General features: G+C 62.0%; 3 protein-coding genes and 2 long non-coding RNA genes across 6 annotated transcripts; 2 read left to right on the plus strand and 3 right to left on the minus strand.

Moving 5' to 3' along the window:
• Nucleotides 1-856: 856 nt before the first annotated feature.
• Nucleotides 857-66,039, minus strand: PARVB (parvin beta). 2 transcript variants are annotated; one of them, XM_079775300.1, is made up of 13 exons: nt 65,402-66,039; nt 36,662-36,751; nt 31,526-31,596; nt 26,185-26,287; nt 24,727-24,867; nt 20,392-20,507; nt 16,766-16,824; nt 15,315-15,334; nt 8,631-8,692; nt 6,986-7,054; nt 5,000-5,101; nt 4,784-4,856; nt 857-3,466 (listed from the first exon to the last, which is right to left on the minus strand). In XM_079775300.1, the coding sequence occupies exons 1-13, from the start codon at nt 65,514-65,516 to the stop codon at nt 3,390-3,392; spliced, it is 1,098 nt and encodes a 365-aa protein (XP_079631426.1). In that variant the 5' UTR covers nt 65,517-66,039; the 3' UTR covers nt 857-3,389. The 2 variants fall into 2 exon arrangements, with proteins under 2 accessions (XP_079631426.1, XP_079631427.1); XM_079775301.1 differs by lacking the exon at nt 65,402-66,039 and adding an exon at nt 51,062-51,085.
• On the plus strand, nt 65,549-69,893 carry LOC307101851. The gene is made up of 3 exons (XR_013813713.1): nt 65,549-65,679; nt 68,339-68,448; nt 68,561-69,893. It is a non-coding gene; the product is annotated as an uncharacterized lncRNA (long non-coding RNA).
• Nucleotides 69,894-83,510: 13,617 nt separating this feature from the next.
• On the minus strand, nt 83,511-105,125 carry SAMM50 (SAMM50 sorting and assembly machinery component). Its single transcript, XM_079774013.1, has 15 exons — nt 104,943-105,125; nt 100,794-100,904; nt 99,561-99,662; nt 97,011-97,098; nt 94,842-94,948; nt 94,263-94,393; nt 93,972-94,059; nt 93,679-93,807; nt 93,114-93,185; nt 92,137-92,223; nt 91,907-91,977; nt 90,424-90,491; nt 86,312-86,458; nt 85,517-85,658; nt 83,511-83,661 (listed from the first exon to the last, which is right to left on the minus strand). The coding sequence occupies exons 1-15, from the start codon at nt 104,961-104,963 to the stop codon at nt 83,616-83,618; spliced, it is 1,410 nt and encodes a 469-aa protein (XP_079630139.1). The 5' UTR covers nt 104,964-105,125; the 3' UTR covers nt 83,511-83,615.
• A 128-nt stretch (nt 105,126-105,253) lies between these two features.
• LOC307101558 lies at nt 105,254-111,026 on the plus strand. Its single transcript, XR_013813692.1, has 3 exons — nt 105,254-105,349; nt 110,128-110,306; nt 110,900-111,026. It is a non-coding gene; the product is annotated as an uncharacterized lncRNA (long non-coding RNA).
• A 1,141-nt stretch (nt 111,027-112,167) lies between these two features.
• PNPLA3 (patatin like domain 3, 1-acylglycerol-3-phosphate O-acyltransferase) lies at nt 112,168-123,551 on the minus strand. Its single transcript, XM_079774588.1, has 9 exons — nt 123,236-123,551; nt 120,742-120,974; nt 120,039-120,104; nt 119,019-119,228; nt 116,551-116,611; nt 114,650-114,865; nt 113,674-113,806; nt 112,703-112,807; nt 112,168-112,297 (listed from the first exon to the last, which is right to left on the minus strand). Exons 1-9 carry the CDS (start codon nt 123,474-123,476, stop codon nt 112,282-112,284), a joined length of 1,281 nt encoding a protein of 426 aa, XP_079630714.1. The 5' UTR covers nt 123,477-123,551; the 3' UTR covers nt 112,168-112,281.
• Between the last annotated feature and the right edge of the window lie 14,465 nt (nt 123,552-138,016).

Here is a 138,016-nt window from a genome sequence, read left to right on the forward strand (position 1 = left end):
GCTGGGGGTGGGGTGTCAGGGGGTTGGGGTGCCCACCCCACTCCATGCCTCACGATCACTCATCCACAGCTGTGACTGCCCCGTTCCCAGCGGCTCCCGCCCATGAAACCCCAGGCCTCAGCCCATGGGGCCCCCAGCCCCACACAGCGCTGTGCGCTGGCCCCTCACCGCCTCCTGTCCCACTGCGGCGCCAGGTGCCAGGTGAGGCGCTGGGTGGGGATCGTGTGGCCCGGTGCCAGCACTGGGCAGGCACCACCGATAGCCGCCCAACAGAGGCAGCGACAGCCGTGACAGGGTTCTTTCTTGGAAAAAATCCCAGGAGCCTGTTCCCACCACACGGCGTTCTCCTAACGCGGCCTGTTCCCACCACACGGCATTCTCCTAACTCAGCCTGTTCCCACCACACGGCATTCTCCTAACTCAGCCTGTTCCTACCACACGGCGTTCTCCTAACTCAGCCTGTTCCCACCACACGGCATTCTCCTAACTCAGCCTGTTCCCACCACACGGCATTCTCCTAACTCAGCCTGTTCCCACCACACGGCATTCTCCTAACTCGGCCTGTTCCCACCACACGGCATTCTCCTAAAACCCCAGCGTCCTGTTCCCACCACACGGCATTCTCCTAACTCGGCCTGTTCCCACCACACGGCATTCTCCTAACTCGGCCTGTTCCCACCACACGGCATTCTCCCAAAATCCCAGCGTCCTGTTCCCACCACACGGCATTCTCCTAAAACCCCAGGAGCCTGTTCCCACCACACGGCATTCTCCTAACGAGGCCGGCTTCAGAGCCGTGGGGCACCGGGCCCCCAGCACACACGGAAGGTGTCGGCTTCCTGCGGTCGCGGGCGGGCAGGTCAACAACACAGCGGGTTTGAGTGGCTTTTATTTAACATCCAGAAATCCAAAGTCAACAGTGCTTAAAACGATCATAAGGACAATAAAACACTGGCACACGGGGGGAGGAAGGATCCCGCTGCTTCAGAACAGCACAGCTCTTTGTCACGTCCAACTGGGACACGGGGCAGGCACCGGCTCGGCTTGCACAACCCCTGTGGTTGTTAAGGGGGGAACAGAGCTTCGGGCCAGCGGGGTGGGGGAGGGTCAAAGACACGCCCAGAGAGCGGGACGAAGGCGCATTTCCCCGGGGCCCGGAGAGCTGTCTGGCTCACTGGGTTCCTGTGATGAGAGCCCCTCTACAGAGAAACACAGCTCCCGGGACACGTGCACCCCCAGAAGACGCCCAGCTCCCCTGACCCTGAACTCACGCCCAGACCACTGCGCCCCCAAGCCAACGAGACGGTGGGTTGATCACACGAAGGACTCATTCCCCAAGCAGAGCTCACCCTTCTTGCTTTGATTAATTTTTAGGGAGAGAGGAAGGGAGAGGGAGAGAGAGAGAAACATCAATGTGAGAACACATCCATCAGCTGCCTCCTGCACGCCCCCTACTGGGGATCGAACCCTGATGGGCCAGGGCCGCCTGACCTGCCTGGGACGGCCCCCAGTGCACCCGTCCAGGCCACGCTGTGAGTTCTGATTCACACTGGAAAGTGGAACAAGAAGAATGAAATGGTGCAGCCGAAGGGGGTCCTCGGCAGGTGTGCGTAAGGCACGCCCACACCTCAGAACCAACTTGGAGAAATAATTCGGATGAAATATCACCCCCTCCCCAGACACCGTGGGCTCCGACAGTCAGCGCGTGAGGCGGTCGCCCGGGCGTTAGTTCCCCATCTCACTATTCCCTTCCCTCTCCCACCCGGCTCGGCGAGGGCCCAGAGACCTGCAGAGCTGCCCACCCGGGCTGACGCCCCAAGGCTTGCCTCCTTGGTCCCCTCCCCGCAGGGCCCCAGGGGCTGTAATGAAGGCAGCACCGACTGTTCCCAGCTCAGCCACCTGCCAGTCCCGCCCTGCAATGCCGGGCATCCCGCAGGAGACGACCCAATGCCATCTTCATTATTCCTTTCCCCCGCGGGCAGCCACCTCCACCAACACGCTGTGACCCCATCCAGCCTGCATGCAGCCGGCCGGGATGGGATACCACCCCCTTTCCCAGATCTCGAGCAGGGACAGCCGACTGAGCAGGAGCCACGTTCCCACAGCCTGTGTCCTGCGGGAGGGCGGACACCGAAGAGAAGGGGGAGGAGGCTGACCGCAGGGGCCTCCCTGGGGTTCGCACCCACATCCTAAGCCCCAGCTGGGGCGCTGGGGACCGGGTTTGGGGGCTGAGCCCCAGCACAAGGGCCACCTGAGCCCCAGCGGGTGCCTCCCCACCTCTCTCCTGCGCCTCGGGGAGCATGGGGGTGAGCAGCACGGGGGTGAGTGAGCGGCATCTCCTGCAGGTGCCCCAGGGGAGGTGCCAAGACTCCGGGATCGAGGAAGGCCTCACTCCCCCCAGGAAGGGCTGCCGTGGCCCCAGAACCCGCGTGCAGGAGCCCGAACCCCCGGGGCCTCAGAAAGGACAACCTGAGGTGATGCCGGTGAAATTAGGTCACGTGGCTGGGTGCAGCCCAACAGAACTAGAGTCCTTACACAAGTGTTCAGGGCACACACACACACACACACACACAGAGGACGCCCGGGAGGACCGGGGAAGACAGGGGTCTGCAGGCCACGGAGGGCGGCTCCGAAGGAACCGAGGCTGCCCACCGGCTCTCGGCGCCCGGGCCGGAGCTGAGAGGATAAACTGTCGTCTGGGCTGCGTGGGCTGCGGTTCCGTCGCGGCGCCCTGAGCGAAGGGATGCGCCTGCTTCTGACGTTTCTGAACGGCATCGCCCTCAGAGGGCCCCGGGGGATCCCGCGGACCCGCTCCCACCTGCCCCCCCCACCCCCCCGCCCCCGGCACAGACACAGGCGTCCCCTGGACAGGACCCTCCCTGGGCGGCGGGCGGCGGGCGGCGGGCGGCGGGCATCTGGGCCTTAGACGTTTGTGCAAAGCGAGATGAACACAACACGGAGCGGCCACGGAGCAGGAACGTGGGGGCCATTCCTGCCGCAGCAAAGGCTTCTGGGACTGGATGGAGTTCTTAAAACTGCAAAACGCTTTTTGCTGAGAAGGCCTCGTTCCGAGGAGCGCGCTCCCGGAGGTCCCGCCGGGATGGCCGAGCTGCTGGGCCTTGGGCGACGCCTGTGACCCTGATGGTGCCGTCAGATGGAACGCGGGCGCCCCTCCCGGGGCTGAGGGGCCTGGGTTCGGCGGTTTTCCTTGTCATCGTCTGGTCCAGGCCGACGGCCGCTGACGCAGCCGGGAGCCCCAAGAAGCGAGGCCTCAGAGCTCTGCGGCTCCCAGACACGGGCAGGAGGTCGGGGCAACAGCCCCAGAAGGTGGGGGTGGGGGAGCAGGGAGAGACGCGGGCTGGTGGGGAGCACAGGGCCGCCGCGGCGAGTCACTCGGCGTTCTTGTACTTGTTGAACAGGTTGTAAAGGACCCGCAGGGTGGACTTGAGGTCCAGGCTCACCACGTCTGCAGAGGAAACGGGGAGCGTTACGGGGGACGCACCTGGGCCTGGCGCTGGGGCCTGGGCCTGGCGTGGCTGCAGCAGAGCATCATCCGGGCCGCTCTGGGCAGCACATTCCAGACACGGGGCTCCCGCCAGCCCCCGGCCGCCACCTGTGCCATGAGCCCTGGGGTGGCCAGCAACAGGTGCCCCCCCGACCCCGTCCCCTTAGGACGCGCCTGGGGACTAGTGTGCGACCAGGGGCGTCTGCGTGGAGTGGGGTCTACAGCAGCCGAGGACACTCGCTGGGGACCACACACCCCAGGCTCGCCTGCGCCGGGACCACGGGTGCCACGGGGCCGGGCCCCCTGGGGCGGGCAGGTGGCAGCTGCCGTCCCTCCCCTGAGGTTGGGCACGTGGTGTGGCCTGTCCAGGGGGCGGGGGCTGCGGTGTGGGAAGGGCACCGGGCTCTGGCCCTCACATACCCTGTGACCTCGGACAAGTGCCCGGGCCCAGGGGGCGGGGGCTGCGGTGTGGGAGGGGCACCGGGCTCTGGCCCTCACATACCCTGTGACCTCGGACAAGCGCCCGGTGCCCGGGGGCGGGGGCTGCGGTTCAGGGGTCACGGGACGGCATTCCTGTCCCTGGATGGGTGTCGGGAGAGGAATGAACACGTCCCGCCCAGAGCTCATGCTGGGCCAAGGACATCGGTTCTCAAAGTGGGTTCCCGGACCCGGGGCATTGGCGTCACCTGGGACCTGTTACGAATGGGACTTGTCGGGCCCGTCCCACAGCCCCGAGTCGGGATCTGTTCTCGGAGGAGCCCTTCTGGGATTCAGACGCTCCCTCGAGGCGGAGAACCCGGAGTCGGCCACGGGACACAGCGGCCCGGAAGGGGCAGCGAGGGGGCCTCCCCGGGCCGGGCCTCGGCCCCTCGTGGGGCGTGAACGCGCCGCCTCCCTGCTCACGAGCATCGCCGTTCGCTGGCCATCGGGGACACCGCCCGACAGCCCTTCAGGCAGCAAAGCCTCTGCTGTCCTTCGCCATGACGCAAACCCCAGCCCGAGCCCCGGCCCGAGACGCCGTTAAACCTGAGGCCCGTGGCAGAGGCCGCGGCCTCCGGGTCACGTGGCTCCTAAAGACCGGGCATTGGTGGCTCCGTCCGCGCAGCCCGCCCGGTCCCCAAAGCCGGGAGCATGGGGCCACGGGGCATGGACACCCGGGGTCGGCACAGCGGCCTGAGCCACTCGCTCAGAGTCTAACCTCAGAGGGGCCCCCCGCCACCTCGGGGCCTGGCCGCCCTTCCCTGCCGCCTGCCTCCCCGGGGCCCGGGGCGGCCTTACCTTCCGGCCGGGCCTTGGGTTTCTGGAGGCCCCCGTCCAGCATCAGCTCAAAGGCGAAGGACACGTTGTGGACCTGCGAGAGGACAAGGCGTCGGTTTCCCTCTTTCCCGTGGGCCCCGTCGGACCGCGAGGCCACCTGGGTGCAGCTTTAAGCCTGCAGATTGCGCCCGGCCCCTGAGGGCTGCGGCACCTGACCACGTGGCGGAGACGCCGTACCTTCTGGTCGAAGCCGTCCGGGGTCAGGTAGAAGTTGTGCAGGGGCACGAAGTAGTCCTCCAGCAGGCCCATGAGCAGAACCAGGTACACGCCGTCTGCAAACTACGGGACACACCGGTCACGCTAGGGACGGCGCACGGAGCGGCCCTGCTCCGTGTCCACTCACAAGGAGGGGCCGGGCCGGCCGGCGTGGCTCAGGGGTTCAGCACTGACCCATGAACCAGGAGGTCAGGGTTCAATTCCCGGTCAGGGCACAGGCCCGGGTTGCGGGCTGGATCCACAGTGTGGGGCGTGCAGGAGGCAGCCGATCCATGATTCTCTCTCATCATGGATGTTTCTATCTCTCTCTCTCCCTCTCCCTTCCTCTCTGAAACCAATAAAAATATATTGAAAGGGGAAAACAAAAAACATTACAAACAGCTGTGCAGTGTGATCCAGTGCCATCTAGAAAATACATTTATGGACTCAAAATATCTAGAAAAATGTCCATCGCACGGTGACCTACAGTGACCCCCGGAGAGGACGATGGAGGGACAGAGGGGAGGGAGGAGGGGGGTTTCGACCTGTCAGTTCGTACATTCCGCACCGTGAACCTATCAGACAGCAGGTAGCAGCGGCCGTGTGCCAGGTTAGCAAGGCGCTGACATAACCAATGCATCTGCACAGAAACCATCCCCACGTGAGAACCAGGCGCGGCTTTCCCAGAGAGACCCGCCGCCCGCGAGGACTGCCCGAGTGGAGAAAGGTCTGGAACAGCCCGCGGCACAGATGGCATTGCGGAGGGTTTTCTTTGTTCTGCTTATCTGCAGTCTCAGACCTCCCCACAATGAACCTGAATTACTTTTTTAATTAGAAAAGCAAATGAGAAGAGTTAGAGCGCGCGGAGTGAATGCAATCAGCCGGCTTCAGAGGATCAGCTGCGCGAGCACTCGGCGCCGGGCCTCGCGGCTCCAGATTCCGGCCGCTAATCCCGGGGAATGATGTTTGGTCGCGGCGCCCGCGGCTGCTGGAAACGTGTCCCACCGCGCTATTTTCGTTTTGAGAGGGCGTGGGGGAGGACGCCTGAACAATCCAGAGGTCAGCGATGCTGACCGCCTCGGTCAAAAGCCCACGTATCAGATGCTGCGCTCTCACATGAGTAAGCCAGACATGAGCTGTCACCAGCCCGCCCCGAGGAAGAGCAGACGCATGAGGGTTCTGCGCCGTGTGCAGCGGTGCGGTGAGTGTACGCTGCCTGTTTGCAGGATGAGTCCTCGCTGTACCTGTATCCGTGCTGCCTCGTGTGATACAAAACCCCGCAGATGTTACACGCATCGCTAACACGAGACACCCAACCTGAAAAGAGCCCTGGCCCGTGTGGCTCAGTGTTTGGAGTAACAGCCCAGGCACCGAAGGGTCTTGGGTTCAATTCCCAGTAAAGGGCACGCACCTGGGTTGCAGGTTCGATCCCAGGCCCCGGCCAGGGCGTGCGCAGGAGGCAACCAATCAACGTGCCTCTCCCTCATCAACGTTTCTCTCTCTGTGTCTCTCCCTCTCCCTCCACTATCTCTAAAAAAAAAAAATGGAAAACTATCCTCGGGTGAGGATTAATAACAACAATATAGATATATATATAGTTGAGCCCTCTCCCCAGAACACGGCTTGGGTCAGTATTAAAGTGTTTGCGGGTCACCAGCCCTGCCTCTGCCGGGACTTCGCCTCCAGAACGGGGAGAGACCAGCTGTCTGTTGCCTAAACCAGCGGCCGCCAGCCGTCCGGACCTCGTGGACCACAGGGGCCCGCGGACCGCCGTTGGCGACCGCTGGTCTAAACCACTCAGTTTGTGGGCTTTGCTCCGAGGGCCCCGGGAGAGAAAGGCGGAGGGCCTGCGAGATGGCGCGGCGGCCAGGCTGGCGCTGCGGGTGGGCGTTCCTGCCGGACGGGCATGATGGCAGCCGGTTTGCTCACGGGGCCCCTGGGCTCGGAGCCTCCCCCAGAGCCACTCACCTGCGTCTCCAGCTCCGTCACCTCCAGATTCAGCTTGTTAAGGTGCTTGTTCACGAACGTGATGAGAGACTGCGGAGGCAGAGGGATAGGGGGGTGGGGGAGGCCTGAGACCAGCTCCCCAAGGCAAAGGGGGGGGCCTGAGACCAGCTCCCCGAGGCAAAGGGGGGGGCCTGAGACCAGCTCCCCTCTCCCCCCGAGGCAAAGGGACAGGGGCTGTGAGACCAGCTCCCCGAGGCAAAGGGGGGGGCCTGAGACCAGCTCCCCTCTCCCCCCGAGGCAAAGGGACGGGGCGGGGAGGGGGGGGGCTGAGACCAGCTCCCGCCCGGGGTTGATGGGACCGTCCACCCCTGGCTTTGGGAAACACTTCCCTAATCCCCTCTGTTTACTGAAATAAAAAGCTCGTGTTTAAAATGAAATGTTCTTACAATCACCCCTGGTTTTCATGAGACTGAACCCCAAACCCTCCCGGCTGAAGAAGGAAACGCATCCCAGATCGCCAAGCCACGTGCTCATGCACCCACCCGGGGCCCCGCAGGACACCGCTGGCCCGGCGGGCACTGAACTGGTAAATGTGCCCTCGGCGCCCCCTGGACCAGGAGAGACGGAGAGAGAGGCTGCCTGGCCACGGCCTCCCGGTTCCGTAACCGGCGGGCCCGGTGTGGTTTGCACACTGTCCCCTGTGGACTTTCTCAGCCACGACACCCAGCTTCCGTGGAAACGCAATCCGCCCCCGCCCACCCCACCCCGGACGCGAGGTCTTTTCCACATTCCTGCTGCTCCATTTGACGGAGCCGCCACCATGTGCCACCCGCCGCTGGGTGCTGGGGACACGGCCAGCAGGCCAGAGCCCACCCCGCAGGCCTGACATAATCCTCCATGCACACGCCTAGCGACGGGACGTCGAGAGACACGGCCAAGGAGTGGGAGGAGACGGGAGGCTGGTGAGGGGCTCACGGGAGAGGCGTGGCTCCCGCCCTGGAGGTGGGGGCAGGGAGGGGCTTTGCGCTGGGCCGGGGTGCGGGGTGCGGGGTGTTCAGGAGCGGGGGTGGGGGGGCAGAGCAGGCCCCGGCCACACACAGGAGTGCGAACCCTTCGGGACCTTCAGGCCGTGGCTGGACGTGGATGGATGGGACAGAGTGGGAGGGGTGACTGGGAAGACCTGGACGGGGGGGGGGGGGGGACGGGCAGGGGCCCCTGCAGTTAAGTCTGGGTGCAGGGAAGCTCTCACAGCAGCTCTCGGGGCAGGGGCAGGGGGGAGCTGTCAGCAGATGAAAGGGTTTGGTCTTGTTCGGTGCTAAGCAGCCAGTGCCCAGATGTCCTGGCGAAGAGCGAGTTCGGGTCATTTCCACTGCGGGACGCAGCTGCGTGGGAGCGAAGAGCCAGCGGCTGACTCGCTTAAAAACATTTCCCACGGGAAGGGAGCTTCGATGGGCCTGGGCGGGGCGCACCCGCAGACGCGGCTGGTGAGCGGGAAGGTGCCCAGGGCGCGGACAGAGCTCAAAGCTGCTAACTCCACGGCCTGTGGTTCCGTTTTATCATAGTCACACTCCCACCCACGTGGCAGATGTTCTGAGCCCTCACACGTGTCCCCCTTTCCCCCGCCCCGTGGGAGCTGACCCAGACGGGGACGCGCGGCGCGGCTCACCTTCTTCACCAGGCTCAGCTTGTCCGGGGCGTGGTCGAACAGCGTGTCGAAGGCGTCGCGCTCTGCGGGGGGGACACGGGGAGAGGGTCAGGCACCACGCTGCTCCGCCCCGCGCCCGTCTGTCCCGGGAAGAGGCGGCGCCTGCCTCAGACAGACGGCCACCCCTGCCTGATTCCTGCAGCTCCCGCAGGGCCGAGAGCAGGCGCCGCGGGGAAGGCGTCCCCGAGGGTCCTGCTCACAGCGTCCATCTTCCGACAGGACACCGGCAGCATGGACGCCCGCCCCCTCACCGAGGACGGAGGCGTCCGTTCCCACGCTCCCCAACAGTAAATCCTGTGGGTCCGGACACCGCTCCCTCCGCTGGCCATGGCCGCCCCACACAGCCCCCTCGCCCTCACCTGGCGCAGCCACGGCCGCTGGCTTCGCAGGCCCCCGCCCCCACTCTGAGCCCCGGGAGCCAGTCTCCCAACCAAGCAGAGAATCGGACCCTTTCTGCGTCCTGCCCAACGCTGTGCAGACTGAAGTCACCAACAGCTGCTCATCCTCTTAAAGTACAGATCATTCTCCCTCCTGTGGCCTCGGGACTCAAAGGGCTCAGCGTCTCTCTCTCTCTCTCTCACACACACACACACACAGACACAGACACACACACACACAGACACAGACACACACACACATACACACACACAGAGACACACACACACAGACACACAGACACACACAGACACACACACGGACACACACACAGACACACAGACACACGCAGACACAGACACACACACACAGACACAGACACACACACACAGACACACAGAGACACAGACACACACAGAAACACACACACACACTCACACACACACACACTCACACACACACAGACACACACACACTCACACACACACACTCACACACATACACAGACACTCTCACACACACACACACATACACACACAGAGACACACACATACACACACATACACACAGACACACACACTTACACACACTCACACACACAGACACACACTCACACACACACTCACACACACACAGACACACACACAGACACACACTCACACACACACTCACACACAGACACACACTCACACACACACTCACACACAGACACACACACTCACACACACACACAGACACACACACACAGACACACACACACTCACACACACAGACACACACACTCACACACAGACACACTCACACTCACACACACACAGACACACACACTCACACACACAGACACACACACAGAGACACACAGACACACAGACACACACACAGACACAGAGAGACACACACACACAGACACACACACACAGACACACACTCACACACACACACACACACACACACACACACACCCTCCCTTCCTTCACTCCACCAACCAGCTCCGGGCTCCTGCACGGTCACTGTTCACCACCGGCCTGTGCGCCTGCCTCGCCTCCGGCAGGTGCTCTCGGCACCACCTCCTCCGGGGCCTTCCTGGCCGTGGAGAGAGCAGCCCTGCCCGTCCCTCCTCACCCGGCGCGGGGGCTCATGCCGACCACTGCCCGTCCCCGTCTCCCGGCGCGGGGGCTCATGCCGACCACTGCCCGTCCCCCTCTCCCGGCGCGGGGGCTCATGCCGACCACTGCCCGTCCCCCTCTCCCGGCGCGGGGGCTCATGCCGACCACTGCGTGGGTACGTTTGCTTCTATCTGTCTGCTCCGCGTGACCGGCTGGACCGCAGGTCCTCGGGGCTGGCACTCTGCCGCTTGTTCCTGCACTCTCTCCGGCCACTGGGCGACAGGACGGGGCAGGACAGAGACCAGGGGGGACGCAGGGCCGTGGGGGGCCGCTGGACCCGGCAGGAGGGCTGAGGCCTCCAGGGGGGACACAGGGCCGTGGGGGGCCGCTGCTGGGGCAGGAGGGCATTTGGAAGGGCCTGGGGCTCCCGACTTCTGTCCTGAAGGAGCCCCTGTCCCCACGGTTTCTGAGGTCAGTAGAGAGCCAGGGCTTAGGCCCAAACCCCAAACCCCAGTGTGAAGTTCTGGGGCTGCAAGCCCAGCCCAGTGGGGTGGGTGGGAAGCTCCTCCTCCAGCCTGGGGGTGGCCAGGAGCCCGGAGCCAGGGCCGGCTCAGGGGTGCTCCTGGACTGTGCGGGCTGAGGGGGCGGGGAGGGGGGGAGGGGGCAGTGAGAGAGAAGGCAGGGCCCCTGGAGAAAGCACCCGGCCCTGCTCCACCCCTGCCCCCACCTGGCCCTGAAAGGAAGGTGCTCGGTGCTCAGAACCCAGGGGCGGGGGCACCCAAGGGCGGGGGCACCCAGGGGCAGGGGCACCCAGGGGCAGGGGCACCCAGGGGCGGGGGCACCCAGGGGCGGGGGCACCCAGGGGCAGGGGCACCCAGGGGCAGGGGGCACCCAGGGGCAGGAGCACCCAGGGGCAGGAGCACCCAGGGGCAGGGGCACCCAGGGGCAGGAGCACCCAGGGGCAGGGGGCACCCAGGGGCAGGAGCACCCAGGGGCAGGAGCACCCAGGGGCAGGGGGCACCCAGGGGCAGGAGCACCCAGGGGCAGGGGGCATCCAGGGGCAGGGGGCACCCAGGGGCAGGGGGCACCCAGGGGTGGGGGCACCCAGGGGCAGGGGCACCCAGGGGCAGGGGCACCCAGGGGCAGGGGGCACCCAGGGGCAGGAGCACCCAGGGGCAGGAGCACCCAGGGGCAGGGGCATCCAGGGGCAGGAGCACCCAGGGGCAGGGGGCACCCAGGGGCAGGAGCACCCAGGGGCAGGAGCACCCAGGGGCAGGGGGCACCCAGGGGCAGGAGCACCCAGGGGCAGGGGGCATCCAGGGGCAGGGGGCACCCAGGGGCAGGGGGCACCCAGGAGCAGGGGCACCCAGGGGCAGGGGGCACCCAGGGGCAGGGGGCATCCAGGGGCAGGGGGCACCCAGGGGCGGGGGCACCCAGGGGCAGGGGCACCCAGGGGCAGGGGGCACCCAGGGGCAGGAGCACCCAGGGGCAGGGGGCACCCAGGGGCAGGAGCACCCAGGGGCAGGGGGCACCCAGGGGCAGGAGCACCCAGGGGCAGGAGCAGCTCCCAGCCCTGCCCGGCCAGGGCGTCTCTTGGCTTTAGGGGGGGCTTTAGGGGGAGGGGAGGAAGGTGAGAGGCAAAGACGAAGGGAGAGAAGGAAGGTGTGTGTGTGATGTGTACACACGTGAACATGGGGACGGCGGGTGCATATGTTGTGGCGGGGAGGACACGACCATAAGGCCCAGCGCGGAAGCCTCCTGCCGCAGCGAACTGCGTTACAATCTCTAGGACTGCGCGCGATGGGAGCTGGCGGGGAGCTGATGTTCCGGAAGGATTCCAGGGCAGCCAGAGAGCCCGAGGGGGGAGGGCGCTGACGTCAGCGGTATATTTAGCTGGGCCCCCGCTGGGCTCCCCGCGGCAGGCGAGGGCATCGCGTCACCACGCCGCCGGCTTTGGCAGCGGACACAGACCCGGGTCAATCCCCGTGGGGACTTCAAGTCCCCTGACTTCAGGCAGGTGGCTCCTCGCACAGCGGGAGCGAACACAGCCCCTCCCCCCTCCCCCCTCCCCTCCCGCGGGCCGTGAGGACCAGGCCCCACGGGCACACTGCCCGAAGGCACGCGCTGTGAGCCCTCGTCCTGCCCCCGCCCAGCCTCCCCGTCCCGTCCGGGGCAGTCACGGAAGTGGACAGGGAGCAGCCTGCCCTCGGGAGGGGCACAGGCGGGGAGGCAGAGGGTAAACTGAGGCACAGAGCGGCCGCAGCGACTCGAGCGGCCAGGGTCTGCCCCGCTCCACCCTCAGGGACGGCTCGTTGGGTCCAGACGAAGTTGTTTTTGTTTTTTGTGTTTTAAATTGGAAGCTTTGCCCACAGCCCCGAACTCCTGGCTGCTCTTGAGGAACTGGGGGCCGGGCCACATTCCCATGGGGCTTCAACCAGCCGCCGTGGACACGGAGTGTGGGCTCGACACGTCGCCTCGGACCCCACCACGCCCCACTGCCCCCCAGCAGAGGCCGACGGGCAGCGGCCGGTTATCACTCTATTCCAGCCCCTTCCCTCTTCCATGCTATCAGCCTGGTCCCTAGAGGCATCCAAGCTCAAGGGCCAAGGACATGAGGGGGGCTGGGTCCACAGAGTGGGGAGTCCGGGAGGGCACCTGGAGGGGTGTGAACACTGCTCTCCTGGCAGAGGGGGGATGTGACGGGGAGGGCTCCGGAGCGGGGAGGAAAGCTTCCCCTCTCGTCTCCCCCCCTCACCATGGGAAGGGGTTCTGGGAAGAAGCCCAGGAGGGGGAGGGGCGCCTTGGAGACAGGCAGGCAGCAAACTGGTTGCCATGGAGACCAGGCTGCAGCTCCCCAACTCCCCTGGGGAGAGAAGGGCCTCCCATCCCACCTCAGCAGAAGAGGGATGAGGCCAGGAGCTGGGGGCAGGGCGGGCGGGGCAGAGTGGACCCTCCCTCGCTCGCTCGGAGTGATGATGTGGGAAACTGAGGCAGAGAACACGCTTCTCGGGAAGCCCGGGGGGCGGGGGAACCTTGGCCATGGAGGTCTGCCGGGTGTTCCGGACGCTCCTGGGCAACCCGGGCGAGGGAGCCCGGCTCCTGCCCACAGGACGCTTACCGTTCAGGCAGCCCCGTGCGGACGGAGAGGGGGAGGGCGGGGTCCCTACACTGCCTGGTCCCCGTGTCTGCCCACATGGCAGGGCCCTGGGTGAGCACCACTGCATGGGGAGCAGAGCTGTGAGTAAAGGTGGGGGCAGAGGGTGGCCACTCGGGACAGGGGGTCAGGGAGGGCCCTGGATTAGGGGCGTCTGCGGAAGAGCGGAGGACTGAGCGAGGGAGCCATGGGGGACGGAGAGGGAGAGCGGAGGGAGAGCCAGCTGGGCGCAGAGAGGGAGCCACGGGGGCCGGAGGGCAGGGGAGCGAGGAGCCAGAGAGGAGCGGAGGGGTGTGGCCGCAGGACCTTAAAGGCCACTGCTAGGACCGGGGCTTTGTCTAAAACGCGGCGAGGGGCGGTGAGGAGAGAGTGAGGGGTGCAGGGGTGCGTTAGGAAGCCTGGCCCAATGGCGGCAGAGGAACCAAGCAGAGGCTGCGGTGTGCTGGGTAACCAGGAGACCCGGCGTGCGTCAGCGCAGCCACCAGGGACCAGCTAATTGCCTGCCACCCACTGACGGCCAGCCTGCACCGCACACCACGCAGCAGCTGCGGGGGAATGAGGCCAACCCGCTGCTGCGTGCGGCGCCCCCACGCGCCCTCCCTGCGCTCACCGCACGGCGGCATCCCGCAGCCCCTGTCCACCGAGGGGCGCACAGCCCCCAAGCCCCCCGCCTCCAACCAGGCCCGTCCCCCGACACGGACCACAGTTCAGTTCACAACCACAGACCACAGTTCACAACGCCCGAGGGTCCCACTCGTCACCCTGTGCCCCCACCATCCACAGCCCGGGCCCTCCGTGCAGGAAGGACAGGGAGGCCACGGGAGGGTGCACTGCGCCCCAGGCGGGCCTCCACCCCAACACAGGGCAGGGCGGGCTGCCCACGATGCCAGTCTACTTGGGCGTCCCACGTGGGCCCCGGGGCTGCACTGCCCGCAGCTGTCCGGGCCCTCAGCAGCTGGACTCTGCACCCACCTTTTAAATTATTAATAAAAACAGCAGCAAGCCCTGCCCTGCTGCTTAGAACACAGGAGGCTGGACTCCCCGGCCCGGCTCACGGACCCCTGGCTGCTGCCTCTCCTCACGTCCAGGCCTTGGAGGATCGAGATCCCTGTTCCCACAGGAGCATGATGCGCCCCAGGCCCCCACAGGAACCCAGGGCTATGAGCCGGGGCCAAGCCGGGGACGGTCCCCCAGCTTCGGGCCAGCTCCCGAGGCACATGCAGGAGTTCCCACTCGGGTCCACTTTTCCTTCTAACAGCCACGCTCCCCACCCCGCTCGCTGGAGAACACAGCATTCGGGGTCGATGTCCCCCCCAAGCAGTGAGCCCGGCTCAGGTGCCACTGGGTTTACCCGCTGCCTCACGCTGCCCCTTTATCCGCCATCCCTCACTGAGGGGAAGATGGGGCCGTGGGGCTGAAGCAGGGCGGGAACAGCACGCAAACTCACAGGAACCACGGCCCCACGGCCCCACGGGAAGAGCGGGGGCCGGCCCAGTGGGCACACACTCATCATCTCACGGGAGCCGCTCAGCAGCCGCCGCCGAACCCATGCCACAGGCGAGGACCAGAGAGGGCAAGGAGCAGGCCGGAGGGCGTCCAGCGGGCCCGGAGCCCAGGCTGCCGACCCCAAGGAAGCCGTGAGCTGGAGGTTTTGGGGTGAAAGACAAGGTGTTCACCCCATGAAGACAGCCTCCGGGCTAATGGGGCTCCGTATTGGAGCCACACCACCGCCCTCCCCCTGTCCTGGTTTCTGCTCCGTCCCAGTCCCTGTGGTGAGAGCGCGTGCCGCCCGGACACCCCCCGTCCTCCTGCCACCAGACACTCCCCGCCCCTGGCCGCTCCCACGCTGAGAGGCAACCACAGCCACGGCGCAGGGCCCGCAGGGGGCCACGGGCTTCGGCGGGGCCCAGGACTCGCCGCGTGACTGCGTGAACCCGGGGGCTTCCTGGGACAGCCCAGCGCCCTGGGGGGCCCCAGACCCCCACCCGCACCCGGCCCTGGGTTACTTACCAAACCGGCCCATCATCTGCCTGCAAACAAGAAACGGAGAGAGAGACGTCAGAGAGACACATCCGAGGGGTCGCTCACCCGCAGCCATGCCTGATGGAGGCGACGGGGAATGCCCACCGACGGCTGTTTATGAAGCGTGGCCACCTGGGGTACACCCTGTGCCGCAGGAAATCACCGGTATCTAAACCGCCCTTTCGTCACGGGAGGGGTACATCCGGGAGGGGTCCATGTGGAGCACAGGCCAGCAGCTCGGCCTCCCGGGCAGCCCCGGACGGCCAGCTTTATACCCGGAACAGCTGGCCTGAGAGGCCATTTCCTGAGGGAATACGACTAAAGGACCCCCAGGAACCCAGGCCAGGCCGGAACCACAAAGGGTGGACACCCCGCTTCGCCTTGAGGATTTCTGGGGCACAAATGCAGTCCCTTCCCGTGTGCACCCCTTCCTGATAGGCAAGCGATCTTTACTTCGTCCCCAACTCCACTAGACTTAAGTCCTCCGCCTCCGCCTCACTCATCAGCTATTTCCTCGAGCACCCACAATGTGCGGGCCGCGAAGACACAGGCGTGAACCCCCTGGCCCTGTGCTCGTGACGCTGGAGGTGACAGAGACGCGGAGCCCACGTTTCCACCTACAGTGTGACAGACAGGAGGTGCGGTGGGAGCTAAAGGAAGGCAGTCACTCCTGCTTGCAAACAGGGAGGGCTTCCTGTAGGAGGTGGCCGCAGAGCTGGCCCTCGAGAGGGACGGGAAGGATGCTGAGGCTGGATGGGAGGCAAGGAGGACAGCTTAAGAAACAGAAGGCTCTCCCCTCAGACGGAGCCACTGTGGATGGGTAAATTAACGGGGGCTGTGGGTCCCTCTGAGCATCCGAACGCCCACTCCCTCCCATCGCGACTTCCTGGAGGCCCGCCTTCGAACAGAGGTGTGAAGAGCCCGCGGGCTTTGGGGAGTAACATCAAATGCTTTCGCACACCCGCTCCATCAATGTTTGAAATTTCCCTTCATCTTTTCCTTCCTGCCGAGAGATGTTGGACATGATCCGCTATGTTCTTATTTAAGATTGTCTGCCTCGTCCCACAAAAGGTTTCAGGCGGCCCGTGTGCGTTCGGACACCTACGCCACCCGTGTCTGCTCATCTTCCACTTGGGAAGAAGTAACAGATCCAGAACCCACCTGCCCTTCCTCATCAAAACAGAAAAGACAAGACGGAAGAGCGCGTGGGGAGGCCGTGAGGCCAGGCAGGCAGACGCCGGCGTGAAAACGTCGCCGCCACGGGGAGGGGAGGGGGAGGGGAGAGGGGAGGGGGAAGGGGAGGGGAGGGGAGGGGAGGGGAGGGGAGGGGAGGGGAGGGGAGGGGAGGGGAGAGGGGAGGGGGAAGGGGAGGGGAGGGGAGGGGAGGGGAGGGGAGGGGAGGGACGTGCCGGCAGGCCCCGCCGCAGCCGGCCACTTACTCGGTGGTCGTGGTCAGCTCCTCCGTGACGTGGCTGGAGTGCAGCAGGCCTTCCCGCTTCTGAAAACCCCAAAAGGCACAAGTGAGTGCGCAGGCGAGAGGAGGCGGGTGCGGACGGGGCCCCCGAAGCCGTGCCGACGGCCGGACCCCCGAGGCCGCCGTGGAGACCACGAAAGGGCAGAGTCGTGCAGAGCATCCAAGGCCCCGAGCCTCAGGCAGAGACCCTTTGGGGGCTGGACGCTGTCCCCCCACCCAGGTTCTCCACGTGGCTCTGAGAGCTGGCAGCTTTGGGGGGCTCGGGAGAAACCCCGGCTCCCATGGGGACCCCTCACGCCACGTCCCACACCCAGGAGGTGAGGAACATGAGGACAGACAGGACCGTGGGGAGGCAGCCAGGGAAGTAACACACGAACAGCACGGGCTGACAGCCCCCCGCCCCCGGAGTCGTGTCCCCTCGGAGCCCCAGAACGCGGCCTCATTTGGAAACAGGGTCTTTGCAGAAACCATCCGCGAAGAGGAGGCCATAGTGGACCCGGGGGGTCTCCAATGCACATGGCCAGGCCCTGACCAGGAGGGACAGTGGAGACAGACAGATGGACACAGAGGAGAGAGGCCACGTGATGACAAAGCAGACACCGGACAGATGTGCCCACAAGCCCAGGGACCCCGGGACTGAGCCGGCCGCCAGCCGCCAGCCGCCAGCCGCCAGGAGGGGGAGGCAGGGGCTCGTCCTCTGGAGCCCTCGGAGGGACCGCGGCCTGCCCCCTCCTCCATCAGGACCTCGGCCTCCTCACTGTGAGGGAGTAAACGGCCGTTGTTTTACTTTTTAATTTTTAAAACATGTTCTTATTGATGTCAGAGACGAAGAGAGGAGGGGAGAGAGAGAAGCATCAGTGATGAGAGAGAGTCATGGATCGGCTGCCTCCGGCACGCCCCGCACTGGGGGTTGAGCCTGCAACCCGGGCCTGTGCCCTGACCGGGAATCGAACCCTGACCTCCCGGCTCACAGGTCAACGCTCAACCACTGAGCCACGCCAGCCGGGCAATGTCCGTGGTTGTAAAACAGTTACTTGGTGGCATTTTGTTAGAGCAGCTCCAAGACAATGACACGTGTGTGACACTTCCCCTGGTGCCTGGCATGATGGCGGGGAGGCGGGGAGGCGGGGAGGCGGGGGGGGGGGGGGGGGGGATGTATGTCACGGGACCTCGGTGGAGCTTGGCGGCCAGCTAACCCACCCCCACCGCAAGCCCCTCCTGAGCCCCTTCAAGAGGCCGGGAGCTCGCTCCCTGCTGGGCAGCCCGTGGACACCCCCCAAGACCCCAGCTCCCGTGTCCTGGGCTCAGCCTGCAGGCACTGTCCCCACGGGCTCCTGTCCGCGGCGCCCCCCTCGGGGCTGGCGGCTCTCTCCCGGCCCCACCCTGCCTCATCTGGGGAGAGCCCCTGGGGACTCAAACACCGATTCACTTTCTCGTCAAATGCACGAGAGGCAGGTCCCGGATGCCGGCCGGGACGGAGTACGGACACACGAAGCCGAGTATTTTCCAGGTGGGCAGTGTGACCGCGATTCCATGGGGAACCACTGCAGCTCCGGGCATCCGTGACGCACCCCCCCCCCCCCCCACGCTGCTGGGTGGGGGTAAGCCTGGCCTCATCCTTCCTCCACCGACAGCCCACCCCTCGCCTCTCCCACCTCAGCCAGCACAGCGGGGCGAGGAGGGACAGGCAGGGGCCTCGGGAAGGTGGGGGGCAGCTCTGAGCTCTGGGCATCGGGCTGAGGCCTGTGGCCAGCAGCTCCCGGGGACCGCCCCCGCCCCGCCCCGACTTTGGCCGCGGCCCCAGGCATCCTGCCCTAACCCTGGGCGCGGAGGACGCCAGCGAGTGCTTGCCCGGGTCAGGCAAACTGTCCGCAAACCCCAACGAGTTCCTTGCAAGTGCAGGCCTGAAAGGAAATACCCCAATTACTGGCTGCCTGGAAATACCCCAGTTACCAAGTGCAGGCCTGAAAGGAAATACCCCAATTACTGGCTGCATGGAAATACCCCAATTACCAAGTGCAGCCCGAAAGGAAATACCCCCGTTCCTGCGCTCCGGGTCTGACGTGTGTGGGTCTGGGAACCGTGTTCCCGCGTGTCCTCAGGAGGCCTTTCCCGGCGGCCAAGACGACGTGGCCAAGACGGTGGCAGCAGGATGGTCCTGTCCCCGTCACCACTGCCGCCACAAGCATTCCTCCTCAGGAAGCAAAAGGGGCCATGGCAGGCGACCCCCCCACTCCGCCCCCTGACGCCAGAGAAGGCACTCTCGGCCCTGGCCAGAGGCTCGGTCGGTTGGAACGTCGCCAAGGTTGTGGGTTCCATCCCGGGTCAGGCACATACGAGTTAACCAATGAATGAGCGGAACAACCAGTCGATGCCCCTCTCTCTCTCTCCTTCCCCCCCTCTCTCTCTCTTCCTCTCTCCCTCTCTCCCTCCCTCTCTCACTCTCTCTCTCTCTCTCTCTCTCTCTCTCTCTCTCTCTCTTCCTCTCTCCTCTCTCCTCCCTCTCTCTCTCTCTCTCTCTCTGTCAATGCCCCACCCCTCTCAAATCAATCCATAAATTTTGTTCAATTTTCTTTTTTTAAGAGCAGGGCATTCTCACCTATCAGGGCAGGGCCAAGCCCCCGGCTAAGGGAGGGGTCACGGTTTTGGGAGACACAGGGTCAGCCAGAGCCTCGCAGACAGACACCCCGGGCCCTGTACGTTCACAAACCAGAGGGGAGCGTGGAGCTGGGCATCTCAATGAAATACACGGCCCTGGCCGGCCGCTCAGTGGTTAGAGCACCAGCCGGTGGACGTGAGGGTCACAGGTTCGATTCCCGGTCAGGGGTACATGCCTGGGTTGCAAGTTCAATCCCCGCCCCTGTTGGGGTGCACGTGGGAGGCAACCGGTTCATGTCTCTCCCCCCCCCCCCCCACCTCTCTCTCTGTCTCTCTTCCTCCCTTCCACTCTCTCTAAAAATCAATGGAAAAAAATATCCTCAAAATATCCTCCGGTGAGGATTAAAAAATAATAAAAATAAAATAATACTCAAGACATCCGGTTCTGAGTGTCACCGCAACATTGGCAGAAGCGGCTGCTCCTGCCGGACGCCAGCGTGTGGGAAGGACCAGGCACACAGTAGGTGCTGAGTAGCCTCGACCTGGACAAAACGGCCAACCCCAGGCCCGGAGCCTGGGCCCGCACCTGCAGGACCCGGCGGGAGAGGCAGCGCCTCCTCAGAAGGCCCGGCTCCCGGGACGATTCCCCCGGGGAAGCAGTGACAGGACCCGCGGGGGCGGCGGGGGCGGCCCCAGCGCAGGAGGGAGCGCCTGGCTCTCACTGGGACCTGGTTCCCCGGCCGCCCCACCCCTCTCCAGCGAGCTATAAGCCTCTCCGAGAGGTCGCTCCCCGCCTCGGCTCAGAGCAATGAACGTTCTTAAAGACGCGGACCGCAGCCCTCCAGGCCTCCGGCTCGGCCTCTTGAATCGGTGCCATTGCGCCTGCTCCCATCGCTGCTCTCGCAGCCGCCGGGCGGGCGAACATGTTGTCAAGAGGGAAAAACAGACCGTAGCCTCTTGGGGGTGGGGGTGGGGGGCGCCCCCGATACTCACCCGCACGACCACCACCTGCACGGAGACGTGCTCGGGGAGGCGGATCGGCGCCCGGAAGTGCGTGGCCAGCGACACGAGCAGGTGCAGGATGGCCACCAGGTTCTTCCCGTGAATGGCTGGGGGGGGGGTGGGGGGGGGGAGAGGAGCCGCTTTAGATGGTTCTATAGGGACCCAAGCCCGTGACCGAGAGGCAGCACAAACGAGACCTCAGAGAAAATCCACGGAAAACCCGCAGGCCGCGGGAGAACGGAGGGCGAGGAGCGGCCCACGGGAGCCTCGCTCTGGCTCCTCATTGTTTTCTCTCCTCTCGGCCTAAGGGGAGTTGCATAACGGCTTTGAAAAGCCTGGTGCTTCGGGAGTTCTAAATGCAAAGCCAGGTTCTTCAAGGGAGAGAGCTGTGGTGATGCGATGAACTGGCAAGAGAGGGAAATTGGCACAGGAGATGGGGAAGACCGTGACAACAGCTACCCTGCCACCCTGACGGGCACTGCTCTCTCTGCCATCAGCCGTCTCCACCAGGCCGGTGATTCAGGGCGATGTCACTCGGGGGACGGAAGACGAGACTCCCGCCCGCCAGGTCCCCGTGCCCTCGTCAGCCCCACTGGCTCCTCTCCAGCGTAGGGAGCGGGTGCGGCCACTGGCACCCCTCTGCACAGGGCCTCACAGTGTGCCAGGCACTCGGTGCCCCACCCACCAGGTCAGCTGGGCTCTGTCCAAGGTCTCAATGCCAAGACACTAGGGACAAAGCTCACGCAGCCCCAGGGAGAGCCCCAGGCCACACCCACACTGCCCTGCCCTGGCCTGGGAGGCGGGGGGGGGGGGGGGGGGGGGCGCAGGAAGCCAGGACAAGAACGTCCGGCCCCTTGGTCTGCTGCTTTACCTCTCCTGTCTCCGTCTCGGCTCGAGGCCCTGTGAGGTCACCTATTCCTGATGCCAGCACGCTCTGAGACTCAGCCTGGGCTGGCGTGACCCTCCTGGGGACCTGCTCTGGGGGTCAGAGTGAGCTCTCCTGGGGTGGGCACCTTTGGTATCTGGGGCTGGGTCCCCTGCAAGACCCCTCAACTCCCCCCTCCCCACGGCTTCTGTCTTATAACCTGAACTCCTGTCTGTGGGAGCCATGCCAGAGTCGCCGGTTAGCCATGGCTAATTAGAGTGTGCAGCCTTGCTGAGAGTACGCCGGGCGGCCAAGGCCACGCTGAGCAGGGAACCTTAATCAGAATGTCCAAGGACGGCCCGCACGTGCACAGCACGGTCGCTACTTGGAAAGAAGCCTCTTTGGTCTCAACTAGAGGCCCGGCGCACGAAATTTGTGCACAGGAGGGGGTGCTCAGCCAAGCCAGCGCCCTTTCACACTCCGGGGGCCCTCAGGGGACGTCCGACTACATTTTAAAAAATCACCCTGTACTTAATTTTCTTACGAGCTCCTCCTTTTAAACTCCCCTCACGCTCCCATCCTGTTTCTTCTTTTTATTTAACTTTTCCTGGCCTCACCCCATTTCAGCATCCTTCTCTGTCCGGCTCTCTTTCCCTCCCTCCCTTTGAACCTCCCTCCTCCCTTCTCCCCCTTCATTCCCCGTGTCTGTCTCCTGCTTACGCCTCCCCCCTCCCCCATCCGCCTTTCCCTTGTGAGCCTGACCCTGCCTCCCTCCCTCCTTCCCTATTATTACCCCCCTCCCCCGCCACGTTCACTGGTTTCTCTTTAAAACCTCCCCCTTTCCTCTCTGGGACCTGCTTCAGCCCCGCCTGAGCGCACTTTGATATTAAAGCTTCCGTTCGGGGGGCATTAACCCCCAGCCCATGGCCCAGCCCCGGCCAGGCCTTCGCCAACCCCCCTTCCCCGGCCTCCCCGCCGCCATCCTCCTCCCATTCCCTGCCCGGGACGCCCCAACTTCTAGTCAACAACGTACACTTAATGCGCCACCAACCTAACCCTGGCCAGTGTCTTGGGGGTCCAGCCCTCGGGGACGAAGGGGGTCCCCTCCTTAGTGTCTGACTCCGCCCCAGCTAAGCTGTGCCTCCCCCTCCCAGCGTGGGGCGCCCGGCCCGGGAGGGTGGCCGAGGCCCGTGCAGCCTGGGCGCTGCATGCACTTCTGCCCGGAAGGCCTCAGACTGTCCACCCCTCCATCCCAACGGCCCGCGCCAGGGGCCATCGCCCTCCTCCCACGTCTGGGTGGGGCTCCCCGCTCCACACCGCCTGAGCCCCGCCCCTCGCCAGGCGCAGCGGCTCCGCCCCCCCCCCACGTCACCACCCCCGCCCCCCGCGTGCAGCCCCGTGTTTCCCCTTTTTGGTTCCTGCGTCTTTGTCTTGTTCCCTTTCTGTATTTCTGTTTCTCCGCGCGGGCTGTCTGCATGCAGGCCCGCCTTCCTCTCCCTCTCCTTTCTCATCCCCTCCTATCGCATCCTATCCTACCGACCCCGGGCCTCGCAGCTGCCTGAGCAGGGGGCGGGGACGCAGCCTGCTGAACGGCCGTTACATGACGGCGTCCGGACAATGTGCATATTCCTCTATTATTAGTACAGACGGGATCATCCGCTCACCAGCCAGCGTGCTGGGGAAAGGCTGGGAGAGGTGAGCGAGGCCGGAGAGCCACTGAGGCTGCAGCCGAGGGAGGGGGGCAGCGGCCGCGGCTGCTTGTGGGAGAGATGTACGCCTTTATCAGCCGGCGTGCGGCTGCCCATATGGGACTTTGCTGTGAAGAACTGTCTTGTCTGATGGCTTATGGCCACGGCTCCTCCTCTGATGGCTTATGGCCATGGCTCCTACGATAAAGACTCATTTTTATACCCACACCTCATGGCTTCTCTGTCCACCGCCCAGCGTCCCAAGAAGGTCCAGCCCCTGGCAGAGGGGCTCGGCCTCGGCCGTTAGTGCGGTGGGCCGGGTTCGAGAAGGAACCTGCCCGGACACCTGCACCGTCGCTAGCAGGATTCAGAAGCAGCTACGGACGAGAACAGCTGTGCTCCTGCTGCTGACACCGTCCTTCCTCCGAGGTCTCCCTGATGTCCCCACCAGAGACAACCCCACGCTACGCTGAAGTTCAGGGGGGAGGGGGACAGAAAATGGGGGTGTGACTGAGTCCCTTGTGCCTGAGCTCCTGGGTGTGGGGACGCTGGCTTCCTCCTCTCCTGGCCCCCTGACCCGAGCAGGAGTGTGAACCGGTGTGTTCATTGCAAGACGAGACTCCATGACCCAGGGCCATGCCTCGCCTCCCCCTGCAGACGCCCCTCCCCCTGCAGACACCCCTCCCCCTGCAGACCCCCCACCCCTGCAGGCGCCCCACCCCCTGAAGACACCCCTCCCCCTGCAGACGCCCCTCCCCCTGCAGACGCCCCTCCCCCTGCAGACGCCCCTCCCCCTGCAGACGCCCCTCCCCTGCAGACGCCCCTCCCCCTGCAGACACCCACCCCCTGCAGACACCCCTCCCCTGCAGACGCCCCTCCCCCTGCAGACACCCCTCCCCTGCAGACGACCCTCCCCCTGCAGACGCCCCTCCCCCTGCAGACGCCCCTCCCCCGGCAGACGCCCACCCCCTGAAGACACCCCTCCCCTGCAGACACCCCACCCCCGGCAGACGCCCCTCCCCCGGCAGACGCCCCTCCCCCGGCAGACGCCCCACCCCCGGCAGACGCCCCTCCCCCTGCAGACGCCCCTCCCCCTGCAGACGCCCCTCCCCCTGAAGACGCCCCACCCCCTGAAGACGCCCCTCCCCCTGCAGACGCCCGTCCCCCTGCAGACGCCCCACCCCCTGCAGACGCCCCTCCCCCTGCAGACACCCCTCCCCCTGCAGACGCCCCTCCCCCTGCAGACGCCCCTCCCCCTGCAGACACCCCTCCCCCGGCAGACGCCCCACCCCCTGCAGACGCCCCTCCCCCTGCAGACACCCCTCCCCCTGCAGACGCCCCTCCCCCTGCAGACGCCCCTCCCCCTGCAGACACCCCTCCCCCGGCAGACGCCCCACCCCCGGCAGACGCCCCTCCCCCTGCAGACGCCCCACCCCCTGAAGACGCCCCTCCCCCTGCAGACGCCCGTCCCCCTGCAGACACCCCACCCCCTGCAGACACCCCTCCCCCTGCAGACGCCCCACCCCCTGAAGACACCCCTCCCCCTGCAGACGCCCCACCCCCTGAAGACACCCCTCCCCCTGCAGACACCCCACCCCCTGCAGACACCCCTCCCCCTGCAGACGCTCCTCCCCCTGCAGACGCCCCTCCCCCTGCAGACACCCCTCCCCCTGCAGACACCCCACCCCCTGCAGACACCCCACCCCCTGCAGACGCTCCTCCCCCTGCAGACGCCCCTCCCCCTGCAGACGCCCCTTCCCCAGCGGCGCTCACCGTCCACGGTCCAGGGCAGCGCCCAGCCGTGGGGCCGCAGCAGCTCCTGCACGGCCTCCAGCACCGTCTGCAGCTTCTGCTTCTGCCCGATCTCCGACTGCGTCACCTCGGCCACGTTCAGCTTGCAGCCCGCCAGCGTCTCTACAGTGAGGCCGGAGCAGAGGGCAGAGTGTCAGGCCAGGCCGCAGGGCCGGCGCCTGCTCAGTGGCTCAGAGGAGGGCCCCTCCCCACGGGTCTGGGTCCGAGGTGGAGCCCGTCGCCTGCCACAGGGGGGCTGGGGGGGCGGTGACCACAGAACCCCGGCTCCTGAGACCGCTGCTCTGGACGGAGAGGGGCTGGGGGGGCGGTGACCACAGAACCCCGGGCTCCTGAGACCGCTGCTCCGGACGGAGAGGGGCGGGGTGCGAGGGCAAAGCCGTGCCGTCCCCTTGGGGACGTTCTTTGCACATAAAATGGACAAATGGACCAAGGCGCAGGGGGCAGGCAGGGAGCCGCCTGCAGGGAGGACGGAGCTGCGGAGGCTGGGCCAGGACTTCCCGGCGGAGAGGACGTCGGGGCGGAGATAAGGGCCGGACAGGCCGCGGCCCCACTTGCGTTCCGCACCTTTGGACCCCACAGTCAGGACTCCAGGTCCCTGCGACCATCCCGTCTCCCGGGGCGCAGGGGGCAGTCCGAGGAGCCCAACAAGACCTGCCCCCTCCGCTCACGGCAGCTACGGGACCACGGCCCCCCACGGCCTGGGCGCCCGCCTTGCCCGCCGGAGGGGCCGCAGGCGCCGGCTGACCCACACCTGCGCGGGGCGAGGCCGAAGGAGCCCCCGTTTCCCTCCTTGTTTATTCTAAGTCGAGCCGCGTCCTCAGAAAGGCTGGTCCCCACGGGCTTTCTATCTTGCACGCGTCCCCGGCCAAGTTCCGTTTGAGGCATTTTCACTGGAGGCGCCTGGGACACCCCCATTCTCTCCCAGGACCTCCCCTCCCCCGATTAGGAGAACATACAGACCTGGTGTCCCTAGGTCCCCCAATCATAAACGCCCACGGGCTCGGTTCATTCACTCACCCGCCACTCACCACACGGTGACTGAGCACCTACTGTGCGCCAGGCGCTGTCCCCGAGCGCCAACCCCCCCCCCCCCCCCCCCGTGTCTCTGCTCCCCTGGCTGTGTGCACCCGGCGCACAGCAGCTGCCGACGGCTCTGGAAGCTGTGGGTGACCCGCCGCAGCCCGTGGCTGGGAGCTCAGGTGGGACGCCCACGGCAGGACACACATGTGACCTGAAGCCCAGGGCCCCTGACACCACCCGGGAGCTGCGGGCTCCGGGCTGAGCCCCACATCCACTCTCAGGACGTGTGACCGATGCCGCCACGGAGAGAACCGAGTGGCCCAGCCTGGGTCGCCCTGTGCTGGGGCCCTTTGCGGGGAGTGGGGGAGGGGGCCCGGGAGCCGCCCTCCGGGGACTCACCCAGGAGCTTCTGCAGCACCTGCCCGTCGAACAGGTCCTCCTCCAGCTGCTTCACGATGATCCTGTCCTCCACCAGCACGTCGTTGATCCAGTCGATGAGAACCTGGGGGCGTGAGGCCAGCTCAGCAGCGCCCCAGACCACACTGGGTGGCACCCCCCACTCCGACCATGCTCAGCGGTGCTCCCCCCACACTCAGCACCCCCCCACCCCGACCACGCTCAGCGGTGCCCCCAGGGACCACGCTCAGCAGTGCCCCCCCACGCTCAGCAGCGCCCCGGAACAGGGCAGTGGTCAGAGCGGCCGCGGGAGACACGAGCTGCCGGACATTGGACATCAGGATGCACTCGGCACAGGGGCCTGGGGGTGGGGCCGGAGGGGCTGCCAGGCCCCCCCCCCCCCCCCGCCGAGGGAACTCACGAGAGCCCCCTAGACAGCCTCCTCCTGGCGGGGACTCGGGGAGGGGGGACTCTCAGCCAAAGGGGGGATGGCACCTGCTCACCATGGCGCCAGCTGGGGGTCGAATGAGTCGCTGTTAGCAGCGCTGCCTGCGTGCCCCCAGGCAGTCCACGTCAGATCCGCACCAGACAGTCCCGAACACCCGGAGCCTAACCCCAAAGCTGCAGAGAAGGGGACCCCAAAAGCTCCCCAAGCTCTGAGCTCCTGCTCTTTCTGGCAGCTTTATGGACAGTCACACCCCACACCGCGCTGCTCGTACAGCGAGCGGGCCAGCGTTTCCAGTGCAACCACACCGCCATGCCAACGCCGCGTGACCACCCGCAGGGCATCCTCGTCGCCCCGAAAAGAAACCCCGTACCTATCAATAGTCACTCCCCAGCCCCCCGTCCCGTTTCTCCCCACCACTGAGCTTCCCTGGGCACAGATGTGCCTGTTCTGGACGTTTCATCCGAATGGAATCATACGACACATGACCTTCTATGTCTGGGTTCTTTCATTTAGCGTGATGTGTTTTTTTTGTTTGTTTTGTGTCATTGTTTTTATTGACTTCAGAGAGAGAGGAAGGGAGAGGGAGAGAGAGAGAAACATCAATGAGGAGAGAGTCATTGACCGGCTGCCTCCTTCGCGCCCCACACGGGGATCGAGCCCGCAACCTGGGCACGTGCCCTGACTGGAATCGCAGGCGACCTTCCTGTTCATAGGTCGAAGCTCAGCCCCTGAGCCACGCCGGCCGGGCCCGTGTGATGCTGTCATCCCCGCACAGCCTGGCTCTGTACTTCTGTCCTCCTGCGGGTGCATCGCATTCCAGGATGTAAACATACGCATCTGACCGCCCGCCCTTCTGTGGGTGGCCCCACTTTGCGGCCGTGTGGATAGTGCCGCTCAGAAGGTGGGGTGCGCCCGCTCATTCCCCCAGGCAGCCTTCCTCTTACGCTTCCTCTCAGCAGCGTTTCCCAGGGAGAGATGGTGGCCATCACCCACAGAGACCGCTGGACTGCGGGGCGGTCTGCAGAGCGAGGACTCCGCCCCACACGATGCGGCGTGGCCGATGCTGCTAACGGCTCTTCTCCACAAAACAAAGTGGGTAAAATGGACACCTGCACAGGCTCCATCAAAAACAGGCAGCCACCCCGTGGTTCTCTGTGCAAGGGAAGCAAACAAAACTACCTAACGGGTGCCCAGAACCTCCGGGAAATGGGAGTTTATGGCGGCTCTCAGAGACGAACGAAAGGGCGTGAATAGCGTGTTCTCCGTCACTTTGAAACGTGCAGCCTGCAGAACTGGCCACAGAGCTCATTCCTGTGAGGTGTGTTCCATTTCCCCCGGACTCCACGTTATCCCATCGGACACCATCCCGTGAGGAACGGAAGCAAAAATAAACGGAAGGTGGTTTGGAGGAAGGCTCAGGTGAGCAGCCCCGGGCATTCTGGTTCTGCGAAGGTCCTGCCGAGGTCAGCAGGTCCCCTGCTCGGCCCCTCCCCCCCCCGGAGGGTCAGGGGGTGTGGGCGTGGGGCTGGAGCCAGGTCTCTGACCACTCTTCCGGTTTCCTTGGGGGGCCTCCCGGTCACCCCGGCTCCTCCTGACCTTTAAAGAGCGAGTTCCTGAGGCCTCGCCCTGGGCGGCTCCTCTTCTCACTGCCCACTCTCTCCCGAGGCCAGCGCAGGCCTCCCACCACTTCCAGCGCCGCCCGCGTCCCGGAAACCCCGCCCCGCCCTGCACCTGCCTTCTGCTCGGCGTCCCAGGAGCGTCTCTCACGGAACTCATCACCCCCAACCCTGCTCCTTCTCCGAGAGGAAGCAGACACCGCCCACGAGTTCCAGGAGCCTGGACTCCACCCTGACCCCACTTCTGCCCACTTCTCAACTGGGCCCCCTTCTCACCACCCCTCCCCCACCCCCTTGTGCGAACCCCCTCCCTGGGCCACAGCCCTGACAGAGCACCCTCTCGCCGGCGGTCTTCCCGTCCCAGCTCTCCCCTGCCCCGGGCCTTTGCACGTGCTATTCCTCCACCCTGAACATCCCCCTCCCTCACTGCCTGGCTGGCGTCCACTCATCCTTCAGGTCGCAAGCTTCTGTTTCATTCCCTGACCACCCACCCCACCCAGGCCACAGCCCCACCCGCCGGCTCCCAGCACATCCCAGCGCCTTTTCCCCTGACCCTGCTCGCACAGGCAATGCCAGCACACATCTACACGCATCTACACTAATAAAAGAGTAAGATGCAAATTGACCGTACCTTTGTGACACCCACCAGCCAATCAGGAGTGAGTATGTAAATTAACCCAACAAAGATGGCAGGTTAATTTGCATACGCTGGCGCCAAGCGGCCGGGGGCAGGAAATGATGCAGGCATTCCGCACGGCCCTAGCTGCTCCGGGCCTCTGGGCAGCGTGGGAAGGCGGAAAGGCGGCTCCCAGCTGGAGCGAAAAGGTGGCTCCGGCCGGAGCGAAGGCGGTGCCAGCAGCCAGGGGAAGGAAGGCCCATTCTTGCATGAATCTTCGTGCATCGGGCCTCTAGTGTTGCTTATAATGATCTCCCCTGTGGGACTGGAAGTTCTCTGAGGGCAGGGACTAAGGCCATCTTGTTTGTGGCTCTGTCCCCAGCACCCAGTGCTCACTGCTTGGCGCTGGAGCTCCATACTCAGATATTGAGCTAGCGAATTAATTAACTTACTGAGCACCTACTATGTGCCAGGCCCTGGAATAGAAAAGCCAGGGGGGCTGTGTCCTTGGGCTCCTCACGTTCCAATCAGATGTTAGAGACACACACAGGCTTTCAGGTCGGGACGGACATGAGGGGGAAGCAAGGCCGGTGCAGTGTAGACGCTGGACACACACCTCAGCCGGCGCCCCGGTCAGCTGGACGCCACCTCCCCAGGGGCTGGACGTGGGACAGACCCAGGAAGGTGCCCGAACCAACTGCAGAGCTGCCTGCAGGCCTGGGAGGGCCTGGGGGCCCCAGCGGCGGCCTTGCCCGGGGCGCAGTCCTACAGGGAGACGCGGGCAGATGCCGCTTCCGCCGAGAGTAAGCGAAAGCTCCCAAAATTCCGTCTGGATCTCGAACCCAGTCAAAGGCCAAACACAAACCACAGCCAGACCAGGATGGAAACCAGCTCCGCCCAGCAGGCCGGGCCGCCCCGCTCCGGGGAGCGAGCACAATGCCCGCGGGTCTGCCTGCCGCCCGGTGCAGGCGGCCCCGTGCCTCCCGGCTCGTCCGTCCTCATCCCCCGCCTCACAGGCCTTTTCCTTTGGGGGCGTCCTCATTTGGGAGCCTCGGACCGGCAGGCGCGTGGCTGGGACGTATCTTAGCGTCTCCCTTGGCGCCGTGCTCCGGGCACGCGTGTTTTACGAGCTTGCTTAAACCAGAATAAAAAATCACTTTCCCTTTAGTTCCTCCCGAATGATCACCGGGACTGCAGCCTGTCTCCCCGCAGCGCTGACAGTTATGTTTTAATCACGGCCAAACTGCTCGTGGCTGCCGAATCCTCGGAGGGCGCGGGCCGGGCCGTGCGGCGCCAGAACGCCTCCCAGCGTCTCCCACGCGCTGACAGCGCCGCGTCTGCCCAGAGGGGCGGTTCACGCGGCTGCCTGTCTTCCCGGGACAGAGGAGGAAGGAAAAGCTTAGCAGCCAGGGCGAGGCGCGTGCGGTAACCTGGGGAGGAGATGGGAAGCTACACACAGAGCAGCCCACGTCCCTGGCTCTGCTCTCCGAGACCCCTGACACGCCCGGTGCCCCCGCCCCCATCACTGCCCGACCCTGCCCTGCCGTCCTGGCGGCTGGAGGGCCCCTCTCCTCACCGACACTCCGTTTGAGCAGCATAACCGGTCCTCAGGGGGAAAAGCCTTCATAAAATGAACTAGGAGTCCACATTGGTGGGCGGGTCCTAACACGGACATTTTCAATCTGTTCTTAAAGGCTGCGGGCCCACAGCAGCGGGTGGGGGAGAAACTTTATAAAAAGCACTTCAAAGAGAACTTTTCTGTCCGTGCCACGTGGCCGTACACAGGGCCCAGCCCCGGGAGTGGCTGCGGCTGCCGAGCGAAGCGCCGTCTGGGGCTGCTGCCGCGGGCGGGGCCGAGCCTCCGCTCGTCCATCACCTTCTGAAGCGCTCCCTGGTCCGGATCCGCTGTCGCACCTGCATCCATGCGTGCCACGCCCCACGCCACGAGTAACGTTCCGTGGCAAAGCCGCAGCTTGGAAGCCACGCTGCGGAGAGAAAGCCTCCGCCCCGCGTCCCTGGCCCTCAGGCGCCGTCGCCCTGGCTCGCTGGCGTCCGCACTCCCAGACGCTGCGAAACTGACCGTCTGCCCAGATCAGGGACTCGCATCGGACGGGTGCGGAGCGGGCGCAGCCAGGGGTCACACTCCCGCCCCTGGCGCTGCCCCTGAACCCGTCCACGCCCGGGGCGGCGGCACCTCCCTCCAGCCGCTCCTCTGCCCGGCGCAGCGTGTAAGCCAGCGTTTCACAGGCCCCCGTGAGCCCTGGATGGTTTGCTCAGTGGTTAGAGCACCGGCCTGAGGACTGAAGGGTCATGGGTTCAGTTCCAGTCAAGGGCACGTCCCTCGGTTGCAGGCTCGATCCCCAGCCCCAGTCGGGGCATGTGTGGGAGGCAACCAATCAGTGTCCCTCTCACCTCGATGGTTTTCTCTCTGTCTCTCCCCCTCCCTTCCACTCTCTCTAAGAATCAATGGAAAAATATCCTCGGGTGAGGATTAACCAAAAAAATGTTTTTAAAGGAAAGGCAGCAGTGAAGGGGGCACCTGGGGGTGTCCACGCTGTGACCTTGACCTTGACCCCTTCCCCCATTCGGCCTCCTCACCTCCCAGCCTCCCGAGCGCAGCATCAAGCCCTCCCAGCCCACAGGTTTGCTCCTTTCCCTCCTCACCTTGACCAGCTCCTTGAACTTGGGGTCATCCTTGGAGGTGGGGTCGATCATCGTGCGCTCCTCATTCTCCTCTGCGGGGACAAAGGGCAGGGTCAGGGGCAGGGGCAGGGGCGGGGGCAGGGGCAGGGGCAGGGCAGGGGCAGGGCAGGGTTAGAGCATCGGCCTGAGGACTGAAGGGTCATGGGTTCAGTTCCCTGCCCCTGCCTCTGCCCCTGCCCCTGCCCTGCCCCTGCCCCTGCCCCCGCCCCCGCCCCTGCACCTGACCCTGACCCTGACCCTGCCCCTACACCTGACCCTGACCCCATGGACAACAGGGGCAGGGGCAGACACAGGGGCAGGGGCAGGGGCAGGGCAGGGGCAGGGGCAGGGGCAGGGCAGGGGCAGGGGCAGGGGCAGGGCAGGGGCAGGGGCAGGGGCAGGGGCAGGGGCAGAGGCAGACACAGGGACAGGGGCAGAGGCAGGGGCAGGGGCAGGGACAGGGGCAGGGGCAGGGGCAGGGGCAGGGCAGGGGCAGGGGCAGAGGCAGGGGCAGGGGCAGGGGCAGGGGCAGGGGCAGGGGCAGAGGCAGGGGCAGACACAGGAGCAGGGGCAGAGGCAGGGGCAGGGGCAGGGGCAGACACAGGAGCAGGGGCAGAGGCAGACGCAGGGGCAGGGGCAGAGGCAGGGGCAGGGGCAGGGGCAGGGGCAGAGGCAGGGGCAGGGGCAGAGGCAGACACAGGGACAGGGGCAGAGGCAGGGGCAGGGGCAGGGACAGGGGCAGGGGCAGGGGCAGGGGCAGGGCAGGGGCAGGGGCAGAGGCAGGGGCAGGGGCAGGGGCAGGGGCAGGGGCAGGGGCAGGGGCAGAGGCAGGGGCAGACACAGGAGCAGGGGCAGAGGCAGGGGCAGGGGCAGGGGCAGACACAGGAGCAGGGGCAGAGGCAGGGGCAGGGGCAGAGGCAGGGGCAGGGGCAGGGGCAGGGGCAGGGGCAGGGGCAGGGGCAGGGACAGAGGCAGGGGCAGGGGCAGGGGCAGAGGCAGACGCAGGGGCAGGGGCAGAGGCAGGGGCAGGGGCAGGGGCAGAGGCAGGGGCAGGGGCAGAGGCAGACACAGGGACAGGGGCAGAGGCAGGGGCAGGGGCAGGGACAGGGGCAGGGGCAGGGGCAGGGGCAGGGCAGGGGCAGGGGCAGAGGCAGGGGCAGGGGCAGGGGCAGGGGCAGGGGCAGAGGCAGGGGCAGGGGCAGGGGCAGGGGCAGGGGCAGAGGCAGGGGCAGGGGCAGGGGCAGGGGCAGACACAGGGGCAGGGGCAGGGCAGGGGCAGGGGCAGACACAGGAGCAGGGGCAGAGGCAGGGGCAGGGGCAGGGCAGAGGCAGGGGCAGGGGCAGGGACAGGGGCAGGGGCAGGGACAGGGGCAGGGGCAGGGGCAGGGCAGGGGCAGGGGCAGAGGCAGGGGCAGGGGCAGGGGCAGGGGCAGGGCAGGGGCAGGGGCAGACACAGGGGCAGGGGCAGGGGCAGGGCAGGGGCAGGGGCAGAGGCAGGGGCAGGGGCAGGGGCAGGGGCAGGGCAGGGGCAGGGGCAGGGCAGGGGCAGGGGCAGGGGCAGGGGCAGGGGCAGGGGCAGGGGCAGAGGCAGGGGCAGGGGCAGGGGCAGAGGCAGGGGCAGGGGCAGGGGCAGGGCAGGGGCAGGGGCAGACACAGGGGCAGGGGCAGAGGCAGGGGCAGGGGCAGGGGCAGGGGCAGGGGCAGGGCAGGGGCAGGGGCAGGGGCAGGGGCAGGGCAGGGGCAGGGGCAGGGACAGAGGCAGGGGCAGGGGCAGGGCAGGGGCAGGGGCAGGGACAGGGGCAGGTGCAGGGGCAGGGGCAGGGACAGGGGCAGGGTAGGGGCAGGGGCAGGGACAGGGCAGGGGCAGGGGCAGGGGCAGAGGCAGGGGCAGGGGCAGGGGCAGGGCAGGGGCAGAGGCAGGGGCAGGGCAGGGGCAGGGCAGGGGCAGGGGCAGGGGCAGGGGCAGAGGCAGGGGCAGGGCAGGGGCAGGGGCAGGGACAGGGGCAGGTGCAGGGGCAGGGGCAGGGACAGGGGCAGGGGCAGGGGCAGGGGCAGGTGCAGGGGCAGGGGCAGGGACAGGGGCAGGGGCAGGGGCAGGGGCAGGGGCAGGGACAGGGGCAGGGGCAGAGGCAGGGGCAGGGGCAGGGGCAGGGGCAGGGCAGGGGCAGGGGCAGGGACAGAGGCAGGGGCAGGGGCAGGGGCAGGGGCAGGGGCAGGGGCAGGGGCAGGGGCAGGGGCAGGGACAGAGGCAGGGGCAGGGGCAGGGGCAGAGGCAGACGCAGGGGCAGGGGCAGAGGCAGGGGCAGGGGCAGGGGGAGAGGCAGGGGCAGGGGCAGGGGCAGGGGCAGGGGCAGGGGCAGGGACAGGGGCAGGTGCAGGGGCAGGGGCAGGGCAGGGGCAGGGGCAGACACAGGAGCAGGGGCAGAGGCAGGGGCAGAGGCAGGGGCAGGGGCAGGGGCAGAGGCAGGGGCAGGGGCAGAGGCAGGGGCAGGGGCAGGGGCAGACACAGGGGCAGGGGCAGGGCAGGGGCAGGGGCAGGGGCAGACACAGGAGCAGGGGCAGAGGCAGGGGCAGGGGCAGGGGCAGAGGCAGGGGCAGGGGCAGGAGCAGGGCAGGGGCAGGGGCAGGGACAGAGGCAGGGGCAGGGGCAGGGGCAGAGGCAGGGGCAGGGGCAGGAGCAGGGCAGGGGCAGGGGCAGGGGCAGAGGCAGGGGCAGGGGCAGAGGCAGGGGCAGGGGCAGGAGCAGGGCAGGGGCAGGGGCAGGGACAGAGGCAGGGGCAGGGGCAGGGGCAGAGGCAGGGGCAGGGGCAGGGGCAGGGGCAGGGGCAGACACAGGAGCAGGGGCAGAGGCAGGGGCAGGGGCAGGGGCAGAGGCAGGGGCAGGGGCAGGGGCAGAGGCAGGGGCAGGGGCAGGGGCAGGGCAGGGACAGACACAGGGGCAGGGGCAGAGGCAGGGGCAGGGGCGGGGGCGGGGGCGGGGGCAGGGGCAGGGGCAGCGGCAGGGGCAGGGGCAGGGGCGGGGGCAGGGGCGGGGGCGGGGGCAGGGGCAGGGGCAGGGACAGGGGCAGGGGCAGGGGCGGGGGCAGCTGACTTCCCAGCACAGACTGGGGAGATGGCTGAGCGTAGCGAACCCCGTGTTCTCAGTGAACACGCTGTCGCACAGCAAGTGCCAGCCCGGGGCGGTGGCCACCGCAGGAACTGCCTCCCGGACGGCGGGGAGTCCCCCAGCCTCGCCTCTCCCATCATCCCGCACCCTCACCCCTCTCTGCCTGCCATCTTTCCGAGAGACCCTGGAGAGGCAGCCACGCACACAGGCCTGAACGGGATCCGTGGGAAAAGCCACGCCAGTAAAATGCCACATGCACTGGGCAGGCTCACCACGGCGCACGATAGCACGGGGCGAACAAAAGGCATCAGAAACAGCAAAAGGAGAAGCAAAGAGGAGGACGCTTCGCAGCAAAACGTGCTCATCCTTGTTCTGCTTATTTCCCCGCCTGTTCGCCTTTCCCTCCGTGTTCCGGCCTCGCTCCATGGACAACAGGGCACCACACGCGGGCCCCGTGATGTCCCGGCTCAGGCCCGCACCGCCTCCCACGCTCCTCAGCAAGCCTCACGGCCGCCGGCCACCCCGTCAGCCACCGGGCCCTGGCACTGCTCCTCCTGTCTGCGCCCTCCCCCACCCACACGCCTTCGCCGTCAGAGCTCAGCTCCGGCGCTGCCCGAGCTCAGGGGCCTGGAACCTTGGGGAGCGAACTGGAGAGCAGAGCAGCTAGTTAGAGAGACGGGAGAGGCCTGGCCGGCGTGGCTCAGGGGTGGAGCGTCGACCTGTGAACCAGGAGGTCACGGTTCGATCCCCGGCCAGGGCACATGCCCGGATTGCGGGCTCCATCCCCAGTGGGGAGCGTGCAGGAGGCAGCCGATCCAGGATTCTCTCATCATTGATGTTTCTCTCTCTCTCTCCCTCTCCCTTCTCTGAAATCAATAAACATATATTAAAAAAAAAAGAAAGACGGCAAACGAGGAGGGTCAAGGCCCGGGGACAGGCAGGCTCGAGGCATCATCGACTAGACAACAGCCCGGCCCACGTCCAAGGCGACTCTACTCCCTACCCTGCTGGTCTGAGCAGGTTCTCAGCCAGGACTGGCCGTGTCCCCACCCCGGGCAGCAATGTCTGGAGACACTTCCGTTGGTCCCAGCGGGAGGGGCAGGGATGCTGCTGGCATCTGGTGGGTAGAGGCCAGGGATGCTGATCCAGGACGACCCCACGCCGAGGGCTTATCCAGTGCCGGCTGGCGTGGTGCCAAGGCGGAGAGGATGACCCCACGCCCCCTCGGACAGTCCCCCAGGGGCACCTGCCGGACAGCAGCCCCGAGACCCTGAGCGGCAGGACCACAAGGAGCCGCACTCTGCCAGGAGGAGGGAGGAGCCGCGGGCCCAGGGAGCTGGGCCAGCCCTTGGCCTGGGGCGGCCGCCCGGAGCCCTCGCTGGCCGCCCTATTGCGGAAACCACAGCGGAGGCGTCCGCCGGGACTTCCCTTTGAACCAGGCTTTGGAAACAGACGGGATGTTCCGCCACTGCCTTCCGACCGAGCGGGTCCCACAGCACGGGCTCCCACACGCCCAGCGACACCCCCTTCCCGTCACCGTGGGGCCCAGCAGACAGCTCGGCACAGCTCCCCCCTCCCCCCCGGAGTGTCCCGGTTAGCCCATCCCACGCTGCTTACCCCGCCTCCCCACGCCTCCCGGGAACCACGGGAAGGCTCTGCTACCCTCTCCCTCCGGCCTCGGCCTCCCGCCGCCGGCACTGCCCCGCGGGCCCTGCGGGCACGGCTGCTCACCTGGCACCGTCCTTCCACGCAGTCCTCTCCTACCTATCGCCTCCCCGACCTACACCCCAATAACATCCGCATCTTTAGCCAGAGCCGCTCCTGTCCCGCCTGCACCGTATCCAATGGCCTCGTGCTCAGAGCCAGCCTCCCACGTGGTGCCCGGTGCGTGTGTGAACAAGAGGCCGTGACACCAGGCGTCCCCGCCCCCCCAGGACTGGGCGTACGCCGCGGGGGCTCCGCCGTCACTCAGCAGGGGTCGGTGCACAGAGGGGTCGGCGAGCCCACGGTACCTAGCAGGGTGTCCTCGGGGTGCAGGTCCGCCAGGGCCGGCGACATGGGCGAGTTGATGGCATTCTTGCCTTCCTCCTGCAGGTCGCTCACTGCGGGCAGAAGAGGAGACGCCGTTAGCGCACACGGAGCCCGCGGCGCCCCGTGCTGGCCGGGGAGCAAAGCGAACACAATTCCCGATCTCAGGCACGTAGCAAGCATTCCTAAATGGCTCGGCGCCCAGGAAAAGTCTGAGGAAAAACGATCCCAAGCAAGAATATGTTCGGCAGCTCTCCCCGCCAAACACTCCCCTCCCGCCGGGCCGCCGGGCCACGGCCCCTGCTCCGTGGAATCTGTGACTAAGTCACGGAAGCTTCTGGAGGCTCCGTGATCTGCCCGAGGCTGCTGACGGACGGCAGGCCCCTCCCCGCACGCGCACGGGGAGCGAGTGCCGAATCCACAGCAAGGCCCCGGTCCAGGCCACGTTCGTGGGGACAGATCCTGACGGTGATGACAGGTGCTGCCCGGGGTCGGCCTCCACCTCCTGCCCAGAGAACACAGGTTGTGTGTGTTGGGGTGCAGGGTCCGCAGGGTCTGGGGGTGATGAGGGGTACAGCATGGATCCCATGGCGGCAAAAAGGATCTCTCGCTCCCGCACTGGAGAGACGCCGGGGGCACAGCCGCACTATCAGCCTCGTCTTCACACCATGTCCCCCACACCACGTCCCCCACGCCACGTCCCCCACGCCGCGTCCCCCACGCCGCATCCCCCACACCGTGTCCCCCACACGTGTCCCTCACACCATGTCCCTCACACCGTGTCCTCCACCGGCCATGCCTGTGACTCCCAGACCCAGCACTGGCCGGTTCCGGCTCAGCCCTGAGATCAGACGCACCGGTTCGGGGTGGGCCCTGGTGGGAAGTGTGGGGCCACAGCACCGCCCTCTCCGTCGGTGGCCGGTGCCAGGGGCCAGGCCCTCTATGACCAACGTGCTTGAGGTGAAAACCTGCTGCCTCTTTCCAAACAGTCACCTCCGCCCTTCGCCCCGCCCCGCTGGGCACCTGAGTGACAGGTGATGGAGAGGCCGGGAGCGGGGCGGGCCTGATGGCTTCGGGACAGGCGGGCCCGCTGATCCCCCGGCCGGTGGCGCCAGCAGGCCAGTCCCACTCACCCCGGGAGCCGCTCCTCCCAATGCCAGGGCCCTGGGAGGACGGGGAGACGGAGCAGCAGGACCGAGCCCGGAGCTGCGCACAGTGGGCTCGCGGGACTCGGCCGCAGACCCAGCTCTGGGGACCGCCGCCCCCCGCCCCTCACAGGGAAGGCGGCCGTGGGACCCTGGTTTCTCACCTCCGCGAAGGCCCTGGCGCAAGGTGGTTTAACCCCACGCCCGCGTTCACGGCAGCACGAGTCACAGGAGCAAAGGTGGACCGAGCCCGAGGGTCCACTGATGGCGGAGGGACAGACACGTGGCCCGGCCACACCGCGGGACATCACCCACCCTCAACAGGGAGCAGATGCTGACTCCGCGCCAGCGCCGATGAACCCTGGGTACTAACTGAGCCAAGCAAGCCGGCCCAGAAGGAAACCCTGGGCGCGCCCACAGGAGCCCCGGAGCGGGCACAGGCACAGACAGAGCGCAGGCAGCGGGGCCGGGGCCCGGGGCAGGGGGGCCTGGGCCACGGCCCAGCGTGTCCGCGTGGGAGGGTGACAGTCCTCGAGGTGACGGAGGTGATGGCTGCACCAGGTGACCGGACCGCACGCCACTCAACTGTTCCCGTAAACTTGGTCAAAGACGGTAGATTCTACGTTACACGTATTTTACCGCCATTCAAAGACAACAGGGACCCTCTCCCACAACATTCGGCCTGGGAGCCAGCCCCGCCGTCCACAGCGCCCCGACCCCCCGGGACCCACCCTAAGAGCCGGCCCCTCGGCCCCAGACCCTTCGCTCAGCTGCGCAAGGAGCAGCCGGGGTCACGCTTCATGGCAGCTGAGAGCACGTGGATGGCGAGACCCCGGCCTCCCGCCGAGTCCTCGTGGACCCAAAGGTGCGTGCGTGGCCTGGGGAATGGGTGCAGGCAGAGGACCCGGCGCCCAGGTCCCACGTCCGGGGCCGATGTCACCGACGGGGACAGAGAGGCCAGGGGGTCCTTCTGGGTCAAGGCCAGAGAAGAACAAAAGACCCTGGTTTCATGGGAGCGGAGGGTCACACAGGGGGGCTCTGGGTGCAGGGGGCTCCGGGTGCAGGAGGACTCTGGGTGCAGGGGGGCTCCGGGCACAGGGGGACTGGATGCAGGGGGGCTCCGGGCGCAGGGGGACTGGGCACAGGGGGGCTCCGGGCGCAGGGGGGCTCCGGGCGCAGGGGGACTCCGGGCGCAGGGGGGCTCCGGGCGCAGGGGGGCTCCTGGAGCAGGGGGACTCCGGGCACAGGGGGGCTCCGGGCGCAGGGGGGCTGTGAGCCCATCGCTCCCTCAGAAGATCTTCCCCTTGCGGGAAGGGGCGGGTGGGGAGGGAGAGGGACGCGGGGAGGGGGGGGGGAGAGAAAGTGCTTCCAGGCTGGAGAGGGAGCGGTTCTGACAGGGAAAGTGGGTCACAGGAAACAGCAGTCTGCACGCGGCCCTCGAACATCAAAGGTAACACTAAGCAGGGCCAGGCCTCCATCGGGGAGAAATGCTCTCGGCCCCGCCCAGGCTCCGGTCCAACGGCACGTCCAAGGGGCTTGTTACGCATCAAGCCCTGAGGTTAACCAGGACCCCGAGCCAGGAGGAGGGGGCCCCGCAGACCACAGGGCCAGCCGCCAGCTGTCTGCGCCAGGGCCTGTGGTCAGAGCCCCGGATTCAAATCTCACTTTGCCACCTGCGGGGGAGTGGCCGGGAGCAAGTCCGCTCCCCTTGCCAAGGCCCAGGTCCCCGTCTGTAACGTGGGGAGCGCAGCAGTGTCCACCTCCGGGGGCGCTGAGGGCTGTGAGGCTGACAGCACTCAGCCGGCCGCGGGGCGACTCTGTGAAGGCGGTGAGGGCACACAGGCGCTCGGAAGGGGGTGCAAACCGAGGAATGAGCGATGAAGAGGAAGGTGAGGTCCTCATCCCAGGGAGAACCACGGAAGGCTCCCTGGAGGAGGCAGCCTAAAAGATGCCAAGAATCCAGAGAAGGGACGTGGGACTCTGTGCAAAGCATCTGGGTGGCCTGTCAGAGCTGGACTCGGGGCGCGAACGCCAGGCCGCGTCGACGCTGAGCCGCCCTCCCAGCCCGGCTCCTCCGAGGGGCCCTCGGGGAGGAGCCTCCCGCCTAAACCTGATTATCGTCTTCGGAGGTCAGGCCAGCAGCTGGAAGGAGGGGCTCCGGAGCCCGGCTTTTCCCCACGGACCCCTCGCTGCCAGCCGAGCGGCTTTCCATCCATCCAGGAATGCTTGGGATCTGACAGTCCCGGTCCACTCGCCAGACGGGCAACACTTCAAAGCCGCGAAACCCCAGCCGTCCTGAGTCACGGACCGGACCGGACGCCCGTGGGCGTGCACCGAGGGCGTGGGCGTTCGGAGGGACTGGGCTCGCGCTGAGCTGGGGACCAATCACAGTGTCCACCATTGGTTTGCGATGAAGGCCCTCGTCCTCAGCCACGCACGAGGAGGTCGGCGCCCACACATTGCTACCGCGGCAGAGCCCACCTCCCAGCGGTGACACGCCGCGGCCGTGGGCACACAGTGGGCACGGGGCTGGGAATGCCAGGAGGGTCAGAGAGGCGGGAGGGCGGGGCAGGAGAGAGCCAGGGAGAGCATTCCGTAGGCCCAGTGCCCGCGGGAACGGCCACTCCTCCCTCGGGCCACGGTGGCAGGCCGCAGTCACCAGACCTTAGGAGTTTTCAAATAAAGCTGGAAGTTTGGGGTTTCATGTAGAATCTCCTAACTTATAAATGTAAGCAAATAATCCGAATTCTGTGGACATACTAACATTTCCTGAGCACCTACTGTGTGCCAGACACCCTCCCTACTGTTCATTCATCTCATCTCCTAACCAGCCTCTGAGGGAGCGGCTGGGTCCTGGCTGGGCTGGCATCTGTTGGAGGGGAAGGCACCTGAGACGCACCACCAGCAAGCCTTGGAGTCTGAGCCTGGTTCCACCTGATCTTGCATTTCACTGTCCCCAGTTCAGCCTTAACCAACCTCAAGCCTCAGCTCACTGGCCCCCTCCTCCAGGAAGCCCTCCTGGGCGCTCCACATCCACCCCAGACGCCTTTCTGCCCGGCTCAAGCCACACAGCCCTGTCACTATCTCTCCTGGACCACCTGTGCACTTCAGTGCGAACAGCTCCTGCACACAGTGGGTCTCTCTGTGCATTCCAGGAGCAGCTGGACGAAGGGCTTAGAACCCAGAGCCTCGGGTGGCGGCTCAGCCACTGACAAGCTGGGTGATGCCGCAGGCACCCACGTGCTCTGTGCCTCAGTTTCTTCCAGTGTGAGAGATGACTGGCGTGCAGCAGCCGTCGGGCACGCGCTGGCCCTCGGCGTCTGCTGAGGGGACGAATACCTGTGTGTCTCCAGATCGCTCTCTCTCCATCCTCCACCCAAAGCCTGGGCCGGCTGACAGGAGAGGACTCTCCGGCTGAGATTCCAGCCGCATAACAAGGAAGAAAGAGGCTCAGAAACCCGACAACTGGCCCCCGGAAAGCGCCCCGCAGAGCTGCCCCGAGCCCCGGCCAGGCGGAAGGCTCCAGCTCGGAGCCTGTGTTTAATCTTTTCCTCTGTGTGGCTTTCCCGTCTTCGTTTATTTATACCCGGCTCTCTCCAAAGGACGCTGTTAGGAGCGTTCTCTTTTCTCCTTCCTTTGACATCATTAGGAAAGCGGGCGGCTCCGGAGCCAGGCTGCCGAGGGGACGCATCCATCTAGGAGCACCGAGGCCTCGCTCCAGGGGCGCCGGGGCAGGGACGGGGGTCATGACACAGCCAGCAAAGCAGGGGTGCAGGGAGCTGGTGGGGGGTCAGCGAGAATAAAGAGGCCTCGAGGGGAGGCCGGAGCTGTGACGCTCCAGGCGCTGACATTTTCCTGCGTGTCCTTTCAACACAGCGGAGACCCTTTGTCACCAGCGGGGCTGTGTCGCCGCGCACCGCGTCCTGGTTTTCGCAGGAACAAAAGATCAGGGAAGGTTTCCGAGGCCCGGCTGGACCAGGACCAAAGAGAAAACGCCAACAAACGCTGCCTCCCGCCGCCCCTGCAGGAGCTGGCCACGCAGGGCCCCGGCCCCGGCCTCCGAGACGGACCCACGTCTAGGCACAGCCGCCCCCCTCCGGGCACACGGCTCAGCGTGGGCGGCGAAAGGAAGGCGAGCAAGAGGGCGCCCCTCCTCCGGCCCGCCGCCCTCCCGTCCAGGTCCGGGCGTCCCAGCGGGAGCCACGAAACCTCCGGAAACCAGGCTCCGGCTCCACCGAGGGAGCGAGAGCTCTCTATGGATTCCCACCCCCCACCCCCCACCCTCCCGGCGGCGCTCCGGGCCATCTCCTCGCAGGAGGTGTAACGTATCCGGACGATTAAACTCATCAGCCAGGAAGGCCTTCCAAACAGAGCGGCTCCTCTCAAAACAAACCACGCGCGCTCCCCGGGCCGAGCGCACCGCTCGGGGCGCGTCCACGAGGCCGAACAGACGGAAGCAGGAGGCATGACCCCGGACTCAGCGCCCGGCTCAGACACGCGGCAGACCCCACTCCCGACCCTCGCTCCGAGGGTGCGCCGTGTCCCGCGTGTCCCGCTCGTAAAGGCCTGGGGATGGGAGGTTATCAACTCCAGGTTCCGTCTCCCAAGGGCCTCAGGACCACGGTGGATGGCGGACAGCATCCCGTCCAGGGCGAGGCCGCGGGGCAAACAGCCCCGGGAGCCGCCGTCCTCCCCAGCCCAGACGCGGGCGAAGGAAGAAATCGCACTCAGCGATCCGTGTACAACACGGAGAGAAAGAAGCTCTATCTCTAAGGTGCCCGACCCGTCCCCCTATGCTGAGGCCTCGTCCCACAGTGTGCGGCCCGCCATCAGCCGTAGTTACACCCACCAACCCGCTGTGTCAACCCGCTGTGACTCGGCCGGCGTGAGCGCCGATGAGACTGCAGGGGATCAAAGCCACGACGGCTGCCCAACCGCTGACTTACGGGGTTTGCTCGGCTGGGGCACGGGGCCATCTGATTTCTCAAGACGCAATAAGGTTGAGGCTGAAGTGAACAGGGGAGCCCTGCCATGAGGCGAACCTAAAGGTCGACAGGACCCCCGGCCCCACGAGAGCTCGCACTGAAGATCCGCCCTGGTCCGGCCGCGGCCAGCCTCGGAGCCACAGCCCGCAGGTCTGACGGGCCTCGGCCCTCCCGTCCCTCCGCCCGGGGAGCGCGGGCGGTGAGAGCCACAGAGGAGCCCGTCTGTGGGAGGGAACGGGATGAAAGACCCGAGTGGACGCTGGGTGTCGGGTTCCCGCATAAACCACCCGGCGCGCGGAAACCGGGACACGGAGGGCGGCCTGCATCGTGAGGACGCTGGTCCCTGGGGACGAGCATTGTTCAGGCGGAAAGCAAGTGGGTCAGCTTATCCGCGTCACCGCCCGAGCGCAGCAGGGAGCGTACTCGGGGCCGGAACAGCGGTCAGAGCCGAGGAAGGCCGGGCGGCTGCGCTGGCCTCCGCCGGTCCGGGCTCCGGTCCACCTTCCGTCCACCCCGCCCCCCCACACACACACACACCCAGTGTCTCAGGGCTTCGTCAGGCCCCTCCTCTGCCCACAGCCTGCCCATGCGCCTCCGCCTTCCTGGAGTCCACACCCCTCCCCAGGGCACCCCCCCTCGACCCTCCCCGCCCCCCCCGCCCCGTGCCTTTGCTCAGACGCGCCTTCGCCGGTAGCACCATGTCCAGCAGCTGCTCGGCCCGGGGGCGCGACACCCCGCCCTGCTCGCGGCAAAGACCCACCCCCCCCCCCGCCCCCGCGGCGTGTTGGAGGCATCTGTCTCTCCTCCAAACCCCAGCCCAGGGTCCCCGTGCCGCCCGTGGAGAAGAGCCTTGGGGTCCGTCACCGAACGGACACACCTGGGCACGCGCTTTAACGCCTTCCACCTTTTACGTCTCCCCGCTGCGGGGGCGGCGTGGGGGGGGTGGGGACAAGCAGACCTGATCCAGGTTGTCATGACAACTGATTTATAAGATGGTGTGTGTGGAGAGGCCGTCAGCCAAGCAGTACACGTGGGTCTCCCCTCCCCTCCTCACCGCCGTCGGCACCTGCACGGGCTGCCGGGCGGGCTCAGCAGGTACGGCCATCGCTCCACGAGTTGGCCAGCAAACCCACGGGGCTGCAGGCCCGGCCATGAGCCCACAGGGGACCGACCTCCGGAGCTGTGACCAGGGGCCGTGTGGTGTCTCGCTGCTGGATTATAGACGCCTCGAAGCGGAGGTCGAGTCCCATCACCCAAGCCCCAGAGGAGGGCCCCGCGCACAGAGGGGGCCCCAAAAATGTGTGCTTGGCCGGGCCGGACAGAACCGGCCGCTGCTGGAAGCCTGTTATCTGCCGGCATCGAGGCGAGGATCGGCCACCGTCAGACACCGGTCGCCAGGTCACCAGCCCTAAAGCACCCAGACACTGCTGCGCCCACCGCCCCGCACACCGGGCGGGTCTCGTGGCGAGATCCCGAGTGCATTGCTCAGGCGTCACCGGGACCAGCCGCACACGTCGCTGAGCATTTAAACAGACGCTCATCAGACGGAGTGACCTCGGAGCTTCGTCTCAGAGCATCAGGATGGCAGCTGGGCGGCGCCAGCAACACAGCCTGACCCGCACCGGGCCGAACAGGACAGGGTGCCTCCCGGCCGGCAGCAGAGCCAAGCCGGCCGCCAGCCAGGGACAGGTGACCGGGAGGAGGCGCCGCGCAGCCTGCGGGAGGCTCGGGCGTGCTGTGCACGGGAGTCCAGGGAAATTAAAATGCAGGTGCAGCCGGAGGCACCGGCGGCCCAGCAGGCCCAGCAGGCCCGTCAGGCATCGTGCCCATCCGGGCAGATGCGAGAGCGCGGGCTTCCCCAGGGACCGCGAGGGCCGCCGACATCTCGTGCGGATTCTTCCGGGTCTCTGGGGCACATGTCCCGTGACCCCCACACCCCTCTGATGGGCAGCTGGACCCATATCCCCAAAGCCAGCCTCCCCGACCCCCAAAAGGGCCATCCTGTTTACCTCCCATTTTCCTGGCCCCCCTGCCACCCCCAGCAAGCACTCCGTTCCGGCCCACGTCAGGCCGATCCGACGGCAAACCCTTTGGCGCGGGCATCCCGTTCCCTGGGTTTGGGGGATGGTGCCTTTGTCCTATTTCTATCCATCGACGGTGCTGGTGTTGAGTGCGTGAAATCGCTATCGGTTGCAGGCTATTCATCTGTCATTAATCAATGATAAGTGACAACGAGACTAGAGGAAGCAGAGGGCGGGGGCGGAGAGGGAAGCCCAAAGGAAACTCAGAATTATCCAGAAAGCCACGCCGACGCCTGCCCGCCTGCCCGTGCCGAGCTGTGGGGCGTGGGCCACCGCGGCTCGAGGTGACCAATCGGATCACTCCCGGCAGGGGCAAGCCCCCGGGGCTCACGCGCTGCGAGAACCTGCTTAGCAAAGAGGAAGCGGCTCGCAGCGGAAAGAACAGCCCGGAGAAGCGAGTCCCGCGGTCCCTGTGCCGAAAGCTCGTGTTAATTAATCCGATCAGCAGTGCCCCGCTGCCCCAGGGAGGTCCAGAGTGTGCTCTGCCGAGGAAATAAGAGAATTAAATCATTACGACATTTAAAAAGCCGCTGTACGTGCACCTGCAGCAGAAACACTCCTGTGGGAGGAACTCGGGGAGACGCTCACAGAAAACGCCCGGACGGCGCCCTCTAGTGGCCCGTTCCCACCTCTACAAGCGAGACAGCCAGCCAGCAAGGGCTTCATCCCAACAGCAGATGGGCACCTTCAAAGACGGTGGCTTCGGGGGGGACCCGGGTGTTGGCGGCTCCGTCCCCACCTGAGACACTCAGGGGGCCCAGATGGCATTCCTGGGGCCCAGGCGCAGACAGCTCCACCCAACCTGAGCGGATGCAACGCTCGAGGCAACAACCGTGGAAGACCCCTACCCACAGCCCCGGGGTTCCTGGCGGGGGGCCTCTGCGGGGAGCCCGGAGGAGCGGCTGGAGACACGGGCACGTGGAGAGTCCCTCCTGCCACCCACAGTCAGGTTCCCTTGGCGCCCGTGCTGGTCCGTCTGCTCTGAGCATGATCCGTGGGAGGCACGTGTGTGCGTCTGTGCTGCTGGATTCCTGCCCTTGGGGTCTGGGGGGGCTCGCACCAGGCCTGCCCACCTCCCAGCGCCCCGCAGGGCGCCTGGCCCCGGGCACCGCTGAGTCCATGGTAAGTGCGTGACGAAATGGGTGCACGAACGGATGTTTCGGGGCCCTGGCATGCCTTCCTGGCATTTGTTTCTGGAACCCACAGGAGCTATTTCCTACTCCTTATTTCAGGGTCCCTGTGGCAAGCTGGGTAATGCCCCCCGACCCACCCCGGAGGATGTCCACGCCCTAATCCATAGACTCTGTGACCTTACAAATCGAGAGGGACTTGGCCGTGGGATTAAGGTAAGGACCTCGAGGTGCCCAACGTCATCCGGGGCCTTTACACAGTGGATGCAGGTGGGTCAGCGTGAGGACAGGCCACGCCAGGGCGAGAGCAGAGGGTGGAAGGCGCCACGCTGCGGCTCTGACGTCTGTTTAAAAAGAGAGCAGCAGGGGGTTGCCTCGGAGCCTGGGTATGTGTGCACATGTGTGTGCATGTGTGTGTGCGTGTGCATGTGTGTGTGTGTGTGTGTGTGTGTGTGTGCGTGTTCCAGGGAGATCTCGGCACCCATGTCCCAGGGCCTAGGAGGAAAGGTCAGAGGTAGCCAGGGGTCATCTCTTCCCCGCGCTCCCTCTCCTTTGGGGGAGGGTCCTGAGGGCGCCGTCCATGGAGGCGGCTCCTCCGAGCTCAGAGCTCCTCAGGGGACAATCCCGCCCTCGGGAGGCATGTGGCAGGGCCTGGACACAGCTCGGGTTGTCACACGTGGAGGCAGGTGCTGCTGCTGGCATCTCACGTGTAGAGGCCAAGACGGCCAACACGCTGCAGCGCCCAGGACGCCCCAGCTCAGAGGGGGACCCCACAGCGCCCAGGACGTCCCAGCTCAGGGGGACCCCACAGCGCCCAGGACGTCCCAGCTCAGAGCGGGACCCCGCAGCGCCCAGGACGCCCCAACTCAGAGGGGGACCCCACAGCGCCCAGGACGCCCCAGCTCAGAGCGGGACCCCACAGCGCCCAGGACGCCCCAGCTCAGAGGGGGACCCCGCAGCGCCCAGGACGCCCCAGCTCAGAGGGGGACCCCACAGCGCCCAGGACGCCCCAGCTCAGAGGGGGACCCCACAGCGCCCAGGACGCCCCAGCCAGAGGGGGACCCCGCAGCGCCCAGGACGCCCCAGCTCAGAGGGGGACCCCACAGCGCCCAGGACGTCCCAGCTCAGGGGGACCCCACAGCGCCCAGGACGTCCCAGCTCAGAGCGGGACCCCGCAGCGCCCAGGACGCCCCAACTCAGAGGGGGACCCCACAGCGCCCAGGACGCCCCAGCTCAGAGCGGGACCCCACAGCGCCCAGGACGCCCCAGCTCAGAGGGGGACCCCGCAGCGCCCAGGACGCCCCAGCTCAGAGGGGGACCCCGCAGCGCCCAGGACGCCCCAGCTCAGAGGGGGACCCCACAGCGCCCAGGACGCCCCGGCTCAGAGTGGGACCCCACAGTGCCCAGGACGCCCCAGCTCAGAGCGGGACCCCACAGCGCCCAGGACGCCCCAGCTCAGAGGGGGACCCCACAGCGCCCAGGACGCCCCAGCCAGAGGGGGACCCCACAGCGCTCAGGACGCCCCAGCTCAGAGGGGGACCCCACAGCGCCCAGGACGCCCCAGCTCAGAGGGGTACCCCACAGCGCCCAGGACGCCCCGGCTCAGAGGGGGACCCCGCAGCGCCCAGGATGCCCCAGCTCAGAGGGGGACCCCACAGCGCCCAGGACGCCCCAGCTCAGAGGGGGACCCCGCAGCGCCCAGGACGCCCCAGCTCAGAGGGGGAGCCTGCAGAGCTCAGACACCCCAGCTCAGAGGGGGACCCCACAGCGCCCAGGACACCCCAGCTCAGAGGAGGACCCCACAGCGCCGAGGACGCCCCAGCCAGAGGGGGACGGTTGTTTAAAATACAAATCATAGCAAAGTGTGCCGACCTCAGGGCAGGAAGGAAGCGGTGCGAGCTGGCCACCAGGGGCTTGGAGGCGGGCTCCGGGACGGGCTCTCTGAGGGCGTGAGAAGGGCCAGTGCCCAACCCGGGCGAGGCCTCTGCTGGCGAACAGAGGCCCCGGTGCACCCTGCTGCCCACACAGCCGCCACGAGCGAGGGGGACCGAGGTCCCCTGTGACCTGGGCTCGGGCCGGGGGCCGCGGGCGGCAGCTGTCAGCGGCACAGGATGCTGGCTCACACCTGCCTGGTCCGGCCCTGCCTGCCTGGTCCAGCTGTCACCAGTGACCAGAGCGCTCACCCTGCCCAGCCCATGCTGCCTTGGAGGGAGGGCGCCGGTTGCCAGGACAACCAGAGGTGGGAGGCCAGGGCCTCGGACAGGCGGCCAAGCTTGCAGTCCCAGGAGCGAGGACCAGGGCAGGTGGATCCCCGCCTGCGGGGAACGGGGACCCCGCTATGCCTGGCCTCGATGAAGGAAGGGGGTACGGGGGAGGGCTCTGGCTGTCACTCACTATCTTCTCCCTCCCCCTCTCTCCCCCCTCGGCCGGGCTGTGTGCTGTGTGGGCGGCTGGGGTCTGGCCCAGCACCCGGCACACAGCGTGATGATGGAGAGGGACGGAGTGGGCGCAGCTGTAGTCACTGCCCCGGGTGCCCGCCTCGTGCCCACACGGGTGGAGAAGCAGAGGGACAGCCGGCCGGGCTGCCCCGCCCGTGGGCTCCCTGGGGCGGGAGGCGGGCGGGGGCAGCAGGCAAGACTCGCTCTAGGTCTGGCGGCGAATGTGACATTCCCATTGGAACCAAGTCTCCTGCCTAGGAATGCTGGGGGAGTGGAGGGATGCTGGGTGCAGCGGAGGGATACTGGGAGCAGCGGAGGGATGCTGGGGGAGCGGAGGGATACTGGGTGCAGCACAGGGATACTGGGTGCAGCGGGGGAATACTGGGGGAGCGGAGGGATGCTGGGTGCAGCACAGGGATACTGGGTGCAGCGGAGGGATGCTGGGTGCAGCGGAGGGATGCTGGGTGCAGCGGGGGGATACTGGGTGCAGCGGAGGGATGCTGGGTGCAGCGGGGGGATACTGGGTGCAGCGGGAGGATGCTGGGTGCAGCGGGAGGATGCTGGGTGCAGCAGAGGGATACTGGGTGCAGCGGGAGGATGCTGGGTGCAGCGGGGGGATACTGGGTGCAGCGGAGGGATGCTGGGAGCAGCGGGGGGATACTGGGAGCAGCGGGGGGATACTGGGTGCAGCGGAGCTAAAGGGTGTCCTTCTCTGCAGGACTTCTCAGAGCCTTGCCTGTGCTCCTGGGGTTGCATTCTCCAGGCGAGGGGCGGGGGGGGGGGGGGGGGGACTCAGAAACCCAGCTCCTCGTCAGAAACAGCAAGAGGGACCAAGTCTGTCCCAGGGCGGGCGGCGGCAGGGCTGTCTCTCCGGAGCCTCCTCCCAGCCCGGAGGCCGCGGGGCCTGGTGAACCCTCGCTGCCCGTTACGGGGAGGCCACCTGTCCAGAGAGCCTCCTGCATTCAGTGCCCCCGAGCCCCCCTTCAGCTGCGCCCACAAAAGCCGCTCCAGGGGAGGAGACGACCAGCAGAGGCCAGCTGTGACCGCCGTGGCCCCGTGGGCCTGACACAGCCCCCACTAAGGAATAAACCCACGTCCTTTGTGCTGCGGACGGGGGATCCTGGGGGGAGCTCTCTCCGTGTCAGAGCCCTAAGGTGTCTCGGTCACCAGCATCTCACTCAGCCCCCAGCAGGCCCCGGGGGGCCAGGAGCTCCAGCCACACCCCTGACGCCGTTCGCACTCGCTGTGTGACCTTGGGCTGGTTCCGCAGCCTCTCTGGGCCTGTTTCCTCGATTATAAAACAAAGCTGCATGCAACCACACGTTAAAAGGCTGGACAGTCCCTGGGGGCCAGCAGCTCAGAGCACACCACCTGACCGCCGTGCCCATTTCACAGGCGGGAAAACCGAGCATCAGAGTGACCACCAAGTGCCACCGCCGCGCCAATCCCGGCGGACAGAGCTGGGCCCCCCGGGCCGCCCAGCGCCAAGCCCCTCCACCGCCTGCCCCTGGGGAACAGAGACCGCACCTCTCGTCCGTCCGGTGTGACGAGGCCGGGCAGGCCCCGACCCGCCCTCCGCTGGACCCCCCTAAAACGCCTTAGTTGCAGCTTGATCCTGAAAGTGTTGCAAGCACCCGTCTTCCAGCCCCAGAGACCCTGCGACCCACCGGGTGACAGACTTCCCACCGCGCTCCCTCCACAGATCACCCCCTGGTCCTCAGACAGCGCCCTGGGCCCCTCCCTGGGCCGGGCAGTGCCAGCCTGGCCTCTGGTCCCCACACCCACCCCCGGCAGAGCAGTGGGGCTGGCCCGGTGGCTTCTGCTGGAAAGGCTACGGAAGAAAGCGGGGACTCACTGGTGAGGGGGTGCGGCGGGCGGAGCCGTGGGAGGTGCAGGCCAGCTGAGCGGGGACTCGGCAGGGACTCGGCGGGGACTGGGTGGGGACTGGGTGGGAGACGGGGGACACACTGGGCTCGGGTGTGGGAGCGGGCGGACCGCCCCCGTGACTTGCAGTTGGAGGCAGAGGCTCTGAGGGGACCCTGAGGAAGCTCGGGTCGGAGCCGCGGGGGCCTGGCCGTGCGCGATAGGAGCCTGGTGACCACAAAACGCTATTTCTGTCGCCGCTGCCACGGCCGCGGGGGAGCACGCTGCCCACGGGAAACCCGCAGCGGCAGAAGGAAGGCGGGGGGTGTCCGAGCCTGTGCGGCCCCTTCCCACACGGTGACGGGGCTCCGTGACAGGGGAACAGGGCACCCGGCCTCCCGTCAGTCTGAGCCGGCCGGGGCCAGAGACCAGCCACGGGCGGGCAGGTGGGGGTCCCCGAGGTGCACAGGTCAGCGCCCCGTCCCGCCCCCGAGCAGAGAAGACAGGCACAGGCCGCCTCCCCCACCTGCACCTCCTGGTCCCTGTCCCGTCAGGAGGACCGGCCCAGAAGAGGCACATTTGTCAGCCCGTTCCCATGACAACAGAAATCAAATACCAGAAACAAAGGCGAGGCGAGAGCCAGCCAGACTGTGGGGGCGGCCGACTGCCTCCCGGGCTCTGTTCCCGGCGGGGAGGGACTGGAGGTCCTGGAAAAGGGGGTGCTGGGGGGAGTAGCACTCACCCCGCTTTGGCCACCGGACGCACCGCCTGGTGTCTGCGCGTCTCCCAGGGGCGGCGTCTCGCTGTTGGCCCGCGGTGTTTGGGGGACAGTTCAGGACACGAGGACCGAGTCTGTGGGAAGGGACGGCATTGGGAAGGCGCGAACTGAACCCAGCACCCCTCTCCCCGGCTCCTGACTCCTCTTCATCCTCCTCCCCCCTTTCTAAGATTCACTGACGTCTAGCCTGGCCGGCGGCTCCGTGGTTAGAGCGCTGGCCCCTGGACTGAAGGGTCCCAGATTCCACGCTGGTCAAGGGCATGCACCTCGGTTGCAGGTTCGATCCCCGGCCCTGGTCGGGGTGTATGCAGGAGGCGACCAATCAATGTGTCTCTCTCACATTGATGTTTCTCTCTCTCTCTCTCTCTCTCTCTCTAAAAATCAATGAAAAGAATATCCTCGGGTGAGGATTAACAAACTAAAAAAAGATCTGTTTAAGTCTAGCCGGTTTCCAATATTACATCAGTCCCAGGTGTACAATATAGCGCCCCAGCATTCACTCGCCTCGCCAGGTGGTCCCCAGGGAGGCTGCTGCTCACCTGTCCCCTGTGCCCTGACCCCGTGAGTGACATCAGGCTCCGCCCCTCGGCCTGCGCTCGGAGACGCCAGGTGGACCCGCGGCGGCCCAGGTGCGACGGCCCACCTGGCTGTGTCACAGCGACATCTACCAGCGCTGGGGGACCTCGCTTCCTCACGCCCTCACCCGAAATGTGGGGGTTTCTGAGTGGGCCCCGAAGGTCCCCCGTCAGCCACCTGCTCACCCCCCCCCTCCCCCCCGATGTCCGCGCTTCTGGCTCAGCCCAAGTGTCTGGGGCTCAGATGGTCAGAAGTTCGCTATTGAAAGCGGTTCTTCTGGCCGCAGATCCTGAGAAAGGTCCCGCCCGTGACAGTCCCCACAAACCGCATGCCTCTCCCTGCCTCCCCGCCTCCCCGCCGCGCGGAGCCAGCAGAGGGGCCGGGCCAGGGCGGGGCGGGGCGCACAGCCCCTCCGCAGGCGGAGCAGACACGCCGCCCGGAGAATGACAAGTGCTATTTAAAACCCGGTGACAGCCGCCCGGCATCTGTTTAATGACACGGGCGCCGCGCCTGTCAAACACGGCGGCTGAGCTCCTGACGGGAGAGCAGACACCGAGGACACGGTACCCGGCGCACCCACCCACGCTCCTCGGCGACGGGGACGCCGCTGCACCGGCTCGTTAACCGTCCCCGGCTGACAGCGAGGGGGGTTCTTTTCCAGGGTGCACGTCAGAAATAACATCGGCTCTTTATGTTACGGCTGAAAAATTGTGTAGCATGAGCCCCGCCCGGTGGCTCAGTGGGTTGGAGAGGGATCCTATACACCGACAGGTGGCGGGTTCGAGTCCCGCTCAGGGCACAAACCCGGGATGTGGGTTCCATCCCCGGTCAGGGTGTGTGGGAAGGCAACCGATCCATGTACCTCTCCCCCTTCCTCTCTCTAAAACTCCACTGAGATGTTCTAATTGTATAGAGTGAAACTACAAAAGCCAAGTTCATCTGCCGGCTTCTCGGTGTGCACGCGGCGGGCCTGCGCTATCACCGGCTTCTCCGCGTTGCTCGGAAGAAGAAAAAGACCGATCCCCCTCCTCTCCTCTCCCTTCAGAGCCGGGAGCGGACCGGGCCACGGACCAGGGACGAGCAGAGCCAAGACACGCCGTGAGCCCCTGCGTGTTTCTCCCCATCACGCCCTCACCTGGACAACAACAGCAACGGCGGAAATAACAACTACGGGTAGGCACTGCCCACGCACACGGTGGGAGGAGTCCTGTCCCCAAGTTCACGTCTGCCCGGGACCTGTGACCGTGACCGTATTTGGCACTGGGCCTGTAGAGAGGTAACCAGTGACGATGAGGTCGCCGGCGGTCATTGGAGGGAAGCCTGGCACAGACACACCGGGCGGAGGCTGTGGGACGCAGAGGCAGGGGCTGCCGTGACGGGGCTGCGAGCCAAGGTCACCTAGGGTCGCCGGGCCCCGCGGGAGCCAGGGAAAGGCCAGGACAGGCCCCCAGGCCAGCCCCGCGGGGGCCGGGGGCTGAGACACAGCATCCGGCCTGACTTCAGACACACTGCCACCTGCAGAGTGGGATCCCTGCCTCCCCCGGTCTCCCCGAGACGGGTCTGCTCGGCGCTGATAAACTCGGGTCACGGCCACGAGGCCCCGCGGACGCCTCCCGGGGCCCCGCACACCAGCCTCCCGGGGCCCTGCTCGTGGCGAGATCCCGCACGACCGCGCCCTCATCTCTGGATTTTCTTCAGACACACAGACTATTTTTAGCACCCCGTTATTGTGGCTCATAAAATCACCCCCGGGCCCGACGAGTATTTATAGCGCGTGCCGCCACGCGCGAGATCCTGCACAGCACGTTACATTTTTCAAAAAATAATTTACTTGGCTAATGACCACAAATCCCCTAACTTAATGTATTCTTCAATGTATTTAATTTTCCAACAAGTGGAACTACAAGCTCGCGGGCTGAGCATGTTTGCCAAGCTGAGACAAGCAGCCAAAAAAAATGTTTTAAAAAAAAGAGCAGAACAGAAACGGTGAGCGTCGCGCCAGCCACCCAGGACTCCCCGCCCGCTCTCATCGCTGCCTTTCTCAGCGTCGGCACAGTCGCCCCACCAGCCGGTGCTCCCCCCACCTGACAGGGAGACCGAGGCACAGAGAGGGGTGGCCTGCCCATCAGGGACAGGGAGACCGAGGCACAGAGAGGGGTGGCCTGCCCATCAGGCTCAGGGACAGGAAACTGAGGCACAGAGAGGGGTGGCCTGCCCATCAGGCTCAGGGACAGGAAACTGAGGCACAGAGAGGGGGTGGCCTGCCCATCAGGCTCAGGGACAGGAAACTGAGGCACAGAGAGGGGTGGCCTGCCCATCAGGCTCAGGGAGACTGAGGCACAGAGAGGGGTGGCCTGCCCATCAGGCTCAGGGACAGGAAACTGAGGCACAGAGAGGGGTGGCCTGCCCATCAGGGACAGGGAGACTGAGGCACAGAGAGGGGTGACCTGCCCATCAGGGACAGGGAGACTGAGGCACGGAGAGGGGTGACCTGCCCATCAGGGACAGGGAGACTGAGGCACAGAGAGGGGTGACCTGCCCATCAGGGACAGGGAGACTGAGGCACAGAGAGGGGTGACCTGCCCATCAGGGACAGGGAGACTGAGGCACAGAGAGGGGGTGACCTGCCCATCAGGGACAGGGAGACTGAGGCACAGAGAGGGGTGACCTGCCCATCAGGGACAGGGAGACTGAGGCACAGAGAGGGTGGTGGCCTGCCCATCAGGGACAGGGAGACTGAGGCACAGAGAGGGTGGTGACCTGCCCATCAGGCTCAGGGAGACTGAGGCACAGAGAGGGGTGGCCTGCCCATCAGGGACAGGGAGACTGAGGCACAGAGAGGGGTGGCCTGCCCATCAGGCTCAGGGACAGGGGATGCTGGGCAGAGCGGAAGCCGGGCAATCTGGCAGCGGAATCCCCGCCCTCCCACTGGCTGTCCTGCCTCTGAGTCAAAACTCGTCAAAGGAAATCCCCCTGCAGCTGGGCGCTGAGTCACCACCTCCTGCATCCCGAAGGGACAGGCCCCCGGCACAGGCCCCGACACGGCCTGCAGAGGCCGCAGCGCGGCTGCACCACGGAGCTGGCTGCGATGCTAGGCGAACCCGAGACACGGGACGCGCCGGCGTGGTTCCAGATGCAGAAAGCTCAAAGTCAGGCCAAGGCCAACAACATACAGGAGTGCATGTGCGTGTGCGTGGTCACTCTGCAAGTGCGTGCATGTGTGTGTGTGCATGGTCACTCTGCAAGTGTGTGCATGTGTGTGTACATGGTCACTCTGCAAGTGTGTGCATGTGTGTGCGCATGGTCACTCTGCAAGTGTGTGCATGTGTGTGTGCGTGGTCACTCTGCAAGTGTGTGCATGTGCGTGTGCATGGTCACTGCAAGTGTGTGCATGTGTGTGTGTGCATGGTCACTCTACAAGTGCGTGCATGTGTGCGTGTGCGTGGTCACTCTGCAAGTGCGTGCATGTGTGTGTGTGTGCATGTGCATGGTCACTCTGCAAGTGTATGCATGTGTGCGTGTGCATGGTCACTCTGCAAGTGTGACATTCCCAGAAGGACGGAGTGGCTAAAGGGCACCCCTGGAGCTGCTGGGGGCCAGCCGTTAGGCCCTCGCCGCTCACAGTGGTCCTGGCCTCCTCTGTGTCCTGCCTTGAGCATCTGGTGGTCAGTGCGCATCATAGCGACCTGTCGTTCCGCTGTTCGGCCAATTTGCTTATTAGGGTTTTATTATATAGGACTGGTGTCCCGGTGCACGGATCCATGCACACTGAAAGAAAATTAATTAGAAGAAATATTTTAATATCGCTATTCACCCTTTCTCTATAATAGAAGTGTCAACCAAATTCACAATCGACAATGACAGATCGAAACACACTCCTGTGATTGGCGCCAGCGAAAGCTTTATATGTATCGCGCATGTGCGAGTCAACTTAGCCTTTTATAGATATAGAATGAACCTGCTTAATTAGACCTGCTTTCTGATGCAGCTAAACTTTTTCCAGCCCCGTGAAGCACCCCAACTTCTCTTTCAGGTAATTGTCAGCAACACAGCAGTAAATATCAACATGAAGCAGATTATTATTGTAGATCACGCAGGGAGAACAAAGGGTACAATATTTAACTGCAGCAGTGTCTGACTATATTCTGCACAGCAAGAAAACCTGAAGTCATTTTCAAGGTCCACCATTTCTTACTTTTTTTCAGTCGGGTCAAGTTTCTAAGCTTTCTAAATCTCCATTTTCCAGCGAATGAAAAGAAAATAGGATTCCACCGAGTCTCCTATCTACCTACTCCAGGACTTCTTGCGAGGATCAAATGAGATGAGGCACGGGAAAATGCTTCACAGACATTTGGTTAAAGTGTAAAATGTTTCCACCTGGCTATAAAGCCAGTCGTGTTCCTGGGCTGAAGAAACTGCAAGGAGGCTAGTCGCTAGGGAGAGGAAGCAGGGCGTTGCTACATGATGTCCTTACCCGGCACCCACCATTTCCGGTCTGGGCTGGGCTGGGCTGTGGGCTGCATTTTGCACCATTGGGTCTTGGCAGTGTTGGCTGTGATTTGGTGGGTGTTGCTCCGGGGTGGTGGCTGGGCCTGTGTCCCACCTGGGGGAAGCCGAGTGTTGGTTGACCTGGTGCCGTTTATTCTTAAACGGCCAGTGCACATCATGGCAGCTCCTGCGTTGAGCATCTGCCCCCTGGTGGTCAGTGCGCGTCATAGCTACTGCTTGGACGAATGGACACTTAGTCTTTTATTTATATAGTTATTTTCTTGGTAAAATTTGCATGCAATGAAATGCACGTATTTAGTGCTCATCCAATGAATTTCAACAAATGCATGTACCCGCATTTCTCAAACCCCCAGCAAGAGAGAGGACATTTTCAGAACAGAAAACCCCCTCCTGCCCCTCCCCAGGAAGCCCAGCCCCAGCCCCGCCCCGAGGCAGCCGCCACGGACCAGCGTGCCGACTGCACAGCTCCGTACAGTGGGACCGGGTGCGCTCCCGGGCCGCTGCCTCGTCGGCAGAGTGGCTGGGAGAGCCATCGGGTGCCTCGTGTCTCAGCACTTCCTTCCTCCTATTGCCCGGAATGTTCTGTCTGTGAGCACTGCCCGCCCACTCCGCCATCCTCCGTGGGCAGGACCCCGAGCTGCTTCCAGGGTTCAGCTCCGATGAGTAAGCTGCTGTGCACGTTCCTGCCGTCTTCCTATGGACACGGGTCTCCGTTGCTCTGGAGGGAGGACCTCGGGTGGAGTGTCTGGGCCACGGGGGCGTGTGGTCCAGTTTTGAATGAACCGTTCCTGCTGAGGGGACCCCATGCAGCCGTGCGGATCCCAGCTCCGCGTCCTCACCAAGGCGCACGCGACCGTCTCAGCCGCTGCCAGGCGTGCAGCCTGTCCCGTCTGTTCTAATCGGTGACTCATTCCCGGTGACGATGCCGCTGACGTCTCTCCCAGACGCGTCCTGGCCATGCCCGCGTGCTCATTGCTGGAGAGTCTGTCCAACCCTTTCTCCCTCCGCTCGCTGGGCCGTTTGATTTCCAGCATCGAGCAGCTGGCGTTCTCTACAGGCCCTGGGCACCGGTCCTTCCTCAGACGCGTTTGGGGACTGGGGTCACTGTGATTTATAATAAAGGCACAGCTGTCTTCCTCCCGGTTCCTGGCTACAGCTCCTAACGCCCCAGGAATCTGCCGGCGCGGCTGTGGGGAAGATGCCCCTCACGGTCCGTTTCTGCCAGCAGTGCACGTCGAAGACCATCCGTGGTCGCCCTTCCCCGGCCCGCTCAGAGGCCTCCGGCCACACGTTTAAGGCAGAGGCTGGAAGGTTCTAGACTCCGCAGGAGCGCGAGAAGCGGCACACACGGGTGGCCCTGGTCTCATCGAATCCCACAGCTGCTCCCGGACTGCTAGGTTCCAGCAAGTTCCATGCGTGAGCCCTGGGAGTGAGGGCTCGCACCCTCCAACTTTTTAATGACTGAACATGAGGGGAAGCCGAGACCCGTCGGGATTGTGATCTTCGCCGTGAACGTATGGAAACGCGGAACCGGAACCCGACAGGCGTCCGTTATTCATACGGCCTTCCCTGGGGCTCCCACAATCCCGGCCCCCCCTCCCCCCCACCCCTGTTAACGAGCACGTAACGGAGTAAAGACCCAAACCGAGCTCAGTCCTTCCAAAGCCTGACCAGTCCCAGCCCAGTCGCAGCCTCGGACCCTGCCTGACCCAGAGGCGGCCCTGGCCGGTGTGGCCCAGTGGGTAGAGCATCGGCCTGCGGACTGAAGGGTCCCCGGATCGATTGTGGTCAAAGGCAGGTACCTCGGCTGCAGGCTCGATCCCCAGTAGGGGCCATGCGGGGGGCAGCCGGTCAATGATGTTCCTCTCTCATCATCTCATCAAGGTTTCTCTCTCTCCACACCCCCCCCCCACCTCCCTTCCTCTCTCTCTAAGATCAATAAACACCCAGAGGCGGCAGTCACTAGAAACGGCGCTGCGTGTGCTCTTGGGTGGCAGCCGCCCGGCTCCCGCTCTGCCTCTCACCAGCTCCGAGGTCTGGCTTCCCCGCAGCCCCTCCCGCGTCTCCTCCCCGCGCCTACGGCGAGCGCCCCCAGGACCCCCGTGGGCCCGTTAGGATAGAGGCTGGGGAGACGCAGCACAGACCCACGGGGCGGGTGTGAGCCGGGCCTGGCTCCCCGCCAGCGGCCGCCACAGGACACCCTGCCTTCCTGAGACCCGGCAGGTCCCGTCTGCTTGGAAACTCAGGTTGGTGTTCCCCCCCCCCAGTCCCGCGCCTCACACACGAGGAAGGGAGACCCCAAAGCTCTAAACTCAGAGGGTGACACACGCAGCCCCAAACAGGCCCCGTGGCCGGACACTCGGCGTCAGGACAGGATGAAGGGACCGCGCTTGCCGCCCAAGACCAGGCAGTGCCGGGGCCAGAGGGACAGTCTCTCGTTTGCAGTGCGGCACGGAGGGTCTCAAGGATGGGGGGCCCCTAACACCTCGAGCCCGCCGCAGTCCCGGTCTCTGTTCTCTCACCCCAGCCGTCAGCAGAGATTCGCGGATTAACGCGGTGGCCGCCTGTTCGTACTGCACTCCCAAGCTCAGGAGCGTCTTTCCGCCGCTGTGCGGGCGATAAACGGTCACCCTGCGCATCGACGGAAAGCAGTTTTACTGGAAAGCAACGCGCTTCGGCGCGGAGAAAAGGCGCTTCTGGGGCTGCACCTTGCATGCGATGGGGCCGCACATTTGGAAACAAGAACAGAGCGAGGCCGGGCACCGGCCCCCAGTGGGAGGGTCCATCAAGTGCAGCCCTTCCGGCCACTCAGGGCAGGTGCGCGCCCACGTAGGCGGACAAACATCCCTTAATTATTCCGACGACCGGCAGGGAGCGCCGTCAGCGACGTCGGGTGTGCGATACCTCCAATTCCCGCAGAGGCCGCATCTCAAAGCCAGCTCCTCTCATGAGTGAGGTTGCCACGGCGACCTGCCTCTTTGGGGACCGGGCAGGTCCAGCCAGATGCCAGGAGAACCCCAGAGCGTCAGCAAGTCCTGAGAGAGGCCGCCCGCCCGCCCCCGGGCTCAGGAAGGTGAGGGCACGAGGCCATCCCTCTGGACCCAGCGTCGGCTTCCCGTCTCCACGGAGGCTCAGTGTCCGGAATAATAATCAAAGGAAACGGGACAAAGCCACGCCAGCCCTCCCTCCTTGAAGGCCACTTCCTCCGCCAGAGAGCAAAACAGGCGGCGGCTTCCCGTGGCCCCACCCCGTCCCTGGGAGTCACTGCCACGCGGGAGCCGGACAGAGTCACAGGCAGAGGGCGCCCCGCCCCAAGGAGACACGTTTGGGTGTTTTCCTCTTGGTTGGCAGGGTCTGCAGAGACCCTCACGGTCCTGATGGGTCCAAACATGTTATAGTAATATATAGAAATGTTTTAAAATGTTTTTAAAATGTTTTAAAAATGTCTAAAAAGGTTTAAAAGGTTTGAGTTAACTTTCTTGAAACTTAAAGTGTGATATTAAGGACATATTCCCCACTGCCCTGAAGCGTGTGTACCCCCAGAGACAAGGATTTGAACTTCAGTTACTGACTCAGAGTGACTTGCTAAGATAACCATATGTGTGAGTGATGTGCTCCCCCTAGATAACCACATGTAGCCCCTCGCCCTGTTTGAGATGAACATGTGTGCATTGACGTCATTCACTGATAGCCACCTGAACTGCTACGAGTAGGAAACAGGCTTTAAAAATGGGTCCTGGCCAGCCAACAGTGCTTGCCTGTCGAGGCCACCACAAAGGCACGTCCTTTTGTCAGTCCGGCAAGCGACGCCGCTCCACGCTCCTCTCCCTGCCAGATGACAGAGAACGGCTAGTACCTCCCAATCGAGACGCGACCGAGCTCTCGGGTGAGGAACGCCAGCCCCCTGCTTCCGGACCGGACCAGCCCAGCTGCCAGACCCCAGAGGACAGCACCACCGGGATCCCCTCGAGCCTGTACCCGCAGCATCAGGAACTTTTGTGAGTAATAAAGTGCTGTGTGATTTGCAACTGCGTATGTTTCATGTGGTGTAATTCCTCCGGCAGTGAATGGAATCATTTTGTGTACGCTTAAAACTGAAATTAAAGCTTCTGGCCGAAACCGGTTTGGCTCAGTGGATGGAGCGTCGGCCTGCGGACTGAAAGGTCCCAGGTTCGATTCTGGTCAAGGGCACGTACCTTGGTTGCGGGCACATCCCCAGTGGGAGGTGTGCAGGAGGCAGCTGATCGATGTTTCTCTCTCATCGATGTTTCTAACTCTCTATCCCTCTCAATTCCTCTCTGTAAAAAATCAATAAAATATATTTTAAAAAAAAAAAGCTTCTGGTCTTTTCGGTCCTAGGCCTGCCCTCGGTCCTGCTTGCGTAGAGTAGCCTCTTCGCTAACAACGACTTGAATGTCCCAACACCTGCACGGTTCAAGTTTATCTCAAGGGACGCCTTAGATAAACACCCCAGATCCTTTCCCAGGATCTACTTGGGACAAAACAGCACTTCTACTGGCTTCTCTTCGCAGAGAACATTCTAGAATCCACCACGTGCACGGCTCCTCCACGTCTTACCAGCCGCTCTCTTGCCCTTCTCAGAGGTTAGGAGTCCACGACCTTCCCCAGGATCGTGGCTCACCCCCGAAGGGCCCCCCTGCAGGTGGCCGGCTCCCTGCGGAGACCTGCGGACGCCCAGTCCTCCCTGCCCGGCGGAGGGGACCGCATGACAAAGCCTCTCCTCTGTCTTGCCAGAGAGAAGGACGCTGTTCCTTTCCTTTTTAAAGGGAAGAGGAGGGGCTGTTGGGACCTGCTACCCAAAAGGACATGGAGATCCCTTCAAAGTCACTGTGCCCCCCCCACCCCACCCCCAGTTCTCTGTGCAAACCATCCGAACGGGCACTCTGCCTCCCGCCGGGCGCCTCTGCTCCGCGGCAGGAGCTGGGACGGGTCCTAGGGAAGGCTGCCTCCTCAGCCATAAAACGAGGGGCTCCCTCCCGCCGGGCTGGCTCCCATGGTGTCCACACAGCTGACCACTCTGCATCCGGGGCGATCCGAAGGGAACCCCCCGCCCCCAGGACGAGCAGGTAGCAGTTTAGGACGGGGGTTCCTCTCCTGGAAGTAATTCTAAGTCCACGAAGGGCCCTGCACACGCCCGACCTTGGTTCAAGGTCGCAGCCGCCTGGCGAGTTCCTTAGATCTAGTTGCAGAGCCGCGGGCGGCATCTGGCTTGGTTGTTACTGTTTCTGCGCCAGCTGCTCAGCGGACGACCCGGCGAGGGACAGAGGACAGGCTGCGGACCCGGAGGAAATGAGGCGGCTGATGGAGGAGTCGTATCCAAAACACACCAGGACCCCTGAAGTCCAACAATTAAAGAAAGGCCGAGAGCTGACCAGACCAACGCAGACACCCAGGTGGCACCCACCATACGAAAAGGTACCGCACAGTGCAAGTCGTCAGGGACTGGGACCCGAGTTCCGCTCTGGGAATATATTTAGTAACAATAACAACAAACAGGCAGCCGGGGACTAGCATTTCCTTGATGCTTCTCTCCACAGAGAGCCTCCGTGTGGGCTCTGGTGGCCTCGGCTCTGGTGGCCTGGGCTCTGGTGGTCTGGGCTCTGGTGGCCTGGGATCTGGTGGCCTGGGCTCTGGTGGCCTGGGCTCTGGTGGCCTCGGCTCTGGTGGCCTGGGCTCTGGTGGCCTAGGCTCTGGTGGCCTGGGCTCTGGTGGCCTGGGATCTGGTGACCTCGGCTCTGGTGGTCTGGGCTCTGGTGGCCTCGGCTCTGGTGGCCTGGGCTCTGGTGGCCTGGGCTCTGGTGGCCTAGGCTCTGGTGGCCTGGGCTCTGGTGGCCTGGGCTCTGGTGGCCTGGGATCTGGTGGCCTGGGATCTGGTGGTCTGGGCTCTGGTGGCCTCGGTTCTGGTGGCCTCGGCTCTGGTGGCCTGGGATCTGGTGACCTCGGCTCTGGTGGCCTGGGCGCTGGTGGCCTCAGCTCTGGTGGCCTCAGCTCTGGTGGCCTGGGCTCTGGTGGCCTCAGCCCTGGTGGCTTTGGCTCTGGCAGTCCTCACCGGTCCCAGGTGGCTGGGCAGAGCAGCAGGGCGGGGCTTTGCGTGGCGCATGCGTGGAGTGGACTCTGTCCAGCCCTCCCCTTCAGGGCTCACTGGCCCAGAGCCGGCCCCACCCCTCACAGGATGTCACACAGCAGCTGGGGCATCCCTGGGGCACACCTTCGCCCCCTCCTGGCCAGAGGGACCTATGGGGCCTCCATCCGTGGGGACAAGGGCCCTCACGAGGACAAGGGGACCTCGAGTGGGCGCCTCCCGTCCCTCCTCGCTGCTGAGCCCCGCGCAGCGGACCGGCTCTGAGCAGCTCGCCCCGAGCGTCCCGGCCCCCACGGAGCTCTGGCTTCCTTTCTCGGCACTGCCGCCTCCGTCCTCGGTGCCGTTAGTCCTGGTTCCACTTTCTGAGCCGGCCACCATGTGACACGGCACAGCCGGGTCCCTCCCTGGAGTATGAGCCTGAGTCACAGCGTGAATTCATCCACAGACACTTCCTGCCCGGCTGTGCCAGTTCCTGCAGAACCGCCCCTGGAAGCGGGCAGGAGGGCCCCACATCCGCCACGTGCCTTGTCAAACCCAGAACTCTGTCCGCCCAGGCGGGCAAAGGCTACAGGCTCCCAGCTCTCTAACTTCTGGGCCGTGCCGTGGGGCCTCACTCGCCTCTCCCCCCCCCCCCCCCCGGCCACACACACACACACACACACACACACACTCCTGAACTTTCTAACAAAAAGGAAGCGAAACCCACAACACAGCTGGCAGCGCCCAGCACACCTCCCAGCGCCTCTTCCTGACCGCCCTGCGGCGGGCAAATCACACCATCCCACAGGCCCAGCGTCTGGGCCAGGCCCTGCTCCAGCTCACGAGCCTCGAGACCCGCAGGAGGGCGAGCCGCCGGGCCCAGGCCTGCAGGGGCACTGCCAGCCCGATTCAGAACCCCGTTCCCTAGTCTCCACAGCTCGGCCCCGCTCATGCTCCTTCCCCGCTTCCCAGACCAGCCGGAAGCCACCGCGCCCTTCCAAGTCCAGCCCTCCCCCATTCCCTGCGTCGGAGCCCAGTTATGGTTTGAGGCCTTAGGTTTCTATGGGGGAACCCCTGAGGGTGCCAGGCACCCCAACCTTGAGAACCGAGGCAAAAGATCCAGCGGACAAACAAAAGCAACAGCATCTGCTCCTTGGGCCGTGTCCACGTCTCCTCTGCTCCTCACCAGGTGCTTTGCCTATTGGGGTACCTGGTGCATTTAAATGCTCCTAAATGAGATGAACTTGGGGTACCTGGTGCATTTAAATGCTCCTAAATGAGATGAACTTGGGGTACCTGGTACATTTAAATGCTCCTAAATGAGATGAACTTGGGGTACCTGGTACATTTAAATGCTCCTAAATGAGATGAACTTGGAGTACCTGGTACATTTAAATGCTCCTAAATGAGATGAACTTGGGGTACCTGGTACATTTAAATGCTCCTAAATGAGATGAACTTGGGGTACCTGGTGCATTTAAATGCCCCCTAAATGAGGTGAACGTGGGGTACCTGGTGCATTTACGTGAAAGCAGCGTGGCCCCGAACATTCCGGCTCACACAGTTCATTGAGGCTGGGACCAGGAGCACCCCCCTTTGGAAATGGGGACCCGTCCATGGCGTCAGGCACGTGCTCTTGGCATTCCGAGAGCATAAATGGCACCTGAGAGGGGGAGCAGTCCGGGACATTTCACTTACTTGCTAGTCTGTGAGCGGTGTCTTTCCTGGCTCACGGGTGCCCAGGCCTCCCCCAGGCACTCTGACTGCGGGGTGGGGGGTGGGGGGGCGGGGGGCCCTCTCCTTCCTGGAACCTGTTATCATGGTCCCCTTGGCCTGGTTAATACCACTGGCTCGGGCTCCCCTAGAGCCCATGGGGACGCGCTTGGAGGGCAGCGGGAACGCGGACAGAGTTTGTCATCTGGTTTAGGAGCCATGACTTCCCGGAGCTTAACCGCAGCCTCTGGGTCCTTCAGGGAGGTGACCAGGCCCTGCCTCTGGGAACTGGGAACCTCACTGGTTAAAGCGCCCCCTGTAGGAAATGTGCTCCCGGTCCCTGTTTGGAGGGAGCATGGGGTACACACATCCCCAGAGGGCACCGGGTCCCAAGCCTAAGGATCACAGTGGGGCTTCCTGTGGGTGTGTCCGGGGGACCAGGAAGGAGATGGTCCTCTGCACACCCGGCCTCCAGGTCCTTCCTTTCCCCACAACCGCCTGAGGCCGGCCCTGGGGCGCCTCCTTCTCACAGCCGCCTTCCCCCCACTCGCTGGGGCCCTCCCGCAGCCCCGGAGTCAGGCCCAGGGGAAGCTCCCCCGAACAAAGGGTTTCAGGAGCGCAGCCCTGGGAGCCGCCCTGGGGACAGCAGTGAAGTTCAAGCTCACGGCACACACAGGCGCCAGGTGACACCCCAGAAGCCGAAAAGACGTGCGCGAGGAGCGGGTGGTCCTTAGAAGGATTTCCAGGGGCGCACGGAGTGAAAACGGGGCTCTGTGGTCCTTGCGGGCCAGCTCCCTCCCCGCTGGGCTGCCCGCTCTGCGCCCTTCCCCTCCGCTGACCTCCCCTCCCCGCCCCCACGGCCCAGCCCCCACACCGCCAGGGCAGGGGCCGCAGGAGCCCCCCAAGAACACCCGCGGGCCAGCCCCCACCCCCCAGGGCCAGCCCAGCGAATGCCCAGGGATGGGGGCACCGCTCAGGGCCACAAGGAGCCGCCGCCGCGCTGCTGCCCTTGACCCGTGCTCAGGCGGGCGGGGCGCCGGCGCCCCTGACTCTGCTCCCAGCCCCGCCCTCAGCGGGCGCGGGCCCCGCGGTTACGCTCTCCGGGAGCCGCCGGAGGGGCCTGGCTCGGCGGCGTTTAAAGGTCCCGGAGGGGGAGGAGCAGGGTTACGGCCGGTACCAAAGGTCACAGCTGCGCGCCACCAGCCTGGAGGGCGGGACTTGGGGGGCGCGTGCGCGGGACGCGTGGTCCCGACGAGGATCCGGGGCGCGGGGACCAGGGGCGCGTGCGCGGGACGCAGGGACCCGGCGGGGAGCGGGGCGCGCAGAGACCCGCGGTCCCGGCGGAACTGGGTGGCAGTGCAGGGACGCGTGGTCTGCGGGCGCGGGCGCAGGCGCAGCTGCAGGCCCGCGGAGGGCACACTCACCCTCCCTGGCCTTCTTCTTCCTCGCCAGCGTGCCGCCCAGCTTGCCCAGGAAAGTCTCCTCCTTCTTCATTTTGGGGCTCCGCAGCGGGGATGAGCGCAAGGACACGGAGGACATGGGCCGCGGGGCACCAGCTGCCGGGCGCGGGCGCAGCGCTCTGGAGAGCCGCCTGGTCGCTGCCCGCTCGCCCTGGGGAGTGGCCGGAGGGCGCGGCCCCAGCGCCGGCCCCCGCCCCGCCCCTGGCCCTGCAGGCCCGCCGCCAGAGGTCTGTCTGGACCAGGTCTGTGGTCACCCTTTCCCGCCCGCGGGCTGCCCACGAGGCAGCAGCCGTTCCCACGCTGCGCGCCCCTCACTCTCTAAAGGGCGGGCGGCGCTGCTCCTAGGCCAGAGCTGGGACCCCCCGGCCCACGCCGCGCCCTTTTGTTCTGCGGGCTTGAGCCCCGAGCCCCATGGGCTCTGCTGATACCCAGTGGGAGCGGGGCGGCCCACGTGCATCAAATAACCACGCAAACGGGTCGTTTCACTGCTGAGCGTCTCCCCAGAACCAGGCCTGGGGCTGGAGGGACCCCTGTGAATTGTCCGGTCTTAGGGGGCAGGGTGGTTTCCTGAGGAGGTGCCGCTGAGCCACAGGAAACAGGCTGGCTGCGCGCCAGGGGGTGTTCAGGCCCCGGGAAGAGCGGGAGGGGGGGTGTGGGTGGGGGGGGGGGAACAGCCTGGGGAGGGCAGGGGATGGGGGAGAAGAGGGCAGGGCAGCCCATGCTGGAAGCGGGAAGGGTTTGAAGACCTGAGGTGACTTGGCCCCGTCCTGGCCCAAACTTAACTCCCGTGCGCAGCGGGTGGAGAAGGCCTAGGGCAGGGAGAAGGCTCCCAGGCCTGGGGACTCAGGAGGGAAGTGCGCAGATTCCAGGAGGGCCTGACGGGTGGGGTCAGCCACCCCAAGACGGGCTATCTATCAGGTCTGTTCCGCTCAGCAGACACTGGGTGGCCGGGTGGATGCCAGGCCTGCCCTGGGGGCGGGTGGGCACGGACCCCAAGGACAGCCTTGCCTTCTGGGAGCCTGTAACCCAGGAGACAGGGGATGCCAGTCACACAGTCAGGAGCCCGGAAGGCGAGGAGAATGGAGGAGGAGGAGGAGTGCGGAGGGGGGACTCGGGGGTCAGGAGGCTTGTCAGGTGGGGCCCCTGACCTGGAACAGGGATGCAGAGCCCTTGCCTGCCTTCAGTGAAGGAAGAGAAGTCTCGGCAGCGGAAGGGAAGGGAGAAGAGGACGCATGGGCCTCGCATGGGGGATGAGGCGGGGCGGGAACGGCAAGATGCCTGGGTGGACGGGTGAGGGGCAGAGGGAATGAGGTCAGCGACCTGTGGGGGGACCCTGAGCCACTGCCAGCCCTTGAGCCGCAGCCTGACACGCCCACGGCTGCAGAGACGGACTGAGCACACGCCACGGAGACCCGTCCCGATCCAGAAGCTGCACCAACGGGCCGGCCCGGCCCAAGCCGCCTGGGGAGCCCCGAGGTGGGGGCCAGGGCACGGACAGGCGGGTGGCCTTTCAGGGCCGCCAGCCACACACGTGGGCCACAGTGGGATGCTGGGGTTCGGGACAGTGAGGTCAGAGGTCTCTGAGGCCTCCATGGCCCGATTTGGGGCGTCACTCGCCAAGCTGGGGAGGACCCAGACAGTGTGAATTCGGCTTTTGAGATGCCAGGAGTGCTGGCAGAGTCCGGGCCAGGCAGCGCGCTCTGTGCCGGGGGTGCTGTCGGCCACCCTCAGCACCCGCCCACAGGGCGGGGGTCCACTCTGGGAACGCACGAACCAGAGGCTGCTTGGTTTCGGGGGGCCCGCAGACACCCGCCGCCCCCGCCCCAGGCGCACACAGGCCCCGGGTGGGGAGCTGTGACCAGGGGAGGGTGAGCAGAAAGGCAGCCTGGGAAAGAAAGGGAACGCCTGGCCCGGGCCCAGGGAGCCAGGTGGCGTGGGCGCACGAGGAGGGCGCCTGGGAAACCGTGTCTGAGTCTCCTGTCCGCGGTCCGGCTTCCCAGGGGACGCACAGGATTTACAGCTGTCACTTGCTAACTGCCACGTGAACCCTGCAGAGACGGGTAGACTCTATTGTTTAAAATGTCGTGACTCGCCCTAGCCGGTGTGGCTCAGTGGACAGAGCCCTGGCCTGCAGACTGAAGGGTCCCAGGTTCGGTTCCAGCCAAGGGCAAATGCCTAGGTTGCCGGCTTGGTCCCCAGTGGGGGCGCGTGCAGGAGGCAGCCAATCAATGATTCTCTCTCATCACTGATGTTTCTATCTCTCTCTCCCTCTCCCTTCCTCTCTGAAACCAATAAAATATATTAAAAATAAATAAATAAAAATAAAAATAATAAAATGTCGCGACAGCCACCAGCTGGCATTGCTCAGTGGTCAGAGCATCAGCCCGCGCACCGAAGGGTCACAGGTTCGATTCCGGTCAAGGGCAGGTACCTGGGTCACAGGTCGATCCCCAGCCCAGTTGGGGTGCGTGCGAGAGGCCACCCATCAGGCTGACATCGGTGTTTCTCCCTCCCTCCTTCCCTGCCTCCTCCTTTTCAGCCTCTCTGAAAAGCAATGGGAAAAATATCCTCAGGTGAGGATGAACCACAACTTTTTTTTAATTAAAATGTTGTGGCGCCGTGAAAGAATTTCTCTCGTGGACAACCACACGCTGACAGCTGCCGCCTGCCTCCCCAGGACCGCCCCCGACAAAGGAGACTCGGCTGGAAGAGGACGTGGCCGGGGCCTCCGGGGTAGTAGGTCCTGGGATGTGTAGGCGTCATTCGTATAAAAAGCATAACCATACGTCAGCGCGAGCGTGTGCTTGTTACTAAGAAACCATACGTCAGGGCGGGCTGGAAGGGGCCAGTGGGGATAAAGGGGGACATGTAATCCTTTCAACAGTAAAGATTTTTTTTAAGAAACCCTACGAAGCAGCAGTCGAGTTCACGTGGCTCCCCACCCTGCCCGAGAGCCAACCCTTCACCTGCTGGATCTCCTGGCCTGTGGCGGAGAGGGCGACGTCTGTGAGGTGCGGGGGAAGGTGGTTGGTTGTGTTGGTGGTAGCGGGCTGTTCTGTCTCCTGTGTGCGCAGAGGACAGTAACAATGGACTTGCTGGTGTGGTTGGTTTGCGTTTTTTCAGGCTAGAGGAAGGAGCCACAACTGATCCAAACCCCCTCGCCTCCCCTCCCTCCCTCCCGGCTCCTGGGGAGTTCACCGGCTTCTCTCTGGGGGGTCATTCTCTCTGGGGGCTCGTCATCGAGAGGACCCTCCAGGCTGCCTTACAGAGCGGTACACGTACGTGTTTGCCCGGATGGAGTTCGGGAACGTTGGCTTTTAATAAAAGAGAATTTAACGAGAAGCAGAAATGTGATCTCAGCCCCCATCCACTCGGTCCTCCGCCCCTCAGCACGCTGGGAGAGTGATTATGGGAATCAGGGTGCAGGCAGGGCCGCTCGGAAAGACAGCCACCTGAGTTGCGGTTGAACGGAGGCCGCTTCCTTTTAAGCCGAGTTAGGGCCGAGGCACAAGCATTTCGTGAGCGCGTGTGGGGCCCACGCGGTGTGCCCTCGGTCGCTCGGGGGCGTCTTCCCGGGAGTGGACGGCGCTGGGCCGTGCACAGGTGTAATTTGTCCGCACACTTCGTGGCGGCAGACGAAGAAGCAGCCTTCGGGAACGAGGAGGGGGCCTGGCCAGTGCAGCCCAGCTGGTGGAGTGTGGTCCCGTCTCGGGTTTGACTGCCAGTTAGCGCACATACCTGGGTCGTGGGCTCGATCCCCAGGATGGAGGGGCGGGGAGGAGGCGGCGGATCCATGTTCTCTCTCACTGATGTCTCTGTCTCCCCTGTTCCCACGGTGCAATGTGACGCAGCAAGACCATGTGAGCGGGAGCGGCCAGACACCAGAGTCCCTGTGGAGTGGACTCACGTCTTCGAAGTTCAAGGGCAGGCGGCGCCTTTTCTCGGTTGCACGTGGCCGCCCTCGGAGGAGAGGCGCCTCCGGAGACGCCCGCGGCCCAGGCGTGGTCTCGGGGCACCCGAAGGAGTCTCCGTCCTTGCCCGGGGCACCGGGCGGGCGTGGTACACCTCCCAAAAGCCTTGGGGGGGAGTGAATAAGACACCCTCCCCCTCAGGGCAACATGAGGTCTCTCCATACTTGCTTCGGGTTTCATTCCTCACCAACTTGTCTGTTAAAATCGCAGGTGGCTGGGCAGGCGCTCAGAGAGGTGAGAGCCGCCTGCTGCCCCGCAGGGCTTCCCTCGCGTCCCGTTCACGTGACCAGAAAGAAGGGATTCCTGCCAAAACCGGTTTGGCTCAGTGGATAGAGCGTCGGCCTGCGGACTGAAGGGTCCCGGGTTCGATTCCAGTCAAGGGCATGTACCTTGGTTGCGGGCACATCCCCAGTAGGGAGTGTACAAGAGGCAGCTGATCGATGATTCTCTCTCATCGATGTTTCTAACTCTCTATCCCTCTCTCTTCCTCTCTGTAAAAAATCAATAAAATATATTTTTTTAAAAGAGACTGTCAAATTCTTTATAAAAAAAGAAGGGATTCCTGCGGGAACCTGGAAGAGGGCGAGCTCTTCGGGAGAGGACAGGGAACCCGTTCCAGGGGTGACCGACCAGGAACGCTTCCTTGTGCTGCTGGTTCCAAACCTCCCGCAGCCTGAGGAGGGCACAGTGGGCGGAGGGACACGGGCCACCTGGCTGCCTCGCTGGGGGAGACCCAGCCCCGGGCGGCTCCCCGGCCTCCCTGCACGCCGGGCCGCGTCTGCAGACAGGCGGCCGCCGGAGTCACCAGCCCTTGGAGCAGGGCTGTGTCACCAGTTTGCTAAGTGGCTGCCCTGGCGGGAGAGTGCGCTGTGGCTCCCGCTGAGCGCGGAGGCGGGGGGGGGGGGGGGGGGGGGGGGATGAGAAGGGGACACACTTGCCTGGAATTCTAACCCTGTGCGAGCGCTCCCCCACGCGGGCCAAGCGTGCACCCGGGCGGCCACGCTCAGCTGCCTCCCACTCCGGTGATTCTGGAAACATCAGCACATTCTGAGACGAGGGAAGTTGGATTTGCATTTACTAGCAGCTCCTCGGAGTTCTGTTTTCGCATCGCAGGCAAATTGAACCACAGGCGCGCTCTGTCCCCTGCATAGTTTATAGATGAGGGATGACTGAGGAGTCGGCGCCGGTTACTGATTCCTAGTCTTCTGTGGAGACTTGGTAAAGGCCCCTCAAAGATCATACGTTCTGAGGGCACATTCCTTGGGAAATGTCGGTGCATCTAGCGGTGAAAGAACAAAGGCAGGCCTATCAGACATTCACACTTTAGTATGAATTACTTTCCCCATTCATTTGCCATACGCAAAAATGGAAGGCTTTGCTTTCCTCCTCCCCCTGGGCTTGGGAGCAATAAGGGAATGAGAGCTGTGCTTGGGGTGGAGGGGCGCACGATGAAGGGTGGGGGGGCCCTGTGGGACAGTGAGCTCGTCCAGGCTGCTGGGGGAGCAGGAGACTTGGCCACCACGGCACGTCTTAAGAACATTGCTGGGGCCAGGGGTCTAGGCAGGGGTCCGAAAGGAGCCAGACTGCCCAGCCAGCATGGCTCAGTGGCTGAGCGTCAACCTATGAACCGGGAGGTCACAGCTCGATCCCCAGTCAGGGGGTTATGGGCTCAGTCCCCAGTAGGGGCGTGCAGGAGGCAGCCAATCAATGATTCTCTCATCATTAACGTTTCTCTCTCTCCCTCTCCCTTCCTCGCTGAAGTCAATATAATTTAGGAACCTGTAAGGACCCAGACGGGGGATTTTTGAGTTTGGGGCCGTCCCGCCTGGCCCGGCTCCTCACTCGGGGGCTGTGGCGGGAAGCAGCCACAGAGCAGACCGGCGTGGCGGCCGCATCGGCTGTACTACGCACCCCGGCAGCCGCACCTCCTGTCACTTTCACAAGTGGAATATTCGGTTGACTCTTTCAAAACATGTAAAATATAAACTCGTTCCTAGCTCATGGGCCGTGCCGAACCAGACACGGGCCCAGATTGGGGAGCAGACTGTGTGGAAACTGCGTGTCACTTACTGCTCATTTTTGCCCAAAAACCCTAACAGTGGCCACAATGATGGCACCACTAAAAACAAACCAATGTTTAAAAGGTAACAGTGCCCGGCCGGCGTGGCTCCGTGGCTGAGCATCGACCTATGAACCAGGAGGTCACGGTTCGATTCCCGGTCAGGGCACAGGCCCAGGTTGCAGGCTCCATCCCCAGTGGAGGGCGTGCAGGAGGCAGCTGATCCACGATTCTCTCTCATCATGGATGTTTCTCTCCCTCTCCCGTCCTCTTTGAAATCAATAAAAATATATTTTAAAAAATAAATAAGTATCCAAATGGCCCTTGGCAGACCCACCCCTGCTGCAGAGCAAACACCTCATCTCAGAACCACTTAGAACCCTGGGAGCAAGGGGTCCTCAGGCCGACCACGGTCACGGTGAGAACAGCCACAGAGAAACGGGGAATGTTCTTCGCTCAGGTCCACAGCTCCCAGGGGAGCCTGTGCCCCGTGCACCCCCACCTCCCATCCCTCCTGCCCCCACCCCTCCCGCCCCACCTATGGCTGATAGGACAGGAGGGGGCGCCACGGGCACCGTGTGCTCTTGAATCAGGAGCGTCGTTCATAGCGGCCTCCACTCGGCGGGGAGCAGCACAGGATGCCAGCGAGGACATCAGGAAGACGCAAGGCCTGCGGAGACCTTCGTCCCCGGGGCTGTGAGATATTCGTTACCAAGAACCACAGACGCGGGGCTGAGGGTTCTGGAAGCCCCGTGGCAGCTGTGGGGGGCCCTGGCCCTCGGGGGACGGACGGTCTCAGGCGCCCTAACAGCGCTGTCCCTGGCAATCCGACGGGAACGCAAAGCGGCTTTCCCAGGGCGCAGCGATGCAGCGCATGGAGGAGGCGCGGCCCCCGACGGGAGACTCTTCCGAAGCAAAGCTTGGCGGCCTGGCTCTCCCGCTCCCCACCACCCGCCCTGTGTCTCTGAGCCACCCACCCTGTGTCACGGAGCCACCCGCCCTGTGTCACAGCGTCGCCATGGGCTCTGGGATAAGACGGTGCCAGCCAGGAAGCCACCTGTTTCCTCACACTCGGCAGTTCATGGCGCTAAAGAAACCACACCTGAGCCGATTCCACCAGAAGAACACCATTGGACCCCAAGCGCCCCGAAGCTTTCGGCCTTTGCAACAAATTTTTTAAATTATTCAATTGCTTGATTCAAATAATTACTTTTTAAAAATCGTGTGCTGGCCTGGCCAGCATGCCTCAGTGGTTGAGCGTCAGCCTATGAACCAGGAGGTCAGGGTTCGATTCCCGGTCAGGGCACAGGCCTGGGTAGCGGGCTCCATCCCCAGTGTGGGGCGTGCAGGAGGCAGCCGGTCCAGGATTCTCTCTCATCACTGGTGCTTCTATCTCTCCCTCCCTCTCCCTTCCTCTCTGAAATCAATGAAATATATTTTAAAAATAAACAAACAAACAAATAAAATGAAAATCCCGCGCTGGCCCGTCTCTCCGCCTGTCTTGCTGGGAGCTCAGAGGGCGCGCAGCCCCTGCAGGGAGGAGGCGCCTCAGGCTGAGAGAGGGGACAGGGGCCACGGGAGGGGCTCGGGGCTCCCTTTCAATCCAGCTTCTCCAGTGAAAGAACCATTGTCCCCAGAGGCTCACAGGACAAGGGTCTCTCCAGCCCGCCCTCCCCTCCCCCCCCCCCCGCCTTTCCTGAAAGAGCGTTCTGTTCTCTGCACCCCCCCCATCCCAGCTGCCCCTGTCCCTGCGGCCACTCGCCCCGCCGCCCCGGCCAGCCCCGCGTCCCTGGCTGTCCTTCCTGCCTCGCGTTACGTGACCACCTGTTCCGGCCTGAGTGGCTTCCACCCAAGAAAACCCTGTAGAAGCCCTAACCCGTCCCGGGGGATGAGACCTTATTTGGAAACAGGATCTTTGCAGATGGAACTGGTTAAGATGAGTCACCATACGGGCCTCGTTGAAATGGAATTTTGGGGGGCAGGTTTAGGAAATGTTGGAGATTAAGGGGCCATAGAAACAGGTCGGGGCTGCAGAGCAGCAGCAGGTCTATCCCCGTAGAACAGGGGCGGAAAGCGGCCATCGGCACATTCCCGCAGAACGCGGCGCTGGGAGCTGCAGGAGTCCACATTCACAGACCGGAAGGAAGCCCCTGGTCCAGAGGCAGAAGAAGGCCCAAAGGGATAGGAAGACAGAAGTGTGGGGGAGCCTCCCTGTCCCAGGTGAGGTTCGACCTTTGAACCCAGGAGTTACTATAGTGACCAGCCTAAGGGAACAGTGACCCGTCAGAGGGGATGTCAAGGCACCAGGATCTGCAGCCTTTACAAGCCGCAGGAAAGGGACTCAGGGGGACCCTTTCCCCTCCCCACGTGGGGGTCCGTTCTGCGGGACCCTTCCCCCCTCCACCTTGCTATACCACCTTCCTTCCGCCGTCGGACAAAGAATCCGGGAACCATCCTGCCCAGGGTAACACCGCGGGTTCCCGTCCAAAACTCCCGCGTCATCGTCCCATACGCCTGGGAGGGCCCGGGTGAGGATGGAGGCCACAAGCGGCCCGGAGGTAAGAGCCGCTGAGCCTTCGGAGAGGGTCCCCTCCTGACACCTGGACTCGGGGCTTCCCGCCTCCACAGCAGCGTGGTGCCCCCCTTACACTATGGGGACAGGAGACCACACACAACACGCACACGCACGCGCACACGCACACGTGCACACACACACACACACACACACGCACGCACACACTAGGGCAGGGGTCCTCAAACTTTTTAAACAGGGGGCCAGTTCACTGTCCCTCAGACCGTTGGAGGGCCGGACTATAGTTTAAAAAAAACTATGAACAAATTCCTATGCACACTGCACATATCTTATTTTGAAGTAAAAAAACAAAACGGCAAAAACACCCGCATGTGGCCCGTGGGCCGTAGTTTGAGGACGCCGGCACTAGGGCGTGCTGGCAGGTGCGTGGGTTTAACCCTGAGCTGGTGTGGATGACCCACAGCCGCATCTAGGCTCCAGGACCAGCCTCAGGGCTCAGCAGGCCACGCCCACAGCACAAACCCCGCCTGTTCTGTCAGGGCCCAGGGCTAAGGTGGCTTCTATATTTGTAAAGGTTAAAAAGATCAACCACCATCTTCCGGGAATTCGCCAAAATGACTCCCACAAAGGGAAAGAGAGAGGCCTTTTCAGAAACTCAGAGTCGCTCCTCTGGCCACGTACACGCGAGGCTACAAGATAGGCGATGTGGCAGCATCAGGGAACGGCTGTGCCGAGAGGAAGGCCGGCCCGCGTTCCCACGGCCGCACTGAAGGCTGGTGCGGCCCAGCGTGCGTGGGCATTGTGAGTGCAAGGCGAGGGCAGGTTCTGGCCACGGGAGTCCATGCACGCACTGAGCGTGTGAAGCACCCAGAGCCGGGAGCTTCCTAGAACATGTTGTTAATGAAAAAAAAAAAAAAACCCATTGAAACCTGTAAATAATTTTAGTGAGTTTATTTGAGCCAAACTGTCGACATATGCCGGGAAGCAGAACCTCAATGAACTGAGATGATGCTCCGGAGAAAGGCAGGTTACATCTGTATTTATACATTGCCATCAAAGGAAGGGACGAGGTGGGTTACATGAAATCCATTGGTGATTGTTTAAGGAGGTGGGAGAAAGCAAAGCGGGGGACCTCTGGGATAGGGTGAAAAGTGAAATGATGGACATGTGCTTCTCTTACAGAGATGGATACAGGATACTTTAACATAATTAACAGTTGACAATTAACTTGAAAAAAATAACAATGAGGGAAGGTCCCGGTGCCATTTGTTGTGCCCTGAGGAGTCCTGGGGGAAAGGGAAGTTACAAGTTACCCAGACATCTCACAGATATGTTATCTTAGATGCAAAAAGGCAAATGGGCTCAGTAAAGATCTAAGTTGATCGTTGTCAGGGAAAATATCAGCCTAGGACAAGACTACCCACTATAACCTGTTTGTAGTTAAATATTTAATTTTCAAACCATCTTTTGTGGTTATTCCAGGTCTCTGAGTTTGCAAGACTGCCACGCAGGCCTCCCCTGAGCTTGTCAGGTCAGCATGCGGCCCCTTTCGTCCACGGTGTGAAGGAAGCTGGTCAGAAAGGAAGGGGCCGCAGAGGAAGGGGCTGGGTTCCCCGACGCGCCTGCCGCTGCGCCCGGACCAGCCCCGAGAGCTGCGCCGGCTCCTTCGAGGGGCCCTCCCTGCGGCCCAGGGCGTGGCGAGTGTAAGGACGGCTTCTGTGCTGATAAAAACGTTTCTCATAATGGAGTAGCAGTGTGGCGTCCCTTCCCCCCAAAATAATTGAAGAGAACTTTGTGTCCTAAAAGATAGATATAATCAACAAAAGAATCACGCTTCCTGGCAACTTCCTGCTTTTTAAAAAAACAAATTCTTGGCCACTGTTGCAGGATTTAACGTGAGAATAGTCATTGTCCAGTGTCCTCGGCGGCCGGTCTGTCTCCTGCTTCAACAGCGTCTGGACGGAACAGGCCCAGGGACGCCCCTACTCCCAGCCTCCGCCCACCCTCCTGCGTCGTATCCAGTCTCCACCTGCAGAACCTTCTCGGGGACCAGCCGACACCCCGGGTTTTTTCTACCTGAACTCCTCGTTGCCCAACAGCCATGAGCTCCCAAAGGCGTCAGCGTTATCCCACCGAGGTGGAGGCTGCGGTCACCGCCTGGCCCCGCCTCTGCGGCCCCCACACCCCCCTCTCCCTGGGCTTCTGTTTCGATGGGGACCATGTGGCTCTCCAGGGCCGGGCCGCTTCTTCCTCCAGTTGGTGGAGAAGAAGTGTGAGGGCGCTGAGCATCTGAAAGCTGCCAAACCTGTGAAGTACCGCGTTCTCTTCCAGGACGTGCAGGAGCCGCCCCAGGTGAGCGCCGTGGAGGCCGCCCGGCCTGGGAGAGGAGCTGAGCCAGGCCCTGGGGCGCCGCAGGCCTGGTTCTCCCCGCGGGCCCTCAGCCCTGGGACTTCCTGCAGAGCCACTTCCTGGGAGAGGAGGTGAGGCTCATCGGGAAGATGGGCGACGCCGGCCTCCCCTCCGCGGGCTGGGCCCAGGCTGGGCGGGCGAGTGGCTCTTGGGCCGGCTCCCCTCCAGCACGACCAGGAGCCTGTGGGCCCCGCTGTGTTCCCGGGGGTCTGGCTCCCACCTGAGCCTCTCGTGCGTGCAAAACCCAGACACAGACCGGGGTACGAAGGCTTGGGGGGGGGGCAGGGGGGAGGGAAGGCACATATGTAACATTTCAGCAATAAAGTTTATTTTAAATAGAACAGTCATTTTCCTTGAAGAAGTAGGAACATTGTTCAAGGCGTGGTCTCGCTTGAATTCGGCTACCGACTGCTTGCAGGTGCACCCTGAGTGTGTGAGGGCCGCACCCCGAGTGTGTGAGGGCCACACCCTGAGTGTGTGAGGGCCGCACCCTGAGTGTGTGAGGGCCGCACCCATTGTGTGTGAGGGCCGCACCCAGAGTGTGTGAGAGCCGCACCCAGAGTGTGTGAGGGCCGCACCCTGAGTGTGTGAGGGGTGCACCCTGAGTGTGTGAGGGCCGCACCCAGAGTGTGTGAGGGCCGCACCCAGAGTGTGTGAGGGCCGCACCCAGAGTGTGTGAGGGCCGCGCCCTGAGTGTGTGAGGGCCGCGCCCTGAGTGTGTGAGGGCCGCGCCCTGAGTGTGTGAGGGCCGCACCCAGAGTGTGTGAGGGCCGCGCCCTGAGTGTGTGAGGGCCGCGCCCTGAGTGTGTGAGGGCCGCGCCCTGAGTGTGTGAGGGCCGCGCCCAGAGTGTGTGAGGGGTGCACCCTGAGTGTGTGAGGGCCGCACCCTGAGTGTGTGAGGGCCGCACCCAGAGTGTGTGAGGGCCGCGCCCTGAGTGTGTGAGGGCCGCGCCCTGAGTGTGTGAGGGCCGCGCCCTGAGTGTGTGAGGGCCGCGCCCTGAGTGTGTGAGGGCCGCACCCTGAGTGTGTGAGGGCCGCGCCCTGAGTGTGTGAGGGCCGCGCCCTGAGTGTGTGAGGGCCGCACCCTGAGTGTGTGAGGGCCGCACCCTGAGTGTGTGAGGGCCGCACCCACAGTGTGTGAGGGCCGCACCCACAGTGTGTGAGGGCTGCACCCACAGTGTGTGAGGGCTGCGTGTGGCAGAAGCTCGCCCACAGCAGCCCGCAGGGCGCCTGGCCACCGGTTTCCATCAGGGCGGGAGCTTCACCTGGCCCCACGCAGAGCCTGGACGTTCTTACCCAGAAGCCTCTGCCTGTGTGTCTGCTCGGACCGTCTTCATTTCAGAAACACATTTCCACGTCCCCACGAGGCAGTGGGGAACCTGCAAGAGTCGCTCACTGTGGCTCCCAGCAGAGCCTCCCAGAGCCCCGGAGGCCCCCAGGCCCCTGGCCCCCCGGAGTCCCCCAGGCCCCCCGAGACCCTCCCCCCAGCAGCCCGGTGGGAGCTGTCAGGTCTGGGGACAAAGGTTCCCCAAATGTTCCAGCCCCCTCAGCCCTGCCGGCAGCTCACGGCCCCGCCTGTCCCGTTACCTTCCACCCCGTCCCACGCGTGAGGAGGGCAGCTGGGCGGGAGCGCCGGGGCCACTGCAGTCCCGTCACCGGGTCTGCCCTTCAGAGCCAGTATCTATGGACCCCGGGCCACGCGAGCCTCCGCCAGGCGCTCAGGCACCCCGCGCAGTCAGTCGTGTGGGCGGGACGTCCCCTGACGGCACTCCACCCGCGGCCTCAAACCCTGACTCGCTCCACAGACCTCCGTTTCCACGGGAGGAACACCGGCCCGGCCCAGCGGAGCGGCCTCCCACCGAATCCCTGCCCGCCCTCCTCGCACGGCCAAGGTCACCGACACAGGGACGTCTGAGAAGCCGCACAGCAGGAGGGGCGAAGGAGACGTGGCCACGGTGTCTGTGGCCCCTGGGCCGGAAGGGGCAGGGGGAAACCGAGGGGAATCTGAGTAGAGACTCGGTCAGTAACGCCGCGTCCACTCGGCTCATTCATCGTCACCAACAGCCAGGCTCCCAGCTGTTAGGAAGGGCACGCGGGCGGGTGTGGGGAGCTCCGAGCGCCGCACTCCTGTCTGGATTCCTCTGTAAATCTACAACTAGGAGATGGAAGTGTATTTTTAAAAGTAATATCATCATTGATTTGTAAAGAACTGTTGTATTTGTTCCGCCTTTATTGCCAAATAAAGGTTTTCAGGCTGTTCAAAGCGCACGAGGCAGTCAGTTATAAATCAGCAAGACCCTTATCAAATCAGTCAGTACGTTCAGAATCCTTTGTCCGTTTTCCTTAAAATGTATTTCAGCTGTTTCCCCCTCTGCCCGCTCTGTCCTGGTCAGACGGGGGCGGGGGACGCTCGATCAGGGGGAACGGAGGGCACCCTGGTCCCTGGCTGGGGATGGGGGGTGGGGGGGGGGAGGTGTGCGCTCACTGCTCCCCAGGCCACCTGCGGCCCACCTGCCCCTGCCCCTTCCTCCCGGCCGGGCCGCGGGGTCAGCCAAGCACCAGGTTCCTGTCTGTTCCTGGGCCTCTGGCGCGGCCCCTGGTGATGGTGTTTTCATTATGGAGCCCAGAAAAGGTGGGGCTGGCTGACTTCCTTTCTCTGACGAGGGAATGGAATGCAGGACAAGCCTTTCTTAGCCGCTGGTCTCAGATGGGGGACCGGAGGGCTGTGTGAGGGGTTCCAGAGAAGTAGACCTACAGGAGAGAGGTGTAGCCGCCTCCCACAGGCAGGGGCAGGGGCAGGGGCAGGGGCAGGGGCAGGGGCAGGGGCAGGGGCAGGGGCAGATGCAGGGCAGTGTGGGCCGGCCTCGTCCAGCCCACCGAGGGCCTAAAGAGAGCCAAGGGCAGAGGACGGAGGGACCCCACGTTCCCCGCCTCACTGCTCAAGCTGGGACACCTCCCCTCGGCTCCCTGCCCCCAGTTTGGACTTAGGCCGGCTCCCTGGTTCTCAGGCCTTTGGACTCAGAATGAATTCCCCAGCGGCTCCCGGTCTCCGGCCCGTAGGAGTGCCGCCTCCTCAACCAGCACTTCCCTGCACTCTCCTTTCAGACACGTGCCTCCTGCTGATTCCGTCTCCCGGACAGCCCTGCCTCCAGCTCCTCCCCCAGAGGCCTTTGCACCTGCTGTTCCCTCTTCCTAGAATGCTGTTCCCTGCACCTGCTCACCGCTGGCTTCCTCCTACTGAACCTCAGGTCTCAGCCTGAGAGTCCCTTCTTAAGAAAAGCCTTGTCTGACAGCCAGACGAGAACCAACGGACCCCCAGTGCCAGCTGGGTCTCGGCGGCCCCTGGAGAGCCCACCCAGGCTCCCGGAGCTCCGACGAGGGAGGGGCGTGCCCGGCGGCTGGCAGCGGGTGCTTGGGAATGACCGCCAGGAAGGGGCACCCGGGGCGGGACGGGGATCCAGTACGGACTGAGCAGAGTCGTGCTGAGGCCCGGGGGCGACAGGAGGCCGGTCCGCTCTGGGATCAGCAGGGCTCGGCGGGAGCCCCCAGCCCAGCGCCTCGCACGGGAGTGGTGAGCACGGGAGTGGTGAGCACGGGAGTGGTGAGCGCTGAACGAGGTGAGAGGCCGGGGCGCGTGCCCTTCCTCCTCGGGGAGCTTCCTGTCCCCGAGCCGGAGGAGAGGGGAGGCCGTGCTCACAGGGACGGGAAGGCCCGGCCCTGGCGGGCTGAGGCCGGGGCGGGAAGGGGGGGGAGTAGGAGGGGGGTCCAGGCAGCGCCCCCGTGGCTGCGCGCCCGGTGCGTGGAGGTGCCCGTGCTCTCTGGACCGAGGTGGGCGAGAGCTGTCTGACCCGGAGGACATGTCAGTGTCCATCCTCCGTCCACTGTCAGGGCTGTACCCGTCCGTCACGTTCTAATTTCCCAGCGGGCGCTCTGCCCACTCGGCATTGCAGGGAAATCACAGAGATGAGCAGCCGTTTCCGGGGAGACGCTGGGACCGCGTCTGGGTTCTGACTCAGTGTGGGGTCACCTTCCGCTGCGGTGCCGGGGCCGCGGGAAGCCGGGTAGTTCCCGGCCGCACACCCTCCTCGGGATGAACGCGGGGAAAGCGCCGCCCGGGACACTGGTTGCTGGAAAAGGGAAAAACTGGGGAGGGAGAGGCTGTGATTTTCAGTTGGTCCACATCCATCGAATGTGCTTTCTTTTAAAAAAAGACCATGCCGAGTCCCTCTGCACAAACGCGCTTTGTTCTTCAAAGTCGTCCAACAATTCGGCAAAGGAGCCCAGTAATTCTCTCCTCCGGGACGCCAGGACGGCATCACAGTGGGGCGTGGGGACCGGACGCCATGAAGGCATCACAGCGGGGCGTGGGGACGAGCTGCCCAGGACAGCTGCTAGCCCCTCCGGCGAATCACGGGTGGTTCTTGGAACTGAGACGGCCGGTCCGACCCAGCACAGTGGTGAGCAGCCGCCCAGTCCCCCCACACTCCGTGTGCATGTCACGCAGGCTGGCATTTCACCCCGCATTCCCCGTCTCCTCTCTCCAGCGCTGCCAGGGCTGCCAGGAGACACGATGCAGGGGAGGCTCAGATTCCCCCGCTAACACCTCCTCCCCCTCCTGGACCGCATTTACAATCTAAGGCCCAGACCACCCCAGGCCAAGACTGCACCTGCCTCCCCGGCCCATCCCGCCCTGTCCCTCCACCTTCTGAGTTACCCTCCCAAAATGTGCTAATTCTAATCGGCCCCAGGCAGGACCACGGAGCCGGTGAAGTCCCCCGAGACTACCCCGACCCGGCTGAGGAACACCTCCCCCCCAGCCCCTGGTTGTGGGCAGAAATGCAAACTCCGTCTTCAGATCCAGTTGTTTGAGGGAAGCTAGAAACTTGAATTTTGAGGACAGTCTCCTGATTTTAAACTTTATTTTACTTAAACCCGATTCTCTAGTTTCTGCTGAGGAACCCCTCTCTCCTCCTTGTGCCCCTCGAAGCACACGGTGCGCGGAGCACAGCGCACTGTCCTAGGGATGATTCATCTGGTCTTTAAAAAAGCAAATTAAAAACCCTCCACCTGGGCAGCTGCAGGGAGCGGGGGGCGTCGGTGGCCCGTCCTCCTCATGGCCTCGACTGTCCTTCGCTCTGTGACTGCAGATGCAGCCGGCACACCGGGCGGAGGCATCGCCGATGAGCACACTGCCCACGAAGCCACGCGTAAGGCCACGCGGCGCCATTAGAGACCAGGCGTCCACGGGACGGAGGACACGCTGCGTCAGGTGGGCTTCTCTCCCACAAGCACCGTGCGGATCAGGCTCGCCGAAGTGAGCTCCTGCTGCAAAGGGAAGGCGACACCCGCACGGGACCGTGGGCGCCCACGTGGCGTCCTCCGTGGAGACAGACGCTGGCCCGTGGCCCCTTCGTTGCCGAGTGGAGCAAAAGGTTAATTACGCCAACGTCAAACAGCTCCAGGCCCGCGTGCTCAGGTACGGAGAGAAAATGGAGTAAAACTCAGATGCAGACTCGCTGAGGCGGCACTTTGGGGGGACTTGCTTCGTCTCCCGGTCACATCCTGGTGCCCCAGCAGCAGCGAGGCCTCCCGTCGCTGCGCTCGCGGCTCCTGCCTTTCCCGGAGAGCCGTGTGAAGCTTGTCTGCCCGCTTCCGCCCCGAGCACGACAGGGTCTGACTCCCACTCTGCCTGCAGGCGACATGCCCTCCTCCTCCGGAGACCGCGCCCTGGTGGCCGTGGGGAGGGCCCAGCAGCAACCCAGGGGCCCGGCCTCGCTCGATGAAACGCGCAGCTTTTCACAACGGCTCCTTTGGAAGAAGGTTCCCCGGTGACGTAGCAGATAAACCGCACGGGTCTGTCTGAGGCTAGATCTCGGCTGTGCTGCTCTCATATACAGTCTGACCGTGCCAGGTTAGAGCAGGGGTTTCTCACTCCCCAGAGGCAGGAAGGTAAACCAAACAATGGAACTACTGGGGGGCGGGGGAGGAGTCTAATTTCCCACGTTCCCAGTTATACAGGCAGAGGGTGAGAGCCCTCGGGGCCTGTGAGCTTGACCCCGATGACCTGCCCTGAGCCCCAAGCTGCGCTCAGGCTGCCCTGAGCCCTAAGCTCACGTGGCAAAGACACGAACAAAGTTGAACAAAGGTCGGGGAGGACATCGTGAAGGGCCGCAGCCCGGCTTGGAGAGAGGGAAACCCTGCAGGGGCCTGTCCTGGCCGAGGCGGGTCGGCACCCCTCCCCGGGACATCTTCACGCGGCAGCATTTTTTCCTAAGAATCCAAAGGAAGTTTAAAAAAAAAGTTTCCCGCATGTGACTAGTAAATATATCCAAATATATCCTTTGAGATACAGGTGGGGTAGGCAGAATAGTACCCCCCTACCCCCCACCCGCCATGAACCTGTCCACGCTCCCACTGCGGGACTGTGTGAAGGTGTCACAACACGGCGAGGGGTGTGGGCTGCAGGCAGAACCGCGGGGCCCGTCAGAGGGCCTCAGACTAAGGAGGGTCCTGCATGACCGGGTGGCCCGGCTGTCACCAGGAGCCGTCAGAGGGCAGAGGCCGAGCCTGCGGGGACTGGGAGACGCCAGGTGCCGGCTTTGAAAACACAGGATGGGGCCACGGGAACTGGACGAGGCCAGGAAAGTCTCCCCCAGAAGGAACCAGCCCCCGGGAGACCCACCCTGGAGTTCCGGCCGCAGACGGCACGGTGCCTGCTGTGTGTGCTCTAAGCACGGGTTTTCGGTGATTTGCTGAGCGGCTGCAGGAACCCGGACACTAACCAGTCTAACCAATGCCGCTATTGCTCTCCAGGGACACGGGTCCCTCCCTACTTCTGTGTCCCCGTCACACACGCTTCTTCCTTCCCCGCCACTCACATTCAGTGGCTCAAACAGGCGGTAGGAGCGCTGGCTTCCCTGGGGCCTGCTGGCGCTGACACAGGGGACCCATCACAGACACCTCGCGTCTGGGGAGGGAAGGAACTGGGGGCTGTCTGACAGGACTTCACAGCCACCTGGCTGTCCCCTGCCCCGGCCCCTCGTCCCAGGAGGAGCCCGCGAGCGATGCTGGTCCAGAAACGCGAACCGCAGCCACAGTGCCTGAGTGTTTGTCTTGAAAATTTATTGACAGGGATCCCCACGAGGGCTGCGGCCAGAGAATCGCTCCAACGCGTTTCCGGGAGGGACTGGAGGACGCTCGCGGCAGCTACAGGAACCGTATCCCAGCTCCGAACTGGACGCCATCACAGATCCTAGGAGAAGGGCAGGAAATCAGTGCTGTGGCGGCCCTGCTCGCCCGCGGCTCAGAGGCGCTCGCCCTCCTGGTCTCAGGCGCTCGCCCTTCGGCAGAGATGACCCTTCCTCGCCTCTCCGTCACTCCCGGGGCGCAGCTCCCCCAGCCGCCGCCTCACTCATCAGCCACACACCGTGACATCGCTGCTACATCTCAGAGACAACGGGCACGACCACCTCCAGCATTAAAGTCAGCGCCCATTGCAGAACTGTCTCCATTTCCGTGACGGTCTGAAACCCTAATGAGAGCTGCCAGCACGAACTCGGGGAACCTATGACTGCACACATCCAGTTCCCAGCCTGCTGTGGCCGAGTTTCAGAAGTGCCGAATGGGTTCTGACGACTTCCCTCCAATGTCTCCCGGCTCCAATGTGCCCGGCACAGAGTGACGGCGCCCTCGAGGCACCGCCCTGCCAGGGCCTGTGCCCAGCAGCACCTGCCGCAGCGCCTGGAGCGCAGACAGCCGCCGTGCAGCCCGCGCAGGAGCGGCTCACATTCTGGGCCTTTACCACCACGCACACAGCAGCGTCCTCCTTCCCGAAGAAAGCGCCCTGGCATCCATCTCTAAGACAGACTTTCCCGTTTAGCCTGGAGGCAGGGAGCAGGCTGACGGGGGATCAGCCATTCTCTGTGCAGACACTGAGGACGGTCCACTCCACGGGCTCCCACAGCAGCGGGCTGCCTCTCGGACACAGTGACCTCAACACCAATGCAGCCTCCGTGGCCGCAGCCCGGGGGGGAGCTGCACCCCACTGTCTGAAGGACAGGAAGCCCAGGGCAGGTCACACGGCCAGGGAGTGCAGGCAGGGCTGGCGGCCACGCCTGCGGTCCGCTGCCCTCGCCAGCCAGCGGGAGGCGGCAGCCCGTCCAGGAGGCGGATCCTCAGGCCGGTGAACGACGGTAAAGCTACAGCTACACCCACATGCACTTGGGTTTTCTTTGCAACAGAACATTCATCACGTATTTCCCTGTGTGGTCTGGACTAACAGTGAACACAGCTAATACACGCCAGCTGCTCGGCACGGGACAGCCTGTGTTTTCTGAGGGGGGATTAGTGCAGAATTAGTTGGGACAAAACTCCAGCAAGGAGGTCAGCAAGGAGAGGTGACTTGTCTCTCCGCGGCTCCGCCCGAGCGGGACAGTCCACGTGGGACGGAGCGGCGGGGCTCGTGCTCTCGGTCTCGGAGGAGCAGGGGGTGCGGGCTTCCAGCCTCCAGGACAGCGAGGAAGCAACAGCTGCTCCCGCCCCGAGCCTGTGTGTTCGTTACAGCAGCCGAGCTGTGAGCACATCCTACAGTGTATGACAGGGGCTTATGTATCACGCACCAAACAGCACAGAGATGGGGTGAATGTCTGACCGCCCACGGCCCACGCTACATTCACGCATGTGGTGCTCAGCACACCTCGCTCGGTAGGATGACTGGAGGAGAAAGGGCAGGGTGGCGGCTCCTCCGGTGGCCGGGAGCCAAGCTCCGCCCTCCAGCCCGAGTCCCCGGCCTGTGGTCCCCGGCTGGCCACTGCACTGGGTCAGCCAGCGGATCAACAGCACCTCGCCAGCCCATGGCCGACCTGAGGAGCGCCACCACGTGGCAGCAGCAAGTGCGAGCGTGTGAGGTGGGGACATGTCACATATTTCCCTCCAAACAAGACAGAGAAAAAAAAAATAATGGAGGAAAACACTTATTCTTTCAATCTCTTGCTACCTCTTCCATTTCTCCTAAAATCTTGAATCTCCAAGGCCGCCAAGGAGATGACGTACACGTCCAGGACAGAGCGGAATTGCGAGGGGCAGTGACTGAGAACTCGAGCACCCACCTGTCCCCCGTCTGCACGCCCATGGGGACGCAGTAGTTGAGCTCCAGCCGGGCGATGTTGCCCAGCCGCAGGACGATGCCCGCGCCGTAGGACCAGCGGATGCACTCGGCCAGCTTGCGAATGTGAGCGTTGGGGCCCTCCCCTGAAACGAGAAGGAGGGGTGACCCACGGTGCGGCCCTGTCCTTCCACCCCGTCCCGGGGCCAGCCTCGCTCGCTCCGTGCCCTCTGGCCATGTTCAAAGCCAGGCCTGGATGGCCAGAGCGGACAGGACGGGTGGAGACAGGGCGTGGGACACACTCCCCCGTCCCGGAGCCAAGCTTCTCAATCCTCTGGGCCCGGCACATTCCGTCCCTTTTCCAGAATGGCACGCCCCCTCCCCTGAGCACCTGGGGACGCCCCCTCCAAACACCAGGCTGGGGGCCTGTGCCGTGTGCAGCGTTGGACACCTCACGACCCCCGGCTGGATACGCGCCCCAGGGTCTCCCCTCGCCCTGAGCTCCATGAGAACGGGACCCAGCCAGGGCCTCACTGACCGGCACGGGAAGGGGCGCCATGTCTGCTGGGCAAACGCACAGCTCTGTCTGCAAGACAGCGTTCGAGGAGGATCCCCATGTGCGACCCGATCACTCCACCAGAGCGTTACTCTGCGCGGTGCCGGGTGTCGCATGGTTTTAGGTAAGGCACAGCCTTACATTCAAAGCCGGTTTGATGGACAGACAGACACCTCGCTGGCCTCACTGTGCTTTCAAACCTCAAGGCCACGGTCCCACAGCAGGGTCTGAGGAGCCGTTTACCGTAGTTGAGGTTGCAGAGGTTGCCTGCGTTGAGGAAGAAGTGGGTCCTGAAGAGCTCGCCGAAGCCGCCCTGGCCGGGCCGGAAAGGTAAGGGGGTGTACAGGTGCAGGCCGCCGGCCCAGTACGCCTCTCCGCCCAGGTAGTCTCCTGCCAGGAGGGTCAGAGCGAGACGAGGTCACACAGTGTAAGCGGCCGGGGCCACAGCTCTCGTGAGCAGGACACAGCTCAGGCCTGGCTGCTCCCGCCGCCGAGGCGCCGGCTCTGAGGCTGAGCTTCCCCGCTGCCTGCACCTGCCCCAGCGGGAAGACGCCAACGCCGAGGCAGCAGTGACGTCACACACAGCTCCCTGCGGTGCCGGGAACAAAGCGGGCTCAACGGGGCGCCAGCACCTCCATCCGGCACGAAACAACGCGGGGCCTCCTGGGACTCACCGTCCCCTACGCGCCGAGCGCCATCACCTGCATCCGGCACGGGAAAGGCGGCATGTTGCAAAAACTCCACATGGAGACACATGAGAGCGCGCCCCTGCTCTCTGCCCACGGCTGCCCGCGCTCCGGACCCACAGCACAGCGCCCGCCACTCAGCGAGGAAGCAGCAGCCAGCGCCACCGCGAGGAGGGCTCCTGTGAGGGGCCATGACCCCGGGTGACTGCCCTCGGGTTCTGAAACGCCTGCTCCTGCTCCATTTTAACCACAACAGCCATCGCGTTCAAGTGACAGGAAAACAACCCCCTGCACTGTGTACATGTTGCTGCAAAAACCTTTCTAAGTGGTCTTCGGACCTTTGATCCGAAGCGACAAAGCTGTAATAAACAGGAGACCTGTCTCCGAGACCAGCCTCGGAATGAACTGCTGAATGACGGGACACTCCGTCCCGTTCTCCCCGAGGCCCTAAGGAAACAGGCCGGACAAAGGGCACGAGGCCCACCGTGCGTGCTCCGTTTCCCGGCAACGGCGCCTCTTTCATCTAATCATAAAGTGACAGGCCCGGCGGGAGCCCGATAACCAGGGAGTGGGGAGATGGGGAACTCTCACTCCTACTGTCAGAGAAACCACTACACCCTGGTGTCTTTCACCCAGTGGGCGGTAAATAACCACAAACAGAAAATAAAAGGTGAGCATTCCCACACACACACACACAGAGCGCTTTCAGTGCCGCCTCCTTCCTCAGATCACATGATGTGTGAGCGCGTCCTCTAACCCTCACACCCTGACCATGAGGCTGGTCCGGAGTAACACCTGCGGTGCCACATACACTCATCCGTCCCTCACCTACGTCACCTGGTGTCTGCCTCTGGAGAGTGCACAGTAACCTGTGATGGTTCCCTTGCACACACACATACACATGGACAAGCACATCCATCCTGAGCGTGCAGCCCTAGTTTCCACACACCAGCACACCACGGACGGAGCACCTGGACGGAGCAGCAGGCGCGGGCAGCCCCTCGCGGGCCGTCCTCAGTCCCACCCGCCAGGCACGCCGAGGCGAGCGCTGCCCTGGCCTCACTGCGCAGGCCGGGCAGCCTGACGCCCCTCACAGGCGGGGCTCCATGGCGTGCTCTGGGCCAGGTCCCGGTGGTGCCGCTCTGAGGCTCGTCCTGCCCTCACGCCGCCAGAGGCTGAGACCTCGCCCTCACGGCTGAGGAACAGCCCCGTGGGGCGATACCCCTCTTCACCTCTCGTTCTGTGGACGGGCACCTGGGTTTCCGGTTTCCAGTTGGGGGCGGGGTGTTATTAAAAGTCCCTGCACATGTAGACTTCAGGGTCTTGATAAATATTGTCAAACTGCTTTCATGAAGTTAGGACAATTTACGTTCTTGACCAGATTTCCCAGTGGGCTCCCTGACGGCTAACTGAGCGGAATCTCACTGTGCACTTTTCAGGTAAGACTCCTACACCCTCATGGAAGCACTCAGAGTGCTTACTTCTAATGAAAAATACAACAAAACTACCCATAACTATGTTACTTTTCTAGGAAAATGACGCTGAGCAAGCACTCCACAAATAAGTGAAAGAGATAATCCGAATTTCTACAAAAGCCTGTGCACGGGCCCTCGTTATTTATAAAAATATAAAACTGAAGCAACGAAGATAATAGAAAACAAAAATCGGGTAGAATATTTTAAAACGGAATAAGTGCACCCATTGAGGATGTTTTTGAAGTTTATCATGACGTGTGGAGAGACCTGACACAATGTCAAGGGCCAGAGGCTCGGGCACCAACACTCTCACTCACGTCTCAGAGCAACACGCAGGCAACACGCCTCCACACACGCAGTCCTGCACCAGCAGCTCCACTCCCACGTGAGAGGAAGTAAGTTAGAGGAGCACACAGAATCCCGTTCTCACCGAGTCCCTGGTACAATCACCTGGGGAAGAACCGTGCCAACGTCTACCACTGGGAGCCGCTTTAAAAAGACTGAGGATGGCACTCAGGGAAGTATGCAGCCATGACCACGACATGGTAGTCACTAGGATGGTGCCAGGTGGGCACTGGAACCACCGGGGTCACGTCATAAAGCCCGGGACTGTCTCACCACCACGCGTGCCCTGCGTCTAACAGACACCACCACAGCGACCCGTTCTTCTCTCCGTCCCCGCGGGGGATGCAACGTGGTGGTCCCTGCGCAGACAGTCACCCGACTCTTCCCGTGACTCAGCAGCTGTGCTCCTTGGCATTTACCCCAGTGACTGAAACTGTCACAGAGCCTGCGGGACAACGTTATCAGCTTTGCTCCTCATGCCCAACACTGCACGCCCTGACACCAGCAGGAGGTCCTCGCACAGGTGAGTGGTAAACAGACTGCAGCGCTGGACACTGTCTATAAAGTCATTATGTGGAGCCGGATTTGGTGATAAAACATCTGACAACCAAGCTAGAACAAGACCGAGGAACAGTAAGTGCCGCTTAGCCAGAGGCAGTCTCCACAGGCTTCCCACTGTGATTCCAACCGTGTGACTTTCTGGAAAAGGCTAAATGACGGAGACAGTAGAAAGGTCAGCGGGTGCCAGGGTTGGGGAGCTGGAGGGATGAGCCGGGAGCACAGTGGACGTGTGGGCGGTGAAGGTGCATCAGTGAAGGCATGGCGTGACCTAACGTGCACCACGGGACGTAGTGGGTAATAACGCGTCGGCACCGGCTCAGCAGTGACAACAGAGCAGCGCACCAGCGCACGGTTAGCAACGGAGGGCGCATGGCAGGCCACAGGGAACTCTGTACTTGCTGCTCGGATTTTCTATGAACCTAAAACTGCTCTCAGAAATAACGTCTATTAATTTTTAAAATGACAGTATGTCACCTGGCCGGTGTGGCTCAGTGGTTGAGCGTCGAAGAATGAACCAGGAGGTCACGGTTCGATTCCCCACCAGGACACATGCCTAGGTTTCAGGCTCGATTCCCCAGTAGGGGGCATGCAGGAGGCAGCCAATCAATGATTCTCTCTCATCATTGATGTTTCTATCTCTCTCTCCATCTCCCTTCCTCTCTGATATAAATAAAAATATATATTTTAAAAAATTATAGTATGTCTGCCCTAGCCAGTTTGGCTCAGTGGATAGAGCGTCGACCTGCGGACTGAAGGGTCCCGGGTTCAATTCTGGTCAAGGGGACGTGCCCAGGTTGTGGGCTCGATCCCCAGTAGGGGGCATGCAAGAGGCAGCCGATCAATGATTCTCTCTCATCATTGATGTTTCTATCTCTCTCCCCCACTCCCTTCCTCTAAAATCAATAAAAACATTTTTAAAAAAAATTATAGTATGTCAATAAGGTGAAATAAGATGATAAAAAAGTTATTTAAAATGATAAAGTACATATTCTTATAAAAATCTTCATTATTGTTACTGGTGGGAGAAACAGGGTACACAACAGTATGTACACAAAATAACACATCTCTACAGCAACACGCTCACACACGTCATCTCCGGGAAATGGGATGACAGGCCACTCCCTGCCCTGTATTTTCGCTTGGATATATTTTTCCTACAATTCCCTTAACAAGCATCTTCCCAGGCCTGCTGGGTGGTAGGAGCTGTGTGGGTGGTGACACCTACTATTGTGGGGGTTAAACAAACACGGCCTTTCACAGCTGAGGGTGGGGCTTGGGGAAGACAGACCTTCACTCTGCGGCCCGACGCTGTGCATGCTGAAGCCGCGCACGCTCGTGGGTCCCCCGAGGTAAAACCTGGAAGGGAACGCAGCCATCAGAGGAAGCAGAGGGCACAGTGAGCTAGCGGGGTGTGGGCACGGGCGCGGGGAGAAGACTCCAGCCCCGGGCAGGTGCACAGGCGACAGAGGGTTTCATAAACATCTAATCCCGTTCCTGTTCACACTGCACGTCTTCTTCACCATGGCTGTGCTGGAATTAACAGTCCCCCTACTGGCAGTTCTAGAACTTTGGCTATCCTCAACAAGGCTACAATGGGCACCCTTGCACATGCATCTTCGAACACTTCTAGGTATATTTCTATGCGTTATATCCGTGGAGGTTGAGACGTTAGGTCCCAGAGTTTAGAAATGAAAAACGTTTATGCTTCCAAACAGCCAGCCAAAAGGCTAGGTTAAGCTCACGCAAGGCTGAAGGAGTTCCTGGCCTGCAGAACCGGGGGAGCCTTTCCCAGCAGCAGGACAACGGCACCCCCTGCTGGCCGCAGCGCAGCCTGCTATCCCCAGCTTCTACAGGCCGGCTCTGCCTCTCCATCAGCCTGAACCGTTCCCAGGCCTGGGAGACCCTGGGAGACGAATTTCCACATTGAGGAATCTCTTCTCAGAAAACCACGTGAACAAAGGTATTTACAAAATCACACTCTTCACAGTGTGGTTCCTGTGCGGGTAAAGAAGCACTGCAATGCTGCTTAGGAAAGGTCTCTCTGACCTGGGGATGGCACACACTCTGCAAGGCCTTTCAAACTTTGGTGCTGCCCGGTTTGGTCAGTGGTTAGAGCGTCGGCCCACAGACCGAAGGGCTGCAGGTTCGATCCCCGGCCCGGGTTGGGATGGGAACTGGAGGCAACCACTGATATGTCTCTCTCAGGTTGACAATTCTCTCTCTCTTCCCCTCCCCCTCCCCACCTTCCACTCTCTAAAAAAGATCAATGGGGAAAAATCCTCGTGTGAGAATTTTAAAAAAACATACAAACTTTTACAAAAGCAGGGAGAACACAAATCTATACACAACATATAATGTATGTCAACAATTGAACAGATGAGTATATAAATTAACATGTATAAACTCACGTCCACAGAAAACAGAAAAAAAGGAAGTCATCCCAATGTAAACTCCACTGAGCAGGACTGTATTTTTACCCCCTTAAACGTCTCTCTATTTTTATATTCCAGCAACGTGTAGCAACTATTTCCTTCCCTACTCAAAACAGAATACAAGTTCTTTAATATAACAAAGTTATTAACTCCCTCCCCCCAAAAAGGCGAAATATGAAATAGGAGATATGCTGGGTATTTTGAAATTCACTGAAACATGAAAACTGAAGTAAAACTGGGAACATTTGCTCTCCTAACGTCTCTGAAATGCCTACAGAAACCGACCCAGAAGAGCGGCAGGAAAATACCGGCCACGCGCAGGGTCCCTCACCCACTCACCTGTCGGCGATGCTCGACGGTTTATCTCCAATGGGGACCAGCATCCCGCCCCAGAGCGACGCTGAGACGACCTAGTGAGACACAAACAAACCCGTTTCCCTGCAGTCCCCCTTGTCAGGAGAACAGTTCCACGTGCCCGAGACCCTCCGCGCTGGGACGTGGGAAGCGCGAGCTGCGGGGCCGAGCACGAGGGATAAGAATGTGCGACAACATTCTGCCCGGATACTCACTGAATCAAATACAAGTTGCTTATTCAACTGAAGCTCAAAATCTTCTTTGATGAAGTTCACGTCCCCTCCGGTGTAGCCGGCCAGCTCCTGGGGGGCGAAGCCACAGGTCAGAGAGGAGCAGACGTCCCCACAGGCCGCTAACCCTCACCGCAGCGACGTGCACTGTGCTGCTCTGCGTGTTCAGAAAAGACACGTCACTCTGTCTCCAGAAGCCGTCAGCCGGCTGCAGTGGTACCGGGCCTGACAGACAGGTCACACCTCCTGGGCAGCTGGAGCTGCCAAGCCCACGTGAGAGGAGCGCGCTGGCACGTGACCATATCACAGAGCCTGCAATGGATGATGCTGCTTGGCCAAATCGGTGTTTGAAAAACATCAGCTGGGCACTGGCCGATTTAGCCCAGTGGTTAGCGGGTCAGCCTGCACACCAAAGGGTCTTGGGTTTGATTCCCAGTCAAGAACATGTACCTCGGTTACAGGTTCGATCCCCAGCCCTGGCTGGGGCATGTGCAGGAGGCAATTAATCGATGTGTCCCTCTCACATCAATGTTTCTCTCTCCTCTCCTCCCTCCCCCCTTCCACTTTCTCTAAAAATCACTGGAAAAAATGCCCGCGGGTGAGGATTAAAAGCAGACACCATCAGCGGTCTTGCACTTTCCCCACCGCACATTTCCCACAGAAGCTGACTGCCAGCTGCTCGGACCCTGAGATCAGGACCCAGAGCCGCAGTGCCGCAGCCTGGCCACGCCTGGCCCTGGCGTCACAGCCTGGCCCCTGCCGGCCCCGCCTGGAGGAGTTCTTTCATGGGAAACCACTCACACCAGAGCACAGCTGTCCCCTGGCCCGTTAGTGACGCCAAAGAGGCCAGAGTGACGCGCGCTCCCATCCTACGGCCTTTAACGAAAGGAAACGGTCAATACTGAGAACGGGACTCCCACCCCAGGGGCCCGCGTGCGGGAGGCGCAGGAGCAGGGACCCACCTGGTTCACTTTCAGCAGAGCCCCTCTCCTGGGCAAGATGGAGGAGTTCCGGGAGTCGATGACCATGGCATGCTGCAAGACACCGTCCGGTGTTCTCAGCTCAAACAGGACCACAGAGTCACGCACTAATGAAGCACTAGCAGTATGCTGGGCCTTGTGCTGAGCACGGCACTACCCTTACGTCACTTATCGCTATGGAGACCGTGAGGACGGTGGGACCGTCACCCCGTGTTATACAGGAGGGACCTGAGAGCGGAACAAACAACTCTCGCTCATGGGGCCGGTGACGATCCGCCCGGGGGCCGTGCTCTCAGGGAGCTGGGCACCCTGACCGAGGTCCGCTCAGCAGCTTTCAACTGAAACCCCGTCGGCTCTGCCGCACCCCTCTTCCCGTTACCACCGATGCCATCTCCAACATGACACGGGAGCGCCCAGAAACCCAGGGACCAGGCGCACCACCTTTCCACCCAACCTGCGACACTTGCCAACCGCCCCGTGTTGGCGAAGGCCCCTTCCCACGGTACCACGCGGCTGCAGCAGCGCGCAGTCACAGAGAAGCCCTCACCGAGAGAGAGGACTTCAGGGAGTGGCCGCTTTCCTGGCGGACGGCGAAGGACGCGGTCCTGGCGAGGCAGCCCAGCTCGCGCCACACGCCCTCCCACTTGACGGTGTGGCTGGTCTTCCAGATGGGAAACTGCAAGCACAGGGCCGTCACCTTCCACTGGAGGACGGAGGGCGCCCCCCAGGCCTCAGCACGAGGCCTCCTGAAGTTACTAACGGGCACGTCAGACCCGGGAGCCAGGCAAACAGGCTCCGCTCCCACTCGGGGGCGGGAGGGAAGGCCGGGGCGCCACTCACACTGTACTCGGCGGACACGCCTCTGTCGGTCTCCCGGAGGGAGCTCCAGGGGAACTGTCCCGTCACTTTATACAAGTTCACGGAGAAGCTGGGGGACAAGGGGACAGAGCTTTAGCCGCGGGCACCGGGACTACAGCCCTCACATGTGAACACAGACTCAGAACTACGCTTCCGGGCCCAGGCGCTGGGGCTCTGCAGCAGGCGCTCACTCCGCACGCCCTCCCCGCAGCGAGCCAGCTCCTGAACTCTAACCCGAACCGGGCCACTGCCCAGGGCCTGCTGGGACCCTACTTTCGTTCGAAGTGTCCGGGCTGCGGCCTGAAGAAGGACAGGCCGTAGGAGGTCTCCTTCGTGCCGTAGGAGAACTGGAAGGTCACCTTCTCTGCGCGGCCCAGCAGGTTGGGGAGCTTGAGGCCGAGGACCTGGAGGGAAAGGGAGACCGTGGGTGACGCCGAAGGAACATCACTTCTTAGCAAAGACCAGGCCGGCTGCGGGGCCTCCCGCACACAGGACAGAAACGCGGCTGCGGATCTGGAACCGGTTTTTAAACCCTGTCTTTGCCCAGTGCCCGGGGCCACGAAGCCTGCTAACGGCACTGAGGCCCGGGGAAACCAACTCGGGGTGTGGAGTGCAGGGGAATTGGAGCAAGAAACTGAGTATGAACGTTCCCCACATCATTCGTGGTTCACTACTGATGTCCATACTGTCTTCAGCCAATCGGAAACATGTTGTGATCCATCCAGGGAGACGCGGGGAAAGCACGGGTCACTGACAAATGACGATCGAGGTGGAAGGTGCGGGAACGACCCCGGGTTCAGACAGGCACATTCACGCGGACGGAAAGCCCGTGGAGGGAGGACGCCCTCGTACCATGCTGCCTTCGTTGTTCCCGACCATGGTGTTGTAGCTGCCCGTCAGCCGCCTCAGCTCGGTCACTTCGAAGGTAACGTCTAAGCCGTTGGGAAGTGCGTCGTCACCTGGGAGAGTAAAAGGCACTCAGCACTGAGCCTGCGGGGCCCACTGCTCCGCAGCACTCCGCAGGCGCTGTCCGCAGCCTGCCCGGAAAGCACACCCCCTGCCGCAGGCTCGGGGCGCTGCGCAGACCCCACACCTCCCGGGACCCCCGCGGGGAGGTCCCGGGAGGCAGGCGCGGCTGCGAGGCGGAAGCAGGGCAGCACCTGGGGTAGGCACACCTATCTGCCTCTGCTCTCACGTCAGGAAGGGCCTGGAGGGGATGTGGGGCTCAATCAGCTGACATTAAAACGTGGAACCGGGTGCCCAGAGGGCCTGTAGTGACCCCGAAAGAGGAGCACGTGACGCACACAGATGCACAGGTGGGTTTGGGGCCTTCCTCAAGCTGGGCCGGGGCCGGGGTGATGAGTGTCTGACTCCAGTGCAGCTGCCTCAGTGCGCACCAAGGGCCCTGGGTGCGGGGACCAGGCCACGCTCTGCAGGGGCCGGGGCCTCTCAGGGGAGGGAAGGGGCTGGCCTGACCCTGGCTGGACAGCAGGGGGACCTGCAGCTGTCACTCTCCGACGCCCGCCCACGGGCTCCCACTGGCTCCCACTGCCGAGTCCGTCCTCAGGGTGGAGGTCGGAGCCATTTTTTTCTTTAATGAGTAGATTTTACTGTTTCAAGTGGTTTTAGGTTCACTGAAAAACTGAATACCAAGTGCAGTTTCCACACACCTCCTCCCTGCCTCCCCACACCCTGTTATGAACACCTCGCATTAGTGAGGTACGTTACTACCACCGAGCCGACAGTGGGACATGCTGCTAACTAAGGTGCGGTTTCATTAGGGCTCACCTTGCTGCTCTTGGTTCTCGGCAGCACCCACCATTACAGAATCAGCCAGAAATGATTCCTGATCAAAGTTCCCAGGGAATTCCGGTGTGCGGCCAGGGGGACTGCACTGACAACAGGCAGGGGGTGCTAACGCTAAAGCCACCGAGGCTTGCCAGCCTGAGCGGCACCCAGCATGGCGGCCGGAGCCACCTCCGTCACTCACGTGCTGACCTGGGCCCGTTATTAAACCTCTCCTTTTTCTAAGAGAGTAACAGTGACACTTGCCCGGCTGTGAGGATTCACTGGGCTCTTGCAGAGCTGGGGACAGGCATGACCGTCACTCTGAGGACGCAGGTAGCTGGCCGTCTCCCGCATCTCTCCTGGCAAGTCAGGGGTCTGCACCCTCACTGCGTCACAGTCACCGGGCTCATTATGCCGGTCGCTGGCTGCACCCTAAGCTCCTACTTTGATCAAATGTGCGTTTCTGCCACGCCCCGGGAGAGCAGGCTGCTGGCCGGGACCACACCGAGAGAGCCACTGTCTTAGCCGCAAGTGGAGCCTCAACTCCTACTGCGTACGTGGCCACTCAGACCTCACTGCCAGCCCCTGCCCCAGGCGTGGCCACGTGAGTGAGTCCTGCCAGGAAGGGAGGGGAGCGCCATGCACCACACAGGGCCGGGCCTAAGGAGGGGTGCCCTCTCACCCCTTCCCGCCTTCCTGACGCTGGAATGAGATGGGAACTCGGGAATGGTGCTCAGCCATCGCAGGGACCGGGGGACACAACCCGGCCACACAAACAGCTTCCGTGATCTTGGAGATGACGAGGTGACTAACACCCCGGGAAAGCCACACCAGCCCCAGGGGACCTCAGGAGCAGAGCTGTGACACCAGCCCAGACGCCTGCAGAGCAACAAGCAGTGAGCAACGCCTGCGGCTGAGCTCCCTCTCCAGTGCCTCCTCTTCTCCAAGCACACTGCCACGGAGTCTGCAGGAGCCCATGGACAGCTGCGGCCGGGCCCCCTCCTCCGGGACCCCCCAAGGCCCTGGTGCCGTGCAGGCCGGGCTCCCTCCTCCGGGACCCCCCTAGGCCCTGGTGCCGTGCAGGCTCAGAGGACATCTTCAAAACCCGCCCGCCCTCCCTGAGCCTGACACACAGTCGTGACTCCTGAGTCTGCCAGCTACCCAGCCCCGTGCTTGACAAGCCCCTGTGATCCTGGAGGACGGGTGGGAGGGGACGCCACCCACAGCAGGTACCTTGACACGTATCGATCAAGACGTCCACTTGTCTGAATATTCCCAGACGGAGCAGTTTCTCACGGGCTTCATGAGACTTCCGCATTACCTACGAGAGAAACAAAGACGCATTTCTCTAAGGTGCAGGCATGGACGCCAGCCCCGTGTCCAGGCTGGGGCTACCCTGTGGGGCTTGCTGGCCACTGAGAAGGTAGCCACTGCGACCAGACACAAAAGAAGAGATGGAACACGAAGGGGCAACGAAAGTCCTTCAGAGCAGAAAGCAGAGCGCGTGACAAATCCCTTCTGTGGAACAAACACCCGGACTGAAAGGCGCGCCACCCTGGGTTCTCCTGGAAGGAGCCGCCTGGGCAGCGTCACTGTCTGGAGAAAGGCCATCCCGTGTGCACATGTGCATTTTAAGTTGAGCTCTCCAACGCTGCTCCGCTCTTCCTCCTCTTCAATGCCAAGAGCACCCTCTCGGGGGCAGGAGTCCTCCTGGGGAGGGCCGGGAGCAAAGCTGAAGGGCGGGGAGGGCCTGGAGCAGCGGGAAGGGCCCTGTGCACAGCAGAGTTTGGTTTCGTCCTGCAGCGAAGGGGTACTTTAGGGCGGTCAGCAGGGAGACAGGACGGAATTTCCTTCGGGCAGGAGTGGCCGTGCGGATGGACACAGGAAGAAGGAAGTGGACACAGAGGGGGAGGAGGGACCCGCCGCAGGCCGGCAGCTGTGACGGCGGCTGGCCACGCCGGTCCCTGTCAGAGGGAGGCCAGACCCCACATTTCGCCAGCAGGAGCCGAGGACGGCCTCTGACCGGATGGAGCCGCTGAGCGGAGAGGGAGGCTACGCAAACGGTCAGCTCGGGCTCTGGCTTCTCGGGCCGTTGGAGAGGTCAGGAGGGGATGGCAGGGCTGGTGGGAGCAGGCCAGGAGGCCAGTGCTCAGCCACTAGGGTTGGCGAACTCTGGCAACTCCGTGAGGAAATGCCGATGGGCAGGTGCCCGTTCAGGGCTAACGCTCAGGAGGGGAAATGGCTAGAAGTGAGGGTGGGGAGCCCTCAGCACGAGGCTGTGGATGAGAGCCCCGGAGGGTGCCAGCACCCAGGAGACTGACCCTCGTGGGCAACCAGCACTTGAGGGCGGTCACAGGGAAAGAAGCTGCCACCGGCCTAAAATGAGTGACGAGAGGAGGGACACAGCCCAGGAGAGCAGGGATTCGTGGGAACCGAGAGGAAGGAGACGCTGAGAGAGGAGGACAAACACATTCCAAAGACAACAAAGCCAGAAAAACATACTCAAGGTGACAGTCATCATTTTCAACATGCAAGCAGCTTATTAACTCAGGCCCCGCAGTCCAATGGAAAACAAAGACGCCAACAGGTAATCCACAGGGGAGAAATGTGAATGGCCAACAGGCGTGGGAAGCGTGCTCAATCTCATTCAGAACTAAAAGTGCAAATTGAAACGAGAAGTACTTTTCGCCTCACAGGTGGGCACGGAGTCTTAAAGTGCGATGACCCCAGCGTTGCAAACCCGGCCTCCCCAACACTGCCGGAGGGCGCCGCCTGCACCCATCTCTTGGGAGGGCAAGTGGCCCGCGTGAAAGCTGGAGCACGCCGCCTTTGACCAGAGCCCCACTCGCAGGCAAGTGTCCTGCAGGTACACCACCAAGGACACACAGACATGTGTACTGCAGCCTTGTTCCCTGCGACCCTGTCTAATGCTCAGCCACAGGAAACGCCACAGTGAGTGACGGGACACCGGGCAGCTGGGACGTGCTGATGTGGAAGATGCCCTTGGTCAGTAAGAATGCCGAGCGTGAACGGGGCAGGAGAAACGTGGAGCACGGGGCTGCTGCGCACGGGCGTGTTCTGCCCCGGAGCGCCATTCCTGCAGGACGCATGGAGCCCTCCGCCTGGCTTCCTCTGGAGGCTGGGCAGGCCTCGGCGTGGCAGTGAGGGAACAGCCCACACTTCATTTCAATGCCCGCTATAACATTAGGTTGTTTTATACTGTTTTTTGAATTATACTTACATATTACTTTAATCTTTTTTTAAAAACATACTAATTTTTAAAAGTGGGCGTGGCCAAACCCTGCTGAGTCAGGTAGAATGGGGCTGCCAGGAGCACTGGCCCTGCCCCAGGAGCTGCGGGACCCTGCCCGGCACATAACGTGGTTCCGAGGTCGGAAGGACAGAGGAAACACAGGGGACAGAAGGAGATGACGCTCCGGGGAGACTGGCAAAGGGAGCAGGGCCAAGGGGACCGCAGGGAGGGAACCCCGAGGGCCCCCACAGGAGAGTGGGGGAGCGCTAAGCAGGGTGCGGCGAGGTGAGAACACAGGGTGGGCAGCCTGGGAAGAGACAGCACCCTGCTCGGGGATAAGGGGGAAGGGGAACGTGTCAGTTTGTGGGAGGCGCCGAGGAACTGAGGGGTTCAACCTGGGGCGCCCATGCTCCCTGCAGGGAAGGAGGCCAGGTCAAGGGCCGGAGGCTGGGGCGGGGCACGCAGCGGTGTGAGGCCAGGGAGCCACGGGATCTCCAGAGGGAATGGAGATGGCCGCAGAGAATACTTGCCTCGATGAGGTTTTTCGCCTTAAACACGTCTCCGATCTCATACATGATGATGTCATCCTTCGTCCTCCCGAGCCCGTCGAAGTGCACGTGCTGCACCACCACCTGCGTGACGAGAGGACAGACTGCTGAGCGTGACACGGCACGAGCTCAGGCTTCCAGGCGAAGGACAAACGTCTGAAATTAATTCCAAGGATCTTTTTTTCAACTTTAATGACCCACATTTCTTAATCCCAGACTTTATCCTATTTATTTTTCACAGCTTTCCAATAACTGGTGACTCGAGCTTACCCTTGCCACATCTATACTTCCTGTGAACAAGGTCACCTGCATCCAGATGACCAGGGACCACGCGGGTCCTTAACCAGCAGGCCCAGAGGTCCCGTGTGTCCGTCCCAACGGGCCCCAGCGCCGGCCCCTGCGTGGCGCTGACTATGACCTGAGTTCCCACTGTGTGCATTTTGCTAGAGATCTCGTGTGATCTCTATGAAGAGTGCTGACTAAGAGGCCTCTCACCTGTCTCCTCCTGGACAGGAAGCCCTTCAAGAGTAGGAACTGCTTCTCGCTCACCTGTTTTCACAGAAGCACTTTACACACGAATATGCAGATGCTTATTTAACTTGTTCAAGAACAAGGAGTTGTTTTAAACACAGGATACAGCAGTGAGCAAAACATCAATTCCCACCTCAGTGGAGCTTATATTTTAGGGGAGAAAAAGGCAATGTGTATAGTATAGCAGATGGTGCTAAGTAACAGGGAGATAACAGGATATACTGGGGAAATTGATAATTTATAGGTGATTGGAATACCGCACAGAGAAGATCTTAATTTAAGAATTAATGAAAATGTGCTTCCATTTCTTCAGCTGTATTTAACTTCAAAAGCAATGAAGTTCAGGAAAAGTTGCATTCAAGAACTAAGGTCTTTTTTCTGGGAGCAGGGAACAGAGCATAAACTTAAGCAGAATTTGAGTTAGTCTTTGAAATGATTTGTTTTAATGACATAAGTACAAAAATAAAAGTTCGTTTAAACTTTCCACATAAATAAACAAGGAAGAACCCTTTTTCTAAAGCCAGAGCTGTTTTCCTAAGCCACCAGCCTCTCTAAAATGTAGGCGGCTACAACTCTTCTTCGATGACGTCACGGCGACAGGTCAAGCCCTTCCCCTTTCCCGAGAGAATTACAGAGTGGCTGCCTCTCCCAGCATCTGCATCCAGCCTTCAACAGAATACTCACATCTTTGTTTTCAAGAACTTCCTGTTTAGCTTCAGGTTCGACTTCAACAAATTGAGCTTCTTCTCCTAAACCTCCAAAATCAGGCCCACTGGCTGGGAGAGGCTCCAGACTCTGCAAGGGCGGAAGGAACCACAGATAAACGAACTTCAACTTTAAAAAACCAACATCTTAGTTTGTCTGTAGATGATGCTCCAGGAAACTCAGGACTGCGGCTCCCGCGGTGAGGGGGGCTGGAGCAGGATGGGGCACAGGGCACAGGCTGCAGCTGCTGTGCAGGCCTCTTACTGGTCTCGAGAGCCTCAGTGTCCAGGGTGTTGTCAATAAATAAAGCAAACATGAACTTTCAATTAACTGAAAGGGTCAGGCATGAACCCGTGATGACTGGGGCATCAACCGAGGATTACAGCTAGGTAGCTCTGCACCTCTGAGGCCTTTGGAAAACAAAAATGACTTAAAAACCAGATGTCACAAAGACATATATCAGGGAAAAGAAAAAAATTTGCTTTCCTGTTGTTAGAGAAATTATCCTAATTTTTAAAATCAAAATTGGCTATTCTATGACAACTAATGACACTGACAACCCAAGCGACTAGAACATATTTTTCTGGACCTGGGAGATCTGTTTGGGTCCAGCGAGTCTCACTCACACACGGAGAAAACTGCACATGCTCACACACTGGGCCCGAGAGATCCCTTTCTTCAACGTGAACGGACATTACCTTGAGAGCATCAAAGGCCCTGTGAATGAGGATCCCACAGTGCTGGTTACACTTCCGGGAGACATAATAACCGTGTGTACAGTAACATGCGTATTACACAGTGTGAGCTTGCTTAACCACAGGGATCCCCAGACACTCCCGGAACTGATTCAGCAGGTCTAGCATGGCGCCAGGTAACGGTACAACAGGCGAGTTCGGGGAAACCATGCTGACCAGTCATCTGGCTGCTTCCTACTCCACTAATTCTCTACAAATAAGCACTCTCAGTGGCAGGAGGCCTGACCTGCAGCTGCAGCGCCGTGGGGACCCTGGGCCACCTTCTCCCTGGAACACCCCACAGCCTCTCGCCGGGGCGTCCTCGGTGACGTCACTGTTCTCTGGGAGGTGATGGCCTGACAGACCAAGTCCTCTGTCCCATCCCAGCCTAAGACTTCACGGTCCTCCAAAGCGCCTACGGTCAGAACCCAACTAGATCCCTCCGCAGGGCACACTCCACCCGAGGCCCACTCTGCGCCGGCCCTCACCTCATGTTCGTGCACACCTTGCTCTCTGCCACGACTAAGTGCCCCCTACCCTAAGAAGTTAAAAGCCTCCCTCAATGGCATGTCCTCTGTGAGCCGCCCCGGCTTCCTCGGGTAGAACCCGTGCCCCCCTCACAGGGACGCTCGATATGGGAAGTTTATGACCTTTGCAAGGACGCCCTCTCTCTTTTTCTTATGTTTATCTGCTGGTCCATCGGAAGAACTCAAGTGTTTGTGAAGTGGGAGAGTGAGTGACTTTTCTTTTGTTCACTTAACATTTACTGAGTGCCGACTGTATGGTGAGCCCCGGGCCAACAGCAGGGAATGCCCCAGTGAGCCAGACAGCCCGGGTCCCTGCCTGGTGGTGCGGACGGGGAATACACAAGTAAAAACGGGAAGAGGATGCTAGCAAAGAACATGTCGTTTATTTCCTATCACTATCCTTTCACTTTTGTGGTGTAACATTTCTAAAACAGAATCATTACTTTATTTCTCAAGTATATTAATAAATTAGTAACTTTTTCCTGTGCCACTTCATAAACATGTTATCTTTATTTCAGTTTACACAGTGCAAATCATGTATGCAGAGTGAATACTGTGGTTATGAATATATGCACGACTCATCCCACTTAACCTGACTGCTAAGCAAAATATGCTCCTTCCAGGCACAACGTTTATATTCCATTATGTCTTAAAAAACCCTACTGTGTTCCCTAACATCTCACAGCATGAAACGAGCTGCACTGAAGGCCGGCCAGACCCGTTTCTATTCTTTAATCTGAAACGCAGCTTTCAGAGATGATGTCTTCATGATTTTAGTTACCTCAGAGATTGATTTCCTAAATTAACTGTCTTACCAAGAAATTTACTCATTCACCAAATATTAAGAACCTACTATGTGGCAAATATTAAGAACCTACTATGAGATCCTCACCCTCAGAATTTATATTCCAGTGTCTGAAAGAGTAGGCATGGTGCTAGGTATCTGGTGAAATGGAGTAAAATAAATGTCTGGATCTAGCTTCTAATCGTTAAGCAGATCCGTCTGCCAGCCAGTCAAATTTTATTGTGCCAGGCACTGTAGTGCTAACTGAAGGGATCGGGCATAGAATAAATCCCATGAGTTATGAAAAACATCTTTAAAGTGATAGAGACTAGAATCGAATAGAAAATATTTTTTAAATGCTCAGCTGGTGTGGCTCAGTGGTTGAGCGTCGACCTATGAACCAGGAGGTCAGTTCCATTGCCAGTCAGGGCATGTGCCTGAATTGTGGGCTCGATCCCCAGTAGGGGGCGTGCAGGAAGCAGCCGATCAGTGTGACTCTACCTCATCATTGATTTTTCTATCTCTCTCCCTTTCCCGTCCTCTCTCTGAAATCAATAAAAACGTATAAAACATTTTAAAATGAACAGATATTAATGATAAATAGTGTTTCACATAACCTTTGTTTCACACATGCTTGAGGATACTAGATAGAAAACATAGTTTTCTTATTGTGAGTTTTGACCAACAAGTTCATATAACACTGGCTAGTGAAATAAAGGCCAAATTAAATTTAGACTTTTTTTATCAACACATTAATCAAAGCAGCAGCAATTCTAACACCAAAAGAGCTCAATAAAAACAGATTTTCATTCTGTACCCCTAGCACCTACAGCTGCACCAGGCACATTGCAGCCCATTGGCCAATTTCACTTGAATGAATGAATGCTTACTTTGTTTAAGAGGCTACAAGGGACGCAAGCCAAGTAAGATGCCGTTCCTCCTGCAACATCTAGAAACTTACACTCTAAAAGCATAAGACAAAAAAATGCAAACACAACTAAACAGGGCACCCGAGGGGAAATGTCAAGGAAGTGAGTAGCGCATCCAGGTGAGGGGAGCTAAGGAGAAGGTCTGTGCAGGAAGTGACCTGAACTGAGCTCTGAAAGATGGAAACGTCCTGACAGCTGATGATGGCTGCAGGGTGGGCGACAGAAGGAAGAGGAAGCTGAGGGCAATAGTGTCCGAGTGAGTCAGAAGAGCAAGAAAGGTCTGTGAAGTCCTAGCCCGGAGGCCAGGACCCCAGGCTGGGCGTCTGCGCTCCCTTCTTTGGGAAGACACCGGGAAATGAGAACTGAGCTGTAAGTGAACCCACCCAGGTTGTCGTAGGAAAGGTGTATTCAGGGCTGGGACTCACCAGAGCTGAGTTTTGGAACATTCTGAGGCTCTAACGGTGTGACCTTGGACAAAGCATGTATTCTCGGGCCCTCGGTGAAGAGGGTAAAGGAGAGCAGCTTGGCAAGCAGTCAGTGCGTGTGGCTAACCCAAGTAAGCCCTGAATGTGCATGTGTCCCCCCAATTCTCGCGACAGCCTGGGGAACACGCACTATTACTGCCCCCTCTTTAAACGGAGGGGCTGATGCATTGAGAGGTTCCGTCTCTGACGGTGAAAAGCAAAAAGGGGGACTTCCGGTGGGTCTGGGCTGGGAACAGAGGGCATTGGTGCCCCCGGAGGCTACTGATCGGGAGGCTGGAAAGTGACCGGGGAGGAGACGCCGGAAGCCGCCGAAGGGAGAGAAGCCACGGAGAGAAAAGCGTCTGGCTCTGCGCCGGGACATCGCGGGAACCTGGCGGCTCCTTTCTGCGCCGCAGCCCCGCTGAGTGACCTTGGGCAAGTCACGCCCCACGCCCCTCCGCGCATCGGCCTCCCGCTCCGAGGTCTGCGGGGCCCACGGGCGGCATCGCGGCGGCCTCCCGCACAAGGCCGCGGGGCGCTGCAAGCGGAGAGCACGGCCCGTTCCACGGCGGCCGCGGGGCGCGCTACCCTCGGAGCCCCCTCGCCAGGGGACCGCTCCCCGAGCGCAGCCGCGAGAGCGTGTCCCCGCGGCGCCCGCCCAGAGGTCACGCAGCCCGCTGGGCCTCTTACCCGGGCGTGCACCGTCCCCATGGCTCCCTCTCCGACCGCCGCCGCACAGAGCTGCCAGGGTCCAGCCCAGGCTCACGGGTGACGGCAGAGGGCGCGTCCGCGGCGGCGGAGCTACTGGGCCGCGCACCACCCACAAGCCCTGGGACGCCGCGCGCTGGGGGCGGCCATATTGCCCCGCCTTAGCCCCGCCCCATGGCTCGCGATGCTTTTGCTCATTGGTCCTTTAAGAGCCTGTAACCCGGATGTGCACGTGGACGCCGGGAAGCCCTGAGGCCTGGAGAATGCGCAGGCGCAGAGCGTCTGTGGCCGCCCGCGAAGCTGCAGGTGCTTCGAATGCAGGGGGTCTGCGTGCGGCTCCGCCGAGGGCAGGTGTCCGGAGTTGCCTCTCGGAGCGACCGCACCTGCTGGTGGGTGCGCCAGGGCTTCACCCAGGTCTTCCTCGGCCTCCTGCCCCGGGCCCAGGGGGTGGTGTCCCCCGCGCACGCGAAGCGCGCAGGCTCCCCTCGCTGGGCCGGTAGCGGCGGCCGGAGTGTCGCCCTGCGCCCTGCTGCTGGCCGCACGGACCTTTGCAAGTCCCTGAACCCCTGAGGCTCGGCGTCCCCGTTGGCGAGAGGAAGGTGATGGTCACACCTGCCTCACAGGAGTGCGTTATCAGGGCTCCTGCAGGGGAGAGGGAATGAACGGCCCTGCCCTGCGCGGGGCGCGCTGAGCCGAGGGTAAGCGGCCCCCGTTCGTTCCGCTGCAGCCGGTAAAGGTTAGAGGGTCGTCCAGGGGTGCGCGTGCGGCCGTGCACAGTGAAGAGCAAGAGAGCCTTGGGCCTCATTCTGGCGTTGGAAACAGCCACCCCCTGAAAATATTGTGGGAAATAAGAGCCACACATCGTGTTAAGGGCAGGGAGTGAGCGACGCCCCCTAGTCCATCCCGTCCTGTCCACCGCGCATTCCTGGTGCCCAGGCAGCTGGCTCAGCATATACCTTGGTGCCCACGGAGCCCTCAAGGCCCAGCCCACACCCGGCCACGCTGCCCAGGGGAGTCGGTCCCAACCCCACAGTCAGAGCGTTCCCTCCCCAGCGGTGTCCCTCTCGGTCCTGGAGACCAGGCCAGAGACCCTCTGGGAGGGCTGTTAAAGGTGCGCCTTCCCGGCCTCAGCCCGGACCTGAATCAGGCTCTCTGGGACGTGGCACCGGGAACCCGAACTTTAAAGGAGAGCCAGGTAAGTCTGCCCACTGGGTGTAAGAACCCTCATGGAAACACCCTTTGTTCCCGCGTGTTTCTCACTAGTTTCAAAGGTCTTTGCAAACATGGGTCTGCTCAGCTGCTTATGCGGAACCTGGTCAGCAATCCTGGAGGAGCAGGGCAGCAGAGGGGGCGGGGAGGAGGAGCAGGGCAGCAGGGGGGAGGGGAGGAGGAGGAGCAGGGCAGCAGAGGGGGCGGGGAGGAGGAGCAGAGGGGAGGGAAGAGGAGCAGGGCAGCAGAGGGGGCGGGGAGGAGGAGCAGAGCAGCAGGGGGAGGGGAGGAGGAGCAGGGCAGCAGAGGGGCGGGGAGGAGGAGCAGGGGAGAGGGGAGGAGGAGCAGGGCAGCAGGGGGGGGAGGAGCAGGGCAGCAGAGGGGGCGGGGAGGAAGAGCAGAGTGGCAGGGGGGAGGAGGAGCAGGGGTGCGGGGAGGAGGAGCAGGGCAGCAGGGGGAGGAGGAGCAGGGCAGCAGAGGGGAGGGGAGGAAGAGCAGAGTGGCAGGGGGGAGGAGGAGCAGGGGTGCGGGGAGGAGGAGCAGGGCAGCAGGGGGGGGGAGGAGCAGGGCAGCAGGGGGGGGGAGGAGCAGGGCAGCAGGGGGGAGGGGAGGGGAAGGGGAGGCAGGGTGGCAGTAGGAGATGTGGGACAGGTTAACGGGTGCATACAGGCAGGCAGGACAGCCTCCCAAGAAAGGACAGTGCGGGGTGCGGGGGGCCCGCTAGGCCTGGTGGGGAGCTTCTGGGCCTGGGCACAGACTCATGAGGCAGAGGAAGGCATGGGCTGGAGCTGGAGGGAGGACGGCTATAATTAGCTGCGTGACCTCAGGCAGGTCACAGCCTCTCTACGTGCCCGTTTTCTCCGCTGTAAAAAGTGGGGTGGGGTTGCTAAGGACTCTCCCATGCCCGTTTCCTCCCCTGTACAATAATGGGGTGGGGTTGCTAAGGACTCTCCCGGTTCTACGAAAAATATTTCACGCTGGGAAGTAATGGCCGGGCATCCCCTGCTTTTCAGCCCATTTTGGACAGCCACTTGCCAGGAGATCAGAGACGCCGGATTAGCCCCCATTTGGTTACAAGAGCAGCTTCATGACGTCACTGCAGCTCAGTCGTGTGTCTCCCTGAGCTGTGGGCCTCCGAGGCAGTGCCTCTCTGGGTCAGTTTCCCCTTTTGGACAGGGGGTGGTAACAGTATGCGCCTCGGAGCCCTGCTCGGAGGTCCAGCCAGTGAGTAGATGTAAAGTGTGTGTGCCCAGCCCAGAGAAGGCACCACCAAGCGCTGGCTGTCTCCAGCCGTGAGCCACGCGTGGTGCTACGTGCTTTTCTCAAAGGGTCATATTGAACCCTCCCAGTGGGGTGGCCTTGTATAGGAGAGGAAACAGGCTTGGAGAAACTGACACCCTAAATCCAGGTGAGAGCCAAACACAGGAGTCTGCTGTGGGCTCACATTCTTGGCTCCTCTGAGCAATGCCCACACAATGGGGACTGGGCAGGGGCCTGGGCTAACCGGGATGATGCTCAGAAGCTTCCCCGTAATTGTAAACGGAGGGGGTGGAGCCTACTAACCAGGCTGCAGCCACCAGGGGGCCCCGTGAAGAAACAGTGCCCTGGGCTCAGCACCCACACGCGCAGCTCCTGGAACCCAGGAAACCGGCACTGGCCCCCCAAGTAAAGCTTTGGAGGTCTCTCTGCCCCCCAGCTCAGACTTAAAAGGCAGAGGTCACCAACGGTAAATAACCTAGGAGACGGCGCAAACCGTCAGCACAGGCCAGACTGGATGCTGCCTTGAAATTGATTCTGCGGCTCCCGCACCCTCCGTCTCCCCGTCTGTAAAGTGAGCATGAGCGCAGTTCCCAAGGCCTAGAGGTGTAGGGGGGTTGAGTGGGATACAGCGTGGGGCCTGCACACCGTGATCGGGGAACGATACAGATCTGCCTGCGTTTCCTCCCTCATGGTTCTCGGGTCAGCCTCTTCTCGAAGGTCAGCCAGGAGGTTGGCCTGCAGATGGCAGGGGTCATGAGCCAAATATTTGAGAACCTATTGTATACGAGGCACTGGGTCCGGGGACACATCAGGAAGACAAAGTCACAGCTTCCCCCTCAAACCTCGTCTCTGACAGTTGCATTATACAGGCATCGTTAAAAGGCTCTGAGACGTCCCGCAGTGCGTGTACCTGTCTCACTCTCTTTAACCCGGAATTTCCCGAATAGATTGCATCACAGAGACCTTTTGGGGTTTGAGGCTTGACGTGGCCTTCAGTGCTTCACCAGCTTTTCCCGGTCCTCTTTGGGGCAAAGGCAGACTGTGTTTCCCTGCCCCCTGCCCCATCCACATGACTTGCTTGGTCAATACGCTGTGAGCTGGAGGAAAACCTGTAAGCACTGTGGACGGAAGGGGCCTCATGCTGACCTGACAGCTCAGGGGAGGCCTGCATGGCCGTCTTGCAAACTCAGAGACCTAAAGTAGCCACAAAGGATGGTCTGAAATTAAACTTTAAAAGCAGTGATGGTGGGTAGTCACCTCCTAGGCCGGTATCTTCACTGACAAGGTCAACCTTTACCTTAGCTGAGCCCGTCTGTCTTTTTGCATCTGTGATAACACACCCCTGACATGTCTGAGTAACTTGTAACTTCCCTTTTTCTGGAGCCCCTGGGGCACAACCTAATGTGCTGGGCGCCAGGACAGAGACCACAAATTCCTTCATTATCATGTTAATTGTTCCTGCACCCACCTAAGTATGTGTCCATCATTTTACTCTATCCAACCCCAGGGGTTTCCCCGCTCTGCTTTCTCCTGCCTCTCTAGTCTATCACCAGTGGATTTCATGTAACCCACCTATGTCCCTCCTTTGATGGCAATGGATAAATACAGATATAACCTGCCATTCTCCAGAGCATCATCTCAGTTCATTGAGGTTCTGCTTCCTGGCATATGTCGACAGTTTGGCTCAAATAAACTCACAACAATTCTTTACGGGTCTCGGTGGTTTTTTGCGTCAACAGCACCAAACCATCCCTCCCCGCCCACCATGGCCGTAGGTGACCCTCCGCAGGGGGGACGGCTTCAGGCTGGTGGTCACGACTGAGAGCATGTGGAGTGAGAAGTGGCCCCTTGGGGCTCCTGTGGAATGTAGCGCCCCCCAGCCTGTCCTAACGGGTCCCGTCCCCAGTGCCATCTGCCAGCATCCCAGATCTCTGTGTGAGATGCCGATCGCGCCCCGCAGCGGGGGGAACGCAGTGTAGTGGCTGCACTGGTCCCGGAGAAAACCGTCTCGGAGGCCACGAGGAGGCGGAGCTCCTGGCTCGTGAGTTGGACGTTGAGAGCAGGGAGCTGAGCTCTGTCCTGTGGGGTGTGTTGGATGCGGCCAAGGGGTGGCCAGGAGGTAGGTGGGCAGGCAGCTCCACCCTCACCTGCGCCAAGGACTCGGGAGACAAGGCCTGCTCACTCCAAGCTCTCCCCCTCCCCCTGCACCCCCAGGATCAGCTTTGGGGAGGGTCCAGCACCCGGTATGGAGGAGGAGCCCCTTCAGAGTATGGGGTCCCCGAGGAAGGAGAGGGACCCCAATAGGGGTCCAGCGTCCAGGAAGGAGCCGTGGAGGCCACCTGGCCTCGCAGGGCCGCCTCGGGGGGAGACGGGGCGTTTCAGAGGAGCTCGCGGTGAGGAAGAGCGGCCGCAGCGTCTGGGAAGGACAGAAGAGGGGGAGCACTCAAAATGCCACATTTATTGCGAGCTCTTTTCTGACCAAAGAAATACGTGTTCACATAGAAATGTGGAAAACACATGTAAGCACGAGAGTTGTAGACAATGGCGTAAGGACAGCCACGGACAGTATGGGGTGTATGTCCTTCCGTCTTTTCTATCTCACACTCACACCCACACCCACACTGTCCTTAACGACACTGGGCCCAGGCCCCGCGCCAGGCTCTGCCATCTGTGCGCCACGTAAGGCTGTTGTTCCCAGGCGTCAACTGGACCAGCGGGCGCCGACCTTTCGGACCTCACGGACCACCGGTTGGCGACCACTGAACGACTCCGCGTGGATAAAGCCTGACGGAGAACTCCAAGCCTGCATGTGCCCCAGGGAGAGGGGGAGTCGGATCTGACCAGGCAGGAGGGACTGGAGGGTGTTTTCACCCGCAGGTGAGACCCTGGCAGAGCTGGGGGCTGGGGCTGGGGGGGGGAGCAGTGAAGGCCAGGCCGGGGATCCTTGGCCATTTCCAAGGGGCACTGCACTTCCTTGTCTTAGAGCTCATTCTAAAAAATGGGTAAAACATGCTCATTGTAAGAGGGTCGAGTGATTTAAAAAAGTGTAAAGAAAATAGGTTTCATGTGATTTTATCAGCCATTGAACATATTTAGTTCCTGATGACGATCACAAAACCCATGCACGTACCTGTCTATAAGAAAACACGTGGTTACTGTAAAATACTGTTAGTGTGTTCTAGCCGAGTCGTGTGAGGTGGGTTACAGGAGTCCAGGTGGGTGGCAGGCGTGGCCTCCCGCCTCCCGCCTCCCGCCAGCTCAGCACAGGGGCGCTGCTTTGTTCTGCAGCCCGGGTGGCGGGTGGCGGGTGGGGGAGAGGGGGAGAGCCCACCACTCACCAGCCCCTGCCTCCCTAAGGGGCACTCCCTCGCCTGGAGACACAGGAGCCAGCGGGGAGTCCCGGGGATTGGGGGGGCGGGTCCCTGTGCTGGGCAATGACCCTGTGTCACCACAAGTCACCCCGCTCCCAGTTCACGGCTCATCACATCTGGAGAGAGGGCCGCACCCAGCATCACCCCTGGAGCGCCGCCGTGTGAGAGGGTGTGCCTGCGAGACGTGCCCGTCTGGACTGGCCGGTTCTCCACTCGCTCGGGACACTTACAAAGCAGGGGAGAGGTGCCTCTGTCCCAACGCCGGGGCTGACCTCAGCATCGGTTCTTTGTCATACTCGCATGGGTAAGAGCCACCGACACCCACGTTTCCCCGGAGGGTAGCGCCATGCGCCTGCCAGCTAGTTCCCCCTGGGAGGAGGGAGCTGTCTGTGCCCGCTTCTCATTGAGGTCAGGGGTGAGGGTGTGTGTGGGGGGGAGCGGAGAAGAAAGGAAAGCAAGCCAGAGGCGGGGTGTGTGTGTGTGTGTGAAGCCAAGTTGAAGGCGCCAGCAGACAGGAGGTCAAGCTGCGGAGTCTGGCTCCTGCCTGGGGACCAGGGCACTGACTGTCTGTGTTCGGGACTTTTAAAAAGGCTTTGCTATAAACAGTCCCTGATCCCCTTGATACACGGCTCAACTGACAGATAGCTTCCCTTAGGTCTCACAAAACTCTATGACGTGAGCGTCAAGAAGGTGTTCTAAAAGGTAAATAAGTCACTACCGTGTTCTACAGGCCCTGACCTTGGTGCCCTTCCGGAGGACACAGCCCCTGCCACCCCGGAGCTGGGCCAGTGTCCCTGACCCGGCCCGCCAGCCTGTGGCCCTCCCAGCCACCGGGCACCTCCCACTGGCCTCCACAGCAGGACGGAGCCCATCGACCTCCTCCCCACAAAGCAGCTCCCCGCAGGGTAGGGCAGGGTGCCCCGCAGCCCCCGCCGCCTCCTTCTGACCGGCGGCCCCTCCCTCAGGCTGCGGCGGCTCCAGGGCTGCCGCTGGCACCTCCTCTGGGCCCTGGAGCCCCTGGACCCCTCTCAATCCCACGTTGTACTGAGACCAGGCCCCGGTCCGTGCCTGGGCCAGGCTGGCTGCCCTCTCGCTGGCGAGCCTGCCGCCACTCGGGCCCAAGACCAGCCTCCTCCACAAGGTCACCGTGTTCATTCCCAGTGCAAACCGGGTCCTGCCACCCCCCACTTTACACCCCTCATGTCTGCCAGTAACAGTAACAACGGAGGCCCCGCCTCCTGAGTGCCCACCCCCTGTCCAGTACTGTGCCAGGGGTCCCCAAAGCCTCACAGACACCCCAAGAGGAGGTACGAGGACACCGTTGAGCAGATGAGAAAGCCAAGACCCACGATTGTCAGGATAAGGTCCAACCCTCGTAACCAGAACAAGGCCCTCCTTGCTGCGCATCAGGGTACAGATGTCAGAGAGCAGCCCGTCACCAGGCCATGTTTCCGTCTGGACTTCGGGGTTCCACCACCAGCCTAGGATTCCGCAAGTCTGAGGTCAGAAAGGAATCGCATTAACGTGACACCCCACCAGGCCCCCGGAAGCCCTGCCTGGCACCCCCTGCATGCCCCGCCCCACCCCGTGCTGAGGCACCCAGAGCTACTTCCTAGAGGCAAAGCAATGCTCCTGACCCTCTGCCCCGCTCAGCTCTCCATCACACCTGGGTCCAGTTCGGAGGCCTGCCCGCCGCCTCCCTGGGCCCCGCAGCCCGTGCCGGTGGGCGTGGCGAGCATTCGGCACCGGCACCAGGACCGCTGGCTTCCTGGCTGCCTCACACCAGACCGCGCCCCCGCACTGAAAGATATGCACTTACTGGGTGCTCCACCATGGTTCTAGAATGGCCCACGAGGCCTGATGGGATGAAAGGGGGCCCATCGGACCACACCCATCATTTACCTGAGCGCGGGGAGCAGATGCGTCACCAGGCGAGAACAAACCTGGGAAGTTACGGACTGCAGCCACTGGACGTCATCGGGAATGTCGGGAAGCCACAGCACCAGTCTGCAGGGATAAAAGCAGACACAGACACGCACATGCGCACGCACGCATGCACCCACAAACGCACACGCACGCACACGCCCCGTGTCAGCAGGAAGACAAGTCAAAGTTAAGAGAACCAAACAAAAGCTGGACAAAAGGCAGCGAGCTTTCAATCCTCCTTGTCCCGCTAGACTGCCGGCCGGGCTAACTTCTACTTCCAATCGGACAAATCCCCACGCGGTGGATTTAGGCCTGTGTGTGTGTGTGTTCATCCTTCCACTGATTTTCAGGGTGTGGAAGGGAGGGGGGAGACTGAAACACTGAGAAATATCAATGCACTGGGGATCCCGCAAACGAGGTATGTGCCCTTAACTGGACTCGAACCCTAGGCCCTTCGCTCTAACCACTGAGCCAAGTGGCCAGGGACCAAAGTGAGGCCACTCTGGATTCAGGAAAGCTCGAGGGGTTAACATGGGAATTCAAGGAGAAGCCTGGTTTTCCCAGATTCAGGGTGCCTGAAGCCTGGAGTGGAGACACCATCCCCTCCTCTAGCCCGACTACGCCTGGCCACGGCCTCCACAGACTCGCCGCCCCTGGCACTAAAAGGCCCCCACGCCGGGGCTCTGGTAAAGGCCTGGACCTCCACGCAGGGCAAGGCGGGGTGGGAACAGGAGGCCACTTCGTTGGGGCGGGGGGACCAGGAAAGGTCCACCCCGAGTGGGGCAGCCGAGCTGGATGCTGAAGGACGGGCTGGACTCTAAAGACGGACTAAGGACAGGCTGGCTTAACTCACTAAGAGGAAAGGAGACACCCAGGGCCATCTGAGGAAGGCTGAGTAAACACACGCCCAGGATCGCAGCGCAGACAACGCCGCCCACAGCGCTCACCTCTGCACCACCGCGACCGCGGACTCCACGGGCAGCGTACACGGCAGCATCACGTAAGACATGACCTTCACCGGCAGGAAGCTGCAAATCTTGCTCAGGCAGCCACCTCGCGGTTTAAGTGCCTCACTCAGTCCTGAAAGATACCAAGGGGGGAGGGTGTTCCCACCAGTGTGACCTCCCCCAGAGGCTGCCTGGCATGTCGGTGAAACGCACTCCCTGCTGCCAGAGAAGCAGGAGCGTGGCGCCCGCCATCCAGCAGGGAGTGCGGCCAGATCAGCCCCGGGACAGCCCAGGCCCCGGGACAACTCTGTTCCACGGGCGGCTCTCCCTGGAGGAGACACGGACCGCAGCCCCGCCCGCCTCACGGGCTTTCCCAGCATTCCCTCTTCTGCCTGGAGCCCTGGCTTCTGATTCCCCTTCGTCAAGGCCTCAGGACGCCTCAAATCGGAGCCACCTGGGCAACAGCGTCTTGTTTATCTTGGAATTTCTCCCAACGCCCGAATGGGTCTGGTTTGTGCACTCCTGGGTCCCTCTGGTGTCTGACCACATGATAGAATGCACTACCGTCGTTCAGTGACAAGTTCAAAGCTGTGGGTTTGGGGGAGGGGAGCCAGACAGGCTCCTCCAGAAAGAAGGCTTGGAGACGGGTGCACAGGCAGAGAATGGTGTTCTGAAAGAAGGGGCCCACCCTCGGGCCCCCCAAATCCGGTGTGCCCGGACCCCAGGCACTGGCAGCATGCCCGCTTAACTCAGAACGGGCTCAGCGGGAGTGTGGTGCTTCCTGGCCATGCACACGTGGGAAAGAAGGCTGAGCAAGGCGCCTGGGTGGGGGGATGGTGCCAGGAGGGGGCCTCACCTCCCCCTCCTCTCCCCCCCCCCCGTGGCAGCATCACCCTCCTCCCCCCCCAACCCGGAGAGAAACCCTTTCCTGTCTCAGCAGCAGAAAGCAGCGCCCCCACCCGCCCAGAGGCGTCACCTGCGATGAGCGTGGGCGACAGTGTCTCCAGGATGCTCTCGTCCCAGGGCAGGAGGTGGACACGCAGGTGGTCCAGCAGCTCGGCCACCTCAGGCCTCCTCTGCCAGGCAGTCCCCCCGGGGGAAGCCTCAGGGCGCGTGGTTTCCCAGGAGAACGGAAGGAACTCGGGCGCTCCGGAGGGCACACTCGGGCTCGGATGGGGCCTGTCACAGATGCCTACGCAGGGCACGGAGACGGGTCATTACTCACACACCCGCCCATGACAGGGAGGCCAGCAGCCACCGGACACGGCCCGCCTGGGATCGTAGCGGCGGGATGGACGAGGGCAACAGGCTTCACAGGGAGGGGGCGGCATGGGGCTCTGAAGCCACAGCGGAGGGAGCCGGGCTCCTGGCTCCGCCGCTCACTCGTGTGGGCCGCACAGCCCCTGTGGGTGGGAGGGAAAGACGACTGCAGCTCATTGGTACTAACGGTGCCGCACTGCCCCTTAAGCCTGCGTCCCCGGCCCTGACTAGGGGCTTCCCAGCCAGGCCCTGCAGCAGCCATTCAACTGCTCCTTTTATCAGCGTCTGCCCTTTTCAGCTGAGGAATGGGAAGCACAGAGGGGTCAAGAGACGCATCCACAGCCACACAGCCCGTCTGTGGCAGAGCGCGATTTGAATCCAGGCCTGACATCAGTCATGGCCCTCTTCCACCACACGACCCTGAAAGCAGTATTAGGCACGGGATAAGCACGGGAGTGGGGGGGGGGGGGGCGCTGCCCCAGGAGTTGGGGCGCAGTAGCCAACACCACAGGGGCTCCCAGCTCCCTTGGAATTGGTGCACAGGGTGGAGCGCACGGGGGGGTGGGGGGGGCGGCAGGGGGCAGTAGCTTCAGAGGCCCCGGCTGCCCTGGCTCACCGGTTGCCTCCATCCTCAGGTTACAAAGACCAGGGGCTGCCCCTGGTCGCCCCTCGGTGCTCCCAGGTTACCCCTCCCATTTATGCTTCTCCACATCTTTCCCGGGGCCTCCCTTAGACACGCTGCTCACCCTCTGGAACATCACTTGCCCTAGGTACAGATGTGTTCCCAGAGGTCATCACCTGCCCCCCACCCCCTCCCGCCACGAGTCCTCTGCATGACCCCAGGGACCAGCTGCCTGAGGACCTGCTGACATATTTGAACCCAAACCCAGCACCGAGCGTGCAAACGCTGGGCCACAAGCCCGTCTTCACAATGACCAAGAATCACCTGGACATACCTGAATCCCAACTCCCCCCAATACAGATGTGGAAACAGGCCAGGGAGGGAGGTGGCCTCCCCAAAGCCTTCTCATTGCTCTCCCGGGGCCCAGACCCAGAAGCCAGGGAAAGCCCTTGTGAAACTAACAGCTGACACTGCGCAAGGAGAGCGCCTGCAGCAGGGACATCGCGGGTTCAGATCCCGGCTCTGCCCCTCAGGGAGTGGAGTGTGGTCCCTGGCTCACCTCTCCAAGCCTCCATTTCCCCATCTGTAAAACGGGGCAGAGGGTTCCTATGGAGCGGAGCTAACTGGAGGGCTGAGCCCGACAGATGGTGAAGGTGGAGAGCACCACGTGATGTCACATCATCTGGGGCTCACCAAGGCTGCTAACAAACAGCTGATGAAAAGGGCACATCTGGCCTGGCCAGTGTGGCTCAGTGGTAAGCGTCAACCCATGAACCAGGAGAGCACGGTTCTGTTCCCTGTCAGGACACATGCCCAAATTGCGGGCTCAATGCCCAGCAGGGGGCATACAGGAGGCAGCCGATCAATGATTCTCTCTCATCATTGATGTTTCTATCTCCCTCTCCCTCTCCCTCTCCCTCTCCCTCTCCCTCTCCCTGAAATCAATAAAACCGTATTTTTTAAAAAGCGCTCCTCTGCCCCCAGCCCGTACATACCGTTTTCCTCCAAGAACCTGACGGCGTCTAAATACCCTCGTAGGAATAACTCTCCAAGCTCCTGTAAGCAAAGCAAGGGAGTGAGCTCCCGGGCCGTGTCCCCAAGCCTCACTCACTTAAACTGAAGACCCCTTCAAACGCTGAGTTGCCTCCACGGGCCAGGCACGGCCTCTCTGTGTTTGAATGTTTGGGGCTGTTTTTACAGTAGTTGGTTTCTACTTTCCTAACACGGTGATCTGAGAAGATGCTTGATATGATTTCAATCGTCTTGAACATGTAGAGACTTGTTTTGTGTCCTAACATGTGGTCTATCTTTGAGAATGACCCATGTGCACTTGAGAAGAATGTATATACTGCAGCTTTGGGGTGAAATCCCATAGAATAAAAGCCTAATATGCTAAGTGTCCAGTCGTCTGGTTGGCTGTTCAACCAATCAAAGCATAATATGCTAATGATAGGCTAAGGCCACTCAACCACTCGCTATGACGTGCACTGACCACCAGGGGGTAGACAGTCAACCCGCAGACCAGTAGCTATGACATGCACTGACCACCAGGGGGCAGACGCTCTGACCGGTAGATTAGCTTGCTGCTGGGGTCTCGCCAATTGGGCCTGAGCAACACATGCCCTGGAGCCCTCCCGCAGTCCCTCCTTAGCTGGCCAACCTCCCGCATCCCTCCCAAGCCCCGATCGTGCACCGGTGGGGTCCCTTGGCCTAGTCTGCACCCTCTTGCAATCTAGACCCTTCGAGGGATGTCGGAGAACCGGTTTCAGCCTGATCCCGCAGGCCAGGACAAGGGACCCCACTGGTGCATGAATTCGTGCACTGGGCCTCTAGTGTTCTATAAATGTCAATTAAATCCATCTGATCCAGTGTGTCCTTTGGAGTCACTGCTTCCTTCTTAATTTTTTGTCTGGATGATCTATCCAGTGAAATCAGCAGGGTGTTAAAGTCCTCTACTGTAACTGTATTGTTGTCGATCTCACCCTTAAAGTCCTTTAGAAGCTTTTTTACATATTTAGGTGCTCCTATATTGGGTGCATATATATTTACCAGGGTTATATCTCTTAGTATTATGTCGTGACTTTTGTTGTCTCTTATGATGGCTTACATTTTGAAGTCTATTTTGTCAGATAGGAGTATTGCCACCCCAGCTTTTTCTTTTCTTTCTTTTTTTTTTATATTTGCATGGGAAATTTTTCCCAAACCTTCACTCTCATCTTATGTGAGTCTTTTGTTCTGAGGTGGGTCTCTTGTAGACAGCATATAGTTGGGTCATCTTTTGTATCCATTCAGCTACCCTACACCTTTTGATTGGAGCATTTAATCCATTTACATTTAAGGTTATTATTGACAGGTACTTATTTATTGCCACTTTAATCCCGTATGCCTAGGTTTCTCTATTTCTTCTCATTACCGCAGTCCCTTGAACATTTTTTGCAATGCTGGCTTGGTAGTGGTAAACTGTTTTAGGCTTTTTTTTTTTTTTTTTCTGGGAAGCTGTTTATTTCACCGTCTATTTTGAATGATAGCCTTGCTGGATATAGAAATCTTGGTTTCAGATCCTTGCTTTTCTTTACCTTGAGTACTTCTGCCATTCCCTTCTGGCCTGTAGAGTTTTTGATGAGGAATCAGTTGACAGCCTTATGGGAGCTACTTTGTGGGTAACAAATTGCTTTACTCTTGCTGCCTTTAAGATTCTTTCTCTTTAATTTTTGGCATTTTAATTATGATGTGTCCAGGCCAGGGCCTTTTTGGGTTCTTGCTTGGGACTCTCTGTGCCTCCTGAACTTGTGGGACTTTTTCCTTCACCCAGGATAGGGAAGTTTTCTGCCATTATTTCTTCAAACACATTTTATATCCCTTTCTCACTTTCTTCCCCTTCTGGTACAACTATTATGCGAACATTGTTACGTTTCATGTTGTCCCACAACTCCCTTAAACTGTCCTCTTATTTTTTAATTGTTTTTTCTTTTTGGTTCTCTGATTGATTTTTTTCTACCCTGTCTTCTAATTCACTGATCTCATCCTCAGCTTCCCCTAACCTGCTGTGTATTCCTTCCAATGTGTTCTTTATTAGTGCTATGTCAATCTTTATTTCTGACTGTTCTTTTTTCATATTTACTATATCTTTTCTCATGCTGTTGAGCATCTTTACTATCATTATTCTGAACTCTATTTCAAATGGATTTCTTATCTCCATTTCATTTATCTCTGCTATTGGAGAATTCTCTTGTCCTTTCATTGGGGTTGTTTTTTTATCTCTCCATTTTGGGTGCCTGTTTGGGTTTGTGACTATGTATTAGGTAGATCTGCTGCACAGTTTAAATGTCGCCAGATGATTCCCACAATCAGAGTCGGGCACCTATCCACTGAGGGGTCTGCTTTGGTTTGTCTGTGTAGTGAACCACACTAGTGGGTCCCCAGGCAAACCGGAGCACAGAGCTGAACAAACAGCCCCACTCACCTTGACATCCGGGGGGAACACTACTTGGCTTATCAGGTGGACGTTCTCTAAGCAGAAGCGGAGGCTGAGCTTGGACACGTCCACATACAGGAAGTTCGTGGACTTGACCTTAGGACAGATGTCATGCTCCCCAAGGAACGGGGACACGGTGATGGTCGCCTTGTCATCAAAGCAGGGTACACTGTCAGTAAACCCTCCATCCACGTACCGCTTGTAAGGGAGAGAGGAAACACATCCTGTCACAGGCTCTGGGCAGGAGTTTCCCTGGTGCTCAGATTATGGGCAGAGGCTTCTCAAAACCACAGCTGACCCAGGGGAGGACCGGGTTTGGGGAGCCTATTTCAACACTTTCGGCTGGGCAGGCAGGTTTGGTACAAGCTGGACAGTCTGCACGGGTCAAACCAATGCCAGGAGCCCTACCCCGATGTGACATCCTCAACTGTCCGCAGACTGGACAGCTGTCCCGGGTGGGTACCATCAGCTCCAGTGGATAACGGCTACCCTAGAGGGAGCTGCCCCTGCTGCCACACAGCCCAGCGCGCAGCCCAGGGCCTGCAGAGCACACACCACCCGGACTCTGCCCGCGCGGGGCTCACCAGCAGCCATCTATGTCTGCAGAGAGGGTCTGTTATGGAACTCAACCACAGCTCGGTCGCAGCTCTGCCCCAAGCCCCGGGCCAAAAGGACAGTCAGTCCCAGAGAGGACAAAAACCCTCCACCTTGAGAATGAAGCTGTACTTAGGGGAGTTGCTGAGTCTTAACTATCTTATTCTTTAACTAGGCCACAGGGCACCTGTCCTCGGTGCTCTGGTGAAGATGACATGAACCAGCTCACCTTCCCAAAAGCAAGATAATGGATTCTTGGTGAGCTTAGTTGGGCTGGGGGTGGGCAGGGTGGAGACGCAGCAGCTATGGAATCACTGTCTCAAAGCTGAGAGACAGAAGGCCCTGTGTTTGGATGCCTGAGCCCAGCACCCTGCAGGCAGGAGCTATGCAAACGCAGTTTAAAAGCAGACTTACCACGCCTCTGAAGGTCGGAGGGATTAAGCCACAGAAGAAAGGGATGAAGGAGGAGCAGATCAAGGCCTGTGAAGACAAAAGGGAGTGAAACCACAGGCAAAGCCGTCAGCTCCTCCTTCCCCTCGGCCTCCCTGAGCCTTCTCTCTGTGTGAGAAGAGCTAGTCTGAAAGCGCTCTTTGCGCACAGTAGGCACTTTATTTAATGGGTTGAATGAGCAATGACCCAACCTACACAAGTGTATTTCAGCCCCAAGTACATGTCCCTGCTGCCACGAGAGTCTCAATGGCCATTGCAAACCAGACCTGGAGCTGTGGATGCGATGACTGACTGGGAAGGACTAGATCAGACTCAAGCTGGTTGACGCGCTGGCCCTGGACCCCAGCCCGGGACTCTGAGGCAGCAGCCTGGGGGAGGGGCCTCAGACTGCAGTTCTCACGGGCTCCCAGGTGATGCCCACGCGGGTCCAGGGACCACAATGGCGTAGCACCCACTGGAGAGCATTAAGCAGCACCCAACACTGACGTACAGAGGAACACCTGTGGGAGGGGACAGGTGCTGGCTGTCTAGAAGAAACTTCCAGAAACAAGGTTCAGAGATGGTTCTGGCTGCTGAGATGCTGCTGGCTCTATGCACCAGCCTCTCCGTGTGACGCCCAAAATGAAACAGCCTCTCACTTGCCAGCACCCAGACAGGCCCTGCTTACGTCCACAACTTCGTCTTTGGACTGGAAGTCGGACACCAGGACGTTTTGCCAGTCGGACACTCGGGTGAGCGAGATGCACATTTTGCCCGAGATGAGCTGGTGGACGTTGGCCGGGAGGTGTCTGTGGAGGGACTCGTGGAAGAACCTGACGATGCTGAAGGACGGGTGGAGGATGCCCAGGGTCCGGCTCCTGGCGGACTGGACAAGGTCTGTGAGGACCTGCAGAGTCCGGTCTGTGGGGCAGACAAGCACACAAAGGGGTGGAGGTGCCACCGTGGAGAGGGACCGGTTTGTGGCAAGACCAGGAACCGGGCGGAGGGAGCTGTGTTCTCGCATGGCTGCAGAGTCCTTAAAATGGGGTCGTCAGATTGAGATGTATTTAGGGGATCTCAGACTTAATGAAAAACAGAGCCAGAGCCAGGGAGGCCTGACGCTCCAGGGGGCAGAGAACACCAGGCTGGCACCAGGCCGGGAAGCCTGCCTCCACCTCCCCCTGCCTCCACCTCCCACCAGTCTCTACCTCCCACCAGCCTCCACCTCCCACCTGCCTCCATTTCTCACCAGCCTCCCCCTCCCACCTGCCTCTACTTCCCACCTGCCTCCACCTCCCCCCTGCCTCCACCTCTCCCCTGCCTCCACCTCCCACCAGCCTCCACCTCCCACCTGCCTCCAGCTTTCACCTGCCTCCAGCTCTCACCTGCCTCCACTTCCCACCTGCCTCCACCTCTCACCTGCCTCCACTTACCACCTGCCTCCACCTCTCACCTGCCTCGACCTCTCACCTGCCTCCAGGTCTCAGCAGCCTCGGGAAGTCACCTCACTGCCTCTCAGTCTGAGACTGTGTGTTTTCAGTGTGGGGCAGTGTCTCCCTACCTGCGTGGCCCCCTGAGCCCAGGCGGAAGGGGCCCATGTGCACCCAGCGGGCAGGGCGGCCAGGCTCCCCTGCCGGGTCGGCCTGGGTAGGATGCGCTCTCAGCAGCTCTGCCCACGTCACAGCCCCCGGGAAAGGCTCCTTGGAGGCCCGCCCACGAGGCAGGAGGTCAAAGCAGGAACCTGGGGACCAGCTCCTGCCCAAACCTCCAGCCCACGTTCCAGGGACGTGGGGGTCCCTGCCCCCCCGTGCTGCGGGCACAGCCCCAGGCTCGGCCTGTCCTGCCTCTCCCGAACCCCGGCACTGCTCTGCGCTTCATTCGGGTCCTGGGGTCACTGCCCCAGTTCAACGTTCAACCCCGTGGCTGGCTACAGGTCACCTTGGGGTACAAGGACTGGCTTTAGCACGGCTATAGCCTGGGGGGGGCGGCCATCCTGGAGGTCACATCCCTGCCCTTTGCTCCTCCCCCCCCTGCAAGGAGAAGGCAGCAGGGCGGCTCCTAACCTGCCTCCCACTCAGCCCAGGTCCCTCCCCGTGGCAGGGCTGCCTCCTGGCAGGGCTTCCCGGTCCCCAGAGCAGAGGCAGCCCTGCGGGCTGTGCCCCACCCAGCAGCCCCTGGTTGCAGCCAAGAGTGAGTCCCTAAGGAACCCAGGTGAACGGGCTGAGAAGGCGCATCATCTTCCTTCTGGGGACCTTTGGGTGCCAGCAGCTCCACACTACCCCTTGCTCCCAGCTCTTCCCCCTGACTGGGAACCCCAAGCCGAGGAGGCTGCACCCCAGTCCTTTAGGCACAAGCCCACATCCCCACCCCCACCCCCACTGGCTTCCACATGCACAGACGTTAATTCAGACAAAACTCAAAGGGCACTGAGTGGGGTGCGGAGGGTGAGCATGATGTGGGGAGGTCCGGGGCCCACGCCAGCCCCCAGGGAGGGCCTGAATCACTGGAAAGGAGAGGAGGTAACTTTCAAACCCTCCTTCACACCCCCCTTCCCCCACCTCAACGCCAAACCAGCTGGTCTCCAGGACTCCAAAGAGTTGCCGGCTGCCTGAGACCATCCAACGCCCCCTACTCTCCAGGGCAGGCGCAGGAGGGAGAAGAGATGGTCGGTGGTGGTGTCTCCAGTCCCTTCAGTTCCCAAACAAAAGCAGGTGCCCACCGTGGGGCACAGGCCACAGCCCACATCTGGTTGGTAAGACCCAGAGCAACCCGTGGGCACTCAGCTCAGCGAGACCCAACAGAGACGGCGGGGCCACTGGGACCAGCTCCACCTCTGCCTCCTGGGTCGCATTCCCCGGAAACCCAGCTCAGGCCTGGGGAACAGGGCTTCCTTCAAGCCCCGGCTCAAGAAGGGGGTGAGGAGGGGAGGCGCTCGGGATTCCCACGCTCAGAAGAGCCGCTCCCAACGCGCGCCCCCCTCCCAGACTGGGCGACAGGGCCCACCCGCGAGGCGAGAGGACGCAGTGGAGGGGGCATCTGTCTGCGGAGGCGCCCGGATGTACCTGCAGTGTTCGTGTCCAAACTCGGATCCACCGGGCACCCCGCAACCCTTAGGAGTCGCCCGCAGCCCAGGCCTGGGGGCGCCCCCTCCAGGCAAGGAGCCCGTGCAGCCCCGGACGTACCTATGGGAATGCGGGCAAGTAAGGTGACGCCGTGCAGCGCCCCCGCTGAGCTCCCGAAGAACATTCGCGCGTCGCGGAGGAGGTGCGGGGCGCGCTCGCTCAGGCAGCGGGTCGCCCCGAGGTGGTAGAAGCCCAGGAAGCCGCAGCCCGCGAAGGACAGGCTCCAGCCGCGATCGGAATCGCACATAGCGGCGGCGGGTCGGGGTCCGGGGAGCGGGGTCTGAGTTCCAAGGTCCGCCATTCACTCAGTCTTAACCACACCAACTCGCTCCGCGCGCGGCCTTCCAGCCGCCTCCCGGGTGTTCCCTGCGTGACGTCAGCGCGCCTGGCTCCGCCCCCTCGGGCTAAGTGAAGGAGCCGGCGGGCGGACAGGTGGTCCTACCCGTCAGTCATTGCACCCCCTGGGCTGGTAGGATTTGGGGCGGGACTTAGGGGCGGGGCCTAGGAGGGGCAGACGGGCTGGGAGGCGGGACCTAGGAGGGGCAGATGGGCTGAGGGGCGGAGCCTAGGAGGGGGAGACGGGCTGGGAGGCGGGGTCTAGGAGGGGCAGACGGGCTGTGGGGCGGAGCCTAGGAGGGGTAGGCGGGCTGTGGGGCGGGGCCTGGGAGGGACAGACGGGCTGAGGGGCGGAGCCTAGGAGGGACAGACGGGCTGGGAGGCGGGGCCTAGGAGGGACAGACGGGCTGAGGGGCGGGACCTAGAGGGGTAGGCGGGCTGTGGGGCGGGGCCTGGGAGGGGCAGATGGGCTGTGGGGCGGGGCCTGGGAGGGGCAGACGGTCTGAGGGGCGGAGCCTGGGAGGGGCAGATGGGCTGTGGGGCGGGGCTTATGGGGGCAGATGGGCTGAGGGGCGGAGCCTGGGAGGGGCAGAGGGCTGTGGGGCGGGGCTTATAGGGGCATTTGGGCTGAGGGGCGGAGCCTAGAGGGGCAGATGGGATGTGGGGCGGGGCCTGGGCGGGGCCGACCTGCGCCTGAGGGAGGTGGGGCGTTTTCCCTACTCCAAATGACAGAGGTGGCCTGGAAAGTGACAGCGCCCCCTGCAGTTCCTCTTCACCCCGAGGCCAGGGAGGAAGCAGCAGTTGCCCACCGAGGCCTTTAATATCTTCCCGACACGTGGTCATTCCCCTTTTCCCAGGCCTTCAGCTGGCCCCGCGTCTGCGCGGCATGTGCAATGGCTTTGCTCTGGTTTCCTGCAGTTGTGTGTGATGTCTCAACGCATGGCAAGTGGTGGAGATTGTCATTTAAGGACAGGGAGCGAAGCTTCCATTTCAAAGTTTCGCTTTTAAGTTTGTGTAGTGACGGGTTGACCGAACTGTGGCATCCCGATGCCTGCAGGACCTGGGTTTCCCCAAGGGGTGCCCACTCAAACCATAATGGAGTGGGAGCGATGACTTTATAGAACAACCGGTGACTCCGGGCCTTCTCAGAGGGCAGCAGGCGGGAGCGCGGACCGGGCTCGGGCCCCTGGATGGGACGGTGCATGCAGACAGGCGCCCGCTCAGACTGTGCTGGCTCAGCGGGGCCCACGGGCTCCAGGGGGCCCACCCACTTCCTCCCCGCAGTCCCGCAAAATGAGGGCAGGCACCCTCCACCCAGGAACCAAACCCCACACCTGTGGGAGGCCTCGGCTTCTCTGTCCCCCTGCCGTGTCTTGTTCTGTCACTGTCCCCCCTCAGTGCCCCAGGCCGGCTGCTGGCCCTTCCACAGTCACACACCTTGCCCAGCCTTCCCACCCCAGGGGCAGCCCTGTGCCAGCCTCACCTCACCCCTGCAGCCCCCTCCCCAGCCCAGCTTCCCGCCCTGGCTGTAACTCACACACAGTGTGCCATGGTAGCCTTTTTTAAAGGCACAGTCCAGGGGCATAAGTGCATTCACAAGGTTGTGCACACATCACCATTGAGAATTTGTTTCATCTTGCAGAACAGAAACTCTGCCCCATGAAACACTAAGTCCCCTCCCGCCTGCCCAGCCCCCGGCGCCAGCATTTACTTTCTGTCTCTGAATTCCTCGCCTGCAGGGGCCGCAGAGAAGTGGAACCCCACGGGATGGGTCCTCCTGGGACGGGCTGATGTCACTGAGCATAACGTCCTCAAGGGTCACCGGGTGGTAGCCTGTGTGGGAATCTCCTTCCTGGTTCAGCTGCCTCTCAGTCCACTGCATGTATTGACGGGGTTCAGGACACACCACCCCAAAGACGGCCCCGTGGCGCTTGGGTATTTGAAGGTGAAGGGCTTTTGAAAGGGCAGGGCGGGCAGGACTCTCTGCCAAGTCGCTGGGCAGGTCATGGGCCCTGATGTGAGAGGTGCTGCCCTCTGCAGGCCCGAGGCCATACTTGCCTCCAGACGCAGAGCCACAGAGAGGCATCAGAGTGGACAGGTTTTGTCATGCTTCCTCCAGGTCCCCACACTGACCTCATTGCCTCTGTCCCGTCACACTTTTCTAGAACTTTCAACCCTTCACCCAACCCGCATAAGAGCACCCACTGAGTCATTTCCTTATGCAGGCTCCTGCGTCAGGTCAGGCTTATACCAAACTAGAGGCCCGATGCATGAAATTCGTGCATGAGGAGGCCTTCCTTCCCCCAGCTGCCGACACCAGGTTCCCTCCGGCACCCGGGACCCGGGCTTCTCTTGCAGCCCCGGCTTTGTCCAGAAGGTCTAATGAGCATATTATGCTTTTATTATTATAGATAATTTCTATGCTTTTTTTCAGAAATCTATCTTTTGCTTCAGGGGTCAATTAGTCAAGAATTTTAAAAAGTAGAGGGATGGAGAATGAGGGAGGGCTAGATGAGCGGGGAAAAGGGAGACATGTAATACTTTCAACAATAAAGATTTAAAATAAAATAAAATAAATAAAGGCATAGAGGGGCCCTGGCGGTGTGACTCTGGTTAGAGTGTAATCCCCTGCACCACAGGGTCTCGGGTTCGATTCCTGGTGAAGGGCACGTACCTAGGTTGCGGGTTCTCTCCCTGCCCCAGGGGGTACCTCCAGGAGGCAACCAGTTGATGTGTCGCTCTCACATAGATGTTTCTCACTCTCTCTGTCTCTTTCCCCCTTCCCTCCCTTCTACACTCTCTGAAAATCAACAGAAAAGTTACCCTCAGCTGAGGATCAGCAACAACAAAGAGAGTACAGGGAAGAGACCGTTCCCCTCGCCTTCAGTACATCCCACATGTCCACCCACTCACGTGACTCACTCCTGCCTCTCCTGCTCCATCCGGGTCCCCGGAACCCACCCGTGGGCACTGGCCCTCAGAGATGAGGCCCCTCCCAGGTTTGTGCTGTCCCCACAACAGGACCCGGAAGTCCTCTGTCATGCATGTGCTCCCTGCGGCCGTCCTGGGAAACAGCATTGCTCCCATTGGCCGTGCTGGGAGAGCGTGCACTGCGTAACTTTGAAGGTCAGATGGACAAGCCATGGGGAAGTCAGACGGACATTCCTGGCCACATGCAGAGGCCATGTTCCTAGTGACCATTGTCTCGCCTGCCCGAGATGGTGGGCTCTCTCTCCTGCCCGGACTGCATCCCCGCAGTGGGGCCCTAACGGTGTTTATTGAATGAGTGAGTGAACGAGTGAGTGAATGAGTGAGTGACTGAGTGAGTGAAGGAGTGAATGAGTGAGTGAGTGAGTGAATGAGTGAGTGAATGAGTGAGCGAATGAGTGAGTGAGTGAATGAGTGAATGAGTGAATGAGTGAGTGAATGAGTGAGTGAGTGAGTGAATGAGTGAGTGAGTGAATGAGTGAGTGAATGAGTGAGTGAATGAGTGAGTGAATGAGTGAATGAGTGAGTGAATGAGTGAGTGAGTGAGTGAAGGAGTGAGTGAGTGAATGAGTGAGTGAGTGAAGGAGTGAATGAGTGAGTGAGTGAAGGAGTGAGTGAGTGAGTGAGTGAATGAGTGAGTGAGTGAATGAGTGAGTGAGTGAGTGAAGGAGTGAGTGAGTGAAGGAGTGAGTGAGTGAGTGAGTGAGTGAGTGAATGAGTGAATGAGTGAGTGAGTGAAGGAGTGAGTGAGTGAAGGAGTGAGTGAGTGAGTGAGTGAATGAGTGAATGAGTGAGTGAGTGAATGAGTGAGTGAGTGAGTGAGCGAATGAGTGAGTGAGTGAAGGAGTGAGTGAGTAAATGAGTGAGTGAGTGAGCGAATGAGTGAATGAGTGAGTGAGTGAGTGAGTGAGTGAGTGAGTGAAGGAGTGAGTGAAGGAGTGAGTGAATGAATGAGTGAGAGAAGGAGTGAAGGAGTGAGTGAATGCTAGAGTGGCGCCCTCTCCCCAGCTCTGGCTAACATGGAGTTCCTTCAACTTGAACCACGGCCACAGACCCACACATTTCTTAGCTCATCCTTCCGGCTCTTCCTCAGCAGCTTAGGTGTTGTCCCAATGGGTCCCCCTGGAAGCCGACTGACCCAGGGACCAGGACTCAAGTGCAAGGTGGCCGCAGAGGCATCAGAGGGGGTGGGGAAACGAGAAGGGGAGAGGGCCTTAGGGGAGGTGATACTGTGGGGGAGGGGGGCCCAGGCCAGCAGGTTCTCGAGGAGAAACAACACACAGAGGGGATGGGGGAAGGGACCTGGGGTGGTAGCTCTCCGAGTCTCATCCCCGTGGTGCCTGGGGCCCTCTCACACTGCGTGGAGCAGGCTGAGCCTGGGCCCTCTCACACTGCGTGGAGCAGGCTGAGCCTGGGGCCTCTCACACTGCGTGGGGCAGGCTGAGCTTGGGGCCCTCTCACACTGCGTGGAGCAGGCTGAGCCTGGGGCCTCTCACACTGCGTGGAGCAGGCTGAGCCTGGGGCCTCTCACACTGCGTGGAGCTGCCTGAGCCTGGGGCCTCTCACACTGCGTGGGGCAGGCTGAGCTTGGGGCCCTCTCACACTGCGTGGAGCAGGCTGAGCCTGGGGCCTCTCACACTGCGTGGAGCTGCCTGAGCCTGGGGCCTCTCACACTGCGTGGAGCAGGCTGAGCCTGGGGCCTCTCACACTGCGTGGAGCAGGCTGAGCCTGGGGCCTCTCACACTGCGTGGAGCAGGCTGAGCCTGGGGCCTCTCACACTGCGTGGAGCTGCCTGAGCCTGGGGCCTCTCACACTGCGTGGAGCAGGCTGAGCCTGGGGCCTCTCACACTGCGTGGAGCAGGCTGAGCCTGGGGCCTCTCACACTGCGTGGAGCAGGCTGAGCCTGGGCCCTCTCACACTGCGTGGAGCAGGCTGAGCCTGGGGCCCTCTCACACTGCGTGGAGCAGGCTGAGCCTGGGGCCTCTCACACTGCGTGGAGCAGGCTGAGCCTGGGGCCTCTCACACTGCGTGGAGCTGCCTGAGCCTGGGGCCTCTCACACTGCGTGGAGCAGGCTGAGCCTGGGGCCTCTCACACTGCGTGGAGCTGCCTGAGCCTGGGGCCTCTCACACTGCGTGGAGCAGGCTGAGCCTGGGGCCTCTCACACTGCGTGGAGCAGGCTGAGCCTGGGGCCCTCTCACACTGCGTGGAGCAGGCTGAGCCTGGGGCCCTCTCACACGGCGTGGAGCAGGCTGAGCCTGGTGCAGGGGCTTGAGGAGACAGATGTCCTTGGGCAGGGAGGGCCACTGGGCATGGGGGGGGGGTGCCCAAGAGTGGGCGAGCCTGGGGGCACAGGAGGAGGGAGGACAGGGGTCAGGCACATGGAAGGGATGGCTCCATGGGGTAGGAGGTCAGCGCTGTGTCTGGGGAAGCCCTGGAGCAGAGGGGCCCACCGGGCAGCCACGTAGTTTGGGGAAGGCACCCCCAGTGCTTCTAATGCCCCCACCTGGAAATCCAATTTAAAATATTGGAACAGTTTAGGCCCGGCCAGTGTGGCTCAGTGGTTGAGCACCAACCTATGAACCAGGAGGCCCCAGTTCCATTCCTGGTCAGGGCACATGCCCAGGTTGCAGGCTCAGTCTCCAGTAGGGGGTATACAGGAGGCAGCCAGTCAGTAATTGTCTCTCAGCATTGATGTTTCTCTCTCCCTCTCCTTTCCTCTTTGAAGGAATAGTTTAAGGTGTACTGAAAGGACTGGGATTTATGTCTCAAAATTGTGGGTCAGGACATAGATACACATAATTTTACTTAAAAAAAAATTCTTGTATCTATTTAAAGTGGCCTGGAGGCCCTTGTAATCAAGGAAGCAGGTTCTCCTTGAAGAGAGTAAGGAGGAGGCAAAACCAGCGTTAAGAACACAGGCCCAACTCAAGGACCCTGCCAGCTGCCAAAGAGCAACTCTTAGCGCTGCTCCCAGGGCCGGGACCGAGGGCACCTCCGAGCGGGGAGGCCCTCAGCAGCCGGGGCAGCTTCCGGGGGCTCACTGCGAGGACCCCCGCCCGACTCCTGAAAGAAAAGGCTGCCCTGGACGCAGAAGACTGCCCAGGCGGCAGGGCGCAGCTGGGAGGGGCTCGGTCATCCAGACCCCAGGACAGAGATCACGGCCCTCCTGTAAGGAGAGAGGGTAATGAGGCCGCTGGGATGGAATTTCTGTCTGGTCTCCGCCTCTAGGGACAGACCCATGTCAACCAATGATCATTGGCGCCAATTCAAGGCCAACAGGAATCTCCAATTTAGGGTGAAGATGGCAACTTGATTCCTTGAAAACAGCTCAGCGGTGATACAGCCCTGCTGTGGGGCAGGTCCCTCCAAGGCTGTGGGCTCCCCGCTGCGCCCTGCTGCTCCGCTCTGCTCTGTGCTGGTGGCTTTGCCCCGTGCCAGCTGCTTCGTCTGCTCCGTTCTGTGCCAGGGAGGCAGCGTCAGTGTTCGGCTCCAGCTGGGGAGATGCAAGCTGGGGCGGAAAGGGGAAATGAGCTCCTAGAGCCAGAGGCAGCTGATTGGCAGGTGCCCCTGCCTTCAGTACCTGATTGGTCCGTCCTCATACAAATCCTCGCAGTCTGATTGATCGAAAGGGCACTGTCCGGATTGGTCAGAATGGAGCCACTCTGATTGGTCAGTAAAGGTGTTGCTGGGGAGGCCTGGCCTGGTGGCTCAGCTGGCTGGAGCATTGCTCCTGGACCCCAGAGGGTTGTAGGTTCCATCCCCGGTCTGGATGCAGGAACAGGGTTCTGTAAGACATGAACATCAGGGCAGCTGGGTGCAGGGTCTATGAAAACTACCTTTGCAACTTGTCATCACACCTGAAATTATTCCGAAATAAACTGTTCGGCCCTGGCCTGTGTGGCTCCGTTTGTTGGCTGGAGAGTCATCCTGGGCACCAAAGGGTCTCAGGTGGATTCCTGGTCAGGGCACATTCTGGGTTGTGGGTTCGATCCCTGGGCTGCGGGTTCGATCCCTGGTCGGGGTGCATATGGGAGGCAACCAACTGATGTTTCTCTCACGTTGATGTTTCTCTCTCTCTCCCTCTCCTTTTCTCTCTCTAGAATCAATAAAAAACAAACACACGAACATATCCTTGAGTGATGATGGAAAAAAGATGTTCGTGAGAAAAAGAAAGGCAGAGTTCAACGAGAAGCTGGGCAAAGGGCGGGAAGGCGTTTGGATGACAGGGAAGGACACCACGGGTGCCGTGCCAGAGGAATTTTGTAATCCGCTCTTTTGCAATGTTTCCTCTGTGGAGCTCAGCGGGCCACACAGCCCACGTCTGGTTACAAAGGAAGAGAGGAGAGAGAGCCACCTGGAGCCCTCGGAGCCCAGCTGGAGGCCAAGGCGGTGCCCAGCTGCCCCACCTTCCGAGGGACCAGCAGGCAGGTTCCCGGAATCTCCAACTCCAAGCCAGGGGAGTCAGGGCTGATGCGGTGTCTTCGGGATGAGGAAAGCTGCACCTGAGAGCCATACCTGCCGGCCCACACGGCCTGCCATTGAAGACCAGCCCTCATCGGAGGCACTTGGGGGGCTCCGGAGAGCTTGGTGAATGAACCCCCATGTCAATGGATTTAAAAACTCTTCTGGCACTTTCCCTCCTGGGAGCACGAACGCACCCTCCTCCTCCCCCTCCTTCTTCCCCCAGGACCCGTACCACTACCTTCCCCACGCCCACGCCCACGGGCCCTCCCTTTACCTCTATAACTTGGTTCATAAGCCCATAGCTTCTAGGAGTTACTTTTTTAAACCGCCGCTGTGATTTACCAAATAAATGTTCTCTTATAGTTGGATAAATATTTTTCCCCCAAAGACAGAAGTGAAAGTTTGGATTGATCTGGATACTCTTCTCAATGGCCTGCCCCCCCCCCCCCCCCCAAAAAAAAAAATCTTTAATGTTAGGCTTCTGGGCAGTGACTCGGGCTGTGAAAGAATTCACAACTAAAAGAAGGGATGCAGAGGGGACGTTTATTTTACTTTCACCGAAGGGAAAGGGGAGGTGCATTGCTAATCCACACAAGGGCAAAGAACATAAAGCTGCTCCCCCTTTTAAAACCTTGGCTGCTGTTTGTTGCTAGGTGACAAGGAAGGGAGGGCGGTTTGGGCCTGGAGTTGAGCAGACATCATGTGGGTTGTCTTTGAAAACGTTGCTTTTTTTGGTCCGAGCAAGGTGTCTTTATCAGCATCTTCACCCAAGCCTGTAAGACATGCTCAGAGTAAAAGTTATGAAGAGTTCAAAAGGGGCTGGTTTGAAGAGGAGGGAAGGGAACTTTCTACTTATTACCCCTGAGTTGTAATCCAGCAGGGAGGAGGGGTATGCAAGAATGTAGCCTTGAGAGTAACTTCTCTTGTCTTACGGTTTGAACAGAGGGGCTGTTTGACTCAGAGGAGCTAACAATCTTGGAGTTTAATTACCAGACGCATCTCATAATTGTGGAAGGCCACAGCTGCCGGAAACTGATCATTGTCAACAACCTTCATTGCTCTGAAAGGTCAGAGCTAGTTCGCTCACTGCTTAGTTGAAACAGTTAGCTGAAGCAGTCTCCACCTGTTTGTCTTATGTAAATTTCTGTTATTGGAGTTTCCTGCCCAAGGGCTATGGGTGTATCCCATAGCCTCAATAAAAGGGATAGCAAGGCCAGAACAGTGGGTAGTCCTCCCACTAGAGGTGGGCTCCCGCCTGGCCCCCAATATCACCAAATTAATACTTTTCTAGTCTCTTTTCATTTGTGTGCGGCCTTCTCCAGAACCCGAACCCTGAACCGGAACCCTGAACCACGCGGGACGTGAAAGGGGCTCCTACACACAGCAAAGAAAAAGAAAGGCCTTTTTTCTTGTTCTCACACTCACATTTCACATGTAAAGTTCAACAGGCCTAGGGCAGTGATGGGCAACCTTTTGAGCTTGGTGTTTCAAACTTCGCCAAAAAACTGAGCATAACTTGGGTAGTGTGTCCCTTTGAGGAAAAAACATTACTTCGCAGTATTTATAGTTTAAATAACATAAATGTTTCATCCTCGGCATGTGGCCGCCTCAGTGGCCGCGTGTCATCAGAAATGGCACTGACACACGTGTCAGAGGTTCGCCATCACTGGCCTAGGGGAAGGTGCCCAGGTTCCAGAGTGAGCGGGGTGGGGCCTGTGACTCAGACTGAGTGCTGTGGGAGCTTTCTTGGTATCAGCCTCTGAGCGGGGAACCAGCCGGATCGACACTTACCAAACCCATGCATGCCTGCCAAGTTGACCCGGTAGGTCCCAGACCCAGTCCTCTGCTCCCTGCCTGCCATCTGCCTCACGAATTCCTACTCACCCTGTCACGCCCACTGAGATGCCACCGCGGGAAGCCAGCCTGTCCATCACTCCTTACCCTATTGGGTGGACTTCAGACCCCAGCTCCAGTGCCCTGTACCTCCAGACCCCAGCTCTAGTGCCCTGTGCCTCCAGACCCCAGCTCCAGGGCCCTGTGCCTCCAGGGCTCACCCACGCCTATGGCAGTGTGCCACGCTGCCCCAGCACCCCGTGGCTGCTCTTCTCGCTGGGCCGCAGGAGTGCTCGCCACCTCGGCCTCACAGACCCCAGAGCTCCCTTCGCCCATCCCATCGCTGGCCTCTCTCCATCCACCCTGCTCTGGTGAAGGGCCATGTGCCAGCCTGAGGGCCTCCTGGAGGTCCCTGCTGAGGCAGATGGCCACCCTGACCTGACGCACCTGTGTCCTCCCTGGGCGCTGGCCTCTGTCCGTGTCTGTCATCGGACTGGTCACACAGGGTATTTGCACCTGTGTCCTCCCTGGGCGCTGGCCTCTGTGTCTGTCATCGGACTGGTCACACTGGGGATTTGCACCTGCCTCCCCGGCTGGGTCTGAAACCTCCCGGACCCTGGCTGGGGCAGGTGTCACGCCTGTCTACTTGCTGTGACGGGGATGTAAGGGATTCAGTGGTAACCGGCACGCCCCAGGGCCCTGCCCGGTGCTTCACAAACGTCACCCTTTCAATCCCCATGACAACCCTGTGAGGGACGTCACGTCCCCATTTACCGATGGAGGAAACCAAGGTGTTGACTGTCCATCAGCGGAGCCAGGGTCAAGAGGTGAGCAGCGGATGAGGCCGGCCGTGAACCCAGGCTTCAGAAATGACCTTCGCATCGCGGGCCGAGCACGCCTCCGAGGTGCTGAGGGACTGGGGCCCTCAGTAGTGCTCTCCCCAAGAAAAGGGAGGGGACAGTGGGGCTCCCAGGGAAGAAAAGGTGGGGTCCAGGAGGCAGAGGAGGTGCTTGGAGGGGACTCGTTAGAGCCTGGCGGCTGGAAGGAGAGGCTTATATTTTAACTTTGTAAAGTGAGGTTTTGTTTTTGGGGTTTTTGTTGTTGTTGTTATTTTTAAAATAGTTTTTATTGATTTTTAGAGAGGAAGGGCGAGGGGGAGAGACAGAAACTGATGTGAGAGTGAAACCTTGAGCATTTGCCTCCTGCACGCCCCCTAGTGGGGACTGAGCCCACAACTGGAGCATGTGTCCTGAACTGGCACGGAACGGCAACCTTTGAGTGCACTGGGCAGTGCCCAACCAACTGAGCCGCCCCTTCCAGGGCTAAAGCGCACCCACACGGCCAAGTGCGCTGGTTTTGAATGAACAACTGGGCGAGCGTTGCCAGTGAACTTACTGATGTCATCATGTCAAACTGGTGATTCCCAGCCTCCAGAAGCCATTCACCTGGCAGGCCCCTCCTCCTAGATGGACCGAGAGACTGAATGGGGCGGCAGGAGGGACCCAGGGTGGGGCGGAGTGTCCTCAGGGCCTGGAACAAGCTTGGCCGTCACCTGTTGTGCAGTGGCCTTCACCCGCCCCCCCCCCCTCCCAGAGTCTGGGGGCCCTTCAGTGCCCTGTGGGGGTGAACCCAAGTTCCATAGGAGGTGCTTCTCTGCAAGACTGGCCTCGGGGCAGCCATCTCCTGCGGATCTCAGACAGCCATCCCCAAATTTGCAAATCCCAATTCCTGATGCACAAAATACACAGAAACCCCGACAGCCCCAGGCCTTCACCCCCTCCCCGAAGCCTGCCCCAGGGGATTCGCACCCTTCCGTACCCCTCTCTGCCTCGGTGCCTTTGCTCAGCCTCTTCCCCCTGCTCCCCTCTCCGCTTCCCTGCCTGGCAAAGGCTCACTTAACCCCCAAGGCCCAACTACAATGTGACGTTCTCTCTGAAGGCCCTGGGTCTTGTCCCCACTGAACACCTGGCCCCGAGCCCTCCCCTTTCCCCCCAGAACTGCCCCAGTCTGTGTGTCTCCCTCGCTGGATGGCGGGCTCCCTGGAGGCAGCCTCCTGCTCACTCGTCTCAGAGACACCGGCCTGGGAGGCAGGATGTGCCGGCGGCCGCGCACCGTCCAGCGGGATCACCATGAGCCACCTGCGCCACAGAGCACTCCACATGTGGCTGATGCACCCAAGCAGCTGAGTTTATTTTATTTTCCGCTTTCAGAATTTAAATGTACAAACCGAAACCACGTGACGTGCTTTCCCATTAAACACAGGGTGCTGTTTGGGTAGGATTACATTTCACTTCAGCCGTTGAGAGAATTTATTATCTGGATTGAGATGCATTTTCAGAGCCAAAGGTGGAGAAGACGGAGGAAAAAAAAGAATAAACTCTCTTAGAATACTTTTTCTATATTCATGACAAGTCAAAATGGTAAAGTTTTGGATTTACTGAGTTAGATAAAATCCATTATTGAAGATAACCTCGTTTTCTGGCTAGAAAATTAAAAGAAACAGATGAGGCTGCTTTACGTTTCTATTGGATGGCGCTGCTCTCCATTTGAAGGGGCGGGGAGGTGCCTGGTGGGCGCGGGGCAGGCGTGGCGCTCGGCAGCCTTTGTGAAGGGGGCGGGCATCTCAGGGGCTGGAACAGCCCGCGAGCTCTCAGCGGGACACTGCGTCCCCCAAGGCCGAGCCCCGAGGCCACCTTAACAGGAGCAGGGTCCACAGTGCAGGAGGTTCGACCAGCTGCCGCCACCCGGGAGGGCGTGTTCTGTGCTGGGTCTTGCATCTGGCTTCTTAGAGTGCCACCGACCCCCGGGGCCGGGGTCAGAGGACCCTGGGACCCGGGCTGACACACCGCGGCAGGAGATCCTGTTTGGGGTCCCTGGTGCCCGTCTCTGCAAGGCAGTCCCAGGCAGAGGGGCCGAGTCTGCTCCAGGCTCTCAGAAGGCTGGGCTGGAACCAGCAGTGGAGGGGACAGGGAGGGACATTCTGGCAGTCAGCCTCGGGGGAACGAGGGCTCCTCACCAGCACGGCTGGCGCAGGACAGGGTGATGGGAAGGGGCCTTGAGGATGAATGGGGTCCTTAGAGGCGGGCAGGGGGCAGAGGCTCCGTGGGGTCTCAGGGGGAGCCTCTCTGAGTCGGGCCCAGGGGAGGGTGTCCTGGGCTTCCTCCCATGCGGTCGGGTCCCTCCCAGGGTTCAGAGCCATCGCAGGCTTTGATTGCACCCGGCTGGGCCCCCTGCATGCAGCCCCAGGGACCTGCCCGCAGGTGAGTCAGTGCAGGATGGACAGAGACAGGGCCTCGTCACCTGGGCTTTCCCGGGGGTCCATGCTCCCACCCCCCGGCTCTGCCCTCCCTGCCCCCCTGCTGCTCCCACCCAGCTCCCGAAGGTGGACCTGCTCAGCCACACTGAGTCCTTACAACCTGGTGAGTGTACAGTGCTCTGTCCTGGCCTACTTCCTCCTGCACCCCCACACCCTCCTAAGCCGGGCTCCCCACAGTTCGGTGCGCCTCTACCCCAGGGAGAGGGGCGCGGTGAGGGTAACCCCGTCCCTCTCAAACACGCCCACATGCGGAGTGCTCCTCATTGGAGGCAGGGACTGGGCTCACGGAGCGGCCGTGGATTCGGGCCGCCGAGCCCAGCAGTCCACGGGCGGCGTGAGAGATGCTGGGGCGGCCCTCCCCTGAAACCAGACGCCAATGGTCCGGGCCGCCTGTCACTCCTCCAGCCAGTTCAGCAGAGACGGCCGAGTCGCACAGGAGTGTTTATTCCAGTCCTGCCGGCAGGAGGGGGAGCAGCAGGTCAAGCCATTTGGCATCTCTGGACTCCAGTCCCTTCATCTGGGAAACGGGCATAAGCTCCTGCTTCCCGGGACTGGGAGGGCGGCCGGGGAAGCCCTGTGCTCGCTGCCCGGCCCTGGAAAGGCCCCTGACACGCACTTGCCACCCTTGTCTCCTCCCTGGGACCATAAGGAGTTGGGTGCTGAGGGAGCCCTGGGGGCCTCCTACCCTCCTCCCCCTCCTGGCCTCTCTGTCTGGGTCTGGGCCTCCCTCTGCCCTGAACACACCAGCAGCTCTGCTGGCCCCGCGTCCGTGTGTCCAGAGCAGCTCCGGGCCCAGGCTCTCGTGGCAAAGCCTCTGAGCCGGTGGCCTGAGCACGTTGGATCCGTGTCTGTGGGCGGTCTCTCCTCGGCTCCGCAGAGTGGGACCCGGGTCTGCTCTCTGCCCCCTGCCCGCCTCCCGGGAGCGGGGCCCACAGGCGGCCTCCCCGCCCCAGGCGGCCTCTGTCTGTCAACCTCCTGACAGCGTGTGCCCTGCACAGGCACCTCCTGGCCCGCCTCCATGCTGGGCCCCGCCAGCCTGTGCTGAGGTGCGCCCGCAGGACACACGCTTCCCAGTGCGTGTTGTGCCCACACACTGCCCCCCTGTCCCCTGTGACGGACGCCACCGCAGCTCATGGCACTCAGCCTCTTGTCAGTCGATGGACGGACAACCATCGCCACCGGCCACCCCAGGGCCGCGTGTGTGTGTCAGTCGGACCTCATGCTTACAGAGGTTGCAGCTCAATTTCCCGCCTGCAGGTGGGGCCTGAGGGCCGGGGCCGTGACTTCTCTCAGTCAGAGGTCTCTGCGGGCCCCGGGAGCCCGAGTCCACTCTCCCATCTGGGTCTCGGGTTCTGGGGGGATCGCTCTGGGGAGACGCTGACCCATTCGGAGCCCGTGAGGCAGCCAGGATGGGGCAGGAGCTGGGGGCAGGGAGGGGCAGGTTCTGTCTGCTGCCGGGTCTGGGGGCCGCCAGCCGCCTCCTTCTCCTGTTTCCCAGGGGCCTGGGCCTGTGGCTCACTGACCACGTGTTTAAACCCCAGGCTCCTGTGCCCTTCGCCCAGATTCTCCAACCCGCGACCTTTGCCACAGAAACCTTTCCTCGATAGTCATGCAGGTAGAGGGAAGGATAGATCGCGCTAGAGGTTTATTTTCGGGAACAATGATTAGGTTGGGACGCCATGCCTCTTTACTCCTACATATCTCCGTGTTTTCCTAAGAACAAGGACTTTGCAAACTTGGAAAATGTATCAGCACAGTGCTCTTGTTTAATTCTCGGCTCACATGTGAATTTTGTCAATTGTCCCTCAGGCCAGGTTCAAGTCTAGGGCCAGGGACTGCCCTAAATTGCCCTGTCCCTTTAGTCTCCTTTCAACTGCCTTTGTCTTTCACGATCTTAACTTTT

Source organism: Cnephaeus nilssonii, assembly GCF_951640355.1.
Source record: "Cnephaeus nilssonii genome assembly, chromosome: 6".
Classification (NCBI taxonomy): domain Eukaryota; kingdom Metazoa; phylum Chordata; class Mammalia; order Chiroptera; family Vespertilionidae; genus Cnephaeus; species Cnephaeus nilssonii.

What these genes read in the sequence shown, in the direction of transcription:
- PARVB (XM_079775300.1), bottom strand. Translation starts at nt 65,516, where the DNA reads ATGTCCTCCGTGTCCTTGCGCTCATCCCCGCTGCGGAGCCCCAAAATG. An exon ending in GCTGCCCTGGACCGTGGACG is followed by an intron (nt 20,508 to 24,726) that starts GTGAGCGCCGCT and finishes CCCCCCCCCCAG; the next exon opens with CCATTCACGGGAAGAACCTG. An exon ending in ACCCAAGGCCCGGCCGGAAG is followed by an intron (nt 3,467 to 4,783) that starts GTAAGGCCGCCC and finishes TTTCCTCTGCAG; the next exon opens with ACGTGGTGAGCCTGGACCTC.
- SAMM50 (XM_079774013.1), bottom strand. Translation starts at nt 104,963, where the DNA reads ATGGGGACGGTGCACGCCCGG. An exon ending in CCTCTGCAACCTCAACTACG is followed by an intron (nt 85,659 to 86,311) that starts GTAAACGGCTCC and finishes TTCTCGTTTCAG; the next exon opens with GGGAGGGCCCCAACGCTCAC. An exon ending in GGCGTGCAGACGGGGGACAG is followed by an intron (nt 83,662 to 85,516) that starts GTGGGTGCTCGA and finishes CCCTTCTCCTAG; the next exon opens with GATCTGTGATGGCGTCCAGT.
- PNPLA3 (XM_079774588.1), bottom strand. Translation starts at nt 123,476, where the DNA reads ATGGCGGACCTTGGAACTCAGACCCCGCTCCCCGGACCCCGACCCGCC. An exon ending in CTCCGACCTTCAGAGGCGTG is followed by an intron (nt 119,229 to 120,038) that starts GTAAGTCTGCTT and finishes CTCCCTTACAAG; the next exon opens with CGGTACGTGGATGGAGGGTT. An exon ending in CAGGTTCTTGGAGGAAAACG is followed by an intron (nt 114,866 to 116,550) that starts GTATGTACGGGC and finishes TGCCCTGCGTAG; the next exon opens with GCATCTGTGACAGGCCCCAT.